The following is a 123,884-nucleotide window of genomic DNA, read 5'->3' as shown; positions in this document are numbered from 1 at the left end:
TAATCAAAGTTTTCCTACATTCTGTCTTCCTGCTGTGAGAATTGGACTGCCTATGAACACGTAAGCAAAGTGAGCATTTTAGCATGCTGATAGCATCTTTCTCCAAGCATTGCTGTGGCTCAGTAGTCTCACAGAGACTATAGCATAGCTGTAACATTATTGCTGATATCAAGGTGCATTTCCCAAATATGAATAGTAGAGGTTAAGCGTTGACACAAATAGCTGACATAATGCAGTAGATGCGGTATGCTCATTTAAAGATGTAGTACTGTAGCTTTATGAACAGATATAACAGAAATGTCTTTCTGCACCTCTGTATCGTATAATCTTTGCCTCAGGGTTAATCGAGTTGCATTTATACATCCTTCAAAACAGCATCTGCCACAGTTTGAGTTTATGTGAAGTCATTTTATGCAGCAGTAATTCTAAAATATACCTGTGGCTATAAATCATGACAGAACTATTGCTGTATACTTCACAGGGATTCATAAATCTCTGAAGGTTTAATGGAGGGAGATTATTCACACACCAGTGAGTCTGCAAAGTTTGTAATGCCATGTGTTTACTACGCAAGTTTACAGGGTCATGCTCTGTCTCAATGCTAGCTTGTGACGGTTTGCTTGTTCTAATTAGCCTACTGAGGCCTTGTTCCTGGCCCTCAGTGTAATCAGTGCAACGAGCTCAGGCATGCATTCAGATACACCCGATGGCTTGCTAACAACATTGGAACAAATTCATTGGCTTTCTGAGGATGAAGTCGGCCCACGGCTGCAGCACACAGAGCCACATCGCTCCTGATGTTGAGCATTTAATTTGACAAGAAGTGGGAGCAAGTCCACAGAAATTCATCAATATTAAAGCACCTTGTAATCAACTATTCTTAGTGAATAGGAAATAGGAGCATAGGCTCAATAGGTTTTGTGATTATTCTGTTTTTAAGAGTAGCTACAAGTGTCTGAGCTCTAATAGCCATTTGGACAAATCTTTGGTCCTGTGCTCGCAGCCTAAGTTTGTGTTGTTGATGGTGAAAACGGCTATCGCGCAGTGTACTGCTACGGCTAGCTTGTTGTCTGTCCCCCGGGTCCTTAGCTTTCTGAAACTTTGCCCCTCTGAAAGTTAGAGTTGAATAGCCCGGGACTATGCTCTTGTGAAATTATCCAAAATATGATGATAAAAAAGTTGTCTCCTTTGCTCGTGACGCTAATGTAAATAGTATGAATCCTGTTAATACCAGTATATCAAAACGTAATTCATATTTCAGGAGTGTTTTGCCCTTGGTGCTCAGCTGGCAAACTACCCAGAGAAAACAAAATGGGCATATCAATTATTTTGAGACTTTTGAGTTTTGTAACACTCTTGGCTCAATAGACATGAAAAAACTAGCAAATGCTCTACATTTAATGCAAATACTGCATTTGTAATTAAACAAAGAATAGCAGAGAATCAAGGTGCCTCATACATACACATACTCACATTGGTATTTGCATTGTCATGCACAGAGCAGACACACTATTCAGATTACTATTTGATCTGTGCACCCCTGTTTGTTGATGTCTACTCCTGATGTGTGTGAAAGGCAAACACAGCCGACACACTTTTATCACATGTAAATACTGAACGTCATAAATGTGTAAAGAGATGTTTGATAGCAGAAGCCATTACATAAGCATGCAGATTAGGTTTTTCTGTGTGCACAGGAGGAGTGGCTGATACATTAATACCACTGCACACTCTCAGGAATGTGTTTCCCAGGTACAGGTAAGCACTGTTCTAAACGGCAAGCCTCCTCAGTTTCACCTATTAGCATAGCCCATATAGGATATCCTGTCCTACAGCAAGCGATATGGTAATCTACCCATGACTCATTGTAAAGGAGATTACCACAAATCCCCAACGGAGGCAGGAGAAACTCCATATAATGCCTTTCCGTCACCATTGCTTTTTGCAAGTTTAGACCTGGAAGGCAATAATCCAGGTTTCAAATAAAATGAAAAATGTTGTACCTTTTTCTTAAACATCAGAGTTTACATATTTTATTTTGAAAAATCAGTTATGGATTCAAATATGACCGAAGAAGGGTCAGAGCATAAAAAAGAAATTGCCATAAATTTGTATATTATAGAGCCCAAATACAGGGGCAGAGAGTTTGTTTTGTTATTTATTTATTTATTTATTTTTTGTGTTTTCTGGTTTAACATTTTTACAGCCCATGCAGTACTGCCAATGTGTCATTATTTCTCTTTTTCACTGACCTCCGGCTTTTCACTCATTAAACCAAATCAGATCTGCCTTTGCAGCCAGCACAGGGACGAATGAGAATAGTTCAATGCAACAGGGAGGCTTGTCAAAGATATGGTTATAACAGTGGAGCCAGGGTGCTGCGCAAGACTGTGTACACACCATCTGGTGCAGGGGGCCATTTCTTTGATAAAGATCAGAACAATTGTAAGGTGCATGCTGGTTGTTTTGCTGATTCTCTGGTCTGGGTAGTGCACCGTGCTGTAATCAGTTTTAAACTGATCATCGCTTGCTAAAATAAATAGACTAACATTATTCACAGGGGTGAATTATGAACTGATGATGGATTTTTTTAAGCAGTGGAATTTATTAGCTACAATAGTCAGCCAAAATCTGAATAAACTCCATCTTTAAAATATTATGTCACAGAAACAATAGAAGCCATTTTTAACTCTGTGTCCTGAAAGACATTATTATATCTCAGTTGCGGGGGGGATTTTTCAATCCAAATACAGAGATACACATCTAGCTGTTTGGAAAATGGAGCTCCAGGGTCTTTATGCCAGAAAGAGACCACCACAAGGGGTCGTATAGTTCATCTAGATGAACCTTACGACCCTTTGATGAGTACCAGGACCAGCCTCTGCTCTGATCTCTGACTTATTATAGTGAATCCTTGCTCAATTTCACTACCTCAGGCCTCTAAAAAGTATTCTATCTTACTATTTTACTATCACTCTTGTTTTAAACTTGTCATCAATTGACATAAGCGGTATGTGACAAGTGAGTAGCTGTTGCAAGTAGTGCCTCATTGTGAGGTTTTAAAAAAATGTTTGAAACCGCTGTAACTGCAGTATTGACCTTCTTATCGCTGATCCAGCGTGAAAGTTCAAATAAGTTTCAGTTGACCTGATGGGGGTGATTGCTAGAGATTTATGTGCATCTTTAATAGGGCCATAACAGAGGTCAATTTTGTTTCCATGCTTTGTAGGGCAGATGATGCACTGGAGTAGAAAGATTGTAGATTATAAATTGCTGGGTAAAAGTTAGCAAGGACAAACTCGGACATGAAAGGAGATAGAGAGCAGATTTTGTAATATTTGAAGTTCTGTGCAGTTGTCTTTGGGTTAGGGTCTTTGAGTTTCAATAAATAAATACACGTTTAGCTATTCATTGATCAAAGAGTCCATTCAAGCTATTCATTTATTTAATACCTGATGATAAGAATGAACTGTCAGTGCCAAATGCAGTTCAATGAAGTTGGAGTGTAATTGTTCTTGTTCCTGTCTTGTTACATTTATTGAGTTCTTATTTTGTTGCAGCTTTCGATAGTTCATTAATCCCTTTGACAAGTGATGGTATTGTTGGAGCTTTGGCCTTTCCTGATCGATGCTAAATTAATCAAAGCTTCCCCATCGGCCATAACTTGATTAGCCACACTTAAGTGCTATTCATAAACATTTTGAGATTCCTCCTCGGGGCACCCAGAGGCTACTAATTTCACCTGTGATCAATTTGGCTCTCATCTTTTCAGTTTAAGCCTGCAGCTCTGCCACCTGTTAGGATTACACTTAACCCACCTTCTTCACATTTCAGCACATAACTGCCTGCTAATTAGAACTCCTCTGGAGCGCAAAACTGTGATGCATTCACGAAAATAAGCACACACCCCTAAAAAAAAAACCTATACAACATATTCAAGCTTATGGAATGAAACATTATATTAATATGGAGTAATCTATTTGTGTTATATTTAGAGGTTTTTAGGTATTTCAAACTAAATATATGGATTTAATTAATCCACACAGTGACGGAATTGTTGATGACCCCTGAACTTTGCTGCGTTACTTACGTGCAGTTTGATTGGTGAGTTCATTTCGGCGCGAGTGTTGATTGAAAAGTATTTTCGATTCTGTGAATCAGAATAAGACTATGCCAATGAGCTGAGTATGTAACACTTTAATTGTGCTTTTGATAATAAACGAGGGAGAGTAGATTATTACCGTGATGAAGATAGAGGACTGCTAATTCCGACAAAGAGTATGATAACGCGGTGGAGACATTACGCTGCCAGAGAAGGAGGATAAAGAGGAGATACGTTTGTCTCAATGAGCTACATTCAGGAACAGTAAGTTAATGTCTTGAGCATAAAAAAAGGATACACTGTCCTGTCCTGAACTATGTGCCTCGGGCTAACTTTAATTACAACTGTTACAAAGCCAGTGTGTTGGTGAACGGGGTGTGCTGGTGTGTTTGTTTCCATAGTAACAGTTAGAAGAACCTGCTCATCCAGGTCTATTATTGCAAATCTATGAAAGGTTATTTCACTTACGCAGGGCAGTGGTATTTGGTGTGTATTATGTATGAACTTAATATGTTAATTCATATCATATGTGTGCTTGCATTTCAATTTAAGATAGGTTCGTCTGTTTGTTTTTTGTTTTTCTGTTGTAACATTCATTAGTAGTTATGGTTTTGTGGTGTTACAAACCAATAGCACCTGCTGTCCTGTCAAACTGCAGGAATTTGCACTTCCGCACTGGCTTCATTTTTCAAAACCAGAGGTTGCTGCTTTGCTCAAACACAGCTGATGTAACTGAAACCAGAACTTTCTGACAGGCAATAAAGGGGTCAGAAATGTTGGTGCCGAGACAAAAAAAAAAACTTCCATCTCAGAGTCAGCAAGATGAATGAGCCTATTGTGGTCTACGGGACATTGGGAACAACACCCCCACCATTAGTGGAACTACAGCAAAGACAGTCAGCAGCTTTAAGATTCTTTTGGTTGACTTTTGGAAGGACCTGATCTGGACTCATCACTCAGACACCATCACAAGGACAGTATAAGACTACAGCTCTTCCTAAAAGCTAAAAGCTAGTTATTGATGCTAGTTCACTCTGCAACGTCTACAGGTGCAACATTGAGACTATCCTGACCGGCTACATCACAACTTAATATGAAATTTAAATTGTCCTCAACCTTGATGCTTTACAGAGGATACCATGGATTACATCAGAAGGACATAGTTACATGGAGGAAGAAGGCCAACATCCTCCTCAAGCACCCAAGGATCCAGCAGATAGTGTCTCAGCATCCTGTCCAGCACTGTCAGGCTGAGGGAAAGCTTCATCACTCTATGACACTTCACTCACACCTCAATGATACACATGACACTCTACATTCATACCTGTTGTACTATACTTAATGTGATAGTGGACACATTCTAAATCATGTTCTAACCTGTCCATTACCTGTCTAGACAAATCTATCAGAGAATATTTAATTTAATTTACCGATAATTTAATTTAATTTAATTATATTTTATGTTATTCATTATTTTTTTTATTATTCATTCATATTATATTATATTCCTATATGAAAACTTGTATCTATATTTCCTGAGAAATAATTAAAGAAGACTGAGGATCAAGACCTTTTTGAAAATTATTGTTTGACTATGATAATGCATTTGACTTTCGAAGGACTTGACTTGATTAAATATATTTGCCATTTTCATATTTGTATTAGAGTAAAGTAAAAACAAAATAAAGGGTGAAAAATATTAAGCAAAAGCGACATAAAATGATTTTTCTTTGAGCATGTCCTGAGTGCTGTGAGACTATATTTGAGTATGTCAACTTGAATTTTAAGCCTCATGTGAACAAAGATGCTGGGACGCTTTTGGCCACAAGATGGCGCTTGAGACTCACGGCTGTGGCTTGACAACAACCTGTGAGATGAGAGCAAATGAAGTGACGCTAATTGCCTTTAAAGAGGTTGCAGTGAATACTGAGCTGACTTAGTGTAGATTAAAGATAGAGTGATTTCATTCTGCTCTCTTTGAACATTAAAGGCCCTGCAGCATGGCTGGTTATTTAGCTCTTGTGGGTTTATTTTTTTTACGAAGTAAATAAAAACACTTATATTTCTGTTTGACCAAAATAGAGACGAGACAATAATTAAAAAAAAAAATTGTTTGTTTGTTTGATTAGACTAAGTTTAATTTTAGGAGCTTTTGTTAACTAAACATTTAATTGTCATTTTTTGCTAGTGTTGAATGTCTTTAATTGAACAAATATTTTTGGCATTTAATATGAATATTTATTCATGTAAATTAGTGTTTTTGCTTTTTCTCAATGCAAAAATGCAGACAATGATGCTGTTTACATCATTGAATCGTTGCCTCTCCTGCCAGCCTAATTACTTAACATGTCTTTCAATCTTATTATTGTCTTCTTTCTGTCTGGCATGTAGAGGACAACAGATCACTCCTATTTATGGAGAGCGGTGCTTAGGCAGACGGTAGATTCAAGTCCATCATCATCTCCTCATTTCCTGCAGCTATTTAAGACTGTGCCTCTCAAAAATAGGCGCCCGATGACCGCAGCCAGAGCTATCTGGGGACCTGCTTTCAAACTAATTTGAGGATATTAGGATGCCTCTGAGTGTTTTGTTTTGACATTTCTATACCTTCACTAGACCGTCGTGTGCAGGAAGCGTGTGCCATCTGACTTAATGCCATTTTAGAAGTCATCTCAGATGTTTTTAGGTTTCCATAACTATATATTGTACATCTTGAGTGCTTTATAATTTCTATGCTGCACATTGTTATTTTGGAAATGTTCTCAAAACCCCAAAGTAAGGCTTAACTGACAGACAGGTCTCGCACACACACATACTTACACACACAGAATGCAGTTCAGGGAGCCCAGTCCTACGACATCCCGCCCAAAGGTTATATTCTATCCGAAATGTTGGGTGTGTAGTAAAATACATGCTCCACACTGTCTGGCTCTCCTAATGAAGGGGTTTATGACTGGTAGTCCTGTGTTTGTACCATGTATCATGCACCGCTCTATCACTGGATACAAGGTCAGATCATATCTCATCCTATATCTGCTAGGAGCGCAAGTCAGCAATCAGAGTTCAGTCGATCAGACAAAGTGGAGACATTATTTTGAGGCCACTATTCAAAAAGAGTAAAACATTGGATTGCCCTCGATGCATAAAAATACAATTCAATGCATTGTGGGTGCATTTTCTGCTCTCATTATTGTTGTTTTTATAAAATCACATAATCACGTTTTTCACCCAAAAAAAAAGCAAAAAAAAAGCCTCTCGTGTTATTCTGAGTCAGACGCAGCTTTACGTGGCCAGACTTGTCAGACTGCAAGCTTTCAGCACCCACAGTGTTAATGTATAATGTCAACGCAGTAGGGAGCCTTGTTAAAAAGCAATTAAGCCAAAATGATTTAAACATTGTGCGGTTTGGCCATTGGCGAGCCTCGAGGTACACACTGTGTTGTTGTCTTAAAATGAGAATTTCACTGTCTGCTCACACTGCAAACCGCTATTTGTGTGAGTGTAGCTCTGACCACACTTTCCCACACCCGCCAAACCATACCAAACCACAGACTTCAGATGAGTATGCGCACCACACACACACACACACACACACACTCTCACACAGACACATACACACACACACACACACAGAGTATTCACATGAAGAGTAATTGAGGGGTTTGACTAGTTTTTGGTGCATTAAAACAGTAGCTGTTTTAAATGACAGGGGCTGAGACATACTTGCATTGATGTCTGTGAGACTGGTAAAGATGGCTGATTACTCAAAGAGGACGTGGCATTCAGTAACTCTTATAATATTCCTCTTTATTCGGAGGAGTTTGACTGAATCGCACCATTTAAGCTGTTCCTGACTGTAATACATTCTTAATCCGCGGCTTTCTCTCTCAGTAGATTCATTTCTTGAGTGATTTCAGGCACAAGCCTTTCTGCAAACACTGGTCTTATTTTTGACGATCAAAACATTACTGCTGACAGTTCAGCGGCTTGAACAGGCAACCAAGAGCTATTAAGTTGTTCTCCTTGTTGCCAATGCAACAACTCATCCCATATTCCATGAGATAATTTGCCATCATTTGAAAGTCTCCCAGTAAGTCTACCAGAGTTACGTAAGCAGCTCCAATTTGTGTTCCAGTGGCCATTGTCTTAGGCTAAGATTAGTGCTAGGCCGGAGTCAGACACTTTTTTAGCTGTTGGCAGATTGTTAGCTTACACTCTGTGTGTAAAATGTGCTCATCACAGCCAGACTGCTTGGATGTGGTTTGGAACATCTGTGTGGTCCCTACTCCAGAAGAAGACAGACAGGGGAGAGACAGAGAGTGAGGGGAGGGGAGGGGAGGAGAGGCGAGGGGAGGGTTGGTGGGACCCCAAGGCTGCTCAGTAAGAAGCCCTCAGTTTTTCCATCACTGCTGTCGCCACCAGCACTGTGGTGTTGGTGTTGCCTCTGCGCTGAGCCAGGGGACAGTGTGAGGCAGATGCAAAAATGTGTTTTTGTGAGTGTGTTTGTGTAAAGGACAGGAGGGAGAAAGTAAGATGGGGACAAAGTGACTGTGAGGGGGAGCCGACAGTCTGCTCGATGACTGATGAAGCTGAAGGTTAAGTCTGGCAATCCACAGAGCTGCAGTTGGGGGGGGTTTAGAGGAGCCTTGGTCCAAACCTGTGGTTGGCTCCCCCACCAGCAGCAACAGCAGCAGCAGCAGCAGCAGCACTACCACCACAGCCCAGCTCCCCGCCTGTATGTGTGTGGTGTTTATTTACGAGCCTGTTTAACCACGGCGCGGTCCCTGTGGTGGACTGACACAAGATGACAGCAGCCGGAATGTCTTGCCCTTTAAATCCAGCACTAATGGTCGCTTTATGCTGCGGAGACAGGCACTGGGATAGGCGCCTGGGGTCTTTTCATAGGGGCCCTCTTAGTAACACATCAGCTAACACATCTACGGGCCACCATCCAGAGCCTTATTACTACCTGCTTCTGCGGCTGTGGCGCCACTGATTTAGCCATGGCTGTGTGTGGAGGGACAATGCGAGCATGCGAATAGACACTATGCACCTATTACATTGAATTTGGATGTGAATGTCTTTTTAATATCTGTGACTGTGGTGTCTGGAACAGTTTTAAATAGCCACTGGATGATTGGCTATATCTGGAGATCAAAAGATGGCAATTTACTACGATGTTTGGGATGTCTGCGCTCCAAAAGAGCTAGATTTTAAACCTACAATTCCATTTCTAGAAACAGAAACAAATTGCACTTTTTTTTGTTGCAGTCGAGACGAGAATGCAAAGAGTTAATCCTTTATGTTTTTTTTCCTGAAGTAACTCTGTGGTAAGTTAATAGCAGATGTGAGTGTTATTGGGCAAATTATATGCAATATGATAGCAAACATACACTTCACATAAAAACTAACCTGCGTAAACACACCATTCATAACTGCATACCATTCTGTGTGGGCTTGCCAGCCAATGCAATTAGACGCTTTCTGAGAGGAAGAAAAGATTATCATCCAAAACCTTGTGCCTTGCTCAATTCATGTGAAAAAAAATGGATGTTCATTGTTAGTAAGGTTCTGCCTGTTAATAATCCAAGACAGATCTTAATTAAAGTCATTCTAATCACACCTCTGGAATCTGTGAGAGGATACAGGCAGAGGGGGTGGGGAAGCTGCCCACAAATCCCATGGGAATCCATCTCTGCCGAAAAGTCTTGTCCTGAATCACCTGTTGGCCTCACTTGCTGTTGTTACCCCTACCTCAATGTAGCACACACACACACACACACACACACACACACACACACACACACACACATACACACTGAAAGGCTTTGAGCTTCAATCTGCATTCTGTGGTCCTGTGCAAACACAGATCAGACCAGACTCATTGGGCCGTGTCTCTGGCACTCATCAGGCTGTTTGTACTGCAATTTCCTCCCCGCTCTTATCCATGTTTTGTCCACTGTCATTCCAGCAGGATTATGGGATGCTTTCATCATGCAGGAGCATCAACTAAAGCAGTGGGGGAAATGCAAAGGAGGCATGTTGTTTTGTTCCTCTCATCACACATAGAGTTATCATCACATGCCATAATGGATGCCACAGTCGGGAGTTATCCTTGGAGCTAATTATTATTTTGTAGCTGCTCTCCAGTCCATCCAAACAAATATAGTATTTTTAGCCAACTTAAGAGTTGTTCCTTTTCTCTCTACCTCTGGGAAAGGCTGCATGTATAGTGTGCATTCAAATGGCTTCTAGGTCAATATGTTAGCGTTAGGTATTGTTGTAAGCATGTGATAGTGCAGTGATTTTATCCTTGTCTTCACGTTTGGTAAAATATCAACTTATTTACATGCTCATATTTTCTCACTGACTGGGTCTCATTTGTTAAAAGTTCGACTTGCAGATAGTATTTTTACCTGTGCATTCAAAAGACTTTCTTGGGATTCAGCAATATTTTCTTAACATTTCAAGGCAAGAACCCAATATGGGTTGAAACCAAGAGGAATCTTTGTAGTTCCTTCATCTTTGTAGGTCCTTCATCTTTGTAGTTTTTTTTTTACTCATCTTTTTTTAGATTGTCGGTGTTCTTTGGGAATGAAATAGCACATGGAGGAAGGAAAATTGAGGGAAATCGTTTCGTATTTGTCCATTTTCCACAGTTCATTATCTCACTTGTTCATCGATGTCCTTGTCCATTTATGGCAATGCACACAACAATAATGTAACAAAAGAATTACATTGAAATAATGAAACAATTCCTATTATAGTAAGAATCCAGCCCAAATTAGTTCATTGTAACTATTATAAACCAGTTGACTTTTATAGCAACACTCGGCTACCTTTTTGGCTGATTTTGGAATTCATCTCAAGATGTAACTGTTGGACTCTCAGACTCAAATGGCTGTGAAACTAGACAATATTGCAGAGCTTTTAGGCCCTTAAGCAAACCTTTTAAGTCTTCCAGTCTGGTTTTAAAACTAGACGATCTGTTTTTTGCTTCAAGAGCTACTAGTCTTTGAAATGAACTGCCTGAGGAGCTCAAAACTTGCTTTGTGTGTCACTGTGAAGACTTCTTAATAATAGTTTTTCTTAACATGCTTTTATTCAACAATCAATGAATTTTAAATTCATAGTGCTCATTTGTTTTTTGTGTAAGCGTATGTTAGATTTTTTTACTTGTGAGTCTATGTGTCTCATTCTATTTCTAAACTACACCAATGATGCCAATATCCTCATCTGCAAGTTCTTAGATTAAGTCATCAGAGAAGATTAAGGCTCCGTCTAGACACAATCTGTGGTGAGTGTTTTATTTTCTCTTCATATTAGTGGAGGCTTTGGTGATGTAAAGATTATCCAAAGCCGTTGCTAGGAGGCTTCGGACACTCGCGGCTCTAATCTGCGGGGGGACAGTTTAGATGATTTAGTCTTTGATGAGGTGCCCTCCGTCTCCAATAATGATGAGCTGTTAGTCGTCACCACCGCCGAGTCTTGCTTCTGTGGTCTGGGCCCGCCGCCTCCCTACTATCCCAGAGCCTCATTCATCCCAAGACAAACAGACACAGTCATTACAATTAAGCAGTGCTATTAAAGGGACAGGCTACTGGCAGATTAAGGGAGGAGAAATGAAATGGTTCTTTGTGTTATTGCGAGCAGTCAGCTCATTAAAGGTGGACCTAATTACATTTTGTTTGTTTGTCCATGAGTCTAAATATACTTATTAGCCCATGTGTGCCGATTTGTGCCCAAAGTCACACTCTTTGGAAATAAGTTTTGCAAGTGCAGAAGTTTTAGACGTTAAAAATGCATAGCTTTTTCTGCTTTGTCTTTGAAGAGCAAATAAAACAAAGTGCAGGAGACAGTGTGGACTCTGGCTCGGTTCTTAAGGGGCCTTGAGACTTGAAGGATTAAGATTATGGGGGAGGTTTCTTTTAAATGACTGATAGCACAAAGTGAGAGAGGGAGCAAGGCAGGGCAGGGCTAGGAGTCTGTGTGGCGGACCAGCAGCAGCTTTACTCTTCAATCAGTGAGATGAAAATTGCCACTCCTGTCAAAGTAGAGGTGTTTACTGAAAGGAGGACAGGGGAGAAAAAGGAATAAGGAGCGACCTCTTGAGAGGGAGAGTTATGCAACCTGCACAGTCCAGCTTTTCCCATGGAGCAGGGCTGCTAAATTTGGCCAATCAGGGAATAGAGTTGGTACCTTTCAAAGTCTGCGGGCAGAAATAGAAGAGGTGTTGAGAGGAAGGACTGGATATGATCCTGCAAAGATGTATATTGACACAAAACCAAATTGCAGATCTCTGAATGCGGCTAACGGGAATGATTGTTTTCCTGGGAATGAAAAGTAGGGCATCAGAGTGTTGCACAGACATTCTAAGAGAAAGCAATTCCACAAAAAAAAAAAATCGGGAAATTGAGGCAGAGAAGTTGCATCTGAACCCAAAAAACTATTTTCGGTTGAAGGAATGGCTGAAGACGTGATCTCAACTTTTAATCATCTACAGGGGTTTAAGCCGAAGTGATTCCCATTAAGAGTGGCCTAAATGTTAGCATGGTACTGTTTGGTATCATGGTGGTCTCATTGGTGATTTATGATACAGTAGGGCCTTGAGGCAACACTGCTAGCAGTGTGTTTTGTGTCTGTCTAGGTTTCATTGATCGGTGATGTGATGGAGAGCTGCAGTCAGGCCTCTTTGTCAGGGTGGGGATGTCATTGTTGTGCTACTTCAGTTGTGATGAGGATATCTCAAGCTGTTCGAACTCTGGCATTGGTGGTTTTTTGCAAAATGTATTTTTACATCTGCGCTTTTTTAAATTTTATTTTTTATTTGGGCTCCTTTTTTTCCAACTCTGCAATCAGGGCCATAGCTATTTTATGTCATCAAAAATGGCTGCTACATTTTTATAGGGAAAGTAAATCACATTGTTTTTGGAGTGCATCTTGATATCTTCATAACTCAGTCTAATCACAGGGTTGTGGTTCGCCTCTGCCTTGTTTGTGTCTTTGTAAATGCCAAGCACATGTGACCAATGACATGCCTGCATTGACGAGTGAGCGCCAGTGTGTACTCTCAGGCAATTGGATGTACAATATTGTGGGGGGGGGGCGGGGGGGTACCAGGGGGTTGTTTGGATGTTTTTCTGCAAGTATCAGGAAGTAACCGTCATAGACATCTTTGAATAGTAGCCCTGTAGAATAGAATATCTAAATTTATTTTGATTCTTAATATGCTTTTGCCCTGACCTTTTTATACAGAGGAATATGATTTATAAAGGAACACCTTTATTGCGGCAATATATTTTACCAGTTCTAAAAAAGCTTAAGGCGAAACGCAGCTGGCCACCACATGCTTCATATCCTTGATGCATTCGGAGACAAGATACTGCTCCTGTCTTTCTTTCCTTCCGCCGTCTTCTCATCTATTTGTGCTTCTTTCTCTTATCCAAAAGATTTATATCACTTACTGTAGATCTACAGGCTGCTCCCATCATCAGCCACTGTGTTTAAGTTCCCTTTAAAGAGATCCATGCTGTCTAAAGTGGAGGCAGGCCTTGTTCAGATAGCAGCTGATGAGCGCTGGAATGCTTTTGGTCTTATCATGCTGTCGTCACGATCCGGCCGCAGCGCTGTGCAGGGCCGAGCCAGGGACGCACGGGCGAGACACAATGCCATCTTGAGCTCAAGAGGTTTGCACTCCACTGTGAGTCATGCTTCAAATCAACATTTTCTTCTGCTGCTTTTACAGATTAAAGTCACACAAGCGACTCCTTTCTCGAAGATGGAAGTCACTGAACATCTTTACATATAGATTTCCACAGGAGCTCGCTCATTCACTTATATATTTTGTTCTTTTTTTATGGATCCTAATCAATGATACTACTTCTCTGCCATTATACTGACAAAAAAAAGTATGCTGCACCTACTGTTTTTTGTTTTTTTTTATTAGATCTATTGAGATTGTTTTGGATATCTTGTCAGGCTCATTATGAACCCATTTGGTTCTGAAAGTGCTCATCAGTATTTGCTGACCCATTAACTTTAATGTTCCAGTGTGCTTGTTACATAGGCCTGTCTCAGTCTTTTCCACAAGTCTTGTTTTTCTTTCAGTTAAAGTTCAATTATCCATTATATTTTACGATCATCTCTGTTCTGTATTTTATAACTAATTTTACTATAAGCACTCATTCAAGCTGACCACATGAAAACTGAGTATTAAATGCAGTGTGGGGAAACATTTGCGCGTTTACCATCAGCCATAGCGTTATGAAGAGCCCTGGTGACAGCGGCGACAACAGTGCGACTGGCTGTCTGTCAGTTTCCAGCAGTCGCTTGTAGTCTACGGTGAGCACAGATCTGGTTGTGATTACTATAACGGAGACAGTAAATCATGACGCAGCATGAGACTAATTTGTGGTGGGGGGAATAAGACCTGGCCCTTCCTTTATGGAGTCGCAGTTAACTACAAAAGACACATTACGCATGTGAAAGAAGTAGCAAATTAAAGGATAAAATAGAAATTTAATTTTTTATTTTGAGCTCATGAAATAATGTACAGATGGGCAACTAATAAGGGGACACATGGGTATTAAGTGTCTCAGTAGTATGTTGGGCCACCATGAGTCTCAAGAAAAACTCCAGTGCTTCTCGGTAGAGATCCAGGAAGTCAACTGGTTGGATGAACAACATCCTTAATCAAGCCTTTCTCTTTGATCTATTCATGATGTTCGGGGAGATGTTTTAACTAAACTGGATTTATTAGTATGTGTAAAAGCTCCTTGAAATTCAAATAAAAATAAACTTTCATAATTAGAAAACCTCCTTCAAACTCTTAATAAAGCTATTTTGGCATTTCAAGACGTAGTGGGCCACGGCGTAATAGGGGGACAAAGTGAACCCCTCTCAGAACATCCCCGGAGGTGGTAACAGGAGCGAGACTGGTTCAGCTGCGCCAACAGGGGAGCGCAGCACTGTGTGTTTGTGCATGTCTGACTGTATGTGTATGTGAAGCTCCCACTGTGTCGAGCTTCTGCAACACAGAAACGCAATGTGTAAGAGGCTGGGACAAGAATGCAGTGCAATCACAGACTCAATGTGAATGTCTTCAGGTGTGATGACGTTTGGGCTTTGTTACCGCACTGTAGCAGAATTGCAGTCTGAATAGAGCTAGTGATGCATGTAGCAATGAGTGTAGTGTTACAAAAAACAAACACAATTTTTGTGAAATTGACATTGTGCCCTGTATAGAAGGCTCTGCCCTGTATAGAAGGCTCTGCCTTTCTTTAGTCATTAATACAGCTGTTACTTTTCATTTTTGTTTTCTGTCATTACAAGAAGCCCTGACTCATCATGGGCGTGACACACTCGTCTGCTTAATCACATTACAACCAACAGGAAAAATTAGAAAAATGCGTCATGTTTGTTTGTTAGCTCACCTGTGTGTGGATGTTGTTCCTTTTAAACAAGAGCGCTTCTGTCCCAGGAGATTTAGCAGCGTTTAAGTCAGAATTTTCCACACTGGTTGGAGGCCTAGTGAGTCAGCATCAATAAAAATTTTAGGGCCATTGTGCCCTCTGTGAGCCAAGATCCAGCGTTGCGAACAGCAGGCAGATAAAGTGGGATTGACTCTTATATCATCTTTCCTGGATAGTCTGAATGACTTATTAGGACACTTAATCCTGGTTTGTTTGAATTGGGAAAAAAGTAGTCTTGAAAAAAACAAGTAAAACCCCAAAATGTTTGATACGCTCTAAAAAGAGCATCTTTGCAGGGAGGCTTGAGGGGTCTGGGTTAACTACGGTAATAGGCGTCGGAAATACTACAAACAATGTTTAGAGAAATGCTCCGTCTGCCCCTTAATCTTTGGCTGCTGAGATGTTTTTGTCTCCACCACTCTGCTTTTGCAGTTTTTAACTCCTTTGAATCTACCTCTCCGGGTCAAATGATTCCCTGGCTTCACAGCAGTTCTGTGGTGGCTCCACTAATGGCGCTGTAATTTTGCATCTCTTTGAAGTTCTTCCCCGACCGTTGTGTTACCTGAAGTCTGCGCTTCTCTGAGGTTTTGGGATGGGGCAGGCGAGCTACCCTCTGCAGCCTAATTAAATGTAATTGCTCCATTTTGTAGTGGTGCCCGTGTGGAGAGGGGAAGCCTTGTAATAAGGGAGATTGCGTGAAGGGTCCGAGGATCACAGACGCCAAAGAGGAGCCACGAGGAGACGATCGGAGACGCTTCCCCCCTTCTGTCGCCTCCTCTGTCCTGAGCAGACCTAGTCATTACCCCCTCCACTCTTCTCACTCTGACTCTGTCTCCTTTTCCTCTGCCTCTCCTGCTCCTTCATCCTCTCTGTCATCATCACTCAGTCATGCACATGCACATCAACAGAGATTCTCACAATATTCCACTCAACAACAGCTTCATGTGCAACTCCTTTTTGCTTCTCCTTTATCTTACATTTTCTTATCTTTGACATGAAACAGTGATTCATGTTGTAGCTGGTAGATGAATCCTAAGTGTGCACAGGAAGTGTCTGGTATGATCTCTATGGCATTCCCTCAGGTGGCGTCACTGTTGTGGGCGCAAAATCTGGAATTCTTGGAATCCTTCAGGCACCTCTGGGACTCCGTAACTGAGTCAGACACCCAAATGGGCTATTTAGACCCCCTGACTCTGACTGGAGGAGCGACGGGAGACGCATTCTTTCCGGGAAAGAGGAGAGAGAAAAAAAGGAAATTACAGAGCAGGAGAGAGACAACATGACACAGAGAGAGAGAGAGGGAGCGCCAGCTTGACCGTGACCCCTGTGGGATGACAGGCTGACAGGCTGACGGGTGGATGTGTGATGATGTGTGTGCAGCAGGTACAAAGGTGATTTAGATTGAGGGATAAGCATCATTCTCCATCTCTGTTGTCATTTTTTTTTTCGGAGGGAGGTGCCAGAAATCTTCCAATGAGGATGATGACATTCCATCCTTCTGCTTTAGCTTCATATACTTTTTCCTGCAACAGGGTGTCCTGGTATTTGCCTCCCTCGTCTTCCTCCTGCTCCTCCTCAGCCACCCATCCTCTCCGTTCTGTGGTGCCAGTGCGTCTGCCACACGGCCTTTAAGGCTAATGTGACACAGGCTCCAGATCACATTTCGACCTCACATGAGCACCCCCTACTTAATCTCCCCCTCCCCATTTCCTCTCCTCCAAGCTGACCAGGCCTGGCCCAGGAAGTGTACAACAACAGATCAATAAAAGCTCAGGATTCCCAAAGCCATCATTTGGTGTTTTATAATCCAGGAAAATGTCTGCTAAATGACTTCTCTGCTTGTTAAAAAAAAAGTTTTTTTTAAAGCTGGAAATGGGTAGTGGTAGCAAGGATTCAGCTCAGATGGTGCAGGAGTAACAGTGTGTGTGTCTGCTTCCTTGACAGTAGTGAGAGTAAGGGTCTCTAGAGGAACTGTGATAAAAGTCGTGGAGGGAAACATCAAAATGAGTGTGGTGGGATCGCACACAGTGCCGGGCCTGCTGTCTCTCATATGACCTCCCTGTCATGTGGCTTCCATGAGAACCAAACATCCAGCCACAGTTGTTTCCATACAAAACCAAGCTGCTTTGGTGAGCCGAGGGCCTCCTTTTTTCTCCCCTCTTTATTATGGTACCACACAGCTAATCACTTAGCTGTTTGAGAACGGCTGCCCTTTTCATTTTATCATGTGTGAAAGTCTCGGAATCACACACGGTGGCAGATTCTCATTTGTTGTAAAATGTCACAGCTCACATCAAGTGTCTTCAATGTGAGTCAGATGCTCTCAGCTATGCGGCCAATCCCACTGCCACACTTTTTTCTTTCTTTCTGGTAAACACTGTTGAAATTACCAAACAAAAAAAATGATTCTTCAAAACACCGCAGGTGCGTATGTGTGCTCCATAAATCTGCCAACCTTATCACGCTCCCGTTCTAAACTGGGGGCATAACCAATTAACAAGGCCTACTCCGTAATTCGCCGTCTGGGTGTTGAATAACCCCTCACTCTCAGTTCCCATTAGTGGCTTAAAACTGCAGAGGTTCATAATTATACCATGAATTGTGTACGTGCTTGATTTGTAATTATACCATCTATGTAATTATAGATTCATGCTTCCTCTGCTCTACCTGTTTTGACACATTTCATGAACTCTTGTGATCCAAGCTACTGGTGTGTAAATGTTATTGAGTCGGGGATTGCAGTAGATCTTTTGGCAAATGTTTTTGATGTTCCCAAACAACGGTTAAGAATTGTTTTGGTGTTAAAATGTGGAAACGCACCAATCCCTTTTTCTCTAAGGAGGAGACTTTCCAACCTGCAGAATGGTTCTCACTAAAGAAAGGCGGTTTTCTTACATTTATTTGCTATTATCTTCAAAAGAATATCTTTTTTTGGGGGGGGGGGGGGTTAAAGGAACTGCTATGAAATATTCGCAGCATGAAACTGCACATTTTCTAACCACACATCTACTCTTTGTTTTAGTGCCCTTTCACTACACAGTCGTAGTATAGGAGGTGGAGTTAATGTAATTGTTTGAAGTGTAAAGTGTAAAATCAGCATCACATGGCATTCATTCATGAGTCTATCAAATCCAGATGGAGGAATATTTTACTCAGCGTGATTCAAATATCCATCTCTTTGAGTCTGCTCGCAATTAAACCATTCACTTGAACGTTCCACCGCCTGAGAAAGATCTGCTCTTCTTGAACTGGAGGGACACAAAGCAGGTCTGAGCTGTTAACACTGGGGAAAGACCACCCCGGATTTTAACTGTAAATGATATAATACGTCCTTCACGGCTCCAAGTCCTATACTTCAAAGCAAAGCAGACAATACAACTGTGGCTGCGCTTTGCCCTGTGTGAGAAAATCTGGAGTGTTTTGAGTAACTGTTGAGTTAATCTCTTCTTTGGATACACAACAGTGGTGGCATTCCTCTCGGGGAACACGGTATAAAAGACCGCCAATCAGGTGAAAAATGTTTAGAGAGGAGAGGACCAATAAAAAGTACAAAATGGGAAACTCCAGATGTTCATTGAGATTGTGAAAAACCATAAGAACGCCTATCAGAACTCGCCCTCGGGGAACATGGGGTTGTAATTTCAACCCTATTAAGATACATTAGTGTTAATTTGTTTAAAAGACAAGGAGCTGTTGTGTTGTGAGAAGAAGGCCCATTGTGTTTATAGTGAGGGCGTGGATGGCATCAATTAGATTTATCTGGAAATGTTGGCAAATGAAACATCAATTGTTAATGAATGGAAAATATTTGTGTGCAGTTGATAAAATAAACCCACAGATAATATTAATTAAAAATATTGTGTGTTTTCAGGCTATAAGGCAAAGAAATGTGTAAACACTTTGATATTGAAGTATTAATTAAATGATGGAATAGGGATATGAATACAAATCAAGTTCTTACCACATAATGAGATGGTATAAACATGTTTCTTTGAGACGTCAAGGCTAATCCTGCAAACAGCAAATCTGTTGTGTATTTTTCTCATGAAGTTCAAAAAGTAAAAAGCTCCTGATCGGGTTGCAGGTAGCTCAAAGGAAGCTGAAACCTGCATTAAAGTCTGCGTCTTATTTCCTCTCATTTTCAATAATTACTCAGGCAGGATCATTGGGATAAACAAAAGATAAAAGGAGCGGTAACTTGAAATGCAGATCTATTTTTTCCTATTTTTATTAATTCAGTCGGACTGAAAGAAAGAATATGTGAGCATTTAGACCAAGTTTCAGAGAGGGGTGGAGGTGGGCCACTGAGCAGCGGATGAGCTTCACAGGGGTCAAAAGGCTGACATCTAAATAAGAGAAAATAAAACAGGTATCGGCCTCTCTCATTAGAGTGCAGTGCACCATGGGGACTTCCTGGGTTAATAACTGGGATGGGGTTTGCAGTACTTTGTGTCTCACACAGCAGGAGAGGAACACAACCCTTTAATACAGCAGCTTCAATTACACCACATCAGGAAAACGATGTCCCTTTAGATCCCGTTAACAAAAATAATACTCAGAAGACGGTGGTGTGTGCGTGTTCTTGTATGAAGAAGAAGTGTCCTTTGGCGGGATAAATTTGGCTCCTCTTCTTATTAGATCTGCTCCAGAGTTCAGAAACTAATTTCAGAATCGTCCTGTAATAGCCAGCGCAGGAAAGACTGATGTGTTTAAAAGCTCAAACAGTCCAACAACATCTGTTAAATTGCTGCCATTGATAATCATCACAACTACCGGCAAATTGCTGCATCTTATCGTGGGCAATTAACAAAATACGGAACTTCTAAAACACCCTCCGGCCGTCCTTCCTCTTCCTGAAATTCTCTCTCTCACTCTCTCTCCATCTCTCTCTCTCTCTCTCTCTCTCTCTCAGCTGCTCAGGCATATGTGGCCTCATGTCAGGGGATGCCTCTTGTAGTGAATGCCCATTGAAGGAAGCTATTTTGTCAAATGCCAAAGCCATTGAGTTACTTCATATCCTGTCTGATAAGCAGCGACAAAGAGCTCTCTTTTTTTTCCTCTAAGCTCCCCAAACCGTTTCTTACATCTTAACATCCTCCTCTTCTCTTCCTCCCCGCCTCCCTCCTCCTCCTCTTGTTAGTTGATAAAGAGCGTTGTAATGTCAGGAAGGACACACATTCCTCACAATGTACTCACAGATCTCTGAGGAGCGAGGGGTTAGCTTCCCTAGCAATGTGGGTGACAGATCAGAGGGAAGAAGGGAAGAAAAGGAGAGAGAGATGAGAGGAAGAGAGATACGCAGCATTTGAGTGCAAAAGAGGGACTGAAATGAGGAATAAGTGTGGTAAAATGGCATTTTAACAACTCAAGGAAATCAAGATAAATGTCATAATTAAGCTGTATTTGTCATAGTTATATTTTTAAACTACATATCTTCTATCATATTTAAACCTAACGCAGCTCGGAGTGCTTTAAAATAAAGAGAGCACAGTTTAAATTAGCTTTATCGTAAATGAGCCTCTTAATGAATCAGCTATTTTCCTCCCATGGAAAATCTGCCAGGCTAAACTTGGCACTGAGCTGCTCCCATTTCTCACAGCTCCTGCACAACATCCAAAGTGCACCAAGTTTATGTGATTGCACTGCGGGAGTCAACAGTAGCAGCTTTTCTTAGTCCATCAGTTTGATTGTAAATTACATGCGCAACACAACAAAAAAGCCTTTGTGTCTGCAGTAAGCCAGCCTATCAAAAAAAAAAAAAAAAAAACTCCCTTGTGGCAACTTTTTGGACATCTTGCAAGTAGAACTCTCCATAAAAAGCCGTCTCAGCCCCAAATCATTAGTAAGTAAGCTGAGGCACTCGACGTGGTTCACAGGCGTTAATTGCCCCGTTGCCTGTAACTTTTTTTTTTTTTACGCTGCTGTTTTTGTAAACACGGTTGTTCGGAAAGGATTGTAAACACCTGTGTGCTGGTAAATATTGTTTGTGATTAGGACATGTGGATTGTGAGTCTGTCAGGCGCTGATAAGTGAAAAGTCGTCTGTGTGTTTGTTCACAAACTGGTGATCTGTGTTATCTCAGAAACTTGTGGTTCCGATTGTCAATTCAAAGATCTTTTATCACTTAATTCTCTTTCATCTCGAAGCCATGCTTTGGTTTCTCACTCATCATCTATTCCAGGCTGAAACTGATCTGGAAACCGTCTCCAGATGCTCCAGGTGTTGTCCTTCTCCAAGCAAGAAAACTAAAATAGGCTGACCAATGACACGAATGGCCATACATAAAATAGTGTTAGCATCAACCTTCTTGGGATTCTTGAATATTTTTAATATTTTGGATTTTTGCTCCAAGTGGAATTTTTTTTTAAATATGAACTGTTCTTTCTATTCCTGCACAAGTAAACCTCAGCTCCTGCTCATTAGATTTACAACCCGTAACATTTTACAGTCCATAACTCCCCAGGGTTTATTTTCATTTTATTTGCACATTTTTAATTTGTCAACAAGATCTATTTCAATTTAGTTAGCCCTGCTGACTCTGCAGAAAAAAAAGGCCCACTATATGTAGCAGTAGCAAAAAACAGTGTAACGTACGCAACCTTCCCAACTTGGCTCCTATCAAAATGGTTGAAATGCTTGTGGCTTCGTGATTAAGCTGCTGCAAACCGCACAGCCCAGGGAGAGTAAACCCAACATTTAAACCGAAACCCAGATACAGGCAGCCTGGGCAACAACAGTGGCATATTAGTACTTACCCCAAGACAAAATGTCCGTCATTTGTGTGTAACCCACATTCAGGCAATTCAGCTTCTCGGCACATGGCATTAAGTCTGGGAGGCTTGAGGGGGTTTGAGGTGGTATTATGCAGCCATTTGACAGGCCTTGGTTGTCTGGAGGAATTAAGATGATCGCTTGTAAAAGAGGCTCAAGAGATCTTAGTTAATGTTTTCGGCTTTACTTATTTTGTTCATTAATTCTTGCATGATTTTCACCGCTTTTTCTTTATTGTTTATGGTCAGATCAACTTGGAGTTGTACTTCAAAGCGAACGACAATTGGTTATCAATAGCACCACTTCTTACCAAGTCCCTGTGAATCCCTTTCTGACCGACAGGACCTTTCCTAAGGGGGGAAAATAACCCATCTGTCTGGCAAATGCTTCCATATGGACACAAAGAGTGGGGCACATTCTTCTGGAAATGAAAGCAGCTCCTTTAATCTATGAGACATAATCAATAAATGATAAGGCCTGTAGCTGCGGGGCCAAAGCGGTAGTTTGAAGATAACTTAAGACAAGATTAGTGATGGCACAACATGGGGTGACAGGGGGTGATGCTGAATCAAAACATACATGGAGGACTGGAGTTAGTTGCTTTGTAATCACGGGGTCCTATCGGCTCTTTAGCTCACTTCCTGCAAGCTTAGCTTGGTCGTATTCAAGTGATCATTGTTTTATCTGGAAGGAATGCTAATTAGAGTTGTAGAGAAGCCAAGCCTTGCCGACATCACCAAAATACACTCTGTGGTCAGTTTAAATGGGACAATGGAGGCCTTCACAACAACTATTATGCAAAGGAGACATTGGAGTACCAATTCATGAACACTATCTCTGTTCAGCAAATATTTACCACCAGCAGCAGACAAGGGGAAAGAGCCTAAAAGACAGATGGCACGGTTAATAACTGAGTACAGAGAAATGTACGTCTCAGCAGTGGGGGGGGGGGGGGGGGGGGGGGTTAGACTGAGACTTTTGAGTCTGTTTCAAACCTCTCGAGAATGTGCTGAGTTTAACATTTGATGCACATGATAACCAAAGTATTAGGCATTTTAAACCAGTGTGTCAACCAGAATTTCAGTATAGATTCAAAAATAACACCAATCATTTGACTTGGCTTTGATTCACGGTACTATACGGATAAAGCCCAGAATTAAATGAGTGCCATGAGCATTTGTTCATCTCTGGAAATGTTTCTAATGATATGAAATGACCCACATGGGTGCACCTGGACTTAGAAGTCCCTAAAAATAGACATGCATATTTGCAATCCCACATCAGGCCATGCACAAAGAGAATAGCAAACTGTGACACCAGCAAAGGAGTCCTATTTTTTGTCTTTTTCTGGTTATTACTGAGAATTCTGTCAAACAAGCCTGGCAGGGTTTAAAATACTAAAGATGGAACTGTGTGCTATGACTTGTCTTTTCGCTGGTGAAGAACAGCAGGGACTCTTCAGGTTGACAGCTTCTGGCAGTCGTGTTTGAATTCAATTTTGAGTCACTCGACTTCTGAGAAACTTTTGTTCCCTTTTCTTATTTCCGTTCACCTTCCCTTATGCTAGCCCTGCCACTTCAGGATGACTTTAAATGCGACAGTGGTTCCCCTCCAGCAGATGCATGTGTAGTTTGTGGTTTGCACCAGCAGGGGTATTTGTGAACAGATCGTTTTGATGTCCGCAGATGATCAAATTAGGGGCAAAGATGTCATGCAAGATAAATGTAATTCTTTGTCTCTGGTTTTGGCTGACAGTGGGTGCTGAAGTGTGTATGTGTGTTTGATTTATACCTTTCTCCAAATGTCAGCTGTGAGAGTGACAGTAATATGATGTTTCCCACCCACAACGGAGGAACACACACACAGTCAGCGACCTCAACATGGCTTTTGCTGAGGCTATAGGGTGTTCCCAATCGTTGCCTTACCCACAACATAGACAATGAGCATGCCACGCTATTAAGGATGGGTGCTCTAAGAAGAGCCAGTACATTAGGATATAAAGCCTATAGGTTTACTATGATTGATAAGAACTCTAAATCGTCTGCAGCTTTAAAATCAAGCCGTGGAAGAGAGGAGGAGAAGAGCTATACACACATCTGTTGAATTCAGTGAACTTGACCACTTTGCTCATTAACATTCACTGGGTGTTTCCTTTTGTCAGCTCATTTAGGCTTTCTCTGATGTTAGTGTGAACAAATCAACATTTAGATAGTGTACTAATGTGCCGCTGAGAAGCCCCTCTGAAGATAACCACCTTTGATATGACCCCCTGCGTCTCACACTGTCCCCGGCTTAGCCCCACCAGCAGGGGCAAGACAATCCAATCCATTTGCCCCCTAGAGAGATCAAAGCTCCTCGGCCTCCTCCCTTTCATTCTATTACCAAAGACTCCACCTTAGTAAAGTCCCTACACAAATGAGATTGTGCATTTAACCATTTTCTTTGGTGGGGTTAAAGACAGTGTTTTTTTCTGTTGTTGAAAAGACGGAAAACAAGCAGGGACATTAAAGAGTTTGGGTGATGAGGCAGAAGAGATGGATTTGATGGGGGATGACATGAAAGAAGGTGGCGAGTGGCAAAAAGGGCTCTGATTAAGGCCTGATGACTGTTAATGGGACAGCTGCTTTGGCCATTACTGAGTCATTGTCTGATAGGATGCTTCCCTGTTGAGTGAAGGTAGTCCTTTACCCCACATTCAGAGCTTTTGATGCTCCTGCTTACACACTGAGACAGGCGCCTGTGTTGTCAACAAACAGATAGACTCATCTCCTGTTGTGGATGTTTTATGAAAGGAACCGAGGCCTCGGAGATGCCTATTTCCTGCTCCTTGTAAAAAGTAATCTGTGCTCTATGAGCATACTGGATTATTTATAGAAGCCAGTAATGCCTACTGATGGCACGCACTCATACTGAGGTGTGCCAATCATTGGCTAAGCTGTCTCCCTCAGTACTATAAAGTATTTTTCAAAGTATAAGCTTTTTTGCGGTCACGTCTATGCAATCAGCTGTGCTAATTGACTGTGACTCCATAAGCCTGCCATCTCTTAATGCTATATAACTGGATACAACTGTATTTCTCACAGAACGGCTAACAACTGTTAGTTTTCTACCATCTCTCTCCCTGTGTCGCATATTTTTTGACTTCTTGAATAATGAGTAAATTATATGTGTGAAGCAGCTTTGCGCAATGTGGTTGTGGCTGAGGCAGACTTAACATAGCAGCCAGGAGCTGAGCCAGCGCTGGTCCTGGCCCTTGTCCTAGCACCAGTCTGAAGCCGCCAGCAGCAAGCTTCTGGACCCGCCATAATGAAGAGTAGGCATTTTATCCCTCGCTGCAACTCTGCGTCTACTTTTTCTAAAGCATCTGTTTGCTCCTTGCTCCTCTGGCAGAGCGGGTATAGGCGTCACATATTGGAATATTAATGTTAACAACCATGGGCATATTGTTTGTTTGCACTGGATTGGTTGCAGATGTGTAAGCCCTGGATATGTTGCATATGAAGGTAGAGAGTGAAATAATTCACCTGAAGGATACAGGTGGTAGAGGATGAATTGGAGTTCCTTGTCTCCCAGTTGTTCCACCACTGGATTTGTTGAAAAAGCCAGCAGCAAATTGAACATAAACAGAGTCCAGAAGGCAACAGAGCAAAGCAAAACACTGGGTATTGTGGTCAGGTATCTTTTTACTTGGACTTTCATGAAGTGTTACTGTAACAGGCAGCTTAGGCAACATAATACGACCACTTGTTTCTGTTTTAGACCAACACACTTACTGACTATGGGCCTTTACAGCTGAAGCCAGTGTAGCCAAGTTTCCTTTATGTGGTAAACCAGGACTCAAACATTGTATGACATCATCAGAGAGGGACCTGAGACCACAGAGGAGGTGTCAGCTGCAGATGGAAGGAACACCAGGATGGATCAAACCAGTCATTCATAAGCCTCCCCTCGTGAGCAAAGCCAATGTCACGAATCTGTCCCAGGGATAGCATTCAGAGACGGGCTGGGCCTTGTGGTTGCCACATGGAAAAACCCACACAATAGAAGTGTAAAAATTAATGTTTGTGGTTTGACAGACAGTTGGGTGTTGGACTACTCATGGCCAACATGAGCAGAGTGCAGTGACTGTGCACAGTCTCATGATGTCATGTCTTAAGAGCTGGTGCCATTTTACTTGTAGGAAGACCAACACATACGGGTGCCTACCACATGTATCTGGCACACCGCGCTGTGAGGCTGACATCAAAAAAGTTTCATATCAATGAATCATCCGTTGCAAAAGCACCAAGATGACTTTCATTTTTTTTCAGTCAAATATGTTTTCAGCTCTATCACTGCACACAGAGCAGCATAGATGCAACTAGAGGGGGGGACTATAAACTTCACAAAGACTATTCTGAATTTGATCAAGGTGTTATCTGGGAGCCAAATTATCCCAGAGGTCTCCTCCTCTCCAAAAAGATAGTCAAAATCAGTGAAACATTTAATAAAGCAGTTTATCAATTGATGTCATCAACTCTACCACATTTTTTTGTTCCGGGCCCAGGGGCAGTATTAGAGATGTCACTGACTTTGGCTCACTATCCGACTAAAATCTATCTTCAAGGTAAATGATAAAGTTAAAAATGACTGTAATATGACTTTGTGTGGCAAGAAAGTGGTTGTAAATAGTCTGAAGACAGCCAGTGGTTAAGTTAAATTCTGGTAAACGTGCCTTACAGTTAACATTTAAGACTCATACAGGCTAATTTTTTTTTTGAAGAAGAAGAACTGGTAACATGTTGCCAAAGCTTTGTTTTGAATGCATAACTGAGTAGACTGAGAAAATTCAAAAAAGTTCACCCTTAATATGGAGGGTATGGGTAGGCAAACAGTCAGTACGAACTATGCAGTAAGAAAGAGTTGATTTATTGTTTAAGTCTAACTAAAGCTGGAGTTTTAAAATGCATAAACATGGATTCTGTATTTGGGGTTGGGAGTTGATTTACTCTAGCTTGTAAACCCCTCAATCAGACACAATTTGGCTTAGGAGTTCTGTGCTCGACAGTTCCTGCATCAGGCTTTGACCCATAAATTAAAGAGCATTAATGCTTAACAGAGGTCACTTTGTGGTCTGCCTTCAGTTATCACCATAAGGAAAGAGTGCATCACATTCTCACCAAAAGTAAAGCGTATGTTAAGAGTCGATGAACAGAGCTGTAAGGTTGTTCCGTGTTTTCATCTTTCGATACTCAAGTAGTTTGCTGCTTGCTGACTTGTTAGTAAGGTTAACCAGAAGACGGTCCGTTAGTAACCAGCTGAAAGGTGGCATTTCACCACCAAGCGAAGTCTAGCAGAGTCTGAAATATTTCCATCAATCCATCAATTCTTCCCTGGGACTTGAATACTGGGACAAGGACAGTTAGTCCAATTGAATGGCATAATCATGCATGAACACGTACTGACTGTGCTGTGTCATGAGCCCATTCCACATTGTCATTCTCCTGCAGTATCATAGCTCCAGGGCCAGGCTTGCAACCAGTAAATATTGCTAAACTAATCTAAGCACATCCTGACTCCAGCTCCATAACACACAGTCATGATGATTAATGTTGATCTTAACTAGAGATGCACCAATACCACTTTTTTGCAAACCAAGTATAAGTACAAGTACTTACATTTGGGTACTCACCGATACCGAGAACTGTTACGAGTACTTAATGCCCTGATCCGTATCTGTTTCTTTGGTCAAAAGTCTCTGAAGCACGGTCACAGCAGGAATTACATCTGATGCTAAAGCATTGGACGAGCTCACTTTTCGGGTTAACTCCTCAAACGGAGCCAAAACAGACAACTTTTTTTCCAGAAGTGTCCACTGGTGCGCTGTAAGATTGTCGGGGAGTTCATATTCGGAGCCAAATATTCCCAGAACCCGCTTCTGCTCGGTGAGAGACTGTAGCATGTAGTACGTGCTATTCCAGCGCATCTGCACGTCTTGTTGGAGTCTTCTTACGGGCTGGTTGAGCTGCAGCTAAATGTCTTCCAGGCGGGAGTAGGCTAACGCCGAATGCTTAAAATGTCCAACAATTTTACGTCCGACTGACACCGCGTCAGCTACACTCCTCTGAGCCAAAAGTCCTTCATTAACAGCTAGCTGTAGCGTGTGAGCCACGCACGGAAGGCCGGGGAGTGCAAAGTTTGCAGTCTGCTCTTCTTTTGTCGTCATTGTTTACGCTGAAATATCTCCACACCGCTGACATCTTGCTTCTCTCCGCCTACCCGCTCAACTGAAAAGAGGCGCACGCCCGCCGTAAAGTGGTATCGGTGCAGTTGTGTCCGCATAGCTTTACGAGTATGAGTACTTAAAGGCGGCATCGGACCAATGCCAAATACTGGTATCGGTATCGGGTCATCCCTAATTTTAACAGCTCACTCTGGTAAAGAAACAAATGCCTTTTAATTAAGCTGAATTCTATGCAGGAATTGACAGGTAGACAAAGAGAAGCAAAAAAACAAATGCGTATAGAAAGTGAGTTGGACAGTTGTCACTGGTGAATAACATGAAACCCAAGAAGAGTACAATACGTCATCAGCTCTTTCTTTGAAAGCATTGTTTCCTGTTGTGTTGACATCACCTACAAGCCAGACGAACGGAGCGAACCTGCTCTACACCTGCATTCACACACTCAACGCATTGTGCTGTTGTCCTTTGTTTAATTATTATTTCCCAAGGACAGAGAGATTTCCCGTTGTTGCTCAATCAGGCAGATTGTCATCCCACAAAGATGAATAGTGAGCATTGTGCCTCTTTGCTATGAAGCGATCAGTGCCAGAAGTTTGACACCTCCCTGTGAAATGTTGTTTACATAAGAGCTTGGTTTTGATCCGAATGCTCATTCCAGAAGTATGCCATCTCTTTCATCTGACAAAATAACATGCATTGCCTCTGTGTACACAGCCTCGTTTCTTTGCCCTTTCATCTCTGATGGTTCACTCATGGGTTTGTTAACTCAGGGATGTCTGTCAAGGGTGTTTGGCAGCGGTGTTAGAATAACAATGGCAGATACGCCAGGTACTCCAGCAGAGAAAAGCTTTATTGTAAGGCCTAGATCCTGAAAGGAGATAGCAGATATCAAGGCAGCGGTATAAACAAATATATTCTGGGTTTGATTGCCCATTAAGTGTTATTGTGATACACTGTACTTGATGAAAGTCAACCCACTTAGATTAGAATCTTCTTTTGCTTTGAGTTTGAGTATTGCATCTAAGGAACAAATAAAATGCTTCTTAGAATAAGATCCATCAGAAGTGACTTGTGTGTATCCATGTATTTATGATTAATAGCATGCATCTGTGTCTTTAACATTACATTTTGCTGTAGTTACATGTTTTTAGCTTGTGGAAGCCAACAGTAGCATGAAAAAAAACAAACGCTTGCTGATTCATTCTTGTGGTATGACAACACTCAAAGTAATTGGTTTGGATGCTATTGGGTGGGTGAGTGTGCTGCTTACTCCAAACCTCTCACACCCCAAGATTTGTTTCTGTAAGGGTGTGTGTGTGAATACATGTGTGTACCTGTGTGGACATGTGTCTGTGTGGATGTATGTGTGTAATGGCTGGGAGTTGGTATGTGGGGCCATTATTGTGTGTGTGTGTGTGTGTGTGTGTGTCTGTTGTTATTGTTACTGTTTCTCTGGAGTCCACTAAATGTACCCTATCTGCACGTCTCACACACACACACACACACACACACACACACACACACTGGCCTTACTTGAGTTTGGGGCGCATGCCTGTGGCCTGTGCTAGTTTGTGGTTGTAGTAATGATGACAAGCTCTCTCTCTGTCTCTCACAAACACACACACACACACACACACACACACTCTCACAGATTCCAGGACCCCCACAAACATGACTTGGCTGCGCCTGCATGGTATATTGTACTGCTGACAATGCTCCCATTACTCTTAATGACTCTGAAGAATGGACACTAAATTGTTTAAATGGAGGGTGTCTCTTGCCTGCATACCATTGCATGTCCCGTAAACCTAATCCTTAACCTTGGTCAAATGAGCTGAACATTTAAAAATAATCTAAGAGAAGCCAAGTAAAAGAATGTATGAGCAAATTCTTGTAAGTATAATTGGCACAAAAATGTGCTATTTAAAGTGCAATACTTACGCAGGCCAATTGCCCAATAATATTACATTTCCATATATTCTACTATTGTGTTATTCTTTCTGATACGTGCAACTCGTGACCATGGTAAATACTTTCAGGTAGTTTAACATGCCATAATACCACGTATTGTGTTTTATAGACTGAAGAATCTAGTAACAGAAGCTGTAAAGTAAATGAAGGGGAACAACAAATATGATGTATTAAGTAGCATGCAGTTCAAGTTTCATGTTCCTGATAATTATCAGAGTACAAAAATTAGAACATGACGCCAGATACTTTTATACTTTTTTTTTTTTTCTTTTTTTACCATTGATCTACAGAGCAAACCTCACCTTGTTTTCAGACAAACTTCAAATTAAAGTCTGTACATGTAAACAGATGATGAGGTTATCTGGCTCGGCCACATATCAAGCGGATCTTTTACTCCTTTTGATCTGACACGAGAATCAAGCCGAAAGTACAGTAATTTCCCCACCATCTTCTAATCTAAACAGGTCTAATTACAGGCACCAAGGTGCATTTGGGTGGATTCATCGTCTATCCATTGGAGGACGTCCATTGCACAACAGCCGGGAAATGGGGTGTGCTGCTTGAGAACCTACATCCTTTTTTTCTTACATTTGTTTTGAGTTGCATCACAAAAAAAGTGCTGCGGTGCACCTCATTTCAAGAATCCTTGTGTACATTGAGTAAGATGAAGTAATTAGAGGCTTTAGTTTGGATAGCTAGCTATCTGCTCTGCTGCACATGAAGGCAGGGAAGGTATAATTATAAACTAGCCAGCAACACCAAAGGGTTAGCTGGCAAACACTCGCCAGTACACACATACTTTGTCATTACCTCTCTGCAGTTATCATTTGATATTGCAGTATCCTGTCCTGTTTTTGTTCTATTTTCCGTGTGATTAAATATCCCTGATGGACCATGCTCTGCCTTCATGGTAGGATTTGGCATGTTGAGGCTCTGGTAATGACTCATTAACCTTGTATGTTTGTCGTAAGTATGCTTTCTGTGAGTGTTGGTCTGCACATATTTCAATAATCGTGTGTAAAGAGTTTCAAAATCAAATCTTGGCCAAACAATTTAAACCATCCACTCAGCCCTCAACCACTGAGTTTTGAAGCCTAGGCTCGGAGTTAAACAGCACTGAGTGATTGTTCAAATAACTCTTGCTTTCCAGGAGTGGATGGTTGTTATTTAGCCAGAAATGTTCCCACATGCACCAGCCGATGAGTGAATATTTGGACAAAATGGATTGAAAAACTTTCCAAAAGACATTTCTTTTTGGGCAAAAAGTTAGGAGCAGAAAGAAGAAGTGAGGTTATCACATGATGTTTAATAAAAACAAATATATACAGATTTTCTATATATAACATTTTCTTATAAAACAATATTTATAACACATTTACATTGCATGCAGCACCATGTCTTTATAATACTGGTGTTGACAGAATTTAATAGCTCAATTAAGTGCCACCTCTAGGATAATATTTACAATACAGTAATTTACTGCAATAACTGAGGCTTCAAGTTTCATAAAAAGAGAAACAAAACAGCTCTGCCATTACCAACGACATGAATCGATCTTCCCATGACTTCTGAAATGGCACTGCCTAACACTTCCGACTCCTCATCTGTTGAGGGGGAATTGGATCAGTCCGTCTTGCTCTGTTGCATCCCTCTGGGCGTATCACTTTTCCAGGAATCATGTCTATCCTTCCGGGTGCTGTTTTTGTCAGCAACTTTGGCAGGAAAGAATGTCTTAGGTGTTTGGTGTCTGTGTGTGTGTGTGTCAGCATCTCGGGTGTATGCAAGGCAGAAAAAGTGTTTGTCAGTGTCTATGACTGATTTATGGGTTTTGCTGGGTGTGTGTGTGTCTCTCTCTCTCGAGTGTATATTTCTGTCTCTGTGTGTCCATGCGTTTGTGTCAGCGTCTCTGACAGGTGTGTAGGTTCCGGGCTGCAGTCCTGCTGACACTGTGGTCTCGCTCCCCTTTCTCCTGTCGGCAGGTCATGCCGTCGCCGCAGTCGCAGCGCTGGAACAGCTCCAAACCGTGGTTGCCTTTCCTGCGGTGGCGCGTGCACACCTGGCCCTCCGTCAGCACGGGCTTACAGATGCGAGACCAGAAGTGTCGGGCGCAGCACAGACCTTCAGAGCAGTCTGCAGACCTCAGACATGTCTCACCCTCCTGACCTGGAGTGGGAAGAGGAGAAGTGACTATGTTAATATATTACACAGAGCTCACTGATATCTTCTTTACTTGACCGTTACTTGACCCTGATAAAGGTCAGTGGTTTTCAACAGGACACTCACCTTTCACAGCATGAGGCTGATTGCTGTGGGCTGTAGGAGGCCTTTTGGCATGATGCTCCATTGTGTTGTTGTTTTTGTGCCAGCTTGTGATGATGGATGCATCTGTACCAGCTATGTCATTTGCCTGGCAAACACCTATAAAGGTTGAAAGATATAGTTTAGAGTCTGTATTCATTGTAGCAGCATGTTAATTCACGTGTCTTCTGAGCAACTTAAAATAAGTTGATATCAGTTATTACTAAGACAAGACGATTACTAATCCAACAAGTCAAAATATCAGTATTAGTTGAGGTCTGATGTCTCTGCTCACCATTGCTGCAGCGGTTTCCTGCACAACACATTGAGTCCCGTGCGCAACGCTTCCGGCTCTTACGGCACGGCAGACAGACGCCTCGGGCGTCATTGCAGAATTCATCACCTCCGCAGTCTTCATCATCCGTGCAAACACCGGATTGCTGTGTTCAGACGAAAACGGAAAGCACCACGTCATTTAAGCACATAGATACCACTCACAAAACTTCCACAAACGCAACTGTTGCCGTGGCGCACACGGGTTACTTTTACGCACGGTCTTTACCTGCAAGGTGTCCACGGGGGGTTTGTGTGCCAAGCTGCTGGACGGAGAGGTGCGCGGACTCGGACTGACAGTGTCGGCTCCTTTACTTCCCGCAGCTCCGGGCAAGTTTTTGATGGCGTTGGAGTTCAGCACGACTGTCCCCGCGTAAACGTCCCCAAGGTATCCAAACAGCGTGAGATACACAGCCAAGAAGCGATGCGCGGATGGAATCTGCATGATTTTCTCCTTATAATTATGCTGTGCTGCGAAGAGAAGCGGGGAAAAGAATCCTGGATGACAAAATGATTGAGTAGCAAAGTCCAAAGCGGCCTTGAATCCTTGAATCCAAAAGTTTCCGGAGAGTTTAAGCACGATGCTTTCGAAGACTCCTGCCTCTGAGTCCTGGGATGATCTCTTTATACATGTGGACCTGTTTGTCTTCCCGCCCCTCGCTGTGCACAACAAAGGCGGAGGGGTGGAATTTCAAAGAGAGCCCCACTGTACGGAAATGGCCATCTATTCTCCGTGCACAGAGAAAAAGACTGCATTTCACAATGTTTGTGTAATGATAAAGTCCTGCAAGGTCTGTCTGAATGCCCATCACCCAGTGACGTATCCTAGAAGTAAAGTATATCCACGGCCAATGACTGTCTCATTCTTGTCACATTCTTGAAATCACTTTGATGATGACAGAGATTGACTACTTCATTTGTTTTGCTTTAATGCATTATATTTTGCTTATTTTATCAGCCTGCTTACGAAATGTCTTTTTTTAATACAAAGACTGGAGTGATACAAATGTAATAGTTTCACCACATCGATAAAATCCTTTATGTTTTGCTTTTAATGATGTTGTTTTCCATTTAATAACATAATTCTCTCACTTGTTAAACAGTCTTTTCTCTATATTTTGTTCTAATCACTTATTTAAATGATGGTAATTATACTTCGCTTTCAGAAAAAATAATGCTTTTAGTGTTTCATTAATTGATTTGACACATAATTAAAGTTATTAATCCAAGAGAAGAGATGTGTATGCAACAAAATGCTGTTCAACATTAATCTAGGCTTTTATCTTCATGATTCCCACTCGTATGTGTAAATTCGGCTAAATGAACTAGAACGTATTTGATACAGAGCATTGCGGCACATTTTATCTGTTAAATCGCTTCACTTTATAACTGTGACAAACCCCTCGCCAGTGTTCTTCACAGTGTGAGACTTCAGTGTGTGTCTTTCTTTAAAAGCTCCGTTAGCCTCCTTTACAAAAAGCTGTTTGGTTATTCCACCCTTCTTTGACATTCAAGTAGCCTAACTGCCCTTTGGCTGTGTGAAGACAGTGATTGAAGTCACTTGCGTCGATTAACTACTTCATTTGATCCTTCTGATTGCAAAGGGGGCAATTATCCTCCAAAGTGTGCTTGATTACACCAGAGGCGGACATCAATGTGTAGGATATGCAGACCATTAAGGGGTGTGAAAAGTTTACCGAATTAATGGACTTCCGCGGTGAGGCCTTTCAGGGTTGACTGGCACTTTGAGATTAAAGGCAGCTCTGATCTGTCCTGCTCCTCTCCGACCCTTTGGGCTCAACCCACTGCAAGAAATGCCCAACCTGAGACCAAAAAAAAAGAATATCCTAAACTATTCAAATAAAGTCCCTAAAAGTTTGACAGCAGCCTGGCAAGGTGGTGTAACCAAAATGGTTAAAGTTCTTAAATGAAGTCTTTTTTTTTTATCAGATATGGTGCAGTCAAGTTGTTCGGTCTTTTAGCTACTGAATTTTTTTTTAAAAAGAAAGAAGATAAAACTGCATGTCGTCTGGAATATTTTTTTGTGGGTGTGGGGTGGGGGGGGACTTACAGGTGCTTTTGTGTGTATTTTTACTCTGAAAATATTTTGGTACTTGGACGTCATCTGCTGGTCACGTTGCTTGTGTTTGGAGTGATAGGTTGTGTGTGTGTGTGTGTGTGTGTGTGTGTGTGTGTGTGTGTGTGCGCGTCCACGAGTGTCTTCTGTTTGTGTGTGCGAGAGACAGAGATGCGCCATAGACACCTGACAAACACACTGTAGCACATGGCGCGTTTGAATTGCTGTATATCTTTTGAAGTGGAGCTTTTATCTCCACTTTACTAAATGTCAGTGCTGGTAAGGTGAGCTCCTTTGATGCACTTTGATCCCCTTTGATCTCACCGAGTTGTCACCCTGTTGTTATGGCTGAAGCCGTTCCCCTGTCCCCCCAAACAGATTTGTTGTTCGAATAACACTGAGACCAGAGAAGCTGAATCATCTGCACTTACCTGTAAGTGGATGACACGAACACCAGGACTGATTATTAGATCTCAGGCAAACCTGAACATATCGGTTCACTACAGCTGCTTGTGAAGAGAGGGCTGTCTTACCTGCAGCTCCCTCTTGTGGCAGAAATGAGTAATGACAACTCTGTTATGCTTTTAAATCAATCATAGTGTTGTTGCAATTGACAAAGAGACAAACACCACTCAAAAGTATTGTTTTTACTTTATAATTTTTAAAAATCTTACACGTGGCACTCTGCAAAATCAATTTACAGCAGAAAAAACAACATAACACAAGGCAGATATCAGGTAACATTGCAGAAGGCGCTCAATATAAGACTTAAAACCAGTGGTTTGTTAAGTGATGGCATATATAAGGCTTTGTGATCAACATAACCTGCTTGTAATACAGTCAAACACTTATGGTATGCCTACGAAAAGATTTTTCTCTTTTTTTTCATAGTTAATGATTTATGGATATAAATGTAAGCATATCAGTCTGTGTGGGTGAATTATGCATTATTAAAACAATGAAATGATGATGCAATATGATCAATGACATTGTGCCGCCAAAGATTGTCAACAGGAGAAAATAAGGATATTCGTTTTTATGAAGACTGCAAATCATTCCTGCCATCTTTAAAAGCTCAGATTTCACGAGTGGACACATGGCAGCCGTCTGAGCTTTGATGTATTGTTCACTTCATATCTGGCCAGTTGTGGTTGACTTCATGTTAGATGTCCATATCAGGTATATAGAGAAAGAGAATAGCATGTCATTGCAGCCATGTCGGGTTTGATAAAATATTTGTGTCATTTTTTTACTGTGAGATAAATCAAAGGTGGAAGCAGGACTTTCATTTCATACACATTTGTCAGCCATCAAATGACGTAAAAAATCTCTTTCCACGGTGTTTGATGTATTTATTCGATATGACAAAAGGATGAGAAGCAGCCGCCTAGTAGGACGCGTCAGTTTTTGAGGTGTATATGTGTTCATGCAGCATCAAAGAGGACATGTGATGTGAATTTTTGTATGCCATTGATTTAAGGCACTTACATTACTTCTGATTTTATGCTCGGACTTTGGGATGAGAGATGGGACGATCTGGATGAGGTCATTGAGCTAGTGGTCAACCTTGTACGTTTCGCAAAACATCTATAAGCTTTTTTCTCTCTACTCTTTCATTTCACTTTCTTTTCTGAATTTCCATACGGTGATTCGAAGTAAAGATATGATAATATGTGGTAAATTTTGCCTCCAAAGAAGAAAGTGAGTTTTTATGGATGAACTTAAAGGTGCACTTTGGAGTTGAGAAATGTGAAAGTTGAAGTACTGTACAAATTCTGTGGTATATGTTCACAACTCTATATCCAAACTGTCCTCAGAGGAAAATTTGGTCTCTAGAAAACTGTTTGAAGTTTAAAAGCTAAACGAGAACTTATGGTGGGGGGTCCGTAACAGTGAACCCGTAACTCTCCTGGTAGCTTTTTAGCTCCAAACTGTGTTCATCGACCCATTTTTTCCTTTGAATGAAGTTTTTTCTATTTAGTTCAGAAAATATAGCATAGAATTGTTTCACTTCTCCAACTTTCAAATTTCCCCACCGAATCTACATAGCGCACCTTTAACATAGTTTAACCTTTTTTAAAAAATCAAAAAAAAATCTTGAGAACACCACTGAGCACAATGCAACATGGTGCCAAGTGAAAGCAAACAAAATTTTCACTCAAATCGACACAAGTCTCCAAATTGTTCTAAAGAAGAAAGTCAAGTACATTACAAAGAAATCGAGCACACAAAAAAAAATCACTATACGAAAACAATAACCAGTACTGTCATCCTGCCATCACTCGTCATAATTTATCAATAACAGCACCAAAGACGTAGAAACCATGTTCACAGTTATGTCAGAAGAAAACAGGGGACGAGGCATTTGGGTGATTTACAAAAACAAGGAAGTATGCAGGTAGAGAAGCAATCATGTGTGATTAAGAGCATTTTGAAGAACAAAAAAAAAAAGACGGTTAAAAGAGCTAGAACTGCTGATTTTCTCAGTTAATGGTCTTAAGTGCATAATGACACATTGCTTCATGGAAATAGTAGCTGACATTTCATGTGTGTCGGTGTGTGATTCATTAAATCTCAGGGCAGGGCACTTAAAAAGAGTCACGTCTCTCTCCTCACTGAATGCACAGTGTTTGTGCTTTTCAAGTTAGTTATACTAAGTGTTTGATGTGAGAGGATTGTTTCTTGTAAATCCAAAAAGATGGAGTATACTGTACATGCTGTTTGCAGAACGGATGCTAAATGAGGAGAAAATCTGTGACATTCAGGTTAGTCTTGAGCACTTGATACCAGTTTAACTTGCAAACTGTGATGTGTAAATCTCTGAGGGACTGTCAGAGACCGCAGCAAAGCAGCTGCATGTCAAAAAAAACAATAGAGAGCAACTGCAGTAACATCTTAAAATCCTCCCACAATCCCGAAATAGTTCACCCGAAATATTGCCGAAACAAAGACAGAAAAAATCAACAATCGACCTCCTCTCTTTTTTTGAAGCAGTCCGTCTTGTTTGATTAAAACAAAAAGATAGACTATCGAACGTTCATCCAACCACTAAATCCCTGTTACATGGAAATCTGGCTCCATAATCAGCGTCTGTTGTATTGTGTATGTGTGAGTATCCCTGCACTTTCTTTCCTTTGCCTTTTAGAGCTGAGAAAACACTGAAGAAGTGCTACAGCAGTCCCGTTTTTTTTAAATGCTTGATCCAGAGCCACAGTGAAATAAAGGCATATCGGTGACCCAGAGGGGTTTGCCATCCATCCGTTTAACTTCTTTTCCATATGCTCTCTTTTGTATTTAAGCAGTTTTTTTTTTTTTTTTTTGTTACAACACTGCCTTGTCCACACGCTGGCCTCCAAGCCAACAGAAGAAGATTTTCTCTTTTGGTTTAAGGTGAGAGAGGAGGACGACTTCAAAAGTCAACGTCCCAGCCGGAGTTGTCGTCTGGAGGCGGGTCCTCGTTGTCCTCTGGGAAGTTGTCGAAGTTACTCGTGTCGACCGCTGATGTGACCTGGGAAGGAAGACAGGGGGAGTGATTCAAAGGAGGCAAACAAAAAGTGAGTTTTTTTGGTGTGAAATTCACCACAAGAGAGAAAGCAATCAGCAGTGTGTACTTACATTAGGAATAATAGGCGGCGCCAGTGTTCCCTTCTTCAAGCCCTCCCAGTTAAAGCCCTCAAACCATCTAAAGAGAAAAAGAAACAGGCTTTGCTCCACACTTTGACCACGGAGACAAATGTATAAATAAGAGGATTATATGTATTTATAGACATGCTTACTTGTGCTTTTGGATGTCTTTGACACCATTTTTCAAGTTTCCCAGTCGTTCAGACGGATTATCCCTGCAGCAGAAAAAAACACAAACCAATAAAAAAAAAGAAACCCTGATTCAGAAAACAGACCACTTCAAAGTATGACACTTAAGTTTAAATGGCTTCAACAGCAACACTCACCTGCATAGCTTTTTGATTAGGTTGGCAGCATTTTTGGTAATTTTCTTTGGAAATTCGATCATGTCGATGCCTCTCAAGATGATGTTGTAGGTTTTCATAGGATCCGGGCCAGAGAAAGGAGGGCTATGATAGAACAGAGGCAAAGATATGAATCTTGAGTGACAAATGCACATGTATAGATCAATTTCATCGAGTCACATTAAACGGTGTTGTCAGAGTTTCTGAATGGTTTTTCATTGGTTGAAGCGGTATATTGTATTATTTTGATCGACATGCCCAGGCTTGTGTGTACCTGCCAGTTAAGAGTTCGAACATGAGGATTCCTAGCGACCAGTAGTCGGCTGAGATGTCGTGGCCTTTGTTTAAAATGATCTCCGGTGCTACATACTCCGGCGTCCCACAGAATGTCCACGTCTTCTTCCCAAAGCCGATCTTCTTTGCAAAGCCAAAGTCAACCTGATGGAAAAGAAAGATTCTTCTGGTTAGACTGACAGAGCTGAGGAATCATTTAGATTAAATCCTATTTATTTTGTCCTGATTTTTATCAGACATTAGTTATAAAGATAGTGAAGTTGGAAACTGTGTCATCATTTCAGTTTCAGAGTTATTCACTTGATGCGTATTCATGATGGATAGAAGGAGGGAGCAGCTGGTTGCTGATCTGCCAAAAGCTACAAACTGGTTTCTCCATGAGGAGTGAGGGGAATGGCACTACCCCAAGAAACACAGAACACGACTTAACCTCAATTACGCCTTTCTTTATTCTATATTTATGCTTTCGTTTACAGCCAGCATGAGGCAAGTGTTCAAATTTCATTCGATTCATCATCTCGGCATCATAGAAAGGACAGAGAGTTTTTCTCATTAGCAAGAGTTTCTGACCTTCAGCAAAGACACTGAAGAAGAGTTTTTTTTCATGTTGTAATACTAATGATCTCTCACCAGTTTGGCATATCCCCTGTGGTCCAATATAAGGTTCTCTGGTTTGAGGTCTCTGTAGATGATTCCTTTGGAATGCAGGTAGGCAAAGGCCTCCACCACACATGCGGTGTAAAACCTGGTGGTTGAGTCCTCGAATGAACCCCTGGAAACACACCAAGACAACACAGCTGAAACAAACAATCATCTCTTGTTCCAACCACTGACTTCTCGATGCTCCTCTCTCTGCATATTCCCATAGTAGATTCTTCATGAACAATATGTTATAAAAAACACTCTCCATAAAATTAGCCCTGAATTTCAACACCTTGATTTAAGATCAGATTTACTTTTATCGTCCCCTTGAGGGAAATTATCCTTGCACTCTGAAACATACAAGTACTACAGAATATAGAGCAATTGACCATATTTGGAGCACACTTGCTATAAATATATCTATAAAGTTAGAACTGTGCTGTTGCAGAGTTCACTCCTGATATATTAACTCTATGAAATAAATGTCAGAGAGCAAAATGTGAAAGCTTAATGTGACCAACAGACATAAACTGTAAAACTTGAATGGAGAACCATTGATAATCTACAAACCTACAAAGTTTATCTCAAATATGTTTCTATAGCTGTGACACTTTCTCTTTCCATGTTGTAGTTCAACTAGGAATATGACACAGTGACTGTGATACATCTCAATTGAATCTGAAAAATAGTGAAATTGAGCTGACCGGTCTCGCAGAATGGTCCACAGCTCTCCTCCTAAACACGCTTCCATCAACATGTAGAGGTACTTGCTGTCCTTGAATGTTCTGTAGAGTCTGAAAACACAAAAGAAATGTTCCATGGACATCTATTGGGAGAAGTGCTCTTAATTAATATGCAAAGCTAAATTAATATTTCAATGAACATTCTTACAGTGAAATTAAAAAACATCAACACAACACAAAACAAAACGTGTTAGGGTCACATGGGTATCACAGAATCATCTCAGGGAGACAGAAAATCTCATATGATCACATTCTGTGTTCACTTTCTGTACTTTGATAATTGTGTCTGATATACTTGACTTGCACATGAGGGGAAACTTCACAAACAAGACAGATAACTCTTCAAACTCCACAGAGACAGCTGTGGTATAGAGACCAGTAGTGTAGTGGTGCCTAAAGAAGTGGGTAACTCTTTTTTTATGTGGCCAGTCCGGCAGAGGATAATCTGCCTCTGTTATGAACAGTGACACGTAACACTCCTTTTGAATATTTAGTTAATCCGTATGAGCCAATTAGAGACAGAGTAGGGAGAGTCATTCGTTCATCATCCTAGGAAAATAATTGCAGCATACCACGGATATTGTCAATCAATCATTGGTGTGAATCAGAGGGGATTTATACTCCATTTACCAGCATATACCCTACACTACACCGCTGATATAGACCCTGTGTTCTCTGAGGTGATTAATTATTGCTTCTTGAGAAATGTGTTGCTTTTATATCAGTGTTTAATAACGCTGTTCTTGATGTGTACCTAACGATGAAGTCAGAGTGCGCCTCCTGCATGATGAGTTTCTCTGAGCGAATGTGCTCCTGCTGTCTCGTGTCGACAATGTGCCGCTTCTTCAGGATCTTCATGGCGAAGGTTTTGTTCTCGTCACTTTTGAGCTGAACCTGCAGCGAGAAGGAATGAAAGACGATCAGCCCACATATTAAGATACAGAAACAGCCAGACTGCTTCATATTTCACATTCACATGCTTCACATTTAAAAGAAACGCACCAGCTCTACACGGCCAAAGCCGCCGACCCCCAGCGTGTCAATGATGTTGAAGTCAGCTAGGTTTAGATTGAAGAAAAAGGCGTTCTCCGCTTCATACCTGTAGTTCCGAGGAAAGAAAGGGGAAACGACACAGAAAGAGAAACAAGGATTAGAGGATGAAAGAAGAGATAATCCACTTTAAACAACCTGAGACAAATCATACGCCTCTCCTTTTAGCTCATCTGTTTGTAAATCTTAGTGGAGTCACCACGTATTAAGCTATGGAGGATGTTATTGAGGATGTGGAAGTTAGTGTGTGTGTGTAGGAACCTGTGAACAGGATGTGTTTGTGTTTAGTCCCACCTCAAACCTTCCTGACCTTCCTTTCAACACGGGCTATCTGTGCCCAGAAAGAACAAAGGTGGGACATTGGTCACACGAGCTGCTCGCTACTTAGCTGTCTCTCCAAAGACATGCCTTGGCTCTGCCTTCAACCCCCCCCCCCCCCACCAAAAAAAATGCCACAGCAGACGTTCACAACAGAGGACATTGTTTCCACGTGTCCATTCCTTATCGCCAAATGTTCCGTTTGTGTCTTCTGTGATTATTGTTTGATCCAGACAATGTCACATCAGCTCAGTGTCTAGATCAGTGAGGACAGATCTAAACCTGGGTACTCTTGGGAGGGGATCATCCAGACTGGACCACATTGCCAATACAGACGCTTATCTATAATGCAGTTATCAAAAATATTTCCCCACAGCCAAGTCTTGTTTAGATATAACAGAAGACTTCCTTCGTTAAGATGTCAGGATTAAGATTATGTAAACATAGAAGTTAAACAATGACTCATTTTACGAGTGCTTTGAATTGAAGAAAAAAAAAAAAGAAGAGGGAATTGGGACTCTTGCATTTGCCTGACTTCATTAAAAGCTCATGTGGTTATTTGAGACGTGGAAAGAGAATTTACTCCGGCAGATCCACAAGATAAAAAATGGGTTCCACTTTAAGAGAGAAGGATACAACTATTTTCCTAAGCTGCGTACCAGCAGGCCCAGTGTTGTCAGGTTACTGAGCTCCATGTTTCACAGAAACACATCAGGTTACCAGGACAGTCACTGTTTATTTGTGGTTGTATAGAGGCACCGCTACAAGCACATAGGATTCACAGGTGATCCTTTTATCTTCTTTCTCCCCTCCCATAATCTGGAAACCAGCCCAGAATACACTCCAAATCCCAAAATGCTCTCTGCTGAAGACAAGGACAGGAGGAAAGTAACCAGGTGTACATGTCTAACTGCATGTTGGATAGGATTATCATTAATGTCAGGGTGACTGACAAGTGTGCATTGGTAGATTTATGGGCACGCAAATGGAGATGGAAAATAAACACAAGAGCTAAGAGGTGTGGACATGTGGTGTTTGAGTTGCATTAATGACATGGGTCTCAAACTCTTACAAGATAGAAATGGTTAAGTAGTGGTTGTCCAACAGTACAGTGTGGCTTTGAAGAAAAGTTTTTAAGTAGTAGTCTTATCCGGCCAGCAGATGGCAGTGTCGCTCTATTAGAAGTATCAAGGTGAGGAGCCAACATGTGAACAAAGCCTCATATTGTAGCAGATAATAAATTGAATCTTTTGTGTCATGTAGCAAATGAAAGAATGAACACATTCATCCAAAGTTAAAAGACTCCTCTCTAAAGGAAAAGAATCAAACAACCTTGAATCCAACCGTTATCAGTTCACTTCAAACAAACTGTAATCAAGGTTTCATGCAGGAAAAAAATACATCCAGTCTCACTTCATCTCAACCAAGGACACACAGGAAAGCTGAATGATAGATACAGTAGTTAAGATATCAACTAGAGCAGCAACAACAATTCTCACACAGATGATGTGTCCACAGATAGGCTGAGAACATACTTCTCATTGTCCATACTGATTCATTCTTCAGATGGGCCGAGAAAGACTCCTGTCTGTGTCAGTGTCTGAGGCAAACAATGGAATATGATACCGGCCAGCAGACCCAGTGGGACCGCAACCACAGATTCACCTAAATGTATGTCTAAACCATGACTTTGAACGAGACTTACACAGAGCTTAGCTGCATCCAACCCTTAAGTATATCCATGGTTAGTAGTAAATGTATTTTAAGGGTTTTAATGACATGTTGCTCATAGCTGTTACATGGCAGATCCATTCCTACCACTGAAATACAAAGTGCAGGTCAAGTAGCACCCCAGTGGGTGATAATCTGTATCAGTGAACGGATGAGATCATTAAAAAAATGATGCAATCCCCAAGTGTGTGTGTGTGTGTGCGTGCGTGCGTGCGTGCGTGTGTGTGAAAATGAGGGAGTGTGCATGTGTGTCTGTCCCTTTGCTCTGGTTCTTCTTGGTCTAGACTCAAGGGAGAGGGAGGAGAGGACAACGTCTCTGACCTTAAAGATGACTCTAATTAAATGGCTCTTTTTATTTACCGGTAACCCCTGCTTATTGAACTCCTCCACCTGATCAACATTGGTGGGACGTGCTCACGCACACTGGGTCCTATTTTGCTCATCCATCTTCAGTTATATAAAATAACATTTCAAGAAAGTTTCAGGACTGCCTGGGCAGAAGATTTTCCCTATCGTAAAAGCGTGGGGGGGGTGTTCTAGGGAGGTAAGACGTTATGTAAAAAGGTTTGTAACATACGTTATATGGCAAATGAAGCAAAAGAGTCCAACGCTACAGTTATTTTGCCTTTGAAGCATTTAACCTTTCTACTTTACATGATAGTTTCAAAGTCACACCGCACAATAATTTTCGGCGCTCTGTGGAAATAGGAGAGAATGGCACCTCTCCTATTTCCACAGAGCGCCCTGGGCACCTGCTTTAAGCAATATATATGTAACATTGCCAGCACGGTTCTCTCAAGGTTTTATGGTATTAGTTCTCGCACTGTCCTTTTGCCTCCGCTAACTGCTCCGTCTTCATCCTTGTGCGTATCGGCTCCAGACCATTTCAACAGAGGTGGATGAAGTGTTAAGTCGCCAACAGCCCCGGACCGTATTTAACCCCTGGTTATGTTCATAATAGTAATGTGAAAGTAATATTTTAAATTCTTTAAGAGATCATTTATTTTAAAGTCATACAGAGTTGCTAACTTTCCAGTGATGAGGAAATCAATTCCACCTGACATCTCCTATATATACAGTTATTGTCCCACAGTTCCGAACCAGCTGAGTGCAACATGCCCTCCGTTTGTCTTTGAGTAAACGGAGATTGAGTAAAGAGAGAGAGAAATTACACCTATTACACCTATACCTACACAGATCTAAAAGCGTTAAATAGCACCACTGTAGCTTCCTGTGGCAATGAGCGGTGGGCTCTATGAATTGGAAGATATTTGCAACATTAGACTTATTTGCCGAGTAAGGGGTGATTTTGCACCAACTTTTAAATATACCCTCATTTACATAGATGCTAATGGAGCAGGATGTTGTCTGCTTGGCAGTGGAGTTTGCATGTTTTTCACCTTTTGCCCTTGCTTTGTGGATTGCACACTTTTTCCTCTCTTATTTGAGCAGGTTTAGCAGCCTCAGGTCCCATCTGTTTTATGACAGTGCAGTTGCACTCAGAGACCTTCAGTGGGCACCAAATCGCACCAAACCAAATTCCTCCATAATATTGCTTTTAATCAATGTTCTGTGGATGTATTCACTGTACGAACAAAAGAGTGAAGAAATAACATGACAATGGCTTCATTGCCATGTTTAAAAAGACTCCTGCAGCTGTGGTAAGATGTAAAATAAGCTTGTGTTAATTCTACATTGTGGGTGAATTTTCTGTTTCATTCTTCTACATTTCACTTCTTCAAATACTTGAATCTATGTTCAATGCATCCAGAAATACAGGTGAAGCTTTACAGCTGTAACGGTTGCTTTCACTGCACTTTGTATAGTTTGAGGCTCAAAGGCAGTGTGCGCACGCAGCACAGAGCACAGAGCACAGAGCAGGGAGGTTACTGAAGAAAGGACCTGTCAGCCTCGCAGACAGCAACTGTAGTACTGTTGAAGTATAGTTACAGTAATGATGCCCCCCACCCCCCCTCACACAGCACACACAGCACACTACTGTGACACTACCTTAACCAGGTTATAAAAAAACGCATAAAGGTGAGTAGAGAGAAGGTTTTCTATTTTATAACTAGTGGCCATGCTAATACTGCTCATTTGCATGACACTAATCTTTAAAAAGAGACCCTGAAGACGAAGGGATATTGAAAATGATTAGACATTTGATACTTCAGGGTTCCTTCTATCACCCACTTCAGCAGTAACAAGCTGTAAGGGGCATTAAACCTCTCACCTCTCTGTCCGTAGAGTGTGTGTCAAAGTGACTGCTGTTATGTTCTGCTCTGCTATTCGCTGCCTAAATTCCCGAAGTTGACTGACACTCTGCTGTCAGCTTGAAATCCAAAGCATTGTAGCAAAGTATAGATCTCTTTGCCCCCCCCCCCCCCCCCGTCTTGTTCACTACCTGTCTCTCCTCACTCTGTCCATCTCTCGTCCCACTCCCGAGGTGATAATCTGCCCCTGCCCTCCCGCTCTGTGTAAACTGTCATTACCGGCTTCTCGTTTCTCCTCACCTTGACTCACAACATGGCAGCGAGCGAGCGAGCGAGCGAGGTATCAGATTGTGCCAACACGTAGCCGTCTGAACCCCAAGATGCCCGCCTCATTGCCAAGGTGCCCTGTGCTTTCAACAGTCTCTTGTTTCCATAGCGACGGTAAATAGTGTACATATTAATTCCTCCAGAAATAGAGGCAGAGGTCAGAGCTTCTGATTCTGTCCTGCCATCCCGGGTATTGTGTTATTACATAACAGACCTAAAGGCACAATGCATTAATGTCCAGCCTGGAGCACGTCTCTGCTTAAAATGTTGCAGTCGTGGTTGTTGTGCAAACGTTTTAAAGGCTACTGAGCTGGAACATTCATTTGCAAAAATTAATTGATTGAAAACAAAAGACCTCTTAAAGCCTAAACTTCCCCAAAGCAATACGATTAGCTTTCATAATTGCTATTTCAATGAATGAATGAATAAATCGTAATTTTCTTACTTGGCTTTGGCATCAGCATCCTCGTGGCTTTTAGTGGACACATCCTCCAAACCTCCGATCAGGTGCTTGAATGAACTGAAAAACAGACAGTGAATGTTATAACAGCACAACCTTTCCTAAGATCTTTAATTTGTTTGATAACCTATAATAGCTCCAACATAAAGGAAGAAACATACTCTCCACTTACACTTTGTACTGAATGAAAAGTTTTCAGTTTAAAAAAAAGGAAGGAATAAGTACACTGCAGGCAAGCGGTACAAGAAGCTGGTCCAATATACAACCACACCGTCATAAAACACAACACTGCCGGTAACTATTAAATATTCATCAGTCAGCTTTTAGAGACAAGCCTCTAAAAATCGCAGAGACGAGAAAACAGATATGTCAAAGAAGTGTAAACACTTGTGAGAGCAGATGAAGGCTGAGAGGGATACATGCGTTTATTTTTAATTACTGATAAGATTCTGAAATATGAATCGAAAACAGAACTTGTTGCTTGTAAAGTGGATACTATGCAAATTAACACTCGTGAAATCCCAAAGACAACATGTTCTATTTATTCAGTAACATGTTAGTGAAGATGTAAGAAACAGGGCAGTGTATTCAGGCCTTAATGATAACATTAAAAAAAGCTATTACCTTGCCCGAAATACCAGGGCTTAATAAATCCTCATTAGTATGATCAAGCAGGATATGAAAGTTAAATTAAAATGAAAGGTTGACCGCAGAGTAATAAGCTACATAATAGGCCCACTCCCTGAAATAAAATCCTCCAAAGTTGCACTCAAGGTGGGGGAGGGGGGGGGGGAGCTGCTACATGAAAAATAGCTCCGTTTTGGCTCATTTCTCTCTGAAGTATGGCTGCGTATGCTAAAGACTCCAAAAACATCCTGAAAGAACAAATAACTGAGATTTTTGCGCAAGGCTCATCAAGCTGTCAGCCAGAAGATGGAATACATCTGGTGTTTTCTCCTGTTGAGACCATAATGCCTGCGAGTGGGGATTTTTTTTTCTTGGCTTTCCTTTAAAAAAAAAAAACAAAGTCTAGCTGCTTACAGTTTCTATTGTACTGAGATGCTGACTCCCTTCTGTACATTTTTATTCCATGTATTATTCACTCTGTGTCTATCTCATTTCCCTTTTCCAGCACAGCTTCAGTAAATATCCTTAACTTACCTCTTAAGCTTCCCTTTTTAGTTTAGTGCATCACGCTTGCACACAAAAATTAACACAAGCTTGAACATTAACTACCATAGCATCTGCACAAAAACTAGCCACATTGATGACACACACACACACAGTTCGCTTTTTGGGCTGTGACAGCACGAGCTGCTTGCACGAGAGGCAGAGTGAGAGTCAGTGGTAATCACCTGTGCTCTGTGACTCACTCACTATCCCCTCCACTAGCTGTGGATGGCCCATTTGTGCTTGCCATGTTCCCTGAGGGCAGAGGGAGGCCCTTGGTAAGCTGATATCATCTACAATCTCCTCCCCACGCTACATGTCCACCTGTCTCTGTGTACTCTCCACACAGCTTCAAGTTATTGCACAGAGATGCTCTGAGATGTACCGTGTCTTAGGTTCTTCATATAAACTTTATTTGGTTAACTTCCTTCAGAACATTATCCTAAAAACAGTTTAGAACACAGACTAAAATGAACACGAACGCCCTTCAAGGTACTGGTGTAGCAAATTAGCATCAGCTACATACACTACGATACTTGAATTGAATGGCTGTTTTCAGTTCGTCTATGTATAATTGTATCCTATCAATGAAACCATCAATAAATAATGTCAAGAAACTGTTGCCATAATGTAAGGAAAGAACAAAGCCTGAGGTGCAGCCATTGCAAGTGATAAAGCTGAAAAATAAATCTTTATTAATCTTTCTCTGCTACGCATCTAGCCTTGATCTAAATTCTTTCCTGGAGGCTTTGTAGGATTACTGAAACATTTCACAGCTGCCCACTTGACATCATTAACTAAATCCCATCAGTAGAAGTATTTATGCTGGGAAGATGTTTCCATGAGAATTGGGGAATTGCTGCGTGAGGAACTCGACATGATCAGCTGATTGGAGGGGATGATGGAGGTCGCTTTGCAATAAGGCATTCAACAAAGCAGTACAGTACAGTGAAGTAAAGCATGATGCAAAACTCTAACCCATTATGAATTCAAACTCCTTGCTTTCTCTTTGAATAGAATTGATTGGATACTTTCGCAAAAAGTTGACTTCTTTTTTTTTTAAGGGTGGAAACCGACCTTGTGAAAGCAGTGACACTCAATTTTGGGGCCATGTTTTCCCCCTGAGGTGTAAAAGCTTGTTTTTAATGTCTCAGTAAAGTAGTGATAGTGAAGCCTGTTCCAGGAAACTGTCCTCGCCTGACAGTAATGAGCCAAGGAAGCTTTATTTATGTTGCAAATTTAGAACTCGGAGGCAATTAAAAGTGCTTTACACAGGCAAGAAAGGCTTTAGAAAGAAGAACTGGGGGACTCAAGTTTGCGGCTCTTCACATCCATTGAGCTCTTGCACCTCTGGCTTTTGTTGATTTCTCTTTAATGCCGAAATAACCAAAGGAATATTAAGCACTTTATTAATACTCACTCTCTATCGATGACTAGACAGGTGACTGCCTCTGCTGCAATGACGTTGGCTGTCCTGATGTCCTCCCTGGAGAAACAGATAAAACAACACATTCAGGAGTCAGTGATCACACATCGAAAGGCCATTATTCAACCACATTAATATTCATTTCAAATGTCTGATCAGAGCACTGACGATGGAGGCAGTCGAACCTGTACATCATCAGCTATGTCCTGGACTCTATTCACTCCATAAATGGCACTGGCACACAATGAAATCATCACTCTCAACAGGCAACACACATCACTGCATGATCGGCATTACTCTTTATTGCATTTGACGTCAGGTTGGTCTTCCGATGATGATGGCGCCTCTTCAGAGGAGTCGCCCCAATCGCATGTATCCTCCGAGTCTGTGTCCCAAGAATCCATCTTTTACTTTGAAAAAAGTCCCAAAGCGCTGAGCTTTAACCGTGAACCAGCACGCTGAGCAGGGCAGCCCCCTTTAACAAAACACACATCTGCTCCTCTTGTACATGAAAATCCAATTCAACTGAAGTGTTAACCAATTTCACTAAGTCTATTATGCTAAAAAAAAGGAGAAAATTAGTCCGGGGAAGTCCCATAAGCAGATGGTCTCGTGCCCCATTAGTACATAAAAAATATCATCCAGTCGATGAATTTCATATCCGTGTTTTAAAAAGTTAAAACAGGGCGCCAACGGTTTCTGACATCTCTCTCTCTGTGTCTGAGCTGAACTCAGACATTTGTCAACCTATTTCAATGAGCTGAGGTGATAAGTCCCCCTCATGTTATGTCAACTCCCTCGGCCCTCCCCTCTTCTAAACACACACGCGCAGCAACCCCTGAAAACACACACACACTTCCACACAGTCTTTGTGCTGACCCCTCTGAGTAAAGGTCACAGCTGGTGGGGGAACAACGGGTTTTGAAAGGTGAGGACTACAGAGGAGAGGAGAGGGATGCAGTGTTGGGGATATATTAGCAGATGACTGTAGGGGCCCTCGACCTGGTACACGGCCCAAACTGTATTTCATTCAGCTCTGATAAGCTCTTAAGACCTGCATCCTCTCTTAACTCAATGCTCTGGCAAACAAGGCTCCACCTGCTCTCCTGTTTGGACACAACTGCATGCAATAGCATTTGCATAGGCACAGAACTGACATTATTAATAAGCAGGTAAATAGAGGGAAGCACAACAGAAGCCCCAGTCTGGATGAAGACATGGTTGTTATTATGCTGTAATTAGTTTGGGGAACAGGATCTTGATGAGTGCCATTCAGTGGTAATGAGTGATCAACATCGCACAAGACGATGAGATGAGAAGTTTGAGTGTGAAACATAACAAGAGACGCAGTGTTGGGGAAACTTATTTAAAAGCATGTCTTTGTAAGCAGTAGATATCTTTGTACTTCAGGGCCGCCTCTCCGAGGGTGCAAAAGGATTGCACGTGCATTTTACATTTCTGCACCCTTAATTGAATAAACCCCAAAAAATAACAATATATATATTTATATATATTTTTTTTTTCTTTTTTTCTTTTTTTTTCAATAAGTAATCAAGGCTTTCAAAAGACAGCAGTGACTCAGATTATGATCTGAGGTCATGGCAGGCACACAAATGCCAAATCAACAGTAAAGGTTACATGTGACACAAAATTTAAACAAAAGATATATATATATATATATATATACATATATATATATATATAATATATGCTTGCAAAAAAATGCCACTCAGTTGAGTTTATTGTAAAAAACAAAACAAAAAAAAAACGCAACCTTTTCATTGGTCATACTTAAAATGAAAAAAAACAAAATACCAGGAAATAGAAATTTGTGAAAAATTGACACCTTGGGCATTACAAACTTAGGCTTAGAACATTAAAAACTGAAGCCATGGTTTAAACAGCTTAAAATCCAGCTGGCTGGAATATCTCTGAAACCTTTAACCTTCCTGAAACTAAATCATCCCATCAGGGCTTTCCACGAGACCAAAACAGCAAAGAATGATGTACTGTATATGTACTACTGAAAAAAAATGCATCTTTTAAATACCCAGTACAACTACATAAGTCATACATTATTAAACAAATATTTTTACATCTTCTTTCCTTGCACTTTAAGATGACAGAAAATGATTAAAAAGTGATTTAACAGCTTGAATCACTTTGAATATATGAATATAATTGACCTACAAGCAAGCTACTAAAAAACTTAATTTCTTGTTTAATTACATAGTTCCCGAGTAGTTCACTACTCTCCAAGGCTGACGAGAAGCATCACATACATCTGATCCGATGATAATCTAAATATTCATAAACTGAATAACTGAGTCCGCTCGCCCTGTTCATGTCTGCTGAGGTTCACATGCTTGTCAAAGGGCCAGCTGATAATCTAAAAAAAAAAAATCGACAATCCCCCGGCTGTAGACACTTTTCAAACGCTACCGCCACAACTTCCATATATTTACCTGCAGCAGTGGAGCGTTTTGAACAAGTTTTTAAATTCATGTCATACACTGTTTGTATCCAAGGGCAAAACAACAGTGCCTCTCTATAGAAGGTAAAAAGTGAAGTCGATATTTCAAGAATGCCAGGGATTCAAGCAACCCAGTCACCTTTATTCTAACTTATATACAAGGTATATCAGATGGAACATCTCTTTTTAAAATCATCACATATTGAACTGAAGTTGTCACACACACACACACACACACACACACACACACACACACACACACACACACACACACACACAGCACTCTTCTCATCAGTGATAATGAGCTTAAACTAAAGCGGCAGCCCCAATCTGTTACTCGAGTTGATTTGTCAGTTAAAGGGAAGTGTTTGGTGTTCGTGTCATTTGCTAATCCCGGTGTTACAACTAAACAGCACAACACTTCAGGTTGTATTTAAAAAGTCCTTATGTAAGCATGAGTCATCCATCAGAGCTCCTAAGGCTTTCATATCTGAGCTTGTTACACCTTTCCCCTGCTGCTCCAATGTTACTGAGTGTGCCTTTGCGTTGACATTAGCCATGTTTTATGTGAAACACAATCGCTAACTATCTGTCCGAATGATTTATTCGCACACTGCCTGGCTTAAGTCCTCCACAAGGCCAAAGATGGTTACGCACTTTTTTAATTGCGGCCTAACAAGAAATGCATTGGAAAGAGACACGCACGAGAAGCAGCTGACTGCTGTGTGAGGAATGTCCTTAGCGGCCTGCGGCGTTGATTTCCAGTTAATAGTTGGAAGCAACCTGGTAATTGGACAGTGATCTGGATGTCCTGGGAGAGGGGGTTATGAAAATATCGCAGAGGGCCGAAAGTGGGGCAGTAGCTTTGGGCTGCAGGGGAAGGGGGAGGGGGGTGTGTGTGTGTGTGTGTGTGTGTGCTTCGATTCTGAGACTGCGGGTGTTCAGGTGGGCCGGCAGCTGTGTATGAGACTTCACAGGTCTGAATCAAAGTACTTAAGCAAATGACTGAGCAGCTTTTCTCCATTAACTGCAAATTATTCACTTTCCACATAGCTGCAAGGTAAGACCGCTTTCCAAGACATTTTTACATTCATGAATAAAATTGGCTCCAATTTATGAAAACTGAAAGGCTCATAAACACCATATTCTTGGAGTATTCATATTCCTTTTTTTTAAGTTCAGACATTCAAAAGTGTTAGCTGCTGAACATTGACTTCAGTCATAAGCTATGTTTACCAAACATGGACACTGTGGATCATGTAAAAAAAATATTTTTTTTACTGAAGAGTCACTCTCAAGTCTCACACCGCGTAAACACACTGCTTGGATTCAATGTTTCCCGTTCATAGAATGGATTTCAGTGGCCTGCCCCCCAAAAAAATAAACCTTCTGTGGCAGTGTTTGTATTTATTATTTCTCACTGTCAAATCCCCGCTCGGACATTTACTTGACGGATCAGTCTGCAAGCGTGGCGCATACTTGTGGAATATTTTTATGGATTCAGGGCTCTGCTGCTGACTCTGGATGTGTAATGCTGTTTTCAGCTCCCCCACTGCTCCACCCACTTCTCCATCTCCGTCCTCTACGTCTCCTCTCCTCTGTCTCCCTTGGGTTCCAACACCTAAAATACATTTTTGGCCTGTGGGAAACTTTGAAGGAACAGTCCCTGCCTGATCATAATGGGATTACAACACAGACATACTGCATGTTTCCAAAATAACAAAGACAACATGGGATTCACTTGAAGTCATTCTCAGACTCTAAAGCCTTAAACCTTTGGTAGTTGATATTGTTGTTGTCCGAACTGATGTTTCTGTTGCTGTGTATCCATCAATCTGTCTGCCTGTCTGTCTGTATCCATCTCTCTCCTTCTGGCTCTCCCTCGTTCCCATTTTCTAGGCTAATCAGGTTGCGGCAAATGGCTGCCTACCAGTGAGTCTTGCTCTGCTGGAAGTGTCTGCCTGGTAAAATGAACTTTTGTCTGGCGACACTTTCCAAGTGCTATCTGCGGAGTAAGGTCAGGTCTCTTTATAAACTATAATTTTTTTCATATAGCACATGTCAGAAACAAGGCAAATCAAGGTGCTTCACACATTACATCCTAAGCATCATGACAAAGGGAAAAAGAGACTTTAAAAAAGGACAGTATAATAAGTGGGGTCCATGTTATAGCCATGAGAAAACTTTTGTGATTTGGTGCTAAATTAAAAAAAGGTTGATTAATTGATACAAAATAATGAATTAGGAAATGTCTTAAACACCTGTGGTGTTGGTTTCCAGTTGATAGATGTTATTTATTTGTGTGTGTACTTAACACTTCAGGCCACCCCTGCAGAGTTCAGTGGCCCAGTTCAGCCACCCCAGTCTGAAAACTGATGAGGCACAAAAAAAGGTACCTGGCATATTAGTGCAACAGCCAAGTGTCATCTTCTCACCAGTACCTGTTGTAACACGCCCACTCTAACAAAACCTCATATCAGAGGTCTAAATTCTGTTGTTCTGATTCTGACACCAATCATATTCTTGTCACAGACATCACAATCTTCCCTCTATTTCTGACAACGACTCATCTTCAACCCGAACGCCTTCTGCGATACCAACACATAAAACAGTACACTGACGCGGGGAGGTCAGGGCACACCCTCACTGTCGACTGATGGATCTACACCACCAAATCAAAGTTCACACTTCAGCAGCATGACAGGAGCAATGTAACACCACACACAGGTCAAAGTAGAGTCCATCTTTTCTTGGAACATCCACCTGTCAGAGTGAGATACACACTCTTCATTAAGGACTATACGGCCTATTTGAGAAACAAAGTAAGATTTCTTCAGGTGCTTTAATGAACACACGCGCATACCGTGTCACACACACGCATACCGTGTCACACACGCGCGGGCTCTAACTAACCATTATGGCCAACAGGAGAAGAGACTTTGATTTGTATGTTGTTCTCACAGATCAAAGGCGACGTCTTCACATGGACAGAGTAGCCTTTGAGTAGGGGGCTATTGAGTTTCATGAGCGAGGACACACACAGTTAACTTCTAATTAGAGAGATGGCCCCGCGCAGAAGAGCCCTCTGATCAAAAGCCTGCTGCCAAAAGATGGCCGGCAACGCAATCATTAAAATTTGCGAGACATGTTTGACCATCAAAGGTGCCGTTGAAAAGGCTTCTCTCGCTCAAGACACTCGGAGACAAAAGGCGTCGCTCGTGACGACTTAGAATAACAATACGAAGCAAATGTTGAGGCGGGGGAGAGCGCTTTGTTTAAATGGGGGGGGGGGGGGGAGAGATATGTTGTGAATGATTAAACAAAGAGGCTCTAAAAGGTGCTTTGAAGAAGTTGTACAGTACTTGAATTATTAATCTGGGGAAAAACAACATATATTCATGTAGGTACGTTAAAGGAAACGCGTGATATATTGTGTAATTAAACAGTCACACAGACAGTTTCAGTGCACAGTTTTAGAGTCATTAGAGTGGTGAAGGAAGATTTTTGCAGTCCCCCTTTAAGAACAAACCACACTTACAATAAATCCCTGAATTAAACAGTTCATCAAGAAGAAAACACCTGCTCAATCGATTGTGAATTATTACTTTGTGTCATGCTCCTGATTCATGAATAAGCTTATTTTCTACATCTCTTTAGTGCAAAAAGACCGAAATCGATGTTTGGATCAAATGTATTCTCCCACTGCAACGAGATCAACCTCTGGAGCCTTACAAGTCCTTCATTCATGTCATAACTGTGTCATTTTTTTTATATCCCATAGTCATTAGCTATAACATATGGGGAAAGCCCAGCCATCTGTGCAATTCCAGCTGTCGCATGAATATCACTTTTAGATCGCCCTCTTTGAAAGTGAGAACAATCATACCCAGTGACAACACTAAAGCTGACATAATTACTCTAAGCGGATACTGCTTTTGTTCATCTTGAGCCTATTTCTGTGTTCGTCGTGTTCGTTAAATGCTTTTGGAGTTTAACTCTAATGAGCTTGAGAAATCATCCGAGGTTGTTTTCTCACGAAGCCACCAGGAGATGGCGACATCCTCACCTTTTCATGCTGTCACTGCTGCTGGCTACGTGCATGTATTCCCTCAACTGTACAGCGCATGAGTGTTCTCTGTTTCTACCTGACTTAATACACGTCAGACTACTTTCTATCTTTACCCTGCCTCTGTTTTAATAAAACATCGCCCGTGGAGACGCACAGTCATGACAGTACAGGACGAACAGCAGGGTAAAGGCATCACTTTAGGGGAAACTGCTCTTTGTCTTCAGCGGGCATATAAAATACTTTGATTACGCTGAAGTGTTTTAGTGGAAGTATTCGAGCACTTAAATGGCACTGACATTTGCCATGAGCCATTTCATCCCTACAGTATACACAGCTGAGGTACTTCAAACTCCTCTCAGTTCATCTCAACAGCTAGAATGCTCCTGGCACAGACTAACACACAGCATACACAGTGTGTAATGCAGGGGTCTACTCATATACAATGTGTTTATCTGACTGCTGTGTTAGGAGTAGCAGCTCACAGCTAGGCACACATATTTAACAGAAACGTTTTCAAAAGATGTGCAAAGAGGGCAGAAAATTCATTGTAACAGTCAAGGACAGCATGGAGATGTCCTTGAGATCATAATGCTCTGACCCCTGAGACTACAAGTGAAAAGAAATGACAAAAGAACGTAATTAGTCCATAGATAATATTGTTTAAATAAAGCAGTGTTCAGCAGGGAGCATGCAATATGACTGTCAAACACCATGGTGCACTTACACATTAGTTGCTATATATATGCATTATATAACACAAATAAGTGTCACATGGTGTTTGCAAAGAGTCTCTCCTATTTCCTCAACATATTGATATTAACATATTGATTATTGAGATTGGGCAGTATATAGAGTCAGACACTGGGGAGAGAGAGCGGGGAATGACATGTGGGAAAGGAGCCACAGGTTGGATTTGAACCCTGGCTGCCCACCTTGAGGACTAAGCCTCTGTACATTGGGCATGCGTGCTAACCGCGAGGCTACCGGCACCCCATATGCTCCTATTGTTCCTTGATGAAAAGGAGGAATTTAAGTATAGGCCTTTTTTGTCTTTAAACTATATATTTTCAGTCACAGAAAAAAATGTATCTAATAAAACAGCATGTTGTATGAAAAAATGTAGACCCTATCCTTATATATTTGGAACAAGCATTTGAATCCTGGAGTTGTGTTGGGTGGTCCCTGCTTTGATGTATTTCCAAACACTTAAAGAATGATTACCTATCTGAAGAAGAGTGGTGGTGGAAAAAAACAAGGACATATGAGAATCTGATTGAAGACCGACAGGTGCATGTTATTTGAAAAGAGGGAGGATATTAAAAACAGATTGCAAGTGAAAATCAAGAGGGAAGTGGGGTGACAGTGCAGCAGGCAGAAACAGCAGGAGAACAGAAGATTTCAATTGGAAGAGGCAGTGTTATTAGGAACAATCTTACCCTTGCAGTGCTTTTTCTCCGAACCAGTCTCCTTTCCCGAGGCTGCGCAGATAGACAGGCTCTCCGTTGGGCAAGTCTTCCCTGGTCACATTAACCTGGAAAAAGAAAACCAGGAGGAGGAGAGTTAAAAAAAAAAAAGAAAAAAAGAAGAGCAGTGTGACAGGCAGGTGAGATGCTTTAAACGTGAAGAAAACGTTAGATTTATACATCTTTCCAAACAGAAAATGACATATATAGAGGAGAGGTGCCCTGTGTGAGGCATCACTCTGTTAGGATCTAGGAGGCGCAGCTGACCACTTCATTAGCCAGATGACATGTGAGTGATGGGACAGTGCTGTGCGGCTAGACTTTACAAATCAAGCAATGGCACTTATGAAGATCATATAGGAAATGGATTAAGACCGCCCTTTCACAGAATGAAGGATCTTGTCTCAATCCATTAGTCAGTGCTGCACAGGTGTAGCAGTGTATCCTGCACACTGTAATGCTGCCTGCACTTGAGTGACAGCATGAGGATTCTGATCTGATCATGTGAGAGCAGAAAAAAACAGCGAAGAGCAGAAGCAGCAGAGAGACTTTAAGATGTTCAGAAAAATGGAGACCAAAGGGCACATTGTGCATGTGTTGCGAGACGGCCAAATTGGCGGAATGTCCTCTAGACGGAGTGCGCTGTCTGTGGTCGGGATGGAGACAAAGTGAGAGAAGTGGAAACAGCCAAGCAGAAAGCAATGTTAAGGTCAGGAGTGTTAGTGTGTGTGCGTTTGTTTTCATGTTTCATGAGCGGGTTTGTTATGTGATGTACTGTATGTGTGCCGACCTTGTGAAGTTGGTTGTATCTGTTTGGGGGGGGGGGGTGTCAAAGGAGAGTAAAGGCATCTTCATCCTTTACAATGACATGTACAACACAGTACATCCTGAACATGTGGACTGCCAGGAAATGTGGTTCGAAATATTTAGCTATATTCACACATGTACAGAAATTCTCCAAATTTGCCAATTTTCTTCGGGGGGGGGATGAGCTGCATGTGTGAATGCAAATCGCAATATTTTTCAATGTGACTTTAGCCCCCTAGTAAAATGTCCATATTAAGCCGGGTCGAGCTGATGTGTGAACATAGCATGTACTATTCAAGAAAATTCATCGTGGGTGGACGGAGATGAAGACGTTCATAGCGTCAACCAGTGAGTGACTTACTCGTGGTACAAGTAATATATGAGCTCCATACTCTTTTTCACTTGAGAGGGCGTTTTTTTTCTCCACTCTTTACTATGGATCATTTAATTCCAATGTATCATCAATATAATGGCAAAACTATCGAAGCAGTCGGACTCTGTCTTGTCTTGCGTCCTGAGTCACCTCCTCTCCCCATCCAACAGGGAAACTTTCACGCAGTGAGGGACATGTGTCTTGAAATATTCAGGAGTTCATGTGTGAAAACAGCTTTTCTCCCACCTATTGGGATTCTGGAACCATATTCTTGGGATATGGTTGAATTTTTAATTACCATAAAACTTTTATTATCCCATGTCTCACATTGGACATCTCCAATAAGCCGTGGTAAGCCTTTTGTGCTTCAACAAATACTCTTTAAATGGGAATTGGGTTGAATTATATGGAAGAGAGGGCTAGTGGAGGATGGAGAGGGAAGCATACGTAGACCTGAACTTGGTGTGGAAGAAGGAACAGAAAGAGGATGAAAAATCAAAGATGATGAGCATGGAAAAATGAAGAGGAACAGTAGCAATAGCAGAAATCCCATAAAAGTCCTTTCAACAGTGTTGCTATTGGACAAGACAGCGTGACATCTGTGCTCAGAGAGAAACATGTGTCGATGACAGAAAGGTGAAATAAAAGTGACTCCATTCCCCTTTCTAGAAGCTCCTATTGCTGCTGTGAGAAAGGATGAAGGAGACCAGGCATCTGTCTCTCCTTCTCCTCCAGATCAAGATTGATAAAAGCCAACTTTCACCCAAAAACGCCACCAGTTTGCTTTAAAGATCCATGATGCCGCAGTTATTATTTTGTGATTCTTTTTTCTCACCTTTCCTTTACTGATGATGAAGAATGTGTCTCCTCTGGCTCCCTGTCTGATGATGTACTCTCCGTCTTCATAATGCGTCTGTCAAGAGAGAAGAGAGGATCAAAGAAAAGGCATGTTACTCAGGCCCAGTGAGGTGCTTTTGTCTCCTTTCTCTGATTGAGAGTGAAACGCTCTCACCAGAGACTAACAGGTGAAACTCAGAGGGGGGAAGAAGGCTGAATCGGGTGCAGTGAGATAATTCCAATTAAATGAATTTTTTTTTGGTGTTAAAACCATAGACTGGCAAGTTCTCCTGGGTGTTTAATTTCCTTCCACCCACTACTTCCTTGGATATGCCCTGCGACCTTGAATATGAATAAGCAGGTGAGGAAAATAAGTGAATAAATGAATGCTACTGCATCAAATCTAAAGGCAAATCACAGCTATGGGGAAAGCCAAAATGAATACATAATATCTATCCATCAATCCATTTTCTATACCATGTAATCCTGTTGAGAGTCTTGGGTGCTGGAGCCTATCCAAGCATCCAGACTGGTCACTGGTCTAACACAATCGTAACACTAGTAGATAGAAAGGAACACTGTCACACACACAGTCACACGCTGTGTGGAGAGTAACCTTCATGAATTCGATTATTCCAAGGACAGTTTCTTTAAAGGTATAGAGAAGTGATGCATAGGATGACATAACTAAATGTGATGAAACCTTGGCCTGACAGAGAAAAAACAAAACCATTACTGCATCATCTACAGAACTACAGCACCGAAAGCACCAGAATAACACTGGCAAACCCTGAGAGGAGCAACAGGCTAATGTCAGAATCAGATTTTTATTTTTTTATTTTTGCATGATATGTTTGGTCTCCATTCATGATGTTGGGTTCTTGTGTTGCTCGAGTTCTTATAATGATTGGGTTGATCATGTTGGTTGGATTCTGTTTGATCTTTTGGTTCTTATGAGGTTCTGGTTATTTTAGCGTTGACTGGATTCTTTTGTTTTATTCTTATACATGTTTTTTTTTGTATGCTGTTGTGGTGAAGACTAAAAGGCATCAGTTCTCAGTTGTCCCTGCTGCTCTTTCTTTGTTAAATAGCAGTTTAATTTAAATTTCTTGCACTTTCACATTCACATCTGGATGCTGCAGCATCTCTGCTGGGCTTTCATGTTTTATGTAAATTATGTATGCACCTATTAGTTGGATTATTTCTTAGTGTTGTCTATGTATTGTACGTTTCCGACTGCAAACAAATTTCCCTGTGGGGACAATAAAGATACCGTTGACCTTTGACCTTAAAGCACTTTTTAAACCCTTGTATTTTAAGGTTCTTTAAAAATAAATACATCATTATTTTAATTACCCATGCAATTAATGACTCAGGCTTTATATTTCTCTAAATATAAATGCCCAGAAACAAACAAACATGCAGCCTTATGCAAGGACAACAAGCTCATCAGAGTAAACTTAACATCTGACTACTCCTACAGTTAAAAATATACATTTGAAGTATTAATAAATGTAGTATATAAAAACAAGAACCATTAGAGTAGCCTTTTTAGACAGTAAATAGTGTAATGGTGAAGAATGCAAATGGTGCTGAATAAAATATGACCATGTAAATTATGTAATAGGTGGCCTTATATACATTATATAGGTGAATATTAAAGTATGTACGGTCTTTACCGGCAGCATATATATGAGTGTGTTGATAATGATGAAATCTGGCTCTATCTTAACGATGTAAATAAATTAAAACAAGGACATGATGTGAGCCTGTAGAGACAAACTCTCCGTGTGTGTTGTTGCTTTCCGTGTTCAGAGCTCAGTGCCTATCAGAGGACGTGATGTTGGCACAGGATGTGTCAGGCTGTGATGGATCCACAGTGATGTTTCCTGCCACATTTCCTGACTCTGGACGTATATACTTCCTGATTGGAAAGCAGGTTGGCTCTAAGTTAATATTTTTTTGCATTCCTGACGATGTGTTGTGTGATATAATGGGATCTCCCTTTACTTTACTTTACAAAATACACAATAAGCTGCATCCAAGATCACAATTCTTGACTGAAAACGGAGCTCAGCAATTCTTGTCAGATCTTTTTGCCAGCGTTTTATTCCCACGCCATTTCACCCAGGAAAGGTGCCTGCGTGTGTCTGATTCATATCTTCTGTGCGTGACTCAAAAGCAAAGCTTCTTGTTAAAGGAAGGTTGCAGTTGAGGCGTTTAATTTTGGGTTTATTTATTATATTATTCTCTTCAAGCATGCCTTCAAGGAGAGGAAAACAGAAAGAAAAAAAAAAAGAAGCTAGATTGACTAAATCAAAATTCAATTGTGGACCAAAATGATCCATTATAGTAGAGGACGGGAAACAGGACAACATGATGGATTTGACCATTATCTGACCCTGCACTACCATCCTGAAGAACCTCTCAGGGAAAATGCAAATTATATATATATATATGTGTAAAAAGGATGACCCTTGAGCTGGCAAAGTCAAATAACACCCACTACGGATTGTTTATAGTGGTGCCAGCAAATAAATCTCTTAAAGCAACTGTTATGAGGTTTTAATTACGTTAGCACTTGTTGATTAATTGCCAATTGCTTCATCTATGAAGCTGTTGATACAAATTCAATCAACTTTTGAACACTAACATGTTATTCAGCCAACAGTGCAAACACATTAATCAGAGTGCAGGAATATCTGAAATGTCATGCAAAAACGTCTCAATTTCATTTTGTTAACACTTTACTATTGTATGTGTTGTGTCAGCTCAAATATCAAGTTGGGGCGTTAAGCCTGAATCATTAACTCATTAATTTAATTGCTAGCAAAGGAGTTTGCCCCCTTCAACGGGCTCTGGATAAACAGGATTAAATCAAAGGGATGTGAAGGACATTTGATAAGACTGTGGGTCACTGCAGTTGAACCATATAGCAGCACACAAGGTGCATTTAAAATGCTGGAAACATATATAAAGCTGTGTCTGAACCAAAAGGCGAAGGTCTGCATCAATACACCAACAAAGATCTTCATATTCAGACATTTGTCAAACTACTTTCTGTCAGCTTGCATTCCTCACAGTTCTCAGACTTCCCACTTACACTGTTGAGACTGTTTTGCTGTAGGTGGCAAAACAGCTGCCTCCTTCTTTCTTTACTCAGATGAAGTCCTTGGACATAGTGGCCAATGTGTATGCCCATGTCCATATATTTCCTTTACTTGGGCCTCATGTCTGTCAGTATCTCAGCAGACAGAACTGAACTGCTTCCCTTGAGTAGCGCTGTTAGTTTTGATACGCTACTGATTATTCGATTATCAGTTTTAACTTTACCTCCAAAAAGCTCCCTTCGATGGTGTCACATGTAGGCTAAAGTACTTTGTATTGGCCCTGAAGCGACACAAATGGTTCTTTACTTATAATACAAAAAGGCAAACTCGTTTTTTGTTGTGATGCCAGGTAAACTGTAACACCTGGATTTTTTTATTTAGCTAATTATATGCTATCTTGGGTCAAAAGTGGGTCTGTTGGTTTTTGTTTCCAGGTTTCTGAAAATTTGACCAAATGAACTTTAAGGTCTGATACCTTACAATGAGTTGCAAAAATCTCTTCTTAAATTAGGCTACAGTGAAACACAGATGTATGCTAGCAGTTAAAACAGGAATCCAGTTGGCTGGATAACTTGGTTGTGAGGAGTGTGTCTTCATGAATGTAGGATAAAAATATACAGCCAAGTCACTCACAACATTGGAAATGTACCTGTAACTGCACACGAAAAGTCGACAGGCGTAGACCAGCTTAATCCAACAACTACCCTCAATACAATCAAGCACACAACTGACATTTGTTTCAGTATGTGACAGTAGTACCACAACCGTTGTTAGCAAACTGTAACTTAGCCAGCTTACACTAGTAATAATATATAGCATTGAAATGATTTGAATGTTTTCAACGTATTAAGGCGGAAAACGTAAAATGTTGCAATAAGCGGGTGAGCTTATGTTAGATTGAAAGCTATCTAGAACACAGTATGAAATGTATCGCCACCAACATATGGAGGGAACATATTTCCCCAACAGGAGCACGTTAGCTTTCATAATGTTAGCTTAACGATGGCTACAAAACATGGATAGTCACTGCTAGCTTTGGCTGCTAGTTAAGAGCGAAGATCTCTATAAAGATATCTTATAAAGATATCTTATAAAGATATTCCTGTATGTTTAGGGTTAGTGCAAATTTCTGTTTTTCTGTCCATGTTGCCTGGTGGATCCATGACATGTTTACTGCATCACTTAAACTGCAGGCTGTAAATGTTGATCTGATTCAATTAAATCACTCTTTTTTTTTTCTTTGGCTGTTTTTGCAGGCTACTATGTACTCCCACCCTAAATCAGCTTAAGCATCATATGGTCAATCCATCCCTCAGGGTAAGACTGGAACGTATTTATCTTTGGTTTATAAATAGTTACATATTGAATGTGCATAACGTTTTTTAAAAATAAGGAAAAGGCCATATTCTGATGTGATTGAAAAGATTGAAAGCCTCAACGTTGGCAGCATACATAAGTGTAAATTGGAATGTGTTTTGCATAACTAAATCATGATGGTGAAAACATCCAATAAAGTGATGTGCAGAATGATAGAAAATATGATTTTTGAGACACATCTCAAATTGCACTCAGGGCATGAAGAGCACATCCTGCAAGACTGCACATTTTAGTCCATTTGTAACAAATTGCATTTCACAACTGCCTTCCATTTGGCAGTTCTTGTCGGTTGTAGTGTTTAATATTTTTTTTATGTATTTTTTCTGCCCCCCAGGCAGCCATTGGCTTCTATTCATTTACAGGATGCTGACTGAAACTGGCAATCATCACAGTAAACATTAACTCTCACTTATTATACAATTGTAGCTCTAAAATATATTGCTCATTTAAAAAAACAACGTAAGTATTAACGAGAGAAAAAAAAGACATTGGATGGATTACAATGTGCCTCAGCTTGTTTAAATTGTTTGACCCAGGCTTTGAAATTTGAAATGGCGTCTGGCAAACATTATGATGAATAACAGAAGAAGCTAATGAAACTAACTGTTAGTAGGTGGCCCATTTAGTTGAACATCCCCTCATTGAGCACATTCTGAACAGCAAAACTAGCAGGAAAATCCCAACTCTTCACCCCGCCCTGCCAAAAAAAAAGTAAATCTATATTATTATTATTCATTATCTGATATTTACCTTTATTACTTTTCTGGCTATCGTCTCACATTGCAACAGAAGAACGTGAACATAAGGAAATGTTGTTGTGCGGCAGACTTTGTGCTGCCAAAGACAAAGGCACTTACCTCCTCAAGGACATCGGCAAGCTTGCTCAGAATGTCTTCCTGCAGGTCGTGAAATGTGGGTACGCTGCAGGAAAAACCAAAAGAAAAGGCTTTTAAATAGAAGAATATATAGGTGGTACATACTGTACATTTATTACTGATTAGGTCTTTTGTGGTTTTCAGATGAGCGATGTAGCATTCAGTTCACTTTAACTGAAGAATACCTGAAAAGAATGACAAATATATAGGCAACAGGATACACGATGAATCAATGAAGGGCCAAGGGAGCTGGCTTTTATATTCTAATACAGTATGGGAACATAAATATTTCAGGATAATCTGGGCACTCTGTCTAGTAACACAGCAGGGCATGAGATCCTAAGGTTGAATACACCAGTATGATGCTCTGTTATTTGTTTCCCTTTGCTTCCCGGCAGCCTCAATGAACACTATCAGCCTGTAATCAAGCTTTCTAAATAAAACTGCTCCAATGTTTATCAAGGAGAGAAAATAACCCGTGTTGGTGAACAAAGCACTTATCTACCCGTAACATCTCTCTCTCCTTCTTTGCTTCCCCAAATCCCCCCCCCATTTTCCATGCTTTATTACAGTAATCTGAACCATCTAGTCTGGTGGGCCCTCAAACCAGGCCACTGTTCTGATTATCTTTGTGCTGTTGCTTCCTAACTAATCAGCAAGGCAGTGAACGGGTGACCCCCCCCTCTACATGAAACATATGGACTTCCAATCCCTCAAGCTGTGAAGCTGTTGACACAAATAAAAAGTGTAATTTAAAGTAAATGTCCAACCCAACAGCTTAACTCTGTTACAACACCGAAATAAATCATTCTAGAGCCAACAGGGAAGTGCCCTTTTAGCTCAGTGTGAATGAAAGTGAAGCATGAGGTCAATTTTGATCATTCCTATGGTGGTATTAAAATTACTCAGAAAAACAAGAACCTCTTTGATGAAGGGTTTTTGTAATGCTTCCCCATGCTCATCACATGCTTTATTTTTGCAAATCATTGGGCAAATGTCCTTCTATTTGCTGCCTTACAGGGTTTAGTAATGGCACACCAACATTCAAATAACAATGTTACATCAATACACATTCTCAGGGTAATGTTTTTTTAGCTCATTAGATGCTGCCCTTGCCGTTCTCCTTTTAAAGTTATCTGTTCAAGTGATTTATAAAATGTGAGGAATAAGCTAATGAAATTCTTCATAAGCACACTCGCTCCCCAGCTGTAAAACAATGTGGGATTTTTCAGTCAATTTTTCATCCTCCTCCACAACTTGTGAGAGCAAATACATCATTTCACAGCAGTTAAAGAGTGAGTTGAAGAATCCTCTCAGGGCCCAGCATGTGTTTGTTCTTACGTTTTCAGCACAGCTCTTTTATTAGATCTGCTTTTAGGAAATAAAACAGCAACATCATTATCTACATCTCGTGAATTCAAAAAATGTTGCTCTAAAATCTCAGATTTCCTCCCTCCCTGGATACCCTTTTATAAACCAAACAGACAAGGCAAGCCCAAACCAAGCAATATGTTCGTCAATTAAATATTTACTTATCTGTTGGACTGCTATGCATGAGTGGCTAAGAGGCAAGAGATGGTATAAAGCACATGCTCTTACACTCCGTAAAGAGATAGCAGGTGCTTTGTGTTTGTTTTTAGTCAAGGTCGTTACCAAAATAGCTTCAGTCTTCGATTTGAAAGTAGACTTAAGAGTGTTTTTTTATCTGGTTGGAAATATAGGTGTTTCTAGTATTTTATGAATGAATGTCTTCCTTTATGGGGTACTGTAGCTAAGCTAGGGTTGAAGTGGTGTTATTGTGACTGATGTGATGATGGCAGACTGTTATACACTGCAGAAAGATTGTCCTGGGAGGAGAAATGACAGTATTGTATTTATGGTTAAACATTTGGAATGGGGCTATGGCTATTTTATCCTAGCCTGCTTTTGTGACAGTCCACGATAAGTAGCAAAGGGAGAAGAGGGTATTGTTCATCTGCAGGAAAAAAGGCGTGTACACTCTTTACTGTCGAACTGTTCATTGCCTGATCCAATAACTATCAATTGTGCTCCCTCAAAAGCCACGGCCCCTCACCTACATGCACCGTTGCTCCAGAAGCGACCTCTCAGCTCATTGCTTTCATTGTGTATAAACTACGTTGTCTCATGTCTAATTCAGCGGTAAGTTAACACTAAACTTTAACATAATACATGTAAAAAACAACGGCCAACGACAAAAAAACACGTGCTTTGAGTGTGGGCTAGTGCACACAAGCAGTAGAGAACGAGCAGGGAGACAGGGAGGCATGATTGGTTCATCAGATTGGCACCTTGTGCAGACATTGGTCGAAGTTTTTACATGCTTAAAATTGCTACAGATGCACATAAATTATTCATTTCTGTCAGGCCCTAAAGACAATTTCAACCAAAATCTCAAAAAGGTATCTGTGGTAATATATAACAATATCCCATCAGCCCTCCTTCTTTGAAGTTCTGAACATTTGTAACCTTTGATTTCAGTAGAAAGTGAGAGAAGAAGCAAAGCCTAATATCAGACCCGTAACAAAGATGCAAAATATGAAAAAGTTTATTATTGGCTTGATGAAGACAGAAATCAGAAAGTGCTACCTAGATAAGGGGTAACAGTGATTTTAATGCATCGTGATCGACCCCCGCTGCTCTCCCTCTGTCTTTTGATGAGTCTGTCTTTTATCCCAACCTGCATGCTGGCTGAAAGAGAGGAGTGTGCCGTTCTTTCAAGTGATAATAGACTTATTTTTAGAGCAGCGGTTACAGTGTAGGGGCTTTGATACAGAGATGGACATTAAAGAAGCGCAATATCATTTTAGGTTTTGAAGGATAGAAGGCAACTCTAGTTGTGCAACAGAAAATGATGATGGGTTATGTCATTAATCGGGAAAAATGAGTAGTGAGGAATGTTCTGAGAAGCGGCTCCCACATATTCTCCTGAATTCATTGTGTTAATTCATTCATTGCATTTCAGATCAAAGCTCTATTCATGCCCATTTGTCTGTCATTGTGGGACAACCCCTCCCCCAGATTCTCCTCACCTTTTCAGAAACTCCATATACTCTGTGTGCTTGATGAGACCCGTCCTCATCATGATGGTCTGAAAACATTGTCGGTCGATGGCCCACAGCTTGACGTTTGTTAAAGCTAGAAAGAAAGAAACACAGACACAGTGTCATGACAGATGGTTTTTACCCTCGGGCAAAAGGAATAATAAAGCAGAACGTTAACGCATAATACATGACCTGCAGCAAATGAATGCTTAATGTATGTACAGTATGCATACAGGGAGTATCACAGGCTCTTTAAATGAATTGATATATGAAGTTAATATGCGAGAAGAATCATATGAAGTCGAAGTGAGTTAATTTGAAACAAAACCCTTTTTGAAATCTCTGTTCAAAGAGCACGGTGGGGGTAATAAGTGTTTTTTTCTCCATAGCTGCTGTTCAGGTCTGCAGAGCAAATAGGAGGTATTCTGGACAATTACTCTTTACTCTGCGGCTGGAGTTAATTGGTATTTTTGAATACCTTGCATGGATGGCTTGCTTCAAGTCATGCTACAGCATTGTAATTGGTTTAAGGTCAGGAAACTGACTATGCAAACATTTCTTTTATATAATTTCAAGCCTCTGAGTTACCTATTGCACTCAGTGTCAGACACTTATTCAACATGTGTGACAAAAGTTATGCCAGGTTTCAAATCACAACCAGCTACCCTGATATTTTTCAGTGCAATTTCCAGCAACAATTTTGAAATGAATTGTTCCTTCAACGATTGCCATCTGCGCTTGCCTTGAGGCACCAACTGCAAGCCATCATGCTCTCTCTATGCATGCATTGGATGGAGGTTAATGGAATGGTATGCAGAACTATTTAACAGTAGAAATCTCCTGTTAAATATGTCTGTATGCCTCTGGCTGTTGACTGATGTTAGCCAGGGTCTTTCTGAAATTCTCTCTCTTGCAAAGGTTTTGTCTTGAGCATCAGCAGCTCATTCTCCAAGATCCTCTGTAGTCAATCTGAATGTGTTTCTGCTCCACAGATCTCAGCTGTGAAGAGCAGAGTCTGTTCGAGTCAGGCTGTGCGGGCTTTCATGATAACAATAGGCGTCTAACCGATTTATGAATTTTGTTACACATTTCACTCTAAGTCATAACCTTTGATCCATTGGGTTGTTAGGGAAGCAACTTCATAACAAAACATGTGAAAGCGCATTAAATCCACTATCTTAGCAAAAGTCACTCACAGAATTCAAGCCCCCTCTTTAAGAGTTGATCGTAATAATATCAGAATAACTATGGGGCTTCTCAAATTGCCAGTGTCATTGTCTATCAGAAAGGCTATTATTTCATTTCAGTGTTTCAATTTGCCAGTAAAACAGCCTTTGAGGATTTATAAGTGTGAAGAGGGAGAGAATTCTCAATCTGACCTAAAAACAAATCTTGTGATCCCCGGGGAGCCCAGGCTGTCGCCACAAAGATGTGAAGTGATATTAGAAGAAATTAATCAGTTATCTACTTGGAGCTTTGTCTGAGTGTGTTTGTCTGTTGCTAGAGCTGTTTCTATTGGCTCCTCCATGCGTGACACTGCTTCACAGACATTTAAAGATATAATCGAGTTTTCTCCATAACAGCGTGGTGTTTATTGATTTATAAGCTATTTTTCACTCTCCTCAGAAGTCACAAGTCGTGGAGCCGGCTCAGCTACATAGAACAACACTCCAGAAGCACAGGGAAAGTTTGTAGACTGCTGGGCCTACAATTCACTAACATCTCATCATCTACACTTAACAAATCTGATGCCCAGTTACTCACAAACAAAGCAGTCCAGCTTTTCCCCCATGTGATAGTAAAAGCTACAGCTACTTGTTTTCTTACAAATATAAGTGATTTATTTATGGCTGCATGAGCATGCATACACAAAAATGCACACACCTGCTAACACAAAAATAATCCACTCTTGGGGTATTTTAAATAAATACAAGCAGCTCATGAGTAAGTGGAGCCACTCCTGCAGACACTACAAATCTTGCACTGCAGACTAAGAGGCAGCATTTTAAAATAGGTCTAAACCACAGGAGAAATGCCCTCGTTACACAGCCTGACACTGTTTTTAGTACAAGACACACAGAATGACATCAGAATGGATACAGAGGCAGATTTATGGATGTACAGATATGCAAACATCTTTTACAACATAGAGCAACAGATCCCTGATGTGCATACACATGTATTTTTTTAGATATAAACACACTCACGAACATGCATTCTTATTATCTGACACACTGAGTGAAAATGTAGAAGGATTGTGGGTACTGATGTGGTACTGAAAATATTTTCCACAGCATTTTATCTCTAGTACTTTAGTTCTAGTACTGTAAACTTAAAAAAATTCAATCACAGCAGGGTCTGGTTATGTCTTATCTAATCATAAAGGTTATTTATTGTGTAATGTTGATCTGGACAAATGGCTCCCAGGCAGACTAGAGCAAACCCAACAAAGCTGGTATATGACGATGGGTCTGCAGAGAAATGATTAGAGTAGCCTTCTAATTTGACCCCGAAGATACAAGAGTGGGAGGTTAGACGTCACTGCCCAATACACAGTGTGTAATAGAGTGTTTAGGGAAAGCGTGGGAGTATGGGGCACTGGGAAATAAGATATGGAGGTAGCCTGCAGTGCACTGCAGTATAAACGTATTATTCACAAGATTGACTAAATTGCAGTGAGACCTAAGGAGCTCGTTATCCTGTAGTGAGGGCACAGATGACTGTCTAAATGCTCATGGGTTGGCAACCATTAGCTTCACAGCCACACCCAAGGTAGTGCTGGAGAGGTGCAAGGATGTTGTTATCTGTGAAAGGTTTTGAGGAATTGGGTAGTGTTTTGTTCCAACAGGATCATTATGAGGGCTTTAATGGTCATGCAGTGGTGGACTGTTTTACTGTTTTTGCACAAGACTTGAAACCCGCATGTTTATTCTGTAGATGTGTAAGAAACAGCTGAGAGATTTAACAGTTGTCAGTACTAGAGGCCTGACATAAAGTAGCACCTTTGGGAAAAGTATAAGTGGCCATTGTTCCCGATGGATTGTATTGTTAGTCTTAGAGTGTAACAATTGTAGTACTGCCTTCTTCATGTAATGACCATCATACAAAATATACTAATGTCAATTTGTACACTTTTACACTAATGTAATGTTTTACAGGGTTGATAAGCAACAGTCTACTTGTGTGACTGTGATTATTGTAGAGTTTATGATGTAGTTTCAGCTTGGTAGTTTTTTTTGTTTAGTTTTTGAGGAGATTGATGGAAAACGTTTCAAATAAATGAATTCCTCAATTTTCTATCAAAATGTCACATACATTGTGAAAAGTGGCATCAGTGCAGGTGTTATGGTTACAACTGATAAATGTCAAATGACGCTTTAAACATTTTAGTATTGCAGACAGGAGAAAATTATGATACAGTACTCAAAAAGTGCTGATCCAAGGATCATATGAGATATAACAGCTGCTTTTGAAAAAAAACTTTTGTCGAACTGGAAACTTGGCCTCTGAAAGGCTTAATAATAATTTTCAACAATGGATCCACAGTGTTCATTGTGATAGCTGACAAACTTGACAACTAGCCATCTCTTCTTACCAAGCCCAGAGAAGAAAAGGTCTGTGTTTAATCCTGAGAAATAACAGCAAGAGGGAGTACAGATAATATGGATGTCACCAACAAGATTGAAAGCATTTCAAGTCATGTTTGCAACTGAAGCAGTCATTCATTTATTTGGCCCAGTCATAATTCACTGTAACTGAATTTTAGCTTCGGGCATTATGCAAATGCTCCATGTGTTTTTGTCGTGTAATCCAATTTTTGCTCATTGAATTACATAAATATAGGATGAGATCATATTTGTTTTCTGCACTCTGGTCATTGCAGTTTACTTCAAGAGAGCGTTCGGTTTGAAATCATCAGAAATATTGGTCCCCATTATGGCTGTAATCTTGATGTCTGCTGTGAGTGCCATACATTTTAATGGGGTTTGAAATGACTCAAACCATTTTTACTTCTTCAGCTAAAAATACAAAACATTTGTCATTTGCTCTTCACTGCAGGAAATCAACATTGCACTTAAACGAAGATTAGGACCAGTCTCAAGCTGCTTTATTTGAGAGAAAACTTGTACACCCTGATGTCATGAAATATATTTGTTGGTAACAAACAACATCCCCCTATTACCAAAGCATAATGCACTTGACAGAAAATAAGTCCTGAACAAAGCTCCCTCTTTTCAAATTCATCTCAGAAATATGCCATTTTTATCTTCCCTACTGCTGTGTCTAGAAGAGAAAAATGTATAACAACTATGATGCTGGTATCCAAATTATTGTCTGCTGGCAAGTAAATGTGTGAGACAACCTTGGAAATTGGTTGCTATGTTGGTTAATAGGACAGGCTTGACTTGTGAATTATCATTTTAGAACTTGTAGAAGATTAACCTGGGGTTATACAGCTCTGAGGAAGGAGTTGTGTCTCCTAACTTTTTTTTGCTGTCATTTAAAAAACTTTTCCCTTCTTTCAAATCTATGAATTGCCTACTCCTGCAACTTTATTTCTGTCATTAACATTTTTTTTCCCAAAAGTCTCCTGTGCTTCCTTTCTTCTAATGTCTCAGAATGTGAAAACGTCAGCCATTCTCTTCTCTTCTCATCGACTCTGACACACACTGTCACATACACTCTTTAAGATCACAATGTCACATGAACTCTACTCCTTCGAGGCTTTCTGCATGTCTCGTTTTGGAAAGCGTTCAGAGAGCGATGCTGTCAGGGCTGCAGGGTGGAGGAGTGTAATCTCCTTTCCCCCTAAGTCATTAATAACATCAGCCAAGTCTGATTACATCTGGAATCTGTTCTTTAGAGCGTGAGAAAGAAGGACAGGTCATTTACGGCAGACGTCTTAGAGCATAAAGAAAAAGGAAAATAATATTTATAATAATACATTTCATTTATAATAATTAAAGAAAAAAAACATTAAAACAATGTCACACAAAGCAACATTAACTATTAAAAACAGTGTTGTGTTTTTGAGATGGAAGAAGGGAGTTCTGGTGATATTATTGACAGGTTGCTGTTGAAAATGACTCCAAGGTTGTGAATGTGAGGTGATGGAAACGGGGCAGTTAATCAATGATGAGACAGACATTTTGGGTGGTTTTGGGGAGGGATTTGGGACCAATATTAATCACATCAGATTTTTCACAGTTTAGTTGAAGGAACTTGGCTTGCATCCAGTTTTTTGTTTCTATTAGACAGTGAGTCGGATTGGAGCAGGTTGCCATGGTGAGGAATTTGGTGGAGATGTAGATCTGGATGTCTTCAGTGTTGCAGTGAAAATGAAAACCCTGTTTACATATGATGTTACTAAGGGGGAGTGTGTAGAGAATGAATAAGAGAGGACCAAGCACCAAACCTTGAGGGACGCCTTGGGACAGAGGAGCTGTGAAGGAAGTGTAATTGTTGATATTTATGAACTGTTGACTATTTGAGACATATGACCTGAACCAGGAGAGGGCGGTGCCAGTGATGTTGAGAGATGGGAGAGATGGATGCTGTGGTTTATGGTGATAAATGGTGTCGAAAGTTAAAAAAATATTTGGACTATTCTTCAGTACTATGGATAATTATTTAGGCTTAGGGCAAGATAAGGTAGTGTAGAAAAACAGCTAAAATGTTTTTAATGCTTCTAAAACATTATTTGACATGGCTTATTCTAATTGGAGTATTGGCTGTTTGTAGATAAGTGTATTGCAACCTTTCCCTATTTAATAAAGGTGCACCAATAAGGTTCTTTTGTTTTCAAGCTTCTGTATTCTTTTCAAATATTATCAATATATAAACCTACCCACCGATCATGCCAAAGTTACATTGTCATTCTGTTGGTAACACTGATGGATGTAAAAAGCAAAGTGACTGATAGTCATACAAACACAGGGATTTAATTCCATTTAATGGTGGACATTGTTGGATATGGATGATTATAAAATTTAACTTTTTTTTCCCAATGCTGAAATAGAACAACCAAATATAATAATAAGAGCAATTATTCTCTAAACGAAATGATGAGTTATCCCTTTGAGGTCCATACGACTGAGCATTGGTGAGCATGGTGGGTGAAATGCATGTTAGGTAATGTTCAGCTCAATATTTCTCAAGCAGCCGCTACTCCAAATCCATGGACTCCTGTCTCCCATATGGGGCAGCTGTAGAACCATCCGAGTAGGCCAGCTACTTATTTTTTTCCTGTTATGATTCACTGAGGTGTGAAGGCTTCCATAAGAGCACATGCTTTTACCTTTATTACAGAGAGACAAAGACAGACATTATCTTGAATGATGTTCCTCTTGTAAACTCAGATGTTCCTAGGCAACACATTTCCTAGTTGAATAATTGGCCTCATGTGAAAGGGACAGAAAGAGTGAGTCAAGCATAGTCACAATATTTAGAGGCATTAATCACGCATTGAGAGCATGCAGGATCCTCTAGGTCAGAAACTTCCTGTCAGAGGCTGATTGAATAGGTGTTTTCTTAAAAGTGCACCTCAAGCACTGTCTTTACCTAGATTAAAACACCATTTTCCTCTCATCTCTGTAAGAATAACCCACCGCTCTCCAAGCCCTCATTCATCAAGTATGGCTGCCCATATTTGAACCTTTCTTTTTAAAATAAACATGCACACAGTAGAGTATTCCATTACCCCTATAGGACAGTCGTCTATCTACAGTTAGCTTTTTGATAGCAGATTTGCCATTTGATCACATACTCTGAAATACATACTAAAATACCCAGAATGGGATGAGCCTTCTTTGTGGACCATCAGTAGTTCAGAATGCTGGACATGATCAGTTTAATTTGCAGTGACCTAAAGCTGTTTTGTAAGGGGTGTTAGTCTCACCAAGGTCAGCGTTAAGGTTACACATACAAGTTGAACAAAGATGAGGGAGATTGCACTCCAGGTCAACAATGAAGGGAAATACTATTCAGGGTCCTTGCTCAATTAATATGGAAGAAACAGCATTTATTAAATCCATTCAAACACCAAAACATGCTGTGTCAGCGGTAGAGCATCAATGAGCAAATGATCTTTAATTTGCAACATCTCTACTCAGCAATTTTAACAGCTTTAATTATCTTAATTTTAAAAAACTACAAACCACAAAAATGTGTGAGGGCATGAATCATCTGTTCCTTCATTCCTCTGTCATAATGAGGATAACTCAATAATACTGGGAACAAACGCAATGGTTAAGTTTTGTAGTTCTGTGAATGGATTAGTGAAGTGGTAGAGTTTTAATGGTGAAAGCTTTAAGTGTAGTACCTTGCATTGTCATATTTGTAATAGAGTTATTGAAGAGTCTTTATGGATCTTAAATGGAGATTCACAGAAGGGAAGAGTGTAAGCTGACACTGGTAAATTCCACTTCAATTCACTGTGAAAGGGGGTGGGGGTGAAAGGCTAGGAAGACAAGTGAAGTTTCCTTTTGAGTAGGAGTTAATGATTAGTAGAGAAGTAAAAGAAATGAATGAATAAGAACCATAGCACAGTATGTTATCAGAGACAAACGGAGCTAGCTCTTTTAACACATTGTTCTTTTTAAAAGCTTGTCATTATCGCCATCATTTTCCAACAGGTTCCTGTGCTTTGTTCAATATGTTTTCCATTAATAACAATTAATCTTTTTTTTTTTTTTACACAGATTTCAAGTCCTGCTGGTGACGTCAATGGTAACACAATGGCTTCTAGGAAAGGGGAACAAGGGAGGCATCTTTGCTTTACACTCCCTACAGCATATTACTTTGCAGCATAAATTGCTTTCTTATCGGTCTGTGAGATAAATTATAATTGTTTTTTGTCTTCATCATTACAATCAAACAGAAACTATTCACACAAAGGAAATCCGTTTAAATAACCTGATAAATTTCAGTCTGCACATCTGTAGAAAATCAAAGTCAGGAAATGAGGTGTGTTTGCTATTCATCAGCGGGGAGGTTATTTTTAGGCCGGGGGTCCAAGTGACACATATCTCTATATAGCAGGTTGTGTGGACTAGTTAAACTCCACAGCGAAACCTTTCATATTATTGATTTGCCAGAGAGCCGTCTGGAGAACAATGTAAAACCATGTGTCACCCATGTGTCAATGGGATTTAGTGATGTAATAACTCAGGATAATATCTTCCTGAATGAGTCAAGCATAGTGTCTGCACTTATATTACTACATAGAAGTGTTTCCATAGCGGCTCTGACAACAGGGAAGACATAGCTTGTTGTGTCATTGTTGAATTTCATACGACTTTCTGTCAATCAATGTTGCAGTTAAGGAACCGCTGAGGCAAAGACATCAGATCTTTGAAGCCAAAAATATAGAGCAACGCTATGGCTGCCATTCTGCTCTGTCAGAATGACATGAAAACATGTGTCTGCGTTGGTGTGTTATAATATTCATCATCATTGTACTGATGATGTGTTTGTCTTTTTATATTTTCTGCAAGAAACAGCAGTTATTTGGAGAAGAGGCCTCCTTACTCTGCAGGAGTCCTACAAGCTGTTCTGATTCTGTGACATCCATTAAGAAGCTGTTCATAACAGAAGAAAAGATGAACTAGCATGCAAACAGTCATCCAACAATGAGTGACTTACTGACAGTGTTGGGAAGGATACTTTTAAAATGTATTCCATTACAGAATACAGAATACATGCCCTAAAATGTAATTTGTCACGTATTCCGTTGTATTACTCAATCTGAGTAACGTATTCAGAATACTTGGATTACTTCCACATTGAATTGCATTTTATAAGCGTAAGAATGCTTCAATCACATCCTGCGTACTAAAAAGGCCTATTCTGATGTGATCTTCTGTTCCAACTGGCTGAATATGTTAGGCCCAAGTCTCCCTGAAAGTGAAATATATTATTATTTGCTGTAGAGGAACAAAGACTATAAGGGTATGTTATGTTTTTCTTGGTTAAAAAAAGAGAAGAATTGGCCAATTTTCCCTTTTGAAACAGAGAAGTACCGTCATGTAATCCATTGATTTCAACCATGCAACTGTATTCTGAATACCATCTATTTAAATTGTAACGGAATACAGTTACTCATAATTTGTATTCTGAATACGTAACTTCGGTACATGTATTCCGTTACTCCCCAACACTGCTTACTGATGATTTATACATTTATCTGTTCATTATGAAAACCATATTGCCATTTTAAAAAATCACATATATAACTCAATATGAAAACTTCAAAGATACGTTATGTTTCCTTTGGGATTTGTCTTTAAGTTGACCTATCATGCTGATCCTCTTTTCAAAACTCAGGTATAGTGTCACAATGATGGATGCCCAAACTAAAAATGGGCAGATCGCGAGGTTAACATATGTCGGAGTAATCCCAGGATAAATCTGCAGATTGCGCTAAATGGATTGTTCTGCTAAATACATTGTTCTGCTAAATACACAATAGTTCCGCGAGACATTCACAAGACTGCCTGAAGCCTCTATGCAGGCAGGGGGAGATGTTTTCATTGGCTGTTCTACCAGCACACGAGCATCCCTCTTCAGGCTACCCTGCAGGTTTCTGCCCCCCTGGAAGGCTTCCATAGAGCTGGCCAATCAGAGGAGAGCGGGCATGTAAAGAGGTCCTGGGGCTTTAAAGACACCATTGCAAAAGAGAGTTCTGCTCTCAATTAGTTCTCCCTGTTAAAAAAAAGGTCATATATATATATGAAAAAGACAGCAGCTGAATAAAACAGTTACAGACAGAGGCTGAGATCAGAGTTTTTACTGAGGACAAATTTAGATGAATCAGGAGTTTTCTGAGCTGCAAAGCTACTCTTTAGGTTTCACAGACTGACAACATGAAAGATGGGATCGATGAATAGATTCAAGTCTGCACAAATACCTGAAGTATTGCTCTTCTGTCACCAGCACTTAGTTTCAGTTCAGACTTCTTTGTTGCCAGCAGCAACCAATACAAGCAGTGGCGAACAAAAAGCAGAGGAAATGATGTTCAAGGCTTATTTATTTTTCATTCTATAATACAATGTTGTGCAAAAGCATGCAAGTTTGTAGTCCCTCTGCTGCCAAGAAGACCAAACAAAAAAAAAATGTTATTTATAAATCTCAGTAGTCTGGTGGTAAATAGAACAGATTAAGACTCAGCTGGCCTCTGACTCATTCACTATGGATTCTACCAGAAGCTTGTTTTCAGTGCACATTCATATAAGATATAATAGATTTCCTTATGATACAAACTCTCATTTATGCTTTAAAATCTATCTGATGGAGGGGGGAAGGGGGGTTCCACCCCTAACTTGCCCTTGTTTGTTATTTTCTACATAGTTATTTTGAGGCAGTTGTTTCTACTTTTACTTTTGAAATTACTTTACCGCTACCAGGTCAGTGCTAACTAAGCTAGCAATTACCTTAGCTCCTCAATGCTAACAAGTTCTTACATGAACTCTGGTAGGTTAGTTTTCAGCAGACTCATTACTCTCTTGCTTCCTCACTTGGGACTTTTAAGTTCATTTTACTTTCTGTGTATGATTGTCAACTACAAATATGTCTCACTTGCCAGCTGAAGTGGCAAATTAGAGCAACAAGTAAAGTACCTCACCTATGTGTCTAAGTACTTCATTTCTTTTAACCTTGTTCTTGCACTTGCTGCCTGTATTGAACACTTTCTGCTACTCGTATTATTTCCCTTATCCAGTGAAAAAACAACAACAGTGTTTCTAAGATGAAAGGTCAGTCTCAGATTTATGCAGCTGTAGTGACTCTAACCATTTGGCATCTCATGCGTAGTTGGTGTTTGCCCTAGACTGCTGGATCACACCCATCTGATCTTACTACTCTGGAATTCAAACACAAAGTACACCTTATGTTGCTCTGATTTTCAGCTCTAAATGATCTACAGTGTGAAAAACTGGTCACTTCATTTTCCAAAGATGGACAACAAGAACATAAAATCAATACTTCCATCAAATAGCCAATGGGTGTATGTCATACATGTTCCAGTATGTGCCCTGGAGGATTGGCTTTAATGCTTTTTCAAGCAGCATCTTCTAGTGATCTGAGTCAGTCTCTGAGAGCCTATTTACACTCCACATTTCAAGTGCATCCATATTAAATCCAGATTAGACTTCAGCCACTCTGAGTCTGTCTTGCAGTAACCAGAAGAATAAAGGCCTAATTCCAATGCTTCTTTAGCTTAACTTTAGTTTCCATTATCAGAGGGGGACAATGTGGAGGGTAATTCTGAGGACTATACTGGGCACCGCTTTGTTCATTTTTCTTCATGGCTTTAAACCCCATCAAGAGTGGTTTTGAAGTGGAATGTGTTGCCTGCCTTATACGATTACCTTATTAAAATCTGATGCATTTGGTCATATTCTGTGTTTTTGAGCTTTTACTGAACCATGCGGCTACACTGTTATACACAGAAGAAGTGTGGTGATAAACAATCAGGAGTAATTCATTTGTTAAATTGACCGGATTTCTTTGCAGTTCCTGAGTCTTACTTCCTGCAAGGCTCATCTGCGTAGTGTGATGTGGTTGCACATTGGCTCTGTCAAAAATAGACCAGGTGCCTATTTACAGCAGAGCAGAGAGATGCTTCTGGGAAGACTTGAGAAGTGAGCTGAAGCGCATCTGGTGGAATCAAAAGCTTTAGCTAGAGTGCCTGTAATCAGCTCTGGCAAAGCTGTCGCCGGACGGACGCGTGCATTTAAACTTTCAAGACATACATCCACTAGCAGTAACAGAGCAGAATCTGTGTTTCATATCATTGCCTGTCCTCATTGTCACATGAGTGACTATTGGTGTTTAATTTATTCAAGGAAAGCAGTTTTTGAAAGCTACACCTGCAGGGCTGTTTTCTGGCTGACTGACTGACTGACTGACTGTATATTGCCGCTTTCGAAGGTTGTCTCTCGCTGGAAGCTGTAACCTTTCAAGCCTGCTAGAGCCTCAGAAGAGCCTCTAGCTTCAGGCTCGCACCTGCACTCCAACAGAGAGCCAGTACAACAACAGCAGCAGGGGCCCTCGGTCCAAAAAGCACAACACCACACACACACACACACACACACACACACACACACACAACAGGACACATTTGAGCACATGCAGTTCCACACTTAAGCACGGGAAAATTCACATACAGTCATCCAACTGAAATAAGCCACACTGTCAAGTTTTAGACATCAGACGGAAGTGCACGCAGTGACCAGCACATTAACTGTGACTTCAAACCACTATTCAGACTCATACCCTGCCTTCATCACCATTTTACCACCACATTTCCAGCTGCACTCTGGTAACAGTGTTACCATGGCAGCCATGGAAACAGAGCAGATTTTCCCCCACCCCGACTCTGTCCCACTGGAATTCTCTATCAACCAAAGCCATTCTTTCTCCCGTTGTCTCTCTGTATCCGATGAAACCTCTTTATCCAATGGCAGTGTAGTTTTCCTGAACCTCGGAGCACATGAGCATGAGATGATGAAGAGGGAACGATGCTGCCTTATATCTGCCAACAAAGTCTCCCCATCATTACGGACATGTCAGTCACAGCAAATGAAACACCAATTTGTGAGCTCTGTTTTTCTGAACAGTTATTAGTCATTCCAGTCCCTTTGTGGGGGGTGCAGTTACAGATATTCCTTGTTATCGTCTTCTTCTTAATATTGCAGTGTGACATGCCTACAAAAACTGTACCGTCCATTTGCCGTTACCCATGTTTTTTTTTTGTATTTGCATGTTTATCTTTTGTCTGTCACATTTGCATTTTTAACAGGTCAGGGTGAGTAGCATAAGATCGGAAGAGACACAGCAGCAGCGTATTTGACGTCTCCGTGTTCAGGGAAGGGGTGCACTCAAGGGCGCACTCAATAGCTTTCCTGATACCTAGAGTCCTCACCTTCCACTCTTCACATCCCAGCCCTGCCTAATGATGGTGCTCAGGTCCACCTGTAACCACTTCCGTTTCACAAGGATCTTTACTACTGCGTAAAAGCTGCAGCAATTTGAATTTCCACATTATATATGATATACTTAAACAAACCTATATCGCATCTTCTCTCTGGGGTTATCTGCCCATTTACTCAACAGAGGTGCGTACCCCATTTAGAAATGGTGTCTCCTTTCATACTTTTCTGATAAAAACACTAAACCCAGACTTGCCACTAGATATCAGTGATAATTACAGGTGCATATTTCGTTGTTTAAAGAGACAGCTGTGTCAGCTTGTTTTTTCAGGGAGCGGTTGAGAATGCAGAATAAAATATTAAAGGGATACCAACATTAAATGAATTTGATCCGAGGCCTTAAATGTTCTCTAGGTTTTAGGAGATTAACTTTTAAGATGTGCTCTTGCCTTTGCCTGAGGTTTACCACAAAGTCTAACGTTTAATACGTCTCTGGCAGAACAGTTTCACTGAACAGATATTTTGTCTATAAGAGCTACTTTATTACTTATTTTTTTTCACATTTTGTTTTTGTATGTGTTTCCGTTTTATATTTACGTTTACTCATTTACATATTTTTCTTCTCTATTTTGACTGCATCCGCCATCAGACCATGGTAAATTGAATTGATCTTTACCTTCGGCTTGCATCACCAAACAACCTAGCCTGCTAGTTGTAGATACTGGTTTGCTGTAATAAAGCAGGCAGTGATGTCACCTCTATGTGTGGATCTGGGGTTTGTTCCGCCGGAAATCCTGTCCAACTAACTGAAGACAACAAAGTAACCAATACCAAGCTTATGACAAGAACGGGAACAAGTGAGACGCTAAGAACTTCTTCTTTCTTTATGTAACCTTTATTCAACAAGGTAATTAACCCATTGAGATCAAGATCTCTTTCACAAGGGTGACCTGTCCAAGAGGGCAGCAGCACACCTCATAATAAACATTACATGACTGAGAGACAAGCATGATGTCATCAGTACGATAAAGCTTTTTGTTTTAATGCTTTAAGTGGCTAATAGGTGCTTATTATTTAAAAAAGCAAACACTTGCTCAGATAAACATACATTTTATCTATGTTGTGTTCAGCTGAATTTAAAGGAAGTTGTCACATTTGAAGTGCAAATTGAAAGTCCTACCCCTTGTTTTTTTTTTTTTTAAAAGCACTGAAGTAATAGCTTCTGTTCAGCGGGTTGCTTTTACGTCCTGCACTCACTTATTTTTAATCACACTGAAAACAATTTGTCCAAAAATGATGTTGTTTTTCTCTGTTTGAAAGGCAAATAGATGGTGCTTAGTATTCTGCACCGGATCCAATGTGTAAGCTCTGCCCAAGTGCGAGAGGAAGTCAAGACGTGGTACTGGCCTGTGGAATCTCACTGCAGGGTCAGAGAAAGGCTGGGATGATGTCACAGGATCAAGTCATATGTGACCGATGTTTTAAATGCAGCGAGAGGTCTCTGTAGGTTGTCCGCTCTTCTTTTTAATTCATAGAAAATACACCAAAGACACAAGAATAACAATCAGGGATATAAATAGGGAAGACAACTACAAAATAAACCCAGGAGTGAGATAGTGAGAGAGGCCTCGAGGGCAATCTGACAGTCCTACAAGCAATGTGTTTTATTATTTAAACATAACAGAGTCCCCAGAAAAAGCCACCACTCTCTGGCTTTCATAACGGTCATGTTGTTTAACTTGGTGCCTGGTTCTCCAAGGACTCAGGCCTGTAACCGATCTCTTTGGAGACAGGTAGATTCCAGACACTGAGCAGACGTAGTCCACCATGCACACACTCGCACATTAAGACGAGGACATGCACATTTTCCTCTCTCAGGCTGATTAGAAGGATAACTGTTTTCTCACTGCCAGCGGAAGGACTTTAAAAAAAAATATACAGCCGAGTTATCTCTCTGTCACAAGGGCCGTACAGAAGTGTCTGGAACAATACTGCTGCTGTGGCTTAATTTTCTGTCTGTGAAACTGTGATATCAAGTGGTGCAACATGTGTGTGTGTGTCTATGAATACTGATGCCAAAGCAGTGGTGCTCTGCTTGCCGTCATGTTCCATCTATGAAGAGGAAACTGAACTGCAAGCCAGTTATATCAGAGACCTATGGTGATGCATGCCTGTGCTGTTTATGGGGGGTTTGTGGATGCTTTTCGGGAAGCTCTTAAATATCCAGGTGTGCGTCTCAGAGGACTGTACTCACATGTCATAGGTAAACAATTACACCAGGAGAGCTAAACAGGAATTTAACTCCTGGCAGTTAGACTTTTAGAGCACCATTTTTCATGAATAAAGGGCCTATGGTGTTATCAGTCCTCCACCACCCAACATTTACCCTCATGAAATAGAGCCCTTAATCTTAAGGGGACAGATACAGTCATGGCTTGAACGGCACCATCCGTAGGAAATGAAAATCTTCCATCATACTAATAAAGACCAATGTTATCATATTTATCTCAGGTCCACATTAGCTGGATATAAATGTCAAATACTGTGCATCATGAGCAGAAAGGAAAGGTCGATTTGAGATGAAAATCGAATGCACCCTCTTAATGTATGCAGATGTATAGACTGATGGGCATCAATATGCATCTTATGCATTTATGCATCAGATATTCATGGACAGCCTCTGTAACCAATTGTGTTCTTTTGATACGTCTTTTAAGTTAGATTATTAAAAATATATCAGTGATCAGAAACACAAATGAAAATAGATGATAAATACAGAAAACTTTAGGTTATTTTTAAACTGTCAGAGTGTAAAAAAAACCTTGCTGAGCAGCAAATCGTTTTAAGGTATAACATGTATTATTCAAAAGTGACATCCGTGCAGAGGATGCCAGATCCATGCAAAACCCTTCTAGCTGTAGCGGTAATTACATAAACATTCCACCGACACCAAGTGAAGGAGATGAGGAAAGAGTGAAGTATTTCCGCTCAGATGAGCAGCAGCAGTTGGCTGATTTCAGCCGAAAACACTGGCAAGAGGAGGCTGCTGATAACGACCTCCCAGCTGGTGAAAGACTTAGCATCATTGTTAACTGAGCTCAGGTGGCGTAAACCAGACTCTCATTTGTGGTTGAGAGTGCTGTAATTTGTTTAAGAGTTGTTAGATAATTAAGTGTACCTGCTCTGTAAATCCCTTGTTTTAGGATACAGGTGAATGATCTCTGTTTGTTGTCGTGCCATTGGCTCAAGTGTTCCTTTACTTTAAGTCCAGTGAGACACACACAGCTGAATGTGACATTACGTCTATGTTAATATTCTGTCGCTGGTAATTGCATGAGTGCAGTGGTTGGGGGCCACTCAACATGAATTTTGCATGCCCTGAAAATGAACACCCACAAAATTGACAAACTCAAACTGGCCCAAGCGCCAAATGTGGGCAGATTTTCCATTTGGACTAAAAACAACCCCAATTTCCTCTGACTTGCTTGGTGGAAAAGACACGTTTTCTATATAGCAACTGTCATCTTTTAATTCAGTTTCCAGTCAATTAAATACTACAATTTTCTTAGCTGTGCTTGGTTTCCCCCCAAATACCTGCAGACTCACACTGCTTTAAACAGCTGACACCTAATTCTCCAATGTGCATGAGAGCATGAAGGGGAAGGCGTGCCTGTTCTTTTTGTTTTTTCTAGAAGACCAACCTTTGCTGGACATTGATCATGAAAATATATACCTGTCAAACCTGATTGCAGTACACCACACACAATTCTCTTGGCGAGTGTGAGAGTGAGTGACAGAGTTTGATGGAAGGAGAGTTTTTCTGTGTTGCATCTGCTGCTGGCAAAAACCCAACAAAACAGGATTAACTTTCAAGTGTGTACGCTGCCCCTAACCTTGTCTGGATCTCACTTTCAATGTTTAGGTGGCTAAGAGTGAAATACAACATTGTATTTTTTCTTCAAGTATTGAAAGAAAAGTCGTAAATTGAAGCATTCATGTGCATATAAAATCCCAATCTAGCGCACAGCTGAGTTTCTGCAATGCTGCCTGAGACTGCTTTTTGTTTTTCCCCCAACACTATCATTAAGATGGAGTACACAGATAATCAGTCCTTGTGATTATGTTAGCAGTGATTGGCAGTGACCTCAGTCTCAGATAGAGGGCTACTCCTAAACAATGACGGGATTTCTGACACTCGTTTAAAGCCACTGCAGACTGAAATAATTTGTGCTTTGAATGTTTTGTTTGATTACCTTACAATGAAAGGTGTTCATGACCGTGAGAACATTGCGTCAAAGAAACAGCTGTCCAGGTCCACTTTTTGCAGGTCTCATGGTCTCTTCTTACAAAGTGAGAGTTATGAGAAAAGATGAATAAAGGATTTTTTGTCAAAGGTCTTTATTCCAAGGCATTCCAAGAAACTTTTAGAAATTAAACCCGCACTTGATTAAGGTTTTTTTTTTTACAAGTCAAGCCAGCTTGTGATCCATAGCCCCGTGTGTGATGCAGAAAATTATTTATTTACTTTATAAACGCTATCAATTCCAGAGCGGAAATTGGTGTTTACACTCAGTTATTGAGAGACATGCTACCCACACGCCTCAAATTCACACATCCACAAACTTATGGAGAGATGCCAGCGTGAGGGGGCTGCATCCAGGGGGCGCCACTGAGCTATTGTGAGTTCCATGCATTGTTCAAGGGTAAACTGGCATCTCTCCAGCAACCAGACACATTTCCATACTTTGGTACCCAAACTTGAACCAATTCCCAACGCAAGTCCCTTCAGACTGTGCCTGACACTGCCAAATTTTAGAATCCATCAACAGCAAATTAGTTTGTAACTACCTTGATAAACTTTTATTATCGGTTAAATATTTGTATTCAGGCTAAACTTGAAGCACTGACGTGAGAATTTGATTTTCTTCTTTGTTAACTTTCATTGTTAATAGGTTTTTGTTTTCAACTGTTGATTCAAGAAAAATATGTTGTGTTAGGCTGTTTAAAACAGTTTAATGATTTATAATCAGAAAAATAATCAAGCGGGAAAGTGATTTCTATAGCTGCAGTCCGATACGATACACTTTATTGTCCCCTTGTGGAAATGTGTTTGGACTCAAAGTGCTGCTAAACATTTAATTTGTTAATTTATTTACAATAGAAATACACATCAACATAACAGAAATGCACTTACCAATGCAAAACAACACAAGATATAATGCACATTACTTATAATGCACAAGATCTGCAACAACACAGCCTCTCATGCTGTGTTGTTGCAGATCTAATGCATTATGATAGCAAAGGTAAGAAAATATAAAAACATATAGGAACACCATGACCCTATTGCACAACCCACACAGCCTTACGAAAAATTATTCAGCATTTTGATTGACGCGGCTACAAAAGAGTCCAAATATTGTCTTGACCCTTTCACATACTTGTGTACTTTTCTGCTGTATGCTTAGATTTGTAGGATTAAGTGTTCCTCTTTGTCGAGAATAGATGATCTCTTTTCTCACTGTATTCAAGTGTTGAAGAGATAACTACTGTAAACTGCTGCACACTTTTATGTCACACCATGCTGAATTGCATCCTGTTATGCTGTCAAGCCCCACTCTCAGTGAAACAGTGACATTTTGATGCCGTAAAAAAAAGATTTCTTCGCTTAAGGCCACCGTCCCTCTCTGTTGTCTGTCCGCAGACACAAAAAATACCAATTTGGTCTCGCTTCCCTTGAGGTGGCTCCCTCATTTTGCTGTCACTGCTGTCCTGTATTTATCACCTCTCTCTTTTGTCTCTCACTCCCACCCATGCCTTCTTCTACTCTTGGGCCAGCTTCCCGACTCAATTGTTGTCATGTGAAAATGATGTGATATGGATTTGAGGGCCTTTTTTTGTTAACTCAGGCAATATTTTTCTCTCGGGCAGATTTAAAAAATCCCACCTCATTCACCAACACTGGCACAGACCAAACCCCAAATGTGGCCATAACTCTGCAGGTAAATGTTTGTACCCTGAAAGCAAACATAACAAATTGATTGCTGGAGCTAGACAGCCCGGGAAGTAAGTGCTACTAGAAATGCTCAAGCAAAGCAAGCTTATAGTACAGGATTCATTTCTCATGGGAGAGTGCAAGCAAGTGCTCACACATAAAAGCACCTGAAGGCTGAAAAAAAGAGAGGGGATGAAGGGAAAGGACTATCCCTGCTAGCTCCTCGTGAAATTCACAAACATGGATATACAGAAAATTAATACAAATGCAACCAGGCCTTCAATTATTTGGGAAAGCTTGTACAATTTCTCTCATCCCTGCAAAACCAACGCATAAAACTGTGTTATTGGATGAATGCGTGCACAGTTTTCAAAACAGAACCTGCAGGAAAAAAGCCCTTTACATAGTTAAGGTTTTGTTGGTGTTTATCAATGAAACCAGTTTGATTTAGAGCATCATTGGTTTGTTTTACTGAGACTCCTATTTGTATGTTGTTTAACTGTTATCTAATCGAAAACAGTGACTTTGCATCTGTTCCCTGAATCACAGATACTGCTCACTTCATTACCACCAACCGTCTTCCAAATTTAGTTTTCCCTACTTTTGAGGGGGTTATTGGTTTCTGTTGACACCAGTGTGGTTCGACAAACAACTTACAAAGGATTGTAAATTAAGTGTGTCAAAGATAAATCTATCCAAGTAAACATTATCCCTGCTTTCATTGTTGTCAGAGTAACGTCTCTTTGTGGTAAGACAGCTGTAAGTGCGGATTCATTTCAAAAGCCAGCAGGCGCAATGTTTACCGTGATGAATTAGTTTCATGCCTGTGATTTTTATCGCGTTCGGCTATAAATAGAAACCAAATGATGCCTGAAAGATAAGAAAGACACAATGAAACGTGCCAAATTCCGCAGTGTTCTTTGGAAATGGTTGCTACTAATTTAAAGTAATTGGGATATAAAAAGCTTCCAAATGGTAACGGCGCTTTGAGACTAAAAGCTGCTGGCCTACAACATTTCAGGCTCATTTAGCTCTCTCTGAAGCTAATTCAATCCCATGAATGAAGTGTACCAGAAGTCCAATTCTTGATAATTCGAGCAAAGTAACACAAAACGGTTCAAACTGCTCCACTGTCTTTGGAAGAAAGAAACCCTGGATATATCATCATTATGTCTGGGCTCTTGGATTCTCTGTTGGAAAGCCTTGAGTCCTTTATGTTCTGTGTCAGGAACTGCAAACTGTTTCTCATTGCACATTATTGACTGCTTGGAAAAGTGTTTTCTTTTGAGTTGTCTGAATAGATGCCAACCTCTTTTAATCCCTCGTTCACACAGTAGGGAACAGTCTTTTGTGACTTTCCATCACAGTTTAAGGATGGAGGAGGGATACTGTTGGCAGTTTCATGGATGAGCTCCTCTGATTCCACATTAGCATGTTCGTCATCGAAACTCTGCCAAGATGTAATTATTAATCAGGCATATGACTTTGGAGACAGTGCAATGTAAATTAGAATTACACTGAGACTATTTCCTCCTACAGGGTTCTCCACACAGAAAAAAAAACAGGATGATTGATGCCTGAATCCTAGCACACACTCATCAGGTAGTCATCGCCTTTCATACCCAAACAGCAGCTGAATTCCTCAGTACAATCCTGCGTAGACATACATTAAACCAGAGACAACCACCCTCAGAGACGGTGCCAGTGACCCTGTAAGGCTGTAAACACACTTCTGCCCCATGTAGACAATGACATAATTTGTTCCATGCAGAGTAGTTTTTTTTTTTTCAAGCAGCTGCCCCGGCAGTGAAGACAGCGCTGACGCACACTTCAAAAGAGTGTGACTGGGAGTACAGGTAGGTGAGCTGGTGAAACAGAGAAAGACAGACACTCTGTCGCCTGTTGGAAGGGGACCATTAACCCCTAAGAGTTGGCTCATCTCCCTGTGGGCTCTTGTTGTTATAGCAACGGGAGCTGGGAGTTCCCACAGGTTGGCTGGTCAGTGGCAGGAGGGGATCGTGGGATGCAAAAAGGGGCCAGCAATCGGTCGTGCAGCCTTTCTGCCACAACCATCGACCCCCATTTCACTGCACTTAAACTCCTAGCCCCCTTTAACCTCATCCACACCCCCCCCCCGGAAAGCTCTTCATGAATTAATTCATACCTGGGTAATACATCAACCTATGTGTGGAATTATTTATCATATCGAAAGTGATACAACTGAATCATAATACAGTATTTTCTAGGGCTGCACAATAAATTGCAAATGCATTGATATCACAATATGAGCTTGGCAAAAGTCTTAATTTAACACAATACACAAGAAAAATGATCCTATGCAAACAAGCAATGCTTTCTCACTCAGCATGTGTACATTTTTTGCACGCTCTGACACCATTTTCATGCAGCCAGATGAAACTCAAGCTAGCTAGCAGCTACCCTACAGACCCATTTCCAGCAATTTCCCATTTCCTGCCTCACATTGACACACATTTTTCATCCTGACACACATTCTTATAACACACTAGGTCTCAAATGTGCGTAGTACACCATCTGCCCTGGCGTTTCTCACTCTTCTCTCCTTGCTCTATTAGGCCGACTATTAAAATCGCCAGTCGGATCGACCACCTACTCACCCACTGTGCATCCTTCATAGTTGGAGCTCTGACACGTGAAAGAGTGCAGGCAGTAAACCTTGACATTCAGCTCACTGGGGGTCTCGGAAGACACTTAACTGGAGTGTTGTGAAAACACAAAGTGGTGATGGGAAGTGTGTCGTCATGGCCGCCATTTATACTCTGAATGTGTGATCTCTCTCTCTCTCTGTCTACGTTTTGAGAAATGATCTTACAGGCTGAAATACCCCTTATCCTCACGCCATGGGGAAACATTTCAGTGGATGTGTGTGTGTGAGCAGGTGACATTATCTGACACCTGGGAAGCGTGTGGGCATGCAGCACCGACTGATGTGAGCACTGTGGATGTTTTTGCAGGTGTCTGAGGAGACTCACTCTTGACAGTGGCGGTCCTCGTGCAGTTGTAGAGAATAGCCAGCTCTCCAAACACCTTCCCTGGCCCCATGGTGCACAGCTTCACGCTCTCCTTCGTCACCTCCACCTTTCCATCTGAAAACATGCACAGAAATACAGGTATGCCATTAGCTCTTAATGCTATTCAAATTGCAATTTTATTTTCCTGCCTGATTACCCAAAGGTGAGAGTCCTCTGCTGCATTCATTGTGTGCAGCAAACAAAGTTTCAGTGATGAAATGGAGTGGATGATAGGTGTCTGAGGGCTTTCGCTTCATGTTTGGGGGGGAACCTAGCAAGAGAGCTCTTGAATCACTGGGCCATATAAAAAGATTATTTTTCAGTTTCTGAGCACTACTGGCCTCCTAACTAAGCCTTCAGCTGTTAAATGCAGCAGATTCAACATGAGAAAATTTTAAATAAAGTTTAACACTGAATAAATCACAAACATGCCTTGAGGTTAGGACGACATGAAGTCGATATACTGTATGAGAAAATCATACCATCAGGACTAAAGACATTCACAAAAAAACAGCAGATTCAGTCGTTGTTTTTAAAGTAAACGTATATGTGCATTAAGAAAATGCTGCATACAACTTCTGGCATAAAAAGGGGCAGTCTTTAGGAATAGCTTACATATTTTGAAGTTACCAATCTAATTCATAGATAAAGGTTACAGTAGGGTTTACCACTAAAACATAATGTTAAAAAAACACAATACTAGAACCATGTCGCTGCATTACTAAAGGAGAAGGGTGTTACAGGGAAACGTAGGCAAAGGGCAAATCTATCAGTTCTTAAATTAAGGAACAAGATGATAAGTTGATCTTATATGATGCATAAAAGTTCAGTCATCTTTTCATTCAAACAACTGGAAATACAATTTCAGAATCGTTCTGCCCCTTGGGGATATTCTGTCTGAGCTGAGGCTTCTGAATTTCCTTTCAACACACTTCACGTTGTTTTTCTTTGTCTGTTTACTTTGATTCGTCCAGATTCTTTTATGGAAACATTAAAGTGGCTTATTTTATGAACTGTCTTCAGCTTAGGTCAACTCGATGTCTTTTCCCTCATTTCCTCAATGTGGGAAGAAAACTGTACTTTTGCATACATTCACCCCGGAGAATCATAATTCCAGCTTAAAGCAAGACATTTATATATTTCTTCTCTAACTCTGTAAGAAGCCCTTCACCGCAGTGACTGGGGGGGATGTATGCTGGCGCTGTGTTTAAACAAGCTTCATCAGGCATGTATACTTTCCTGGAAACCCAGCATTCCACTAAGACCCTTCAATGAAAAAAACCCAAAGAAAATAGTCCATGTCAACTCTAGGCTACTGATGACATACGACCAGATGATAAGAGAAGGGGATTTATCCAGAGAGGAAACAGTTCAGTACATAACCTACAACAGTTTTTGGGGGATTTATTTTGGATTTTGAAGGAACATGTTTGAAACACAGATGTTCTGTAAAACATTAAGAGCAGAAGACAGATACACAAAAACAGGGATTTAAAACTAACATGCCCTCATTATTTATCTCTTATTTATATCAATATCGCAGTATTCCAGCATCTAATCGCACATGTTTCTCATATCGAGCAGACCTACTTTGCAGCTCTTTCCACCTTGTTGGAACTATAATGCCTCCTTTTTGCTCCAGCCAACAACACATTATCCATTAACACCCAGCATGACACGCAAGGAAAAGCTTCAGCTTTAAAGTGTGTTACCACCTTAATGTTTACTTCCCTGCTGTTTTCAACGACCATGTGTAACACCCTTTCAATGTGTGTCAGAGCACTCTCCGTTTATTCTAGTCAAAATAAGCAACTGCCAAGAATGAATGACAATAAGCGGCTTTAAAAAGCACCTTTGTGATTCTTAATGCATCACTCGTGCATCTTTCTTTATTATCAGCTTAAAGCATGTCAGGAGTTTTCAACTATGAAACAGACTGAAATGTGTAGGGATGTACTGTACAGGACAAAATCAGCAAAGAGATGTGCTGATGTACTGCTTCGCCCCCAAATCAACACAAACTAAAAGTTTCAGTTTTTTCACTTAATTTAAAACAATGAAACGCAATACTAAACAACAGACTGCTAGCTCTCAAAAAACAATTATGCTCTGGAAGATTGGCTCAAAATGGACTAGGAAAAGACGTTTCTGACGTTTGTACTTCCATTTTCTACTCTTTCAAAATACATTGGTCGCTTTCATCAGAGAACTTTTGTTGCACTTAAAGAAATTACCAGGAAAGAGGGAACCCCTGATACTCATTTACTAGAGCTACTTATTCGTAACCTTGAGTGGAGATGAAATCCGTTTTATATTGTCAGTCTAGCCTTGTAGAGTCACTTAAAATGCCAAAATCAAATCTATGTCTGATTTCTTAATAAATATCTCCTTTTGCTTAATATAAACAGCATTCAACTTACAAGTCCAGTTAAACATCGTATCTCAAGATATAAAAAGTAACAATATAAGGTCTGAATTGCTTGTAATAAGCTAGAAATATCTGCTATGGGTCTTTACTGCTAATTTTACTGAATTGTCTTGAAATGAGATGTTCTACCTAAATTAGTTAATACAACTGTTTTTCAAGACTTCCATTTTGAGTTTTTGCAGTGTAAAGACTAAAATTTGTAAACTCAGTATGCTACAAGATTTAAGTCTGGACAACTGCCATTGAGAATCGATTGAGCCAAAAAAGGTAAATGTGCCAGACCAATCAGTGCACCGCAAGGGGTGTTAGCGTGATCATTCACAACTCCTGAGAGCTATTAAAAAAGATTAAACCTGGTCGTCACAAACAGAGCATTGATAATAAGTGCTTTGGAAGAAAAACCACCAATGATTTCACAACGCCTGCCTTGTGTTTCCAGTTCAGAAATTTGGAAGCAAAGACCAAACACTGTCAAACTGGAGACAGGTTACATCTGTCAGGGGAAAAAAACAGCTTTATAAGCCAAGTACGTGTAAACAAACAAGGAATTTCACTTTGTGTTTTACTTGTTTTCAATGCCCTCACACAGAGTGCCAAGAGCAATTTTCCTGTAGATTGATAAAGATGGACATCTACAACTAAAACAAAGGGGCACCTGGCTTTACAAAGGTTGAACATTTAACTATCATGAAGGTGAAAAACTTGAACTGAAACCAATTTCTCTGCTTCTCCACCAACCAGTCAAGTTTACATTCACCAGTGTTTCTGACAGAGTGGTGTAGAAACTGTGATTAGGAATCAGGGATATATATTTTATGTTGAAGAGAAAATAATATACCACCATACCAAACAATATGACATCATAGGCCCCGCTGTTGTATTGATTCATTCTTTATAAATACATTTGGATTGGATTGGAAGTGGGTCTTTGTTAGGGGAAGAAGTCGCAACCCTTTACTTACAAGGGGAGCCGTGATTCCACGACCTCTCTGTTTCTCTCTTTCTCTGTCGAGATTGTAACTCTCAGGTGACCCCCCTTCTTGAAAACAAGAAGAAGAAGAATGACCAGGTACAAAAGAGGTAGAACAAGGGGAGATCGACAACTACTCAATTGTGGATTGTGCAATTCTCCTGGACGGGAAAAAAAATAGACCTGATGAAATAAAAAAGTCCCATGAGGTATCAAGAGATAAGGTCTTCACGAGAAAGAGATAAATGAGAGCTTACAGTCGGCCCAACCATCTTATTGAACACTAAATTGCTTCTAATGTCCCTGAGATACTGGGTTCACAAGGATGGGATTGACCAACCCACCCCCAAAACAATCTCTATTCTGTCATCGGTGCAGAGGCGAAGAAATAGATTCATTAAACGACTTATAGGACTAAAAGTGTTTCTTTGAATATTTAAAATATGAATAGAGGAGTGCAAGAGTACACATTTCCAGGAGGACAAAACTGTGCAATGTGGCCTTGGAGACGTTGTCTAATGGACAAACAAACGCCTAACTTTATTATGTGCATGGAGGGGACAAATGCTGTTTAAAAGCAGCGTTGCCAAGCTAATAATTTACTGTCCATAGCGACGTAATTAATTTTAGACAAAGGGGAATGGTAGGAGCATGGCGCTTGCTTTAAACTTTACCGACCACAGGCTGTGAGGGAAATGCTGGCAAATGAAGTAATCCCATGATTAATTATCGGAATTTCACACAAGGTGTTTTCTTTTATACGAAACTGTTCTTCAGAAGTTCACATGAATCCACCTACACACACTAATGTGGCTCATTTCCAATTGTGGTTCTAATAAGTCCGGCTTTATCATCTTTTTTTTTTTTCTTTTACAGTGGCTCCAAATTCACCTCTCATATGCAAGTGCCATTCAAATGTATTCAAATAACAACACAACAGACAGAAACCCAGGACACTCACTCTCACTGGGCAGTCGATCTGATATCAAAGCAGAATATGTCCCACTGAGCCATATGACAGCATCTGAATACTGCCTTGTCTGAATGCAAATTAAAACAAGAGAAAAAAATAACAAATTAGTAAGATACTGCATGTATTATGTTTACTGTGTTTCCACTGTTGTTGTACCACAGCATGTCTTCTTCTCTTGGAGCGATGTAGCTGCGTTAATGACTGATCATTTGAATGCATAGAGCGATCTGTTCGACTTAATGGGGCAGCAGGACAGACCTCGGAGCAGACTTCCCTCTGGCTCAAGATCAGATGTGATTCTGGCTGTGATCCAAATCAAAAAGCTGTTGTTGTTTGGGCTGACTCTATCTTACAATAAAGACTACAGAGTACCCTGTAAGAAAATGTGACTATGGAGCCCACACACTCTCTTAATAGGAATCACTTAAATAGTCCACAATAGCCTGATTTTCTTCAAATACATTTTTCATTTAGACAAAACCCCACAGCTACAATTAAAAGTATTCACACTAAAGGTATTTTCTGATGAATATACACAATACTGCTGCAGCTTGCAGCAATGGAAAAGTTTGTGAGCTCCCACATGGAGTCGTTCACACTGAAGCCATTACATTGTTTCTATAAATAAAGCCGAGTTGCAGAGGTCAGACAGTGGATACTGTTTCAATTCTCCCCCCCCTCTTGTTCCATTGATAGTTTTTATGTTTCTCAAGCAGCATAGAAAAGACATCAAGAAACAGGATGTGGGGGAGTTCAAACCCCTCAAGAATAACATACAACCACCAGCGCGTCTTGATGGGCCTTGTTCTTCCGCCGCAGCTCGGGGGTCAGATTACGCAGTCCTATCCCTGTCCATTAAGGCAGCACAGAAACACTGATGCAAGATCAAACAGATTATTATTTAATTCTGCCCCCACAGGCCGGATATGGTTCATTACCACTGAACGATTTTGCTGGTACAAAGTTGGAGTTGACAGTTTTGGCTTCAAGTCGGCAATGACACATCTGTTGGAATATAAAAGTCGAGTCATACCTGACAGTTTGAATGGTTGCGCGGAGACAAAAGCCATAGGAGAATCTAGACTGAGCGTGAGATCTATTCACTTGAGGACTGAAATGGATTCAGAAAATTCCAATGTTTAGAAATCACCATCTTCTCTTTATCTCCTCACAAATGAAAGATGCAGCTTTGAAAGATCTTGTGAATTGCTGCAGATTCACACGTTTGACTGAAATAGGCCTGAAATGATAGTCCATGATATTACATCAGCTTTGAGCTGTAATTTATTTTCACCTTGCTATTGAAAAAAAGGGAACGTGACCTGAAAAAAAAAAAACACTTTCAGCCAGACAAATATTCTTTGCTTTTCAGTTTTGAGAAACATGACGAACAAAGCGAAACACAGAGCAGACTTCAGGAAAAGGTAAAATAAATAGAACTCAGAGATGAATGCAGCGCTCGACTTCACAAAGATATTCAAAGGCCTGAGCCCAAACTTTTGATTTTGAGGTTAACTCATTTAATCATTGAATCAAAATTGTTCAGAACCGGTAATTCCCCTTTATCACAGCTCTGTGAGCGTGTTCAACAGAGAGGTGTGTCTTCAGCTGAAGAAGTCGTACATTCTTTTTTTTCTCCATTTAAGAGCAAATAAACACTGGAGTTAAAGAAACTATGAATCTGAGCTGAAGCCAACAGCAAGAGCAAACACAAAGGCAGAGAGAAAGGGAGTGAAAGCACTTTTGTGTTATTAATCAGGGAGGAAGGCTCAAAATGGAAATGATGCTCGTTCAAAGAACCCCCGGCACAGGAAATGACAAATGCTGAGTATTGTTGTTTCAGTGAAGCCCTGTTTGTATAAATGAGGATGGAAAGAGTACAAGAAGCATGATCGTGAACATAGAGCGAGAGAGAGAGAGAGAGAGAGAGAGAGAGAGAGAGAGAGAGAGAGAGAGAGAGAGAGAGAGAGAGAGAACAACAACGGAGTCTGATTGAAAGATGCATTGTCTTTTTACTTGTGGAATGAAAATGTTATTTCCAGACAGTCGGTGAGCTATTTTCTGAACCTTCTACCCTGCCATGATGTTATTCTGCATTTTCAATATACAGCAGCAGGGGGCCACTCTGCAGTCACTGCTAACATCATCAACCGATACTTACAACCATAATGCAACAGGCAGCTGCTCTCCACCAATCACACCCTGACAGAGCTAAATTGAGTAAATTGTGGCTTGAAAGTAGAAAATGTAAACTAATAACTAATAATGAAGGCCTTACCAAATAATGAAACTTAATGATGTTTTTTTTTGGTTGTTTTGATTCCATTATTGATTTAAATCGTGCTGAACAAGTAATAGAAAAATCTGTCAGTAAGACAAATTATGAACCAACAGGGAAACAAAATACCAACACCTCTCTAAATTGGATTAAACACAAACTGAACATTATAACCTTTATGAATAATGATAAGGATTTAGCGTTGACTGAAATAGTTTCTTACCTAATAAACTGGCCAAAGAGTGTATTTCTATAAAGCCAAAATCTTAAGCGCAACATCCATTCATCCATTATCTTGAATACTTTTCCTGTTCGGGGGTCGTGGGGGGCTGGGGCCAATCCCAGCTGTCATTGGGCGAGAGGTGGGGTACACCCTGGACTGTCCGCCAGTCAATCACAGGGCTAACAGAGACAGACAACAAGCCACACTCGCATTCGCACCTACGGGTAATTTAGAGTAACCAATTGAACTAACGAGCATGTCTTTGGACTGCGGGAGGAAGCCGGAGTACTCGGAGAGAACCCACGCAAGCACAGGGTGAAGATGCAGAAGAGGCTCTGTCTGACAGGGATGTGAACCAGGAACCTCCTCGTTGTGAGGCAACAGCGCTAACCACTGCACCACCAGCAAGAGCATCATCAGCTTCAATTTTTTATTGTAGTCAGGGCTAGTAGAATGATATTTCTTAATTGAACTGAGATATTCAAGTTTAAAACGGCTTAACACTTTCTATCCTTTAACTCCACAACCTGCTCTATTTAACTTTCTAATATTAGTCAGAGTGGGTATACTGTATAGCAGCAACCTGTGCACATACATAAAGGCATTTAGATGAAAACCCTCCATCCTTAGTCCAAAGGGCATGAGTCTTCATCCTTTGCAAAAAAGTATGCTTGGTGACTGATAAACCTGTAAAGTAGTCAGTGTAGCTTTCTGCAGCTTTAGGAGTCTGAGTAATTGAAGGTGCCAGAGGGAGATTGCAGTTTATGTATTTTGCAGCTGAAATCCGCTAATGCTCTTGTCCAAATTATTCAACTTCGCTTTGAAGCATTGGAGTGATTTTTAGGGGAAACACAAGGTCTTTGATGTGGTCATGTCAGTTGTTTTCTCTCTATACAGCTCTCTCTCTATAGCTGCATTAGAAGTAAAAGAAGCAGTTTGAAAATAAAGTTGAGTCTAACATCTTCTGACTGACTGTTGTGGCATGTCTTTAAGCTTTTATGGCTAGAGTGCACTCATTTCACTTCCCCTTTTTTATCTGTCTTGCCAGAAAAATACTGGGGTTACGATTCCTTTTGAAATTGACAGGTGCAGACAGCTTTGTATGCACAGCTCTGTGGATTGGATCTGAAAGTGAACTGGCTGACGTCAAAGTGTCTTCTTAAACGTTTTCCATTTTTATTACAGATGCAACAAAGGCGAAAGAAAAAAAGGCAGAGAGGAGTGGGGTAAGAAATGTTAAAAGGCTGTGATGAAGGAGAAACAGTAGGCAGCAGGGGAGAGAGACGAGGAAGGACACCTGATGCTATAGGTGAGCTATTCTGAACATCGTATGATTTGCGACAAGAGTACTTGACGTATTTTTTCAGTTCAACAAAAGCACACTCATAAAGGGCTCGCTGCCACGCATGCTGGAAAAACACGCCGCAGTTTTGTTCAAGTGGTTTTCGAGACGTAAGGACACTAAACAGCATGTTCTCACTGGGACACAGACACAGCTGGTTTCATTCTTTTTACATCATTTTACCTTGAAGACAGGGATTTAGCGAGAACATTTTCTGGTACCATGGGGCTACTTTTAGAGTCTTTCCACCTCATTCTGAGGACACTTTCAAACAGTGGCAGGAAAATGACATTTAAGGTGAGATATGATAAAGATGAATTTCCTCATTCGGAATCACTCTTCCATCTCTGTTTTCATTAAAACTTTCAAATCAGCCTGTTTTCACGCCGTCCTTGTAATCAAACAGCGATTATGGCTCCTGTGTTGACGAGCTGACTGATAGCCTTAGCAAGGGGCAATGAAAATTATCATTTTCTATTCAGACCAAATCACAACAAATTGTAATTAGCAGTTAGCACCCATGCCATGTGCACATACAGTAGCTTTCCTTTTGTGCAGAGGAGACTTAATTAGAAAGCTTCAAAAGGAGAATACAGATTAATGTGACATCTTAAGTACTACAATAATGGGCCTCTCTCATTTCCGTTCCCTGCTTTCATTTCAGTAACCCGCTGTTCCTCCATAGACAGGATGAGGTATTTATGGGTAATTTAGAAGTGGAGTGTTTACATGTATACAAGAACACATCATGGACATGAGGAGCCGTATACAGTCACTTAAGTTACTCTATGTTGCTGCACTTAGACGTAGCTTTGAGCTAAATGCTAACATGCTGACAATAGGTGGATATGATGTAAAAAGTCTCACCAAAATACATGAAATGACCTAAACCTCTAAACACAGAATTACCTAAATAAGTCGTACTCTATACATGTCATGCACACTGTAAACTGGTCTGTAGGTTACATTTCAATCTCACAAACTGCTGTGATGCCATTGATTCATGAAGTTCAAGTGTGCAGGATCTCTGACTTTTCTTTTGCAGTGTGTCTTCGGGGACGGCACATAAATCCAAGGTTTTTACTTTTTTTTGATCTGATGAAACTAGATTAAAAGTTCGAGTGATCATTTAAGTTATAATATTTAATGTTGAGGGGAACATGAATGGCTCTACCAAATCTCGGTTGCAGAGATATTCTAATTTGAACCTAGACGATTGACAAACACATTGCCATCCATAGAGCCAAGTTCTGTACTGTTATTGTGGACTGAAAACCTTGTATGTCTAACTTTAATTTTTCCGATTGCTCATTGGAGTTTGCTCATTCAGTGTACATGTGTCCTGTAGACCTGGTGAGGGCTTTAGATTGTGTCGCTTGGACAGTCAAGTGGAAGGTACTGTGTGAATATGGGGTCCCCTGGCCATTGCTGTGAGCCAACTGCTCTCTGTCAAAGTGAGATCTGTGTACGCTTTCCCGGCACAAAGTCAGATTTCACTGTTCATGTTGGCCTCTGTCAGGGCTGTCCACAGTCTCCAATTCTGCTTGTAAATTTCATGGACAGGATCTTGAAGCACATCCGAGGGGAGGAAGGTTTTCAGTTTGGGGACCTCAGAATTTAATCTCTGCCTTTTGCAGATGATGTTGTTCTGTTTGCTTCTTTAGGCTGGGGCCTCCTGCAGGCATTGGGGTGGTCTGCAGCCGAGTGCAAAGCAGTCGGGATGAGGACCAGCACCTCTGAGTCCGAGGACAGGGTTTTTTGCCCAAAATCTTTGGATCCCTTTAAATGTGGAGTGAGGCAACAGCAGTATTGTTGGCACTGTGCCAGACCGTTAAGATGAAGAGGGAGCTGAGCCGAAAGGCAAATATTGATTTACCAGTCAATCTACGATCCAGCCCTCACCTATGCTCATAAGCTTTAAGTAATGACAGAAAGAATGAGATCGCAAATACAGGGGGCTGAAATTAGTTTCCTAGAAAGTGTAGCTGGTGTGCCATAGGGACAGTTTGAGGAGCTCGGACATCTGGAGGGAGCTCGAGCCGCTGCTCCTTCGTCTTGAAAGTAGCCAGTTGAGGGGGTTTTGGCATCTGATTAGGATGCCTCCTGTTTGCCTGCCTTTGGACATAATCTGGGCACATCCAACTAGGAGGACACCCCGGTGAACACCCAAAACACACTAGAGGGATTACATATCCATTCTGGCCTGGAATGCCTTGGGATCCCCCAGAAGGAGATAGACATCTGAGGCAACTTGCTTAGCCTGCTGCCACTGCGACACCGCCGCACATAAGCAGAATAATGGATGGATGATTTCCATGTTTTGTAATGCCATTGGCTCGTGTAGTCATTAAAATACAATTTGATATCTAGCCTAAAACAAAAGTTTCTTACTGAAAAAGTTGAGTTCAAGATGCAGAAGCGATATGCTCCTCTTATGTTTGTGTCTACATAGGCATCCTTTAGCACTACACACACATACTACACACACAAAGTCATATTGTTACAGAGTGATTTGTACTTGGCCCCCCAAAAAAAGGAGAATTCCCATGCTGGGGTGCAGAGTATTTTGCGGAGGCAATCAAAGTTCAAAAAGAAGATCAAAGAGATGAATTTGAACTCAGGAGACTGAATAAAAAGTCTGCATAGAGAGAAGAGCAATTTAAAGGGAACCCTTATCTCAAACCTTGACTTCCGCGACATTGATTGAAGGAACTTTCCTTTTCCAAGCTCATCCTATTCAGGCTTCTTCTTGTTTGTGAGTTAGCTATGAAATGCAGGAACATAAGCAACTTTCAAGGCTTTGCAATTTAATAGTGACCTCAGGTAACGGTGTTGTTTAGAGCAAGGTGCCTACAGCATTTTCTTTATTTTTCTGTAGGTTTCTCAGTGGTATACATTCAGTCCGTGTGTGTGTGTGTGTGTGTGTGTGTGTGTGTGTGTGTGTGTGTGTGTTGTACACATGTTCGTCAAGGGGTGAATGAAGGGATTTGTATGTCAGTGTAGCAGAGCAGATTACTTGTGCCCTATCTTGTATCCTCCAGTTGGAACCTCGGCAAACACAAAGCTTATCCAGTCTGAGCAGACTCTCAGCATTACTCCAAGTCTATGACCACCAAGTCCCAACACACACACACACACACACACACACACACACACACTCCCAGGAACACATGTGCTACAAGCAGTGTACACTTACACACTGTAAGTGGAGAAAAAGAAGAGATTTTCAAACACTAGCATAGTATTCAGCTCATATGTTGCCCATGAGCAACATATGAGCTTTTGTCCGTCTACCTTTCCTTACTCGTCCCCCTGTCCTTTTATTTCACACACACATAAACACACACTTACACACACAGCTTTCATCGTTTTTCCAGATGAGGGACTCTGAAAGGCGAGGTGAGCAACAAAGGGGATAGAGGCTCAGGGATCATTCACAAATTACTCATTAATTCTTTCTCTGAGGTGTATTCATCAGTGTGTCAGTGGAGAGTGAAAATGGGGATCAATTTTTACTCTAGATTTCAAGGGGGGGGGAACAAAAGCAACCTGACACTTATCAGAGAAACGAAAAACCTAGTGAAAGTGAGTGAAAAGGAACGAAAGGGCAGAGAATATAAAGAGAGAAAAATGAATGAAAATGAGGTATGATGGACAGATGGACGGAGGGCAACAGAGAGGCATGAGACAGAAGAGGAAAGGGAGAAGTGATGAGTAAAAGATGGGGAGAAAAGGGACAGATTGGGGTCAAAGTCGGTAAAATGTGAGGAGGAACGACAGCATTTCTCTGGTCTTGTTTAAGAGCATTTTGAATTGATATCAGTGTTGGTGTGTGTGTTAGAGAGAGAGAGAAAATGGAAAAAAAAGAGAAAGTGACAAAGGGAACAAAGTAGATACAGAGAAGGCGAATGAGAAAGGACAACAGCCAGAGAGGGAGAGAATTTTCACGCTGTGTTCAGGGCAGCCGGTTCACAGCTCAGTGCAGGTGAGATGATTAAGCTGCAACACACGTGTACACACTATTTGCACATAAATGACACATTAGCCAAAGTTACATTCTTCTTGATGGAAGTATTTGACATCGTTAGAGTGTTGTATGTTAGCAGATGAAGGTAGATGTTTATCCACCTTGAAAATCAATAAGCCACCTGAATAAGATGTTGTGTTGTATGTGGTGGATTCCACTGTGTTCCCCGTTTATACCACAGATGTGCTCCTGATGTAGAGCTAATCTATATAGAATTTACATATCTTAATTCGCTGTTACAACAACATACGTTTTTGATTTGTAAGGAACTTTAAAGCTCCTGTGGCTGGTTATGAAACAAACTGAAAATAATATAGATGCCTCCTTATTAGCTGAACAGACAAACAAGACTATCAGCATTAAGATGGACTATTTCTACATCACTATTTGAATGCCTGAAGCTGCTGTCAGGAGGTAGGTGTCAGGCAAGGTAATGAACAGCACCCTGTAAAAACAAACTTTATTTAACATTTTCCACGGGAGAGATTTCAATACTTGTGACTTTTAAAATAGAGCAGGGTGAGAGTTTATTGTCTGAAACAAATTGTCACAAGACGAGATCTGCAAAGATATAAGACGCACCATGTTAACCACAGGGGGCGCCAATTTAGACTAAAACCACAAGTTCCTAATAAGGGATTAAAGGTTGCCAGAAAGTAAATATTTTATTCAGAAACGTTCACATTAATCTTCTTTTCAGGCCTGATGCATCATCAATGATTTCAGTAAAGTGACTATCACATACACATGAACATGGTAGGTATACAGTTAAAGATACGTATCTATATTTCCAACAGGGATGCAAAGATTCTCAAAATAAAAATAAACCATTCGGTACGGTATCCACGGTTCAATGCGCGCTTGTGAATTGCAGGATTTTCGAACTATCTTCCATGCATAGTATTGGCTGGACAGTAGTAGGAAGAGAAAACTGTCAACAAACAATTTACTGTCTGCAAACATTGTTTTACCTAATTAAATGAAAACACTTCCGGAATTTAATATAATGTATGAATTTCACTGTGGACTAGTGTAATGCCATTGTTCAGTGGTTGTGTACGGTCTTACTGTTGTGAAGATGTTGTTAGTGCATGTTTTGTTTCTTCACAGAGACATTGTCTCTCTCTCTCCTGCCCAGGGACTACAGATGTAAATTAGCTTATAGATAACTCTGGTACAGCTAATTGGCTGTACACTGTCCCTGTCCAATAAACAAATAACTAAATTAAATAAATAAATCCGGCCAAGTTTAGTTTCAACTAACAGCAGGCTGTAACGTTACTAACCTGAAGCTACAGATTGTTGTCACACCCAGCTACCAGCTGTTACCTGCATGATAACGGATGAGGTGAGAGTGAAGGGAGTAACAACAAAGCAGCGTTTGAAACAAAGTTACTGTGCTCGATTAAATATGAACGCTTTACGACTTATTCTGTGTGAAATATCTACTCAAACGCTGCCTTATTTTAACTGAGACTATACCAGGAATGTGTTTGAATGGAAAGTTATTTTGCTTAAAAGTAAAATAAAGAAATTGTTTTGGAATAAAACTATAGTCTTTTTTTCTTAACCTCCTTACTGTTCCTGGAAAATTTGTCTAAAACTCCTAACAATGGAATACCAAAAACCCACTCTAACGGCCCAGGCAGTCAGAATCGAACCGAACCAAAAACTGTGACCAAAAAACCGAGGTATGTACTACTGCATCCCTAATTCCCAGAATGTAAGTAAATGTATCTCTTCAGTTCATCACATGCACCTTGTCCATCTATCTTCTCTGCACTCGCTTCTATCTCATCACAGGTGAATGACCACATTTAAGTATCATCTACCTGATCATGACAGTTGTCTTTTGATGTGTGTGTGCGCATGTGTGGGATATGTAAGGTGACTGTTTAAATGTCATTCCAATTACAGACCCTCACCTTTTCCCCCTTATGACACCTTAATAAACCTCCACTGAGGGCCTCATTAAAGTTATCATGAGAGCCGATAGCCTTGAGGACTAGCTATATGTGACTCAATCACGCAGCAGGAATGGTACTGCATGCCATGTTAAGCAAGCAAGTACACACACACACACACACACACACACACACACACACACACACAGAGTCAAATTTTCGTTCGATTGTAGAACAGAGTAGATGAAATTGAGTTCCCCCAAGCAGCCGGTTCACAGCCTGGGTGAGTCTAAGCCTCTGCGGTGGGTTAAGGTTCATTATAAACTACAATTGGCTGCCGTGCAGGGCTGTCAGGATACAATGGGCAGCAGAAGTTGTATCGAGTGTAAGCTACATGCTGTATTCTCTGGGGGCAATCAAACCAAAATCTATGAGCCTCAACATTTTACTTTGCTGCATTAGTTATGTTGCCAGGCAACAAAGCAGTGCAGTGGATTTGTGCACTCACGTTTCAGTAACCCGGTGCATTCTCTGTTTTTATATCAGCTCATTAATATGCCAATATATCATAATAATAATGACTAAGATCAGCGGATAGTTCATTAACAGCGGTGGCTGCGGTAGAAGTAGTGGCTTTAATAAGAGGTTGGAGAAGCAGCAGTAGAAGTGGGAGGAACACCAATTTCTAATTTGCTTTACATATCGTGTCCTTTCGCACCCCTGACACTGAGTCACACTCAGGTGCCCCTGTTGATTACAAACCAGAACTTCGCTCAATATGAGAGAGGAGCCCATCTCCCTTTATGATGCCTCACTGGTCAGTGAGCACGGGGGGCTTCTCTCTGAAGACCTCAGCCGATAGCACAGGGAGAGGATGAATTTTTAAAACTGTGACCGCTGTCAAAATTTCAGACAGAGACATCTATTCATTTGATCTCCAAAAGATTCTTTAAAAAAATGTGTCTGCTCCATTCATGGTCAACTGGTATTATATGTGTTTGGTTTGTCTGAAGCAAGAACTTAATATATTTTCCCCGAGGCTGATGATTCACTAATTAGTAAAAAAAATAAAAAAATAAAAATACAAATAAAACAGAGAATGTTTAGGGGCTCTGGAGATGTGTTTTCATGTCAGGATTTAATAAGTCAGCCTGTTTGGGAGAGAACAAGGTGACAGAGTGGTGATAAGGTGCAAGTAGAAGCTGGAAGGGATTATAACAGGATAAAAGATGCCATGAAATGAAATGTGAACAGACACCTTAGCCTCTCGTTTCCCAGGGCTGTTTATATTTGATTAGAGACACGTGCAAACAGATGAGTGATTGATGCTTACACACACACACAATCATATTTAAGCCAAAGTCTTTAAGTGTCATATCATAAGGATTCAAAAACCACCCAAAGCCATCCATGTAGAAAGACACTAGCATGGAGCCACAGTGGGTAAATATTTCTATTCATTGTTATTCAGAGGTATATCTCAGTAAAGGCTGCAGCAATAAGAAAACGACTGGAGGTTCAGCATGAGCCTCAAAACAGAACACTGTTGGGTCTGTCATTCAGACTTTGAAGGATGGCATTTAAGCCTCACTTCAAACTTCACGTCTTCTTGGAAACATCTGGCCGAATAGTACATTTGCTGTACCTTAATGCAGGTCAAACAAAAAATAATTGGGAACCTATCCAATTTGTGTTGAGAAAATGTCAAACCCCGGGCATTTCTCAAATCCCTCCGAATAGCTCCCCTTGAATAAAAAGGCCTACATTGCATCAGTGGTTGCCTAGAACAGGGAAGCCTGTCAGAGAAGCTGTCAGTGTACCAGGAACACTCGGGGTTTGGAGCTGACTCAAACTGTAACATCACCTCTCCTTCTCCTTACTTTCCTCACATTTCTGTCTGCCCTCCTAGTATACTTAAAAAAAAAAAAAAAAGAAGTAATAAATAAAAAACACACCGAGTGCAGACAGGTGGATCTCCCCTAAGATAAAAAAAAGGAGAATAATAGATAAGTCTGAATCAATATCACAAATGCATGAATCCTCCTGGCCAGACTTTTTTCCCCATTGAATTCACTGACTGAAAGGAAGAAGGCAAAGCAGGAATTTTGGGTGAATATCAAAATATAAATGCACATTTTGCAACAGGATGTCTAGTTTGGGATAGCACTAAAACATCCTGCTGTCATGAATAAGTTGTCAAACTAAATAAATGTCTCCAGTTTCGCTTTATACACCAGACTTTTGTTCTGAGAGACACAGAAATACCGCCCAGCTTTGAACCTTTACATGAACGCAACAAAACCAGTAACCCACCTCAGTTCTGTTCAAATAATGCACAAGTTTGTTTAGCAGCAAACAAATGACTTCACATGAATCTGACTGCAACATCGCTGAAATCAACTCTGCCCTGGCAACTTTTGTTGCATTCTCGACGCCTCTCACATCCCCCATTGTCTGCCTCTTCGCTCTTACTTTACAGGTAAACAAATGAAAGCAAATTAATACAATCTTATTGGTCAGTCAATGGAAATAATCTGTAACAATTTTGGTTACCTATTATTCATTTCAGAAGTTTTATTTCCATGTTGATCCAGCCACCAAAATGTGTTTTCTTTAGTTTAGCTTTCTTAGCATTGACTTCATGTACATTCTTTGTATTTGGTTTTTAGATAACGGAAGGAACAGGAAGTTTGGATTTAAATGGGTCCACAGGATGCTAATAAATGTTTCCATAATTTGTGTGGACCGAATTGTTAAACGATTAACTGGATAAACAAAATGGAAAGTTAATTTATAATGAAATTATTAATTGCGTACCCTTCTAAACATGTTTATTCTCTTATACCTAAAGCTGAAGCTCTAATGAACTTCTGTTTGATAACACAATTAACAATGAGTCATTCCTAATATTTCTCAGAAAAAAGATGCAATAATCATAATTCTTATGTAATAATATGAAACTGATCATATGCTCTTTATGAAGGTTACTGATAATATGCTTTCTATACTGTAGATGTAGGTTTTATCCAAGGCCTAGCATTCATCTAGCAAATCATGAACTCTGTTTTGTCAAGCTAAGGATTACTCAACAGTCTCTTACACCTTGTAACTAGTCACTCCCCCCCCCCGTCTCCTTCTGCAAACTACAAAAAGCGACCCATCGTTATTAACCTTAAACACTTTCAGTAGATTAAGTTGAATGACGACCGTGAAGGAAATCCTGAGGGCTTTACTGTCGAGGAATGACTTGACGGTAATTGGAAGTGATTATATTAGTTATTATTATCATTAGCCACCTGTGCGGGTCTTCGTGAACATCGCTGCCAATCTTCTCATGGCCATGGACACGTGGGCTTTTGCCTCAGTTGCAATCAGTATTTTAAAAGAGGGGCCAGCATCGGTAACGGCCCAGTGGATGTGACCAAGATAATACAAACATTAATTACGGCGGCTACAGCCAAGCAGGCAGCCTCATCATAACAGAGAGCCAGGATCCTTTCTGTTTCTGCTGTTTTGTCTGATCCGTAATTACCAGGTGCATCTTCAACAAAGGCTCAGTACTGAGGTTATTTAACCACTGAAGGGAATACATTTCCTTGAGCTATTTTACTATGGGGAACATAAGTGATCAATATACTCTTATATTTAAAAAGAAAAATGCTTTGTGTTAGGTGAGAAGAATTATGGAACACATTTTTTGCATTGGTGTAGTTTACGTGCGCCTCATACAAATACATGGTGCATAACAAACGGCTTCAGCCCCATGGCAAAACAATAATGATTAGCCTGCCATGTCTCAATAAGAAATGACACCGGTGCCCGAGCACTGAGCACTTCATTTGCGAGGAAAATGACATACAATGTGTGTTTGACATAGCTTGCCGGAGTCAAGACATCCTGTCAGTTTGGATTAAAAAGTCACAGACTGATGGCCTTTATTCACAGTTGGCACATCATCTCCCCTAAGGCTAACGCTTTCAACATTTGTTTTTATATGCAAAACAAGTCCAGGCGGGGTGGGGGGACAGATTGGGTGAAAACTGCAGGCAAGGGACGCCTCGGAGATAGAGAAACAAAAGTGGGAAGTCGACAGAAAGGTGAGTCAAAAAACAGTTAAGTACAAGCCAAATATATTAAATGGAGATGATTTTATGTTGTACCTACCCTCAGGATTCAAAAAGGTTGATATTAATGGCATATGACCACAGTTGAATTGAACACCGTTTTTCCAATTACTCCAGCTCTTTCTTCTATCACTGTCAGACAGGAAATCACCGAGTCCCTCAACAATTACTTCTCTTTACAGATGTGTATCTTTTGTTTCTGTCTTTTTGTTGAGCTCAAGAGGAGCCCATTCATCATGTCCGTGTGACGCTTGTTCATTTGTCACCTAGCATGACGAGTCACCTCTTTTACAGTCGACCTCTCACAGCCACAGAGATTCACCTGCAGCAGGGTCACTGTTTCCAGAATACAGAGCTCCCTGCCAAGGATAAAATAATCTCCTTATTTGTTTCCGCTTTTTATATTGTGGTGGAAAAAAATGAGGATGTGGTTTAACTCATTTCTTTCTTTGGCTGTCAGGGAATTAAAGATATCTTTTATTTTATCCAAGCCTCTACTTCTCTCGCAAAGTTCATGCCGGGTCACTGTTGTTCAGGCCACAGTTGTGCTTTGCATATCATTTGAATTGTTCCAGTTACATGGTTGCCTTTTTACATGTCCGACTTTGCTTATGCTGTTTACAGATAAGATTATTCTTACATCAGGGACAGGTGGTGGTACAAAAAGATCCCTTGCTGAAATAAAAAATAATAATGAAACAACCATCATTCTGCAAAGGAACATTGTGTCTTTCAATGCAAGCAAAATGTACTCAGGTCTGCAGAGAAAATTCCTGAAAAGAATCATCATGCGACAGGTAGGAGCATTTGACTGAAGTGTGAGTGCTCAATATAGCAGGTAAGACAGAGGATTAGAGATAACAGCCCCAGTTGGAGGTTCTTTGAACTGCTAACATCAAGATGCAAACATCCTCACAACTGTTTTTTTTTTCTCACATGAAAAAACACTCTTAAATATTAATATATCCCAAATTTTCAGGGTGAGCTGTATGTGTTAACACCAAACGGCTGAATTTGTCATCCTGTCTCTACCCGCACTTTTTCCAGCCAGCCTCCTGGAAACATTTCTGCATGGGTGAGCTGATGTGAGAGAGCAGGAAATATTCAGTCAAATTAATCATGAGTGAAAGGGGATTCATGTTTTTTTTTCCAGCTCAACAGAATGTTTCTCCACGCTCTTCAGTCGACACTCTGAATATGTCCGATTACTTTCGATTTTACTTGTTACAAGTAAGGTGTCAAAGAATCAGAATGCTGGACTCTGAAGCTTTGTATAGCCATCTTGGATCTCTGCAGCATCTTTTTTTTTTTTTTTAACGTCTTGTCTTGCCTATTGAGTTCCCCCCTCAGGAAACTTCACACTAAGGGACGTGTGAATATGTGAATCAGAAACTCAGAAAGATTTCAGGAGCAGGCCGTCCTCAAATGTTCTACAAATGAACAGGAGTGCATTGGTGATGTCTGCTTTCTAAGCCTGTTAGCAATATACAATTTGCTTTTTAGCTAAATGTAAAGTTAAGCTCAGACTGATGGGACTGTCATTACTTAGAAAGTAGTTGGTCCTTACAATCAGTGGGAATCAATGGAAAAGGTTTTTGAGATCTTTTTAACATTTGGCTGTTACCAGTCTGTACCAGTGATAGTGGACAAACTGGTATTTGCTCCAAAGGCCCTTTAAGTTCAGAATAACAACACTTTTATTGACTTAGACAAACATTTATATTTTTGTCTGTTATACTTCTTTTTAAGTCATTACACTTTCTCTGACAGCAGGGTTCAATTTGATTATAGTTAACAAAACAAAGTAAAAAAAAAGCCCACTGCTGCTGCTGTGGTTGATGTGCCTGAGTCATCTCATTGATACAATAACTTGTAAAGTCACAGTTCATGGACTCCCCTTTAATGGATTTTTTGAATTCAGACCAAGTGACTCACTAGAGACCACATGAAACCAGAAAAGAGTCATAACATTCCTGCTGACGCTCAGAGACGCTGCCCGTCTCTGGAGTCCTCTTACAACTGATACATCTTACCCGTCAAGCAAAGTGCAGAGTATGTTTGTTTTTACAGGATTTCAGATTTGTTGAATAAAACTGAAGCTCTTTTCTTTGCTTTCTTCGGGCAAAAGGGGCTTTCAGAAAGTGTCGAAACAATAACAGCACAATCAACAATCAATATGAGCAATCTTCCCAGTCAAATATTAACCTTTAAATGCCACTGTCTATATATACCAAACAACTAGATTCAAAGCTACTCGCTTTCTTTATTCTCGTCCTCTCTGCCACTGCTCTGACATTTTGTTAAAGTTTAAAGGGAAATAATTCCATCTTGAAACATTTTTAATCCTGATTACGGCCACACTGCCCATGCAGTTGTATGTCCGAGTTAAATGCCAGTTATAGAGGTCTCAAAGGAGAGAAAGCGGCCACTAATAGTAATTGATATGTTCTGCATTTCAATATTTTAATCTGTATTATGTCCGGTAATGTCCTGGTTCACCTCTATATAACGATGGGTTACATTTTGTTCTCAATGGCCGAGGCCATTATCACCGAGGTCAAATCTGTTGTTGGGGACAATGGCTCTTTAAACATTTGATAGCTGTACCTTGTACCACAAATCATGTTGCATAAATGCCCTTCCACAAATCGCATCAGTGACAGAGTGGACATTTTGCTGCTGCTTCTGTTGTTGTTGTTGTCGGTCCTATCATCAGAGCTCTCACACTCAGAATCCTCAATGCTCATTTTTAAAAAAGGGAAAAAGAAAAACCACATGCTGAAACAAAACCGCAAAAAAAAACAATGAGGCAGAAAGGACCCAGTGGGCACACAGCATCTTACAAAATCAAATCAATGGGACAAGAATGAATCATACGGCAGCAGAAAGTTTTCAACCTCTGTTCATCATCTTGCAGAAACCCCATCAATAATGCTGTTTCATTCTTCTCCCGTCATTGTCATGACGCTGCTCTAGGAGCTAGATCTACTTCAACCTCTTTAAAATATTAACAACACATTTCTCTTTGACGTTATTATTTTCTCTCTCTGTTTTTTCGTCACTGATTGGACACATGCTGCTACAGAATACACATTTTTGTTCTCTGTGTGTTTGTGATTTTTACCTTCCATGACGTAGACCAGAGAGCCAACATCGCCCTCTTTAATGATACAGCTGTCCTTTCCATACTCCACAGGGTACATGCAGTCCACGATCTCCTGGATCTGCGACAGCTCCAGGTTCTTCATGAAGTCATTGTCCAAGATGGCCTCCTTGATCAGATCCTTGGACCTGGAGATAAGGGTAAATACAAAGATCAGACCACAGCTGAACAACCTCCATCATCCTACGGCGTAGACATTTCTCCATTGTAGGGCACGATGAGCAAATTTAAAACAGATCATAAATAACTCTAGAAAAGCTGAAATCCAAATATTCTCAATGAAACAGAGAGGCATGTTGACCTGCTCGACAGTTAGTTAGTCTCACTCAAACTCCACTGTAGCTTTTCTAAAACCATATCGTAATTTTAAAGTGTCAAGGTGAAACCTTTTTAGCCTCTACGAATGCTTCAACCAGTCAATAAACAGCAAACCCCGTGCCGAATGGAAGGAGATTATTTCCATTCTGGGAGGCTACTCTGAAAGCTAAATCGGCCTTCAGCCTTTATAGTCATTAGGGCGTGCAACAGGTAAGTATTTTTGCAGTGACCATTCTTTAAAGGGTGAGAACATAATTTACTTTAAAGCTAATGTGCAGCCGTAAAGATAGAGCGCGGCGCACATGGATGGAGCGCTCTGTCAAGTGGACTAAAAGCATAAGCGGGGCAAATGGAATTATGAAAAGGGACATTCTATATAAATTAGCATTTGAATCAATAAGTACGTACACATATATTGAGGAGAGACATTTGTTCTTAAAAGGTGGATACGTGCTGACAGCAAGACAGACAGCTGAGGTTGAAACCATCAAAGGAAGCAACCATCTGCTCCTCATAGACACAAAAAGAGTCAGAAAACATCTGACCAGATTCTGATCAGTGAGTCTAAATTACGCATTTATTGAAGAATGTCATCACCAGAGTGAGAGTCCTGCTTTCAGCAGAGTGTCAGCTGGATGAATGAGGTTAATAATATGTATCAAGGTTAATCCAACAAGGAGTCCCCTTCTGCTGAGAAGTGGAGCTTAGATACCCTATTTTATAAAACAGACAGAAAGTGCTCTCCATCCCCGATGGCAGGCACTGGTGGTGAACTGCCTCTTGCCTTTTCATGCTCCGTGCCCTTTTCAAAAGCTGTTCACCTGAGGAGCTCATAGCTGAAAAGAACAAATAACCTGCAGGGCTTTTATGAAGCAGTGCTCCCAACACACACACAGGCTGTCTGTGCCCTGCTGCCAGCCTGCAGCAGCGTCCCACACAAACCGCACAGCGACGCAAACAGAGCTTCAAGCGCCCAAAAAAAAACGTCAATGTGTGCCATGATGGAATATCAGCAGTGCCCAGAGATTTGATTTTTAGATTGATCTACTGAGCAGTTTGCTTATGTCTGGAAAAGCACCCAACTTTTAAGGTCACACAAACGGGTAGACATTAAATCTAGAGACGCGTTCTCAAATCTGCCGAGTGTGGCTCCTTCAGATGAAAATTGCCAAAACCAGTGAGCGATGCCAATCTCGACACACGGACACACATTTTTTTTTTTTTAAATGTAAAAACGGACACAAAAATACAAGTTCCAACCTCGGCCACGATCCTCAGATCAGTCAAGTGCATCATTTTAACACCATTGACTCAATGAGTTTTTTGTTTGAGTTTGAAATGGCGTGCTAAAATATCAGCAGTGTGGTTATAATCTGTGTTTTAGCATTCAGCAGCCTGATGAATTTTCAATTAAGGTTTCAAAGCCTTTGAATCCCAAAACAGCTTAGCCTTTCTTCCTTGACAGCCGTGATACTTGTGGATGAAAGTGAGGAGCTAAATAACTTAGGAGTGCCTTTAGTTAGCTGTCACAGTCTGTGGTGGAGAAACAGATTCACTTAACTCTAAAATAAACATAAAAGAAGCACAAACCAGGACAGCCAGTGTTGTCTCACTTTGGTTTGTCAGAGATGATTCTGAAATAATATGTCTTGGTTGATTGACCATTTTCAGGTCAGGACAAAACTATATTTATTTTTCTCCCTTGGAGGGTTGTGTATCAAGACAGTTTGTTCTGATAGAAGCAAAATAATCAGAGACTTTTGTTTGTGGATCTGTATTTTTAAATTTTGGGGAACTAAATATATCATTTAATCTTTTATTGTGATTTATTTTGGGGCTTTTTGTGCATTTACTGTAAAGGTAGGACAGTGGATAGAGTCAGAAATCATGGAGAGAGAGAGGCGGGAAAGACATGTGGGAAAGGAGCCACAGGTCAGATTCAAAAACTGGTCCGCCCGCTTGGAGGACGACATTTAACGATGTCAGAAAGATAAACATTAAACCTCCACAGTGGTTTTATTTGATTCATACCTGATGGTACCCTCCAGTTTGTTTACCAGCAGAGTAACCAGGATGAGCCAACGGTTCCTCAAGAGGAATTTGTTATTCTGCCCATCACATGTAAGTAACTCCTGGGAACTAAGCAGAGTAGACCGAGGTGTTGTTTCTATTCTAAATTACCCCACAATCTATACTAATTATCTCTCCTTTCTTTGCATTGCAGTACCTGCTTTAGATTTTGTGCTGACATCCTTAGTTAGCCGTTATAAAGCTCTGAGGTGCTTTTTGTGTTGTTCCTCTCCGAGTTTGTGATGTCTTTATATAAATAAGTTCATGCCGCGCAAACAGGTCATAAACTTAACAGGAACAAATTGTAAATCAATTATTCCCCAAAAGCTGACCTCCACTCCTCAAGACTGAGCCTCAATGACCCCGTTTCTGTTAAACTTGCACCCAGGAGACTTTAAAACCCTCATCTGGACCTCCCGACTAGAGCCTGTGAGGGCCAAGTCTTCCAACCAGACTCTTTAAAAAACATCTGCCTTCCTTTCCTTTGTAAGGATGATATATTTGCCTTCATCCAGCAGTGAACTTTGGGGCTGAGCAAGTTCAGCTTTCCTTAAAAGGAGAAAATATGCTCTTTTAGGAGGAAAAAAAAAGACAAGGGGTGGCAGAAAAGTGGGAGAGGCTAACGGAAACAGGAGGCAGACGGAGGGAGAGCGTATGTGTAAGGAACGCTTGATGGGCCTCGTAAAGAAGATAAAGTGGGTGAAAATGAAAGAAAAATATAAACATTCAAGACTAATCCGACAGGCATTGCACAACACTTCAATAACCAAAACAAAGGGATAAAGTGACAGAGCTGTTGTTACCCCATGAGAGTGTTTTATGAATAAATAAAAGAGAAATAGAAACCCCCGTTAAATAAACCGAGGAATCACTAAAGTTTACGACAGAAAAACAAAAGTAGATTCACATTAATTGCTCTATATCTTGTGGAAAAAACATGAACATCTGCAAGTTGCTCAATCACAGATGTCCAAACAAACTGAATTATGATAAAACATTTTCAAATAAGAAAACAGCACCTAGACAGGCCGAGGTCATTTGCATTCGTCTGTCTGCCTTTCAATCGTATTTTTATGCATGAGCTTATTAAAAAGAGAGATATTGAACGAGAATGTCATCCTCTGCTTGATAGAGAGTGTGAAAAGCTGTAATCGAGCGGTTCTGACGGAAGTGTAAACCCTCTTCTTGTAGAAACAAGTACCATTTTAGAGGGCTTGTGAAGTTTTTTTTCCTTCAATTTCCCTGTGAGCATTATCATCAGTCATGCCAAGTTTAAAGAACTTTCCGTTCCAAAGCTTAAAGCACCATTTTTATGACCATTCTTGACAATGTTTGCATAGAACGCTTCAACGGATGAGACGTCACACTCTTCATGGAGAGTCTGAAAAATTAAAAAAAAAAAAAAAATACCAATCAAAGTTGATTTGTTTTTGTTTTTTCCCGTCAAGGTCTAGCTTAAAGCCTCTTAGGGAAATCTCTAAATGGGGATAGGTGGGTGATGGTTAGCATGATAAAATTTATTCTCCCTTGTGTTTTACTCACCTGCTAGTCCAAACCAACATCCAAGGTTTCCTAATTATTTAACAACAACGAGATGAAGAAGACAGCACAAAAGCAGTGTTCCCCCCTCCAACACACTGATCCGACAGGAATAACAAAGACTAACAGCCCTTTTCTGCTCAGGTGAAAAATCCCCTTCGTTTTTTTGAATGGTCTTTGATGAAATCCTTGGAGCTTTGGTTGGTTACCTGTCGACAGAATAATGAAATTCATCTGACGTATCTTCAAAGTCCAAAAACAACCACTACGAGAACAGAGACGTTTCCCAACACAATACAAACAAAAACAGAAGTAATTACAGTATTTGAAATTAAACACACTACACCCTCCTTTATGTTGAACGGCTTGACTGTCCCACTGTGCATTTCGCAGCTGTGGCAGTGGAAAATGTATTGATTTATATTCAATACATCCACTGTGCTCCAGGAATGAAGAGCAAACAGTCTTCCTGTACACCAGGGGGGTAATAAGCAGCGTATTGATCCATCAAATCACAACCTTAAAGTTTGAACCCAACAGCCGGATGGATTATTTCCCAACAGAGCGCTATTTTTGTGCCAGTGTTTGGTTGGAGAGGCAGACCTCTTGTTGCACACACACAAGTTAAGCAAAGGTTTACTAGAGAGAGCGAGAAGAGAGAGCGAGAGAGAGCATCTCCAGACAAATCTAAAGGTAATCATACCTCTTTCAGAATCTCCGCTTGTAAAAAGTAGACAGTGGTTCATTACTCAGAGCTGCCACCAACACTTCACTAACCTATAATTTCCAATCAGTGGTTGACATTCAGTTCTCTCTCATCTTAACCAGTTGATATAACCAGTTGATATAGGCTGACATGATCGACCCTTTAATCACTGGGCTGCAGATAATCTTATCGATAACTGTGATCAGTGACAGCTTCCTGACATTGTTTTCTCTCACTGTATAGTTGACTGGCATTATATCACGTTGTCGTCATATCCGAAATGTGTGCGTGTGTTTGTGTGTGTGTTTGTGTACGTGTGTGCCGCGTGTTCATCCATATGTGCTACAGGTGTCGTACCTGCTGCGCCAACAGAAAATTACGCACAAGACAGAGAGGTGTCAACACAATGAATGAACTCACTCATAAGGCAACATCAAAACATTCTAATTATTTAAAGTTGATACTGTGCGTGCATCATTTGGACACCTACTGTGGGCTTTTGGGGTAGAACGGTAGGGTGACATGGCTAAGTTCCTGGATGTCGAAGGCGGTAGGTTCGCCGGAAATCGCCTGCCTCTTGGTGCGCTGCTGCTCGTGCAGATCGTTCTGCTTGTGGACCTGCCGGGTCGCCGGCTTGATAACGGAGCGGTATTTGTCCAGCTCAGTCTGTAGTTTCTGTATAAGCTCGTCCTTCTGGTCGAGCTCTAGTTCCAGCTCGTCGATGAGTGCGTCCCTCTGGCGCAGCTCCTCGATCTTCTCCTGTAGCGCGTACTGGAGGTCGCGCAAGGTGCCCATTTCAGTTGGCAGGCGACAAGCGACTCCCCTGTAAAGTTTATCGAAAGGTATGCAGCCGAGTCTTTATCCTCGCTCCTCTACCACGCTGCTCGTAAACTTTACCCGGCATGAACGGCTTCAGAGGATGCAGCCCCTGTCTCTCCTGAGGTGGGGGGGGGGGATTCCTCGCTGCTGCCCGTCACCTGCGGCTGTTGGGAAGCGGAGGTATGTTCGCTGGTTACCGCGATCGCCAAGGTGGAAGCGTGTCAGCCACAATTAAGCAAAGTTTGCCCCCTCTCTCTCTCTCTCCCTCTCTCTCTCTCTCCCTCTCTCTCTTACTCTCTCTCCCTCCCTTGGTGGTGTGACAGCGGAGGACCGTCCTCCCCGAGTGCGTCAGGCTGCGACCCGAAGAGAGCGCATGGCGAGGAGGGCGCCTACAGGAATCTGTGGCACAGTGCAGTCTGCCACTCCAGAGAGAGCGCCGCGCTCCTCTCCTCTCGTCATGAATAATGGACTCAGTCTGGAAGCAACCATGTCATCGTACCTCACCTATACACTCGCCCTCAGGCTGCTGAGTTACAAATAGATGAGCGCTGGAGCCTTAAATGGAGGCTGGAGGTGATGGAAACTTAACGAACCTCATTGTAAAAAAAAAATAAGCAATGCGTTTTTCCATTTGCTGAGATGAGGCTATGCTGCTGGAACCGGTAGGGTTGCTCACATGTGGTTAAAGCACAGCATTTCAAGATATCTCAACATAGTGTGTCTCCAAATGAATGCTTAAAGTCAAATGATGCTATGGTTGAATTAAAAAAAAGGAAAGGAGGACAATTTCTTTCTTTTTTTTTTTTTTAAATCTCTGCTAAGCAACTTTTGATGAATGTCCACTTGAGCAGAAGTCCAAGCATTATTTAAGTATTGAGTGGTATGATATAATAGAGCCACAATAGTGCTTTATAAGGAAAGAATGGATGAAAATAAGAAATCAACTTTTCCAAAAGCCCTGCCAAACAAGTGCAGTAAGTAAAGATGCTAAAGGCAAACACGAGAGATAATCTTGCAGACTGTCAAACAGAAGCAGCAGTAGGAGCCATGACGCCTCTGAGGCTCACGACTCTCCACAGCAGCTTCACATTCCTCATCTAATCATGTGTTGCGTTCTGTTGTGTTGTGTTGTGTTGTGTGCACACTCTTCACTGCTGGTGTCTGTCCACAGTATCCCATTGAGTCATCTGAGGCTCAGAGAGCACCATTTGGCCTCATGCGCTCTGGACAAACTCATCGGAGGATAAACTGCCAAGGACAATCTGATATGAGGAGTTAGAACAGTTATTACTGTGCAGAGCGGATGAAGAGTCACAGGCTGAGAGAGAGAGAGAGAGGACAACAGGGAAGGGGGATATGGTGGCTGCAGCTGGGAGGACAGGTGTTGTTGGTGTGGTGAGGGAATAAAAAGCATCTTTTCGTGACAGAGAAGCATGTAAACAAGCCTGAAACGAGACAGCTGGTCCACTAAAAGGGCACAGCTGCCCTCTTGTGGTGGGTTTATGCAGCTACTCAGGCAAACAACAACAAGGTGGGATGCCTCTGCTCTGCACATCACTTAATGTTGCTGTGTTTTTTTCATTTCTTCAGTGAATGGCTGATTTATGTTTAATACTTCAGTTACTGACAAGTACAGCAATACTGGGTGCAAAAAGAAAAGAATGCACATAAATGGTGTATGAAAGACTCGATACATTTAGCTCTATTTCACTGGAAAAGAATGTTCAGTTTAGACATTACATAAACAGCTTTATATGTTGCCTCCTAAAACAATTCGATTCCCTGAGCTTTCTTCTAAATCGTAGCTTCCTAAAGCCAGTGCAGCCTCTCTCCTCCGAGCTAATTAAACACCGTCATCTTTTCTTTTATCGCTGTCAAGGGAAGGGCACAGGGCACAAAGCTCGAGCAGAAGCAAACTTTCCTTCGTATCAGGAAAAACGGAGGTGCCTGGAGATGTCTGCCTCTCTCCAGTCTAGTCAATGTTGCATCCCCACATCCTCCCTTCATCAAAAAAAAAAAAGGCCCTCCCACATGCCCTTCAAAGCCCCTCTGAGCTTTAGATTTCACCTCTCTACCCATCCAGCTCAGCCCTTTTCCTATGCAGATCAATAGAAACAGGATCCGTTGCTTCATGCTGCGGTAATCTGATGAGCGAGAGCGGTCTGCTGGCTGGTGCCACGTCCTGACTCTAATGGGGGTGGGGGGGTCATACCGCTTCTGACCCCACGGCGACCCAGGTGTAGGCGCTTTGTCCAGACACACCGGCGCACAAAGGGCGATCACGTCATTTCAACGCTGCCTTTCTCAACTGTACACAAACAGGTTCACTTCTGTCTCAGTGCACAGTGAATGTGCACATGTGATTGATTCCTCCACTACAGGCCCATTCAGGCACTTCAGAGTGTCTCATCAGCTGACGCGTCATTGGACCATTTTCACAATGAACCCCGGTCATACAGAAAGGTCGATGAAAGATGAAGCCCATTTTTATCGGGAGTCTTGCTCATTTCTGGCGATTTCTTCATGAACCTGCAGCCATTCATGACTTTGACACCTCATACTCGAGTGTCCTTCTTGTTTCTCACCATGAGAACGTTTTTTGGGGACTTTTGTGCTTGTTTGAGGACAAACTGAGCATCACTGAGAGCAAACGAGGACCTGTCCTGTCAACAGCTTATCACTTAAAGTGAAGAATAGAAATTGTAGATTAGTTTGTTGAATAACCCAAAAGCTTCTGAGTTAATAATGTGGTAGAGAACATGGAGAGGATTAAAGATATAATTCAGAGGTGGTGAAACTTTTTTAAGGCAGAATGGAGCTAACACTTGAAATAAATGCAAAGTGTAAGAAACTGATTGATGCCCACGTGAAACCCTCAGACTTGGTACGAGCACATTGTGAGGCTAAAACGAGCACCTAAAGGTGATGAAGGAAGCATATGGTCAAACAAAGCGTTTTCTAATGGAGTATTAAATATCCTCAGACATGCACTTCGGGTCCTCAGCGTCCAGCTACTAAAAGCCAATAATGCATCGCACTTCCTCCTGTCTGCGTCCCGTGGGACCTCCGTGATGGATCTGATCAATTAGGAGCCTCTTTCTGATGCTCGCCGTGGAGCTGCGTCATCGCCCCCCACCCCCAAAGAATGAAAGTGCTTCTCCATTCATGACAAAAAAAAACGTCTCCATCTCCCATTTAGAAGAAGGGAAAAAAAAGCAAAGCGAAAAAGAGAGAAAACAGGCAGAAAGTGAAGCTTTTTGGAGGCAGGACGCGGAAGTGTTGCAAGAACATGAGTGTGTGGAGTTACTTTAAACACGTGTACGCCCATATTCAAGCACATTTGGAGTTCACAGAGTTATCGTTTCGACCCATTCATGACAGGCCATTTTCTTCCGTTGGTGGAAAGCAAAACAGTCAGAAAGATGTTTTTAGAGTACTGGACACATAAAGTAGCGCTCAAACATTCTTACCAGTCGGACTTGGCATATTTCCGAAACGCCTGCCGTGACAGGTCCTGGTGCGTCTGCGGCTCCGCGGAGATGCCCTGCGCCCTGCGGGTCCTCGGTCCAATAAGTTGAGCACTGGGCAGAACAGACTGACATTTGTGTAATTTCCTCTTCAGTTCTTGGATCTCGTCTTCTCGGTCCGCCAGTCGCCTCTCCAGGTCCCGTATCCTCTCCTCCTTTAACAGCAGGATCTTGGCAAAGTCGTCCTCCAGGTCACTCATGTTGAAAATCTTAAAAACGCGTCAAAAACTTTGCAGCGATTCTCCGCAAACACGATTGTAAATAACTCCAAAGCACTCGCACAGGTTGCGAAGACGGGGCACAAATCCACCCCACTCTCTAAATGCGCGCAGGATGATGATGCTCCGAGTATCCCCTTCACTGCCCACTTGTTTATTTCAGAAGAAAGGAAAGAGGAAAGCGGTGTTTAACGCCGGGAAGCGGGCGGCTGATAGAGCAGCGCTACGCTACAGTCCAGCAAACCTCCGGGGAGCCGCTGATGATCCTTCATTGAGAAACCAATTACAGCAGCTCTTCCTCTCCGAGGACGCGGGCTGGGCACTAAAAGAGCCGAGACAACTCCTGTAGTTCACCGCCTCTCACACTGCAAACACACCACAGAGGAGGAAGCCCAGCGCTGCTGCTGCTGTCAAATATTTGTTTACCATCTATCTGCTGCGTTTGAGCGACTAAACCCACATCACCTCCCCGACCTATTGCGAAAATCAATTGTCCCGCATTAGCTCTAACGCCACAGGACGGTGTGATGGGCTGTAGCTTGTTTGTAATGTTCACATTTCACATGTGCAGTGAGCACACATCGGTGAAGTGATGCGTAAAAGTAATCTCCCTATAAGGCTAATGACCTTTGTGTGCTGGTGATTTGTTCCTGAGGTTGAACATCAGTTTAAGTTTGCAGATTTATTCGTTTTATGTGCATGTTGTTTGGAGGATTGTACTTTTGTTTGTATTCATGATGGTCCAATCTGAACTGAACACAAAGTTTGGTGACAAAACATAATCATCCAATCCAATACAGCAAAACAATCAATTAAAAACCGAAGAAGAAGATCGAAGAAACACACAACCCCAAATTTATCTTCTGAAGTAATTAAGAAAAAGAAAAAAATGTCATCCAATCCATATCAGCAAATAGAAATCCTCCAGGTAATATTTTTCCCTAAAAGAATTTAACCGTAAATAGTTATTCAATCAAATTCAGCAGCAAAAAACAGAAATCAACCAATACAAATCAGCAACAAAAAAAACATGTGAAATATCACCCAATACATTTAAGTAAAAAATGTAATGTAAGATTAATATTCAGTCCATTCATGAAAACATTTTTTTATTCTAATAATAATCAATCCTGAACTTAAAAGCCAATCAACAAAAACGAGTCATCCTATCTCATTCAGCAAAATATAAAATCTGTCAAATGAACTCGGATGTACTCAGACAGGAAAAGGGTGATTCATAGCTGCAGAAGATTATTAGGCGATTACCGTATTCAGCTAACATAAAGTAATTACATAACAGTAGTGTACTGATTGGTCTAATCAGTAATTGCATCCTATGGCAACAACTCTAACTTTCATCATTAACATGCTGCACAGACTGAAGAGGAACAGTAATACATCATCAGCTCTTTCTCTCTCTCTCTGTAATATTAATCTCTGAGCCCAGACAGTCATTTCTATGCACCATTTTTCATTCTGCTGCCTAAATCTGTTTCAACTCAATGAATTCATTGAGGGGAGAAAAGGGAGCTCTCGGGCGCTGGGGGGGATGTTTCATTAAGATTCTGAGTTAAAAATAGTGTGAACAGATCTTCCCTTTGCTGCGGTGGTTCAACAAAACCTCACCCTTATCTGCTTATCACATTCTTATTATTCCAACCGTCTCTTGTAGAGTTAGAGATGGATGCCTGTTGTTAGAAAGTGTGGCTGTATCGGTGTGTGTTTGCGCAGTTTTATTACACTTTATCGACTTTTGTCTTTCCTCTTTCACCGTGCAGCTCTTCAGATACATCTCAGGGGACAGTATCACAGTGCTAACGGGTTGTAAGTCTTGTGTAAACTCTCACCTGGCCTCTGTTATCAGGTGTGGATTGTTGTTATGGTTCTCATCCTGAAGCACAAGCTCTTCTTTACTGTGGTTTCTGAGTCTCTAAGCTACATGTTCTGCAGTAATTGTAAGCGGCAAAGTGAATGCAATCAGCATTGAAAGACGAGGTGAGGATCGGGGGTCGTGCTGTTATCAATGTGGAAAACAGTGATCGATTAATTATGTATGCAGCAGACACTGTGCCCATTATGAGAGTGGTAAATTAAGTGTCACCTTCAGAGACCCTGTCCAAAGCTGAAAAAGCACTACTCGTGCTCAAGGAAAGGGCATTCATGCATTCGGACAAAAAGATGCAGAATATCATCAATTCGTTTTGCATTAAAATGTGTTTGATCTTATGGTGTTATCACAATCAATACCCCTTATCAATGTGTGGACATATACGTGCCTATTACATCATCTCAATGGCTCTGTCAGCATCAGGGGTTTAAAGGCTGCTTCTGTGTTGTCCTCTTGTTACTATTCCCATGTTTACACACACTGAGTAATGCTGCACTACCAGTTTCAGCCTGTGTTGTCTGAGCACTGCACGGGTCATCTCCCCTGGATGTTGTGGGTGAGGTAATGGACGCCAAAGTTAACCTTACAGCATGCAGAGATAGGCGCTCTGAGTGCACATGAGAGTGGACGTACACAGGCGCCATTAGGGTTCATGACCGCTGGCTGAGTCCATCTGTGCTGTAACCATGGGGTTCATATCGCCATCTTTGCAGTGTTTTCGAAAAGCATCTCCCTGCAGAGAAAAAGCCGGTGCCCTCTCTCGGTTCGCCTAAGGGACAGATCAGCTTACGGAAGAAAAGAGGGCAGACATTAGTCACTGTTTTCCTGTAATACACTCTCTCTCTCTCACACACACACACACAGAAGAAGAAACACAGAGAGGTATCTTGGGTATACCCAGACAAATGCTTGTGCATCATTATCACCCACGCACACGCTTGCATACAAAGATTTATGTAACCATTCTTAAAGCTAAAATCCCAGCAGATGCTCAAACATAATCATGCTAGTGTCCCCTATGGAAACTGTAGAGGGGATTACTGTAAGTGTAGGAGAGGTATGTTGCTACGTCTCTGGAGAATCTCCACCCCTTGAGCCCCTGATGTCTTTGATACCACATCTGACTGTGCTCTCGATGTCTCCGCTGCCGTCCCAGTGAGACTCCACCAGCTGGCCTCCTGCCTGGGCCTGCCGTCCCAGGAGAGCTGGGGATGAGCGCTGGGAGGTGAAAGGCAGAGAGAGAGGCATCACGAGGAGAAGGACGAGAGAGAGAGAGAGAGAGAGAATGCTTTAGGCCCGGCCCAGGGCGAGCTATTTCTGAGCCTCCCCAGTCCCATAAAAACTTAGAGCCAATCCTGC

At 41.0% G+C, this 123,884-nt stretch overlaps 2 protein-coding genes across 3 annotated transcripts; both read right to left on the bottom strand.

Moving 5' to 3' along the window:
* Positions 1–31,830: 31,830 nt before the first annotated feature.
* Positions 31,831–33,893, bottom strand: LOC109981886 (dickkopf-related protein 1-like). Its single transcript, XM_020630872.3, has 4 exons — positions 33,399–33,893; positions 33,132–33,276; positions 32,822–32,956; positions 31,831–32,701 (listed from the first exon to the last, which is right to left on the bottom strand). Exons 1-4 carry the CDS (start codon positions 33,612–33,614, stop codon positions 32,436–32,438), a joined length of 762 nt encoding a protein of 253 aa, XP_020486528.1. The 5' UTR covers positions 33,615–33,893; the 3' UTR covers positions 31,831–32,435.
* Positions 33,894–35,878: 1,985 nt separating this feature from the next.
* On the bottom strand, positions 35,879–121,079 carry LOC109981882 (cGMP-dependent protein kinase 1). Of its 2 annotated transcripts, none has more exons than XM_029276825.2 (18): positions 120,363–121,079; positions 111,402–111,568; positions 89,970–90,083; positions 68,023–68,128; positions 64,955–65,018; positions 59,609–59,686; positions 57,567–57,661; positions 49,583–49,648; positions 46,978–47,052; positions 41,896–41,992; positions 41,648–41,787; positions 40,855–40,944; positions 40,139–40,280; positions 39,489–39,652; positions 39,197–39,319; positions 39,023–39,085; positions 38,862–38,928; positions 35,879–38,754 (listed from the first exon to the last, which is right to left on the bottom strand). In XM_029276825.2, the coding sequence occupies exons 1-18, from the start codon at positions 120,617–120,619 to the stop codon at positions 38,656–38,658; spliced, it is 2,007 nt and encodes a 668-aa protein (XP_029132658.1). In that variant the 5' UTR covers positions 120,620–121,079; the 3' UTR covers positions 35,879–38,655. The 2 variants fall into 2 exon arrangements, with proteins under 2 accessions (XP_029132658.1, XP_020486520.1); XM_020630864.3 differs by lacking the exon at positions 120,363–121,079 and adding an exon at positions 116,564–117,612.
* Between the last annotated feature and the right edge of the window lie 2,805 nt (positions 121,080–123,884).

The sequence above is a fragment of the Labrus bergylta genome, chromosome 10 (genome assembly GCF_963930695.1).
Source record: "Labrus bergylta chromosome 10, fLabBer1.1, whole genome shotgun sequence".
NCBI classification, from domain to species: domain Eukaryota; kingdom Metazoa; phylum Chordata; class Actinopteri; order Labriformes; family Labridae; genus Labrus; species Labrus bergylta.
This window is presented reverse-complemented; position numbering and strand designations above follow the sequence as displayed.

Coding starts and splice junctions, on each gene's coding strand:
- LOC109981882 (XM_020630864.3), bottom strand. CDS start 116,868: ATGGGCACCTTGCGCGACCTCCAGTACGCGCTACAGGAGAAGATCGAG. Junction 111,569..116,563: donor TTCTACCCCAAAAGCCCACA/GTAGGTGTCCAA, acceptor CCTTATCTCCAG/GTCCAAGGATCTGATCAAGG. Junction 90,084..111,401: donor TCTGGTCTACGTCATGGAAG/GTAAAAATCACA, acceptor GCATGTTTTCAG/ATGGAAAGGTGGAGGTGACG.
- LOC109981886 (XM_020630872.3), bottom strand. CDS start 33,614: ATGCAGATTCCATCCGCGCATCGCTTCTTGGCTGTGTATCTCACGCTG. Junction 32,957..33,131: donor AGGAAACCGCTGCAGCAATG/GTGAGCAGAGAC, acceptor CAACCTTTATAG/GTGTTTGCCAGGCAAATGAC. Junction 32,702..32,821: donor TCAGCCTCATGCTGTGAAAG/GTGAGTGTCCTG, acceptor TTCCCACTCCAG/GTCAGGAGGGTGAGACATGT.